Genomic DNA, 144,179 nt, shown 5'->3' with positions numbered 1-144,179 from the left:
GTTGTCAACCTTATTGGTTTACCACTGAATGTAATCTGCCTCCTTTCTATTGTAGCTTTTAATATTTTCTCTTTGTTCTGTATATTGGATAGCTTCATAACAATGTGTCTTGGCGTTGGTCTACTGTGATTTTGTGTGCTAGGTGTCCTGTATGCATCTACAATTTGTATATCTGTTTCCTTTTTTATTTCTGGAAAGTTTTCTGTAATTATTTCCTTCAGCAGGTTACTCATTCCCTTGGCATGAATCTCTGTGCCTTCCTCTATCCCGATGACTCGTAAGTTTGGTTTTTTTAAATTATCCCAAATCTCTTGGATGTTTTTCTCGTGATTTTTTACTAGTTTATCTGAGTTGGCTAGACTCTTTTCAAGATAATATATTTTGTTTTCAATATCTGATGTTCTGGCTTCTACTTGCTCCACTCTGTTAGTGATACTCTCGATTGAGTTTTTAATTTGGTTTATCGTTTCCTTCATTTCTAGAATTATTGTTTGATTTTTTTTTATAATCTCTATCTCCTGATAAAGATGCTTAACTTCTTCTTTTATCTGTTTATGTAATTCATTTCCAATGTGCTCTTTAAGGTTTCTTTCCATCTGTCTAAGGTGTTCCTTGAGTTCTTTATATGGCCATTTTTCTGATGACTCCAGGTCCTCCTGAATATTTAGGCTGTCTTTCATTGTTTGTACTCCTTTTCTTCCTTGCTTTTTTATGCTCATGATACTTCTTGTTCTGTTTGACTGCTGAGTTACTGTTTACTCTTATAAATTTATTTGATGCTTGGGAGGAGAGGTATTAGAAGGGAAGGGAAGAAGTGACTAAAGAGAGTGAGTGTAGGCAGGTGGAATTCAAGAGAGGGGGAATAAGAAAATTGAAAAGAAATGAAAAGACAAAAGAAAAAAAAGTGAAAAGAAAGAGAAAAAACGAAAAAATAAAAATTTAAAACAAACAAAAAAATTATAATGATAATAAAAAAATGGAAATTGAAGTTTAAAAATAATAATAATAATAATAATAGAATAAAAAGAATTAAAAAAAATTGAAACCATTAATAAGAAAGTTAAAGAACAACAACAACATCAACTACAAAAAGTGAGAATAAAAAAAAATACTAATATTAATCATTACAAAAAAAGAATAATAATAATAATAAATGCAGTCATAGAGCTCGATTAACTTCTCTTCCAGTAGGTGGAGCTATGCCCACTGGACCAGGCTTCTCCTCGTGATAGGTGGGAACCAATCACTGTGCTTCAGCTCTTCTTCCCAGTCTGTGCGAGTCTCCAGTCCTGAGTGCCTAGGGCCTTCTCTTGTGGTTCCTCAATCCAGGCCCCACTCACCTGTGACGCTTACCACATTACTGGCTACACGCCGGGTCTGCTGCTCCTGGGAGCCCTGTTTTCACGTATGCCTGGGCACACCCTTTCTGTTTGCCTCCCTCGGACCCTAAGTTTGTAGGGCTTGGGGCTGAGGACCCCCAGCAAATTTGTTTGCCCTCAGGTAGCAACTCCCCTGGTAGCTGGTGCAAGGGACCTCTGTTGTCAGCCCTGGTGGGAGCGATAGCCGAGGGTTCTGTGCCGCTAGTCCCACGTCACTCCTGATTCCCTGGGTCTGGCTATGGTGCTCAGTTGGCTTTTACCTCTGTGAGATCAGGTGGGCCGACTAGTTATTTCAGCAGGATCGTTAGTGCTGAGTCACGAGAAGCAGGCGATCTGGGGCTTAAATGCAGCAGATTCGTGCTCAGTGTGTGTTTTCTGAGGGGCCCAAAGTGTACGCCCTAGCTCCACGTCAGCTCAGCATTGCCTAGTGATCCTGAGCAAATAGGCTTTAGATAATTTACAGCTCCCTATGCCCGCGCAGTTGAAGAGGTCAGAGACTTGATCTTTCCATGCCTGCCACCATGTTAGACCTCCTCAATGATATTCATGTTACCCTTACAGTTTCCTGGCATAAGCAAGATCTTGGGGTTATACGAACTGCTGCTTCTGTTTCCAGTCCAGTTTTCTAGAACTGAAACCCTGCTGCTGTCGCCTCCACCTCTGGTCTGCGCTCTTGGGTGCCGCGCTTGTCCGCGACCTTAGCAGCGCCGCCGCGGAGGGCCCAAGCAGCTGCCGCCGCGCCTCTCCAACCCTGTCCTCCGGAGCACGGGTCCCCTCGCAGGGGGATGCCGAACGACCCCAGAGCAGTCTCTGCCCCAAGGTGCAGCAGGGAACAGGCGACCGAGGCACTTGAGGCCGTGGTCCAGCCTTCGGAGGACAGGGCTCGGCACGCAGCCCAGTTCCAGTCTCTAGATGCGGCAGCTGGACCGTGTAGACAGGGCCATCAAGACAGCATGCAGAAAGCACATGGCGGCTCCCGCGGAGTGGATTTTCGGCCCTGAAACTACAGCCCCGCCAACAATTCCAATCCACTAACTCTCCCTGTATAGACAATATTCAAAAAAAAAAAAAAAAAAAAGGGCGGGGTGTACTGAGCTTTCTTTGCCTCAGGTACTTACAATCCACTGCTGATTACCCATTCAGCTTCTCTGCCGGGAGCAAAGTGAAAGAGGAAGCAGATGGGCGCAAAGCGCCCGCAGCTCAGAGCAGGAAAGCGTCCGGGAGCCAAGCGTCTCTTTTTCAATCTCTTTGTTTTTTCTGCTGCTTCGCCGGGTGGTCCACTACAGATTAATGGTGAAAGGAGCTCTAACAAGCTGGGCGAAGTCTCGATTAAAGCCGCTGTTCTGAGCACCAGGCTCAGCACTTCAGCAACCCCCTTACACAGCGGCCATCTTCCCTATTTATGTCTTTTTTATGAAGTTTTTATAGCTTTCAGTATGTAGGACTTTTATATCCTTGGTTAAATTTATTCCTAAATATTATATTTTTATGATTGCTCTTTTGAATTCTTTTTTAATAGTCATGTATGAAAACATTACTGATTTTCTGTTGTTTTTGTATCCTGAAATTATTGCATTTGTTTATTAATTCTAACAGTTTTTTGGTGGCATCTTTAGGGTTTTCTACATATAAGATCACCTTATCAGCAGACAGTAACAATTTCACTTCCTTATTTTCCACTTCTATTGTTTTTTATTTCTTTCTTCCTTTCACCCAGTTGTCCTGGGAAGACTTTCAATGCTCTGAAAAATAGAAGTTGCAAGACTGGCAAACCAGTTTTGTGGCTTTCATTTTCCATTATTGAGTATAATGTCAGCTATTGGCATATAGTATGTGAACTTTATTGCCCTAACACTATTTTTAATAGAAGTGGTGATATCAAGCATTTTGATTTAATTACCAACTCTAGTGAGAGCGCTTTTAATGTTTCACCATCATTGTTCCTGTAGGCTTTATGTTGATAATCTATTAGTTTAAGAAACTTCTCCTTTTACTCTTAGTTTGCTAAGAGATTTAGAAATTTTTAGCCATGAATGAGTATTAAATTTTACAAATGTTCTCTTTCATATCTGCTAAATTGATAGTGATCTTCCAAACTCCTTTAAAAGGATAAAAGAGCATTGATTGATAATATTTTTCATGTTAATCCAATTTCAAATTTCTAGAATAAACACTGATTATTTTTGTATACTATTTTTCTTTCTTTGCTGATGAGTTTGTTTAAATTTTAATTTTCATATCTATCTTCTCAAGATGGATGATCTTTAATTTTCATTTCTTATAATGTCCTTGCCAGGTTTTTGTGCAAGATAATCCTCACCCCATATAATGAATAAGAAGTTAGTTTATTCTTTTCTATCCCTTGTGGAGTTTCTGCAAGATTATTTATTTTTGAATTTTTGGAAAGTTTCATCAGTGAAGAAATTAACCTCCATCAATGGATATTTCATTGTGGGCAGTTTTTGTCCTTTATTAATTCAGCTTCTTTTTTAGTATTTATTTTTTAGTTCTCGGCAGACACAACATCTTTGTTTGTATGTGGTGCTGAGGATCGAACCCGGGCTGCACGCATGCCAGGCGAGCGCGCTACCGCTTGAGCCACATCCCCAGCCCTTAATTCAGCTTCCTTATTTAGGATAACTTGGAACTTAAAAAATCTTATTGATTGGGGTTTGGTTATTTTAATACTTAAATAATTTTGTCATTTAGTGTAAATTTTCAAATTGGTGGCATATTAGAGGGCTGGGGCCTTCTGGAAAACTTAGGCAGTGTAGAGGTCCCCCCTTTAAACCCCAAGTCTTGCAATTGAGTCAGAAAGATTCAGACCTGTCACTCAGCATAACAGCATAACAGGTGTATTAGAAAGTGTAGGAAAGGGGAATGGGGATCTCTCTCAAAGGAGACAGTGGATCCTCAGAGAGGAGAGGGCCAGTACATCTCTCTTGCACTTCAATTTTATTGGGAGACCCAGGACAGTTCCAGAGATCCCCACCCAGATCCACCTCCTGACTTTTGAAAGTAGGATGATGTCATTCAAGTCCCCACTGCCATGACAAATCCAGGTCACTTTGGCACATGCTGACAGCCTCTAATTGGAGCCTGTTCTTACAGATTGTATGTTTAGGAAAAACCTGTCCTTATCTCTCTGAGTTCTGGTATCTGGTCTGTGTAAGAGTCACAAAAATCTTCTACTTCAGGGTAATTTGTGTTTCTCTTATCAGCATTTCAGCATTTTGTTGCCAATTTTTTTCTGCAGATAACAGGTAGATTACTAAGAATGTAACATATTTTGTCCACATAAGCCAGGCAGGGCTGAAAGTAATTGCTTTATAAAAGTAAAAGCATGTGGAGGTCAGCACAGCAGTCTCCTTTTACAGAATTACCCCCGTAACCTCCTGTTCCCACTACTCTCATCTCTCTGTTCCCTGTCAGAAAAAGTTGTTCAAAATATCTTTCTATGATCCTTTTAATATTTGAAAGAGTAGTGATTCCTTGTTTTTCACTCCTGATGTCCATAGATTCCTTGTTCTCTTTATTTTAAATCAGTTTTACTAGTGATTTATATATATTTATAAAAAGTAATTTATAATGTTTTATTTTTTTCTGTTGAACACGTGTTTTCTGTTTTATTCATTTCTGGTTTGTCATTAAGTTTATGTTTCCTTTTTAAACTTCTTTAGATGGTTACTTCAATTACTACCTTTCAGACTTTTTATCCTGGTATTGAAACCAGAGTTTGAGATGAGACTAGATTCTCTGCTTCATCAATTTATTTCTGAGTCTTGTCTTGCAAATTTAAAGAATATAATCCACTAATAATATGAAAGGCAATAGTGAGTGGAGTAGGATTATTTGAGTGAAAAAGAGAGAGAGAGCACTCCTGCAAGTCAAAAGGGGAACCGATGGCAACTTTTCCACCTAAATGTGATAGTCTAGGGGCTTATACAGTTTTTGGTTATGAGCATTAACCAAAAAAGTATCAAGGATATTGGTCAAAATCTACATTAAACAGACACTTTAAAAAGTATCAAGGGCCAGGTGCCATGGTGCATACCTATAATTCCAGTGGCCCTAGAGCCTGAGGCAGGAGAATTGCTAGTTCCAAGCCAGTCTCAGTAAAAAGCAAGGTACCAAGAAACTCAGTGAGACCCTGCCTCTAAATAAAATACAAAATGGGGCTGAATGTGTGGCTCAGTGGTGGAGTGTCCCTGAGTTCAATCCTCAGTATCATGGCTACGGGTACTTGAATCTTTCCTGTGATTCCCATCTGGATTTACCCCACCTTCCATTTTCCCACCACTCTAGGACTAAGGACTTGTTGGAATGTTTCCATTGGTTAGACTCACGTGTGATCTTTACATTTCAAAAAGGGTTGTAATCAGGGCCCTTTAATGTTTCTGCTGGTTAGCTTCACAGTGTAGTCTTTGCTTTTGAACAAGACCTTAATTGGGGCCCATTACTCTGACTGCTTGAACACTTTAGATCTATCTATTTTATCTTATTCATTTCCCTCTCTGAAGAAGTTTCTCTATTATTAGAGAAAAGGGGCAGTGACCACTCTTTCTACTTCAAATTGAAAAGTGGCATTCAAAGGGGATAGCAGTCGAATTCCTTACACAGAGAACTGTCTAATCCCCCCCACACACACACACACACACAAAAAGGAGAGTTTGTTTTTGGATTCCATGTGTAAGGCCATTTGGAGCTTGAGTATCTCACACATCAGGGCAAGCCAGAGGTCCATGGTGGTGGCTGGCAGGTGACTGGATGTAGTATACACAGGGAACAGATCATGTTAAGAAAATAAACAAGATAATGAAGCATTATATTCTTTAAATAATTAGAACAAATATTAGCCAGTTTCTGAAAAACTATGAAGACAGTATCTCATTAAACCTTAGGGTGAAGTCTAACATGTCACCGATTTGTCAGTGGGGACTATTTTAAAGGTCAGAAATGTTATCAGAGTTGTTAGAAACACAAACATAACATTTAGTTTCTATACGGACTGAAGTATCATCTTGAATTATAGTTAAGATATCTAATGCCATCTGATTTTTGTAGAAGCTCTGCCAGAGTTACATCTTTTGGAGGCATAAATATTGGGCCTAAATAATAATGTTAATGAAGAATATTAAGCTTACCTCTATAGGAGATCAGGAAGATTTGTAGATTTCCAATTGACTTAGAACAAATTTGTGACTCTGGCAGAGCATTTTATGATAGTTATCAGGCACTCTTATTTAAGAACCTTCCCTTTATAACTTTTCAGTTTTATTTACTTTTTGAGAAAACGGACACACATGTAAACCTTAAGTTACATTACAAAGAGCCATTGTCTTCCTTCTAAATGTTCCTGTAGGATTGTACTTTTGTTATACTCTTGTGCCTGATGTTGAAGATCACGTTGTTTCTTTTTTTTTTTTAAAGACCTTGTTCTATCTATTGTTACAAGCCAGCTGAGATTTGTCACGGTCACTCTTGGAACTTGAGAGAAGCATCTTGGCTACTTTAACTTTCCTTTCACACTCATGGCATTTGCTAGGATGGATCAAGGTGTCACTGAATACAAGTGGTTTCCTTTGGAGGAATGAAGGACACTTCCTTCTCTAATGGCCTTCCTTTTTGTAGAATATGATTGGTTGGCTTCCTGTTCTCTAGGGTTCAATTGATCCCCCAGATTGGAAGGTCAGGTGACTTATTGAAATTGCAAGGTCCTTAGTGAAGTTCCATTGTTCCATGAGTCTTTGCTGACCATAAGCCCTCATGAAGGACAAGAGCCAAAATCTTGGCTGTTTTTCCTTACCCTTTTACTTCCTTGACTTTGTTCTCCAAGGTTTGGTTTTAAACATCCAATAAGCCAGTTTCACCAGTCTTCAAATGGGAGTAATGGGTTTTAACTTTAATGTATATAATTTTACTGTTACCCCTGTTGTATATTTAGGGTCAGTATCAGTACTAGAAATTAGCATTATATCCCATACGTCCTGTGAGAAACTGATGTGACTCCATTTTTGAGAAACCAGCTCTACCTCAGAGCAAAGCCTGTCCAAGGAAGGGGGCATGACCCTTGTCCTTGGAAAAACCCACAGTACCACATAAAAATAAAGACATTTTAAAAAAAGACACTGTATTCATTTAAAAAACAAAACAAAACAATGGACATTGCACTTTAAACATTTTATGGAAACCAATGCTTTGATTTTCTGACCACCTAAAAAATATGTGGGTTAGTAATTTCAAAGAAAATTTTATTCTTACCAAATGAAGTTTACCATTTTTGTTAAAGTTTTACTTAAGTCACATGAACTGAAAGGCATTCAAATCCATTTTTTAAAATTTATGAGTACTCATTTCTCTATATTCCAATTTTGGTACCATACACATGATATATGGACACAAGCATAGAACATACAATACACAGGTATGCACACATATACATAAAAACAGGGCACAAAGATATTATTTACCAGGTATTAGATATCCACAGGTAGGAGACAAAACAGCTAAAGATGTTTTATTACATGCTCCTAGTAGTTTTAATCCTTTAGTAATTAAAATAGAGTCTATAAAATAGAGTCCTGAGACATAGGACAGACATGTAACAATTGAAAATGTTAAGCAGAGAGTCGGTCAGCAATGATGGAAACTGAAATCAAAGGTTCATGTGGCCACTTCTCTTCCCTGGGGGTCAGATGCACTCCCTGCATCAACAATATTTACTTCCTCCTTAGGACTCTATAAAAGGAAATCTTTCTTTTGCTAATTTGAGAGTTTAACCCTTGAAAAATTGGCCTCTGAATAAAGACAGTAGGAAAAAGAGGGGTAAAGACACCTCTAAAAACAAGACTGACTAGAAAAATAATATATTAATTTAGGCATGCAGAACCAAAGGTGAATTTATCAGAAAAATTGATATAAAAAGATAAATAACCCCCCAAAAGAAAAGAAACAGTTGTAATTACCCTAGTAAAGCAGCGCTTGGAACATATTTATTAGAGCAGAGTATACTTTTGGATCAGATCAGAGTCAGTTCAGTGTGAGAGCCCATGAATCTTTGGGGAAAAGATTTTTAAAGAAAAAGAAACTTGTACATATGGAATATTTCCATTTTTCTTCCCCATGGCCATGCAAAGAGAAGAGAAAACTCGATAGGAATTAGGGTGTCTCCTGATATTCCTGGGCCTGTCTCATCGGCTTCCTAAAGTTGAGTCCCTGCTTCATTGTCCCCAAATGTACAAGAAAGTGACCTCATAAGTGTCCTTAAAGGTTTGGGACCTGGAGCAGCTGGCCTTTCTAGATACATTTCCCCTTTGTCTCCCCATTTTTATGACTTACTGAGAGAGTAGAACCCCAGAGTATAAGAACATACACCGTGGTTTGAATTTAAAAGTGACACTTTTTACCCCCTTTGATCTCAAATGGTTTGGACAATTGCTCATGTAAGTCTAGCTGTAAGGTGGTATTATAGCTTATGCTTTCCTCTAGGGCCATCTCTCCCCATCCTCCAACCTGTATTTGGGCCCAGCTTGAGTACGGAAAAAAATATTAGGTATTTCTTTCCCAGGGTCAGAGAGTCAAAGGAATCCCAGTGTATAAGGGTTTGTGCCAGAAGGAGTATCATCCATCTGAAAGACAAAGGGGAAGAAGGGACCCTTGGTTTCACTCTATTGTCTGAACCAGATTAACAGACCCCTCAATCCCCTGTGGACCTCTGAGCCATTCGTGGCCACTTTGTAAGGCCTGCCTAGAACTCTTGAGCTCGTCAGATTAGTCATCCTTTACCAATGCATCACTCAAAGACCCCTCACTCAAAGTTTCCTTTATCTCCTATAATCCTCAAAATGTTAGCAACTGCATATTGAGGTCTGACTAGGATTTGGACAGGTTGGATTAGACACTCTTGCCAATGCATGCCCCTAAATCCCTTTTATTTGTGTCACTTCCCTTTTAAATGGAGAAACCCTAATTTTTTCTGTACAGTGTTTACCCCCAATTATGGAAGCACAGTAGGCAGGGTTGAACATCCCAGAGGAGACAGGCCAATAGCTTTCTTGACTATTATGCTAAGGGAGAGATATGTTCCTCAAGGCCATATGCTCTAGAGAAGTTTTAGCCTGTCCTGATGTCTGTACTTGCCATGATACTCATAATTAGGGCCATTAAAGACCTGTTCTATTGGTTGTAAAAGAAATGAATTTTATGGAGCCAGGGTTGATGTCCCCATTGTAACAGGGCCAAAATTTAATACGTGGAGGAGAGAAGGAGTAGAAAATAATTGACTGTTATCCTTATTTAACCTAGTAGTAGAAGGGAAATGAACAAAATGTCTCAGAGCAATTAAAATAAAGAGATCCCCAGGGCTTTTTCCTAGGGAAACTGGAAGGATAAGGAACCAAGGGACCCACTATTCTTCCCAAGAGGAAAAGATTACCTTTCCCTTTAACCTGATAAAGTATAAACAGGCAAAACTAAAGGTTAATGGGATAGACTGAGACTAGGCTCCATGGTTCCTGGGGGATGTTGCTGCAAGGTAACAGGGTAAGAGAAAGGGGCAACTCATTCAATCACTGGTAGATTGATGGATAGGGCTCTGTCTTGGAGTCAATGGATCACACTGAGAAGCTACCTCAGCCTGTGATCCAGGGAACTATCTGAGTGAGGCCCTCACTCCTCCATCAGGTGGGAAGTCATAAAAGGAGATTAAAGTGAAGACAGAGTTTTCATGTACAATCCATTGATTTTTTTCAGGCATCTTCAGTGTTCAGACTGGGGAGTAGCTCTAACCAGAGGCTTAGGATGTTTCTGAGAGAGATATGTTTATCAATTGAATGAATTGTTGTGAAAGGAGACAAGAGCTATATCAGACCACCTTTCTCTCTCTGCAAAAGGCAGAGAGGGATGGATTAGTCTTATTCTAGCAAAATCTTTCCCTCCTGAGTCTTGAGTCTGACAGCTGCACTATTGGCTTTTAACTGGCTGACAGGATTCTGGTGTTTTTGACAGATAAAGAATGTATAATATGGAGTATAGAACTCTTGGGAGGAAAGCAAAGTGATAGAGCATTAGTCAGTTTCACTCACCTTTCCAAAGTATCCCTGCTTTGGGCACCAAAAGATAAAGCTGAAGTTTGAGATTCAACTAGATTCTTTGTTTCACCAATTTCTTCCTTTCTTCTTCTCTTGCCAATTTCAGGAATAAAATTCATGGACAATAATGTAAGACAAGAATAAACAGAGTAGGATTTATTTAAGTGGAGAAAAGGGTACTTCCACAAGGTGAGAGCAGAACTGAGGGGCAAGTTTTCCACCTAGGGGCCTGTATATTTTGGGGATATGAAAATTGACCAACATCTATGATAAACAGGCACTGAAAAGTATCAAGGATATTGGCTGTGTCCTTTAGCCTTTGAGTTTAAATTCTTCCTGTGACTTCCATTCTCCCACCTCTGTGGGACAAAGGGGTTAGCTGGAATGTTTTCACTGGTTAGCATCTGGATGTGGTTTTAGCATTTGTACATAACCCTAATTGGAGCCCATTACCGTGATTGCTTGACCATTTTCCTACCTATTCTATCTTATTCAGTATGTTTAATGCTATAATTTTCTTTTCCAAAACAGAGCATTGACTTCAGTCTGGAAAAAGAGGTTTGACCTATTGTCCTTATAATTTTAGTTTAATTCTGTAGTTGTCATAAAACATTCCTTGAGTTATTTCAATTACTTAAAATTAATGTGACTTTTTCAAGAATCTAACATATCATCAGCCATGGTAAGTGTTCTAAAAGCAATGGAAAAAATGGGTATTCTGTCACTGTAAATGTAGTGTTTTATACATGTCAATTAGGTCACAATACCTTTATTTTGTTTTTATGTGGTACCAGGGATCAACCCAGTGCCACTCTACCACTGAGCCACAACCCCAGCTCCAGGTCATTTGTTTTTATTATTCAGATGGCCTTTATCTTTGCTGATGTGTATTTTATCCTGCCATTTTGTGAAATATATTTGTGGTGTGTATTTATTCATTTCTGCTTTTAGTTCTATCAAATTTTACTATGGTGCAATTTATTTCACATGTTTTGAAATTTATAATTGTTACATCTTCTTGGTATTTTGACCCTTTTACCATTATGTCATGTTGCTTTTTAACTATAAAAATGTTTTTAGCTTCTTTATTTTTTAAAGTCCAATACAACTTTGTTTTGTAAAGTTCGTGTTTATGTTGCATGTATTTTTACCTTCTTTTGCTTTCAGTCTCCTCCTCCTCCTCCTTCTTCTACAGGTGTTTTAGTCTGGTCTGTAAATTTTTGTCTTTTAATCAGAGCATTTAAACCTATTACAGTTTATATAATTACCAGTATATTTGTATGTATATTTATTGTCTAAGCACTTTATGTTTGTTCTACCTTTACATATTCCTTTTTAATCTTACTTTTTCATATTTATTTTTAGTAGTAGTTAGACACAATACCTTTATTTTATTTATTTATTTTTTTATGTGGTGCTGAGGATCAAACCCAGGGCCTCACATATGCTAGGTGAGTGCTCTAACCACTGACCACAACCCCAGCCCCTTATGTATTATTTCAATTTCACATATTGTGTACACTCTCTTGATATTTTTATTTTGTACTTTTATTCTTTTTCTATTTTTAACACTAGAGATTACAAAATGATTCCTTAAATTTATAGAATTTATCATAAATGAATACTATTGTAGAACAAGACCTGCCCATGGAGCTGAAGTGGTCAAGGTGGTTCCTCAGCTACCAGTTCTGCAGTCTCTCAGGACAAAATTTAAGGGAATCACACACAGAAGCAAGTAGGACTTTATCAGAAAGATGTAGAAAGAACACATACATTCGGGACAGACTGCATAGGTCACCTCAAGGACCTCAATGGGTCTTAGAAGGATAAGGTTTTTATAAAGACTGAACTTAGAAGTACTCCCCCTCTTAAATTAAAAGATGTGTCATGGGGAGCCACCTCGGAAAAAACTCTAAGTCCAAATTCAAACAAAAGAGAGCTTTATTTACCTGGCCAGGGAGTGTGTCTCCCTAACCCCCGTAGACACTGATACTCTATGGGAGAAGAGCAGTTTCCTAGCCTTAAATTCCTTGGGAATTTAAGTTCAAAAACCATAGGAAAGGGTCTTTTCTCAGTGCTATGCAAGCAAGCAAGTTACAGAAATTTTAAAAAGCAGTTAGCTTAACTGCATCTCAGGTCCAAACAAGTGTTAGACAACCGTATCCTGAGTTTCAGCTGAGTGGGGGTAATAATTTATTTCAAAGTCCTGTAGACCCATAAATGTATTAAAACCCAGGATGTCGCCCACCATGACCACCACCATATCCTGAGTTGGGTACATTCTGTTGGGTGCATTCTGTACATTACAAAGTACATAAAAGCAATTTTTATAAGAAGACAGCTTTCGTTTGTATTTCTCAGAGATGTGTCATGCAGTTCCCTCTTTCACAGGAGCAGTAACAGAAAAACTAAGATGGAGTCTAGAACAGTTAAGATGGAGTCCCTACGGCTTCAGTATTTTTGTTCATATAGCCACAGTGACTCCATTCCACTATCCCAGTACTAGTAACTTATTTGATGCTTACAGTTATCTCATTTACTCATCATTTTACTACTGATATGTATAAGCCTTATGTCTACATGATCACGCTAATACAATTGTTCACAACTATATTTATTTAATCTTGTCTATATCTATATTAACCTATCAGCCCATATTTATCTATAACTATACTGGTATACTTACTTATCACCTTTCACTCTTCTATATCATGATTTTATTACTATTACTTAGGCTTACTCCTGATGAACTTATCTACACACTTATGTCTTACTGTTGCTTATCTATGTTATCTTTCCTTATTCCTATAATCTACAACCTATGTCTATAACTTATTGATTATATTGATCAGTTCACACCACAACAGATGCAGATGCTTGCCCCAGAAGTTCCTGTTCGTTTTGACATAATAAAGAAGGCTGCCAGGGCTCAGAAGCAATTAAAACCTGAAAAATTCATAGAAGTGAAAATCTGTTTGGAACCTGTGAAACTTTACTTTTTGTCCTAATGCATTTTCCCCCCTTTCTCAAAGCTCTTTTCCTCTCAGAGGTTTTGGAGATACAACTTTGAAACAATGCTGTTTCTATCTTCCCCCAAAGCTGGCATTAAATAAATCCCATCTTCCTACTAATTTGACTTTGAATATCTCCAGAGCAGAGAGCATTATAGCTTAGCTTCCTTTATCCCGAGGCTTGTATTACAGCTATCTGGTAACAATTTCTTTTATTCTTGCCTGCTTTGATAAAGTTCTTTATTTTCAGTCATGTGATCAATAATCATTTAGATAGAACCTTTATATATACACACACATATATATTAGTACATATATACATATATATATATATATATACACATATGTATATTTGTGCTCTTATCTTGACAAATTCTTCTTTTATTTGGGGGGGGTGGTTCCGGAATTTAAAATTTTTTCTGCTAATGGGGATTGAACCCAAGAACCCTCTACTGCTGAGCTATATCCCCAATCCTTTTTATTTGGAGACCGTAAGTTTCTCAGTTTGGCCTTGAACATGTGATCCTCCTGCCTCAGGCTCTCAAGCCACTGGGATTATTCACATGCACTACATGCTTAGTCTGTTTTCATTTTTAAAAGATATTTTTGTTTCTTATAGAAATCAGTTTGCAAATTTTCACTTTCAGCATTTTAGATAGTTTGTACCACTCTCCTAAAGTTTCCATCATTTCTGTTGAAGTGTTACAGGGCTGGGGTCCTGCCAGGTGGAGCTGGGGCACATTGCAGTCTTTGGATGACAGCTCTTGTGAATCCACTAGAAAGAATTCAATAAAGCACAAAGTAGTGAGTAAAACGTTTACTAGAGGGAGTGAAAGAAGAGGATAACTTACAACTTAGGAATTTCACTGACCTTCTCAAAGAGAGAACAGTGTAGTGCTCAGAGTCAGAGATTTTAAGGAAGTTGAATCCCTTGTTCTTGCTTCAATTTTCATGTCCCCTTAATTGGTGTATATCCTTTTGGATAAACCTCAGCAAACTTTCTTTGTAAGGATCTCTGCATTCTGGTTCACCAGATGATTGGGCAGTTGTAACACAGTTTTGGTGACTTTGTTACAGAGATAATGATGACATGGTCTGAATTGTAGAGTCCCTTGAGGGTTCTAGTTAACTATAGCTGGCAGAACTCTTGACATACCAGACCCCACTTTTCTGAATCTTGTCTGTTGTGATTAGGAGGTACCCAGGATTTTAAACACTAGTTCCCTCAAGGGACTATGGTTATCTACACCTTGGAGAAAGTTGAACAATCCAGCTCTTATTTCCAAATGCTTGGATGCTTAGATATGACTCCCTGCAGTATCAGTTTTACAACTACTGGATTTTTCTTGGTGCATAGGCCTGTTGCCTGTCCCTCGTTGTCCTTTTCTCCTACCCACCTGTTCATAGCTAACTATCCTACATAATAGAAATGTGTCTTTTATTCCGTGGTTGGTTTTGATACAGCTGGCTACCAGTTATCTTGATGAATCCTGCTTCCTCAAATGTTTAAAATCAGAGAAGCATTCTGAGGCAAGCGTAGAGTAGAAGGTAAGAAGCTTTATTAAAGGTTAGTGAAACAGACTTCTCTTGGGTGGAAGAAGGGGACCCAAAGGCAGAATCCATGAAATAAGGAAGTCCTGTCCTTTTTATACATCTAAAGTTTCCTTTGTTCTCCTGCATTCTTCTCCATTATTTTGTTCAATTTCCCCCACCCTGCATAGTGACCAGGGATGTCTGTGGGATGGTCAGGGTGTTGAGCAGGTGGGCTGAAAGGATCAAGGTGGAGTGCTGGGCAGGAAGGAAGCAGTAGCCCAGGGTACATTGATTAGTAGCTCTTTGTCTGCTCAGGAGTTGCTTATTAGCAACATTTTGGGGAGGGGTAGTATCAAAGGGCTCTGGAGACATGAACATTCCAATCTCCCAGGTGTGGTTTCCAACTTTAGACCAAAATCAGCGTCCATTTTCTCTATCTGACCAGATCACCAATCCACACTAACTGCCTATCTTTAATTCTGGCTTCAATTTTAATATCAACTCTATTTTTGATATTCAAAGTTTTATTATGATGTGCCTAACTGGGTTTATTTTGTTGTTACATGGCCTCCTGTTGAAGTCACACAGCTTCCTGGATCTGTAATTGATGTCTCATCCAACATCTACCCTCATACTGCTTTCACTCTATCCTCTTTTGCTCCCTCATGACTTCAATTGCAAGTACATTAAAAGTTTGTATCATATTCCATATGGTTTCTATGCTCAACTTGTTTATTTTTAGCTTGTGCTTGAGTTTCCATCTTTTCTGACCTATCTCCCAGATCACAACATCTCTCTTGAATTGAATTATGTCTCCTGTTAAACCTGTTAATTTAGTCATCACATTTTTCTCTTTGGAACTTCCATTTGAAATTCTGTGTCTTGTCATTTAGTTTCTTGAACACATTAGTAACCACATTTATTTTTTTAAAAAATATTTTTAGTGTAGATGGACACATACCTTTATTTATTTATCTTTATGTGGTGCTGAGGATTGAACCCAGTGCCTCACCCATGCTAGGCGAGTGCTCTACCACTGAGCCACAACCCCCAGCCCTAATAACCATATTTATTTTAAAGTCAATGGCAGATCACTTCAATATTTGGATCAGTTGTGTATCTGGTTTTATTATGTTTTGGGGTGGGGCAGGGGAGACCCTGCTTCTTGCTATTTTTATCTCTCAGAAAGAATTCTCCCATCCCTGCTGGTTATATCAACCCCTTGAGAGCCTAAGCTGACTTGGAGCTCATTTGCAATGTTTTCTTTTCCTTCACTATTGGGATTAAGCCCTTTTAGATTCAAACTGAAAGGCTAAAGTGTTTCACAGAGCTCTTTTCCTAAATAAGCCCAGAAGTCCAATTTTTATATCTCTAATACCTTGAGATTGTCAAAACTTCCCTGTACTTATTAGTTACTTTTGGCTCTTCTTGTTAGCCTTCTGTCCTACAGAGCTTAATCAACAAATGGCTTGAGGGAATAACTGTGTTCAGTATTGGCTGCACTCCTCTGTATGTTCTTTCTGGAATATTGTTCTTAATATCCTGGCTGTCTTAGCAGCACCAAACCTCAAATCTTGTGCCTGGATTCTTACAAATTTGCTTAAAACTCTAATAATGTCTCTGCCAACCTATCTGTTACCTAAGCCTGATGCATTTTTATGAGAATTGGCAAATGCTTGAAAGGAAAAGTGGCATACAGAAAATCATGTTTATTTCAATTTGCTTCTCATCTTTCTGTATTCTAGTCCCTCATGTCCTGCCTGATTCATTATGGCTCCAATTCTTTCAAAAAAAGTTTGGTTTTGTATTTTTTCTAGTTTTTTTTTCTTTTCTTTCCTTAATTGTTCCCAGTGGGAGCCTTGGTCTTCTGGAAGACAAGGCAGATATCTACTTGCATTTTCTTTTCTATACATGCTTCATTTAACCATGGAAATCTAAATATTTATTTGCTGCTAAAAAACTCTGGAACATAAGACCCTAAATATTCTTTTAGAGTAAGAGAAAATAGTTTTTACAAGTTGATAATTGCGGATATTCCTGCCCCAAAGTGCCCTTCTGAATGTCACATCATTACATGGGCAAGGAGTGAAGATTTGCCTTTGCAAGCTCCTATTTTTACCTTATAGGCCTTACTTTCCCAAGCTAATTAGCAAGTGCTATTCTTTACAAATTGACCTCCCAGCATGTGGCCACAGGTTTTATCTCAAGACATATAACAATTTGATTCATACAGAATATTTTACAAGAAACAGAAGTTGACTAGATTATAATGTGAGAATTCTTGCAGTTATGTACCATGGTCCTATTCCAGGACAGAGTGCCATCTGATATCAGCTGATATCGTCCGTGGGCACAGCGTTCCATGCTCCAATGATACTCTCTGGAGTTTGGAACTCATTCCTCCCTATCCTTGGCTCCTGTCTATATCCTTTGCTCCTTGATTGCAAATGACTCAAAGTTTTATAGTTAATTGGTGCTTAATAGCCATGTATATTAACTTGTCTTGATTTAATTTTTGTTTCTAAAGATTTTCAATGATAATTGAAATGTTTCTAGTAGAAAGGAATGTTGTTCATATTTTCAGAATTTTTCCTAAGGACTGGTGGGGAAAATAGAGAAGTATTCACCATTTGGATAGTGAATATACAATCATATCAGTTATGTCTACAAATTAGTAAGAAAGTGGATAATTATGTGCTTCATAACTTAGTGTATTTTATTTATTGCTGTTCAGTTTCTTTGCAGTCTAAGTGCTATGTTCAATGGTGTTTAAACTTAAAAATTTTTAAATATATATGATACTATTTAGACTAAATCATAATTGTATTATACTCGATATAATCAAAAGAGGTTTTTAATACCTGCAGCATTTATTTCAATGTTTGTGATATTTTAAATCATTCCAGTCAACTTTTGATTTTGAATCATTTGTCCTTCCATATCCCAATACTTAATTATTCACAGTGTCAGAAATTCAATTTAATTACTGTACAAGGTAAAATTGAGTTGCATACCTCATGAGGAGCATATTATGAATGTCTTATTGCATTGAAAAAAAATGAATAACCTTGTAATGAATTTTGATGGCTTCTGTAAAGAACTGTTTAGAGGGATTTTAAAAAAAATTGCACATGACATACATGCTTTATGTGACTTAATATAAAGAACAGAGGACAGAAAGAAGTGTCATCAGAAGGGCAGAGGCACACATCTTCTTTCCTGAAGGACTTTTTTTTCCCCCAGACATAGAATGGAGACACATACTCTTCGGTGCATACTTTTTAATAAAACACTTTAATTTGTAAAATAAAATAAGTTTGCAAAATTATTTATAACAAAAGAAACATAATACATTAATTATACTATGTATGTAGCTTAAGTAATTATTATAGCACCATGAATCGTTTAAAGGTAAGATGTCAAAGAAGTAAAGATATAGGTCTTTAGTCACTCCTGGGCCTCTCTACATTTCATATCTCAATTACAACCCTGTCTTTCCTTTGCAAAAATAACTACTATCCACATTTTTATTTTAGTGATTTCTTTGCTTTTCTTTAAGCATTTGCACTGAAACAAGTATCTCAGGTGCATCTTTAACGACCATAATTTATTTTTTTCCATTTAATATAGGATTTTAAAGTCCTCTTAATAATGCTCTCTTGTATTTCATACAAGAATGCTAATGGTGCCTGATATATGTTAATGAGTGGTCCAAAAAAAAAATGCTTCGCAGTAACATAAGTTGGGAAAATGCCAAATCACATTGCTCATGAGCCTATTAAAATTGTCAAAGAGTCTTTCATTAAATAAATCTATTTTATTTTTAATTAACTTATTTTTCAAAATCTCTTTGACTATAGTCTTTTTTGTTTGACAATATTTTGTGACACACAAAGACTATGGATCCAACTGGAAGATTCTCATCAGTATATTGAATATGTAGATCAAGTGGGGGAGTATAGCCATCTTTTTAAATTTTATTTTTAAAAACAGATGTTTTATTTTTTATTGATTTTTTTTTGAAAAATAAGTGACAGCGGAATTACAATTCTTATTACATGTATACAGCACAATTTTTCATATCTCTGGTTGTATATTAAGTATATTGACACCAATTTGTGTCCTCATACATGTACTTTGAATAATGATGTATATCACATTCTACCATCCTTGCTAATCCCCTGTCCCCTCCCTTTCTCTCCTACCCTTCTGCCCTATCTAGAATTCATCTATTTCCTTCCATGCTCCCCCTCCCTACCCCACTATGAGTCAGCCTCCTTATATCACAGAAAATATTCAGCATTTGTTTTTGGGGATTGGCTAACTTAACTTAGCATTATCTTCTCCTATGCCAGCCATCTTAATATTAAGTCTATAATTATGAGTTTGGGATATCTTTCCATTTATGTATATCTTCTTTTAAAGAAGCACAACAACAGTTGTGCTTTCAGAGGATATGTTCTGTACTTCTTTTAATAAATTTATTTCTATGTATTATATTATTGTTGATAGTATTATAGTGGAATTATTTCCTTAGTTTTTCTTTTTAATTGTTAATTGCAACAGTATAAAATTATAACAGACTTTTATATATTGGTCTTCTATCCTTCAACTTTATTAAACTTGTATCAGTTTTAATGATTCCTAGAATATCCCTCAGGATTTTTAACCAAAAAGAACCATGTCATGTGTCATGTGCTAGCAGAGTTTCACTTTTTCCATTCAAGTTGAATACCATTAATTTAATTTTATTGCCTAATTTCACTTATTAGAGCTCCTGTGCCATGTTGAATAGAAGTAGTGAAAGTGGACATGCTTGTTTTATTCCAGTTAGTGGAAAGCATAATATTCATCATTAAACATGGTATTAGCAGGGGAAAATAAAAAAAAATGGTCATAGATTGTAATATTTTTATACATTGCCTAATTTGGTTTCCTAGAATTTTGATAAGAAGTTTTTCACTTATATTCTAATAAGTCAGTTTTGGTCGTTTTTTATTTATTTATTTATTTATTTATTTATTTTTTGTGTGTGTATTTCTAGAAATTTGTCCATTTCATCTAAATTATCTAATCTATTTGCATATGTTATTTATAGTTTTGCTTTAGTCTAGATCTTGAATAGTGCATTAGAGTTATACATGATGCTGGGTTTTATTTTGACACAATCATACATGCATGGAATATAATTTGCACCATTTCAGTTCCCAGTGCTTCCTCTTTCATTCCCTCTTCCCCTCCCCCTATTCCTCTTCCTATGCTTGACTGGTTGGTCTATCTATCTGTCTATCTATCTATTTAAATTGGTGCTTTATAGATCTATAAAGGTGAAATTCACTGTGGTATATTCTTATATGTACATAGCATCATTTGGTCGATTTTATTCCACATGTCCTTCCTTTTCCCTCCACTCTCTCCCCAGTATCTCCTGCCTCTACTCTACTGATCTCCCTTCTGTTTTTCATGGGATTGCCCCCCCACACACACACACAGATTTTTTTTCTCTTTATTATGTTTTAGTTTCTGCATATGAGAGAAAGTATTTGACCCTTGACTTTGTGAGTCTGGCTTATTTCACTAAGCATGATGTTCTCTAGTAATATTTATTTACCAGAGAATGACATAATTTATTGTTTATGACTGAGTAATTATGTGTACATATCACATTTTCTTTATGCATTCATCTGTTGATGGGCACCTGGGCTGGATGCATAACTTGGTTATTGTGAATTGTGCTGCTACAAATGTTGATGTTCCTGTATCATTATAGTATGCTGATTTTAGTTTCTTTAGACAAATACCAAGTCGTGGGCTAGCTGGGTCATATGGTGGTTCTACTTCTTGTCTTTTGAAGAATCTCTCTACTACTTTCCAAAGTGGTTGTACTAACTTGTAGTCCCATCAACAATGTATGAATCCACCTTTTCCCCCACATCTTTGTCAGCATTCATTATACTGTACATTCTTGGTGATTGCCTTTCTAACTGGAGCAAGAAGAAACATCAATGCAGTTTTGATACACATTTCCCTGATTGCTAGAGATGTTGAAAATTTTTTCATATATTTCTTACCCATTTATATTTCCTCTTTTGAGAAATGTCTGTTTAAATCTTTAGTCTATTTATTGACTGGGTAGTTTCTTTGGTGTTACACGAAAAGTTCTTCATATATTCTGGTTTTCATCCCCTGTTGGAGGTGTAACTGGCCAAGGTTTATCCCATCCTGTACACTCTTTCTTCATACTCTTATTTTCTTTGCTATACAATATATAAATTGCTGCTGTTATTTTTATTGACTGTTGTTTTTATTTCTTGAGCTTCAGGGATTTTGTTAAGGGCTAATATTTTGGAGTGTTGAGCCTATATTTTCTTCTTGCAATTTCAAAGTATCTGGCCTAATTCCTGGTCTTTGGCTCACTTTGAGTTGAATTTGATAAAAGGGGGAATATGGGGACCTAGTTTCATTCTTCTACATAGAGATGTTCAGTTTTCCCAGTAACATTGGTTGGTTAAAAAGGCTATATTTTCCCCAAACTAGGTGTCTGGTACCCTTTTCAAGTATCAAATGACTGTATCAATGTAGGTATGTCTCTTTTTCTTCTATTCTAGTCCATTGGAGTTTATATCTATTTTTATGCCAATACCATGCTGCTTTTGTTACTATAGCCTTGTAATATAATTTGAGATAGGTATTGTGATGCCTCCAGCATTTCTCTCTATGCTCAGTATTGCTTTGACTATTTTTTTTCCATGTGGATTTTAGGACTGGTTTTTCTAGTTCCATGAAGAATATCAGTAGTATTGTTATGGGGTTTGCACTGAAGCTGTATAAAGCTTTTAGTAATATGGCCATTTTGACAATATTAATTCTGCCTATCTAAGAATGTAGGAAATCTTTCCATTTTCTCAGTTCTTTTTCAGTTTCTTACTTAAATATTTTACTCTCACTAACTCCCGAGTTCCATTGATTCTGATTTTGAAGTTAGCTATTAATTATTGGGGTTCCTTTAAAAAGATAAGTCTTTCATTTTTTTTCCTAATTACCTTCAAGAATTTTCTCCTTTGTTTTTACTACTTGGATTTTACTGTGGTTCTCTGATATGTATCTACACGTTTTTCATCAAATTTGTAACAATAGTTTCAAATATTGTTTCTTTTCACTCTTATGTCCTTATTGATTATGTATATGTTGATGAGCTTAATGGTGTCTCACATTTCTGTTTATTTTCCTTCATTCTCTTTTCTCTCTCTCTCTTTTTTTTGATTGCTAATCTAGCCATCAATCTTAAAGTTTTTTAATTTAGTGAATTTTTAATTTAGTTATTATATTTTTCAACTTCAGAATTTCCATTTCATTCTTTTTATTTCTGTATTGATGACATTCTCTATTTAATGAGACATCATTTTTTTACCTTTCTTTATTTTTAAAATTGTTTTATTTAGTTCTTTGAACATATTTATAATAGCTACTTTGAAGTCTTTGTCAAATAATTCTTTCATAGAATTGCTCTTACAGGCAGTTTTATTGTTTTTATTTTTCCCTATATATGGATAATATTTTTACATGTATTTTTTAATTTTTATTGAAAACTGGACTTTATAGATAATATGTCACAGTAATTCTGGATACTGGTAACCCTCATCCTCCTAAGGCAGTTGTTTTCTGGTTTATTATTTTGAGGTTGGTTGGATTACTTTAGTCTATTTCCCTCCAGCAGGGACAAGCCTCTGATGTTCTCAAAAGGTACCTTCCTGGGCATTTTCACAGTGATTTTGGCATGGCTCTCTTTGATGCTCTTTCCACGACCATAGCCTGCTGTTAAGTACCAACAATTACTGGTTGATTGCTCTGTGGTTTTCAACAATGCTCTGTGGCATATATTGTTCTGAAGGATGATTTAGTTAGATTCATGCTACTTTTCAAGGACAAAGTTTGAAGTCAGTGTTTGAGCTTTCTTCTCACCTTGGGTGGGCTCTTTTTAGGTTTCCTTTCCACAGGTTCCCCCTGGTAAACTAGCTGACCTATGGGTTGGTTTATATCTATAATGACACTTCCAGTCTTATCTTAATTATTTTATGGCAAAACCTCCATTGTTTGGGAGCACATGCTTATATTCTGTTTTAAATAGTTCTTTTGAGAAGAGCTTCACAGTTATTTAGTTTATAGTCTGCCTCTCCTCCTAGGAGCCATGGCTCTGGATCTGTAGTTGGGAATAGTGGTGCTACATTTGCTTTAGTTTCTGGGAACTGAGTGGAGGTTGGTAGCACTGAGGCTTTTGCTTGCCTCTCTACTCTGAAAATTCTGAACTATGAATGAACTGAGAGGCATCCAGAGTCCAAGTATTCCTCTTATTCTAGATGTACAGATAGTGTATAGGCAGATGCTCATGAGTGTCTGCCTCATGAATAAGGTCTGAGAAGAAAAAAAGGAATCTTTAACACTTTGGGGTACTTTATGGAAACTTAGCTATAAAAGGATAAGAAATATGGTTATTCTGATCCTCTTGACTAGGAGTTGGAGCAAGAGTAAGTGATATGTTCTTACTTGCAGCTTCCTGGGCTAGAGTCTCTATCACACAGGGTAGAGAATGAAGAAAAGTGTGGGTTATGGTTCAGGTGATATAGATAATTGCTATTCCTAATAAGGTTTAAAAATTTTTGATTTTGCAAATTTTTCATTTGTGGTGTAACTTCAGGAACATTTTTAAAGACTTTAAATAGCTTTTAAAAATAAAATTATCACCATTATATTTGTCATGACAGTGTCTGTAGAATTGTCATATAATTCAATATGACAATTGAATGCCTATGTATTTATCCATCAGCCTAAAAAATAAAACATTTAAAAGGCAAGCATAGCCCTCTGTACTCTTATTCCTAATCCAATTATTCTTTATTCCCCAGAAGTAACTACTATCTTGAATTCAGTATTTCACATTCATTTCATGTGTTTATATTTGACATATATAAATATATTCAGAAACAGGAAACGTATGATTCCTTAAGGTATATAGTACAGTGCATATTAAGATAGGAAATAGAGACTCTAGCCCAGGCTGCTGCAAGTAAGAACGTATCCCATAGTAAAAGAAATTCAGCATTTGCTTAAAAACACAAATAAATACACAAAAATCACATTGCTGGAAGCATCATTTAAAAAAAGCCTTAAATTTTATCATTTGTTATTTAGAAATAATTGTCTCATTTTATATAAATATATCTGAAATGACCTGAAATTCTGCTGTCACTAATGGGTGAATACATTGAATGGGGAAGCAGTGCCAGGAATACTAATTCTGGTAGTCAGGAGTTATAAAGTCCTATTTAATGTCCTATGATTTTATAGGGGGTTAATATTCATCTGTCTCTGTTATTACCAATAATTTCCATTCTTCATGAACACATGAGAACAGAATATAACAATATTAACGTTAGAAATTGGTGGGTGACGGTTGTCAGGAGAGAGGGAAGTGTTTGAGGAGGTCAAAGCAGCAGAAGAGTATATGGAATTTTGAAGTCAGGAAATTTTGAAGGACTTGAGTTGAGAACTAGACTAGAAGGATGAGGAGAAGGACTTGGAGTCTTTCTGTGGCAGATTAACCTGTTGAAAATAATATGGGAGGATGGAGAAGGAAGCAGGTCTACAGTATGTGGAAATAACTGTATTTAAGGAAAAAGATGGAAGTTGATAGCAAATTTGTTGGAAGAAGCCTGTGTTAGGCTTACTATGACCTTTACCCCCCATGTCCTGAGATATCTCCTTTCTTTGAGTGTAGGTAGAAAGTGTGTATATGATGGGACATGCTATATGGTAAAGGTAAAGGGATTTTGCAGATAGACCTGGCTTTATTAGATAATACCTTTAAATTCGAGAAGCTCTCCTGATGACCTTGGAGAAGCAAACAGCTATGTCACATCATAAACTAGCTAGGACAAGAGAGTTCTCTAGGAGCTGAGAGCCTAAATCCTATAGCCACAGGGAACTGAAGTTGACCAGCAACTTGGATAAATTCAGAAAAGGACTCTGATTTCCAGAAGATAATATATTCCTGTCAGCATCTTGACTGTAACCGTGTGAGACTCTGAGCAGAAGATCTGCTAGGTTGTGCCCAGGCTCCTGGTCCTCAGAAACAGTATTATAATACATGTATGTTGTTTTAAGTCACAAAATGTGTGCCAAATTGTTATAGCCATAAAAGAGTAATACAAGCCCTCTTTAAAAATATTTGGGACATCAGAATATTTAGCCTGACTTACGGGGAAAAAAAAGTCACAATGACTTCCATCATTTTGGAAAATATTCAGCCTATAAGATTATCCCATTTGCTAATGTCCCATCCATTATTCCACAGACACGAGGAGAGCTTTTCTTGAGCTGGATTCCAAGACTGTGTTTCCTCATTGTTTAGTTTCGTACTGTTTTGCCTCCAGGAATTAAATAGACATTTCTGAAATCTCCTAGTAATATTTTCTTACTAACTACATAATGGAATTTGAAAGTAGTAACTTTTTATGCCAATTTTTTGATTTTTTTTTCTTTGTTAACCAAGGGCTTTCTCCTCTATTGATTCTTCTTTTACCATCCTCATTCCTATAATTATTGTTCCAGCAGTGTCTGTCACCTGGACTTTTTTCCACCCACCTAATGGGTTCTGACCTATAATCATTGTTATTAGAGGAAAGAAAATTACTTTGAGAATTTTATAATTAGTAATTCAGAAAGTTCTAAGATGTATACTAACTGGAGAGCTTGGATATGAATGTGAGTTCTAGTGTTGATAAAGAAAAGAATTATGTGCTTTGGGAAGAACCATTCAAAACATTTTGCATGACACATTTTTTGCTTTGACTTTTTAATCTGTGCTCTTCCACTCAAAATTCATTGGAGTATTTGCAATTTCTATATAACATTATATATTTAACATAAAAATGTTCATTTAGTTTTAAATTCACTTTTAGGTATTAAAGTAAAACAAATTTTCATTAGAGAATGAAAGAATTCAAAGAAATCAAATTTACTCTTTTCTCCCTTTTACAGCCAGTGAACTTCTGAAGGTATAAGGTCAAAAAAAATCATTATAATTGGCCAAAATTGTATATTTAGATGAGACAGAATGAACATGTTTTATTTTTGGACTTTTCTTTACAATAAAATTGTGCAGATGACAAGAATTTTCTCCATCTGTTATGAGCTTGCTCACAAGACAAGCTAGCAAATGGGGTGGTCAGGCACATATAGTTTGAGATGTCTGCTTTTCCTTCTTTCTTGTTCCATTTCTTGCCAAGAAGTAAAAGTGACAAAATCTTCCAAAATCTAGAGTGCAGTGCAGTATGATAGCAGATGCTCAGAAAAATCTTTGAGAGGTAGATAAAAATGTTTAAGAATGGCAAGAGATTGTCAGTATGAACATTTGAGGGAGTCACTAAAGGCCAAGCTATTAGCTGTTTGGAGTTTGTTTCTAAAGCTGTAAGGAACATTGGTACTGTAGTTACATGGGTGAAAATATGTGAAGACACTAAAACGGCATGTTCACATGTTGTCATTGTTAGATTCTTGAAAGAAGTTGCTGGCCTGAATACATGTCACCTTCTTGTTAAAACAAAAAAGGTAACCCATATGATCTGTGACACAACCTCTCTCCGAAGGAATAAAGATGCAGTAACTTCACACAGTGTAGCAGCTTACAATACATTATACCTTCAGTCAGAAGTTAAGCTGCAACAAAGAGAGCTAATAGGGCAGAAGAAAAATCTTTAAAAACAAACCCCCTCCCTTTGTTACTATAGAGCTTTTAACATGCACTCTGCTTGCTTCTTGGTTTGTGGTGCATTAGCAGAGACAAAGAAGTGTCCATCTGTATTAACCAACGACGTACGTAAATAAGTTAGTTACTCTGGAGTAAAGTCAATGCCATTTGTGCCAGTATAGTTCTTTGCACATTTACCTATGTGACCACAATTTCCCTTGCACTCTTTTAGCCAGTGAGAATTAGTAATAGTGCAATATTACACAGCATATCAAACCATTAGACAACTATACAATAAAATTAAAGGATGAAATTAAATAAGATGGAATTTTAAACTTATTGAGGTATGAGTGACAAATAATAGGAAATAGGAATTGTACATATTTAAGATATGATAGTCCCCCTTACCTATGAATAATAAATATATCAAAAGTAAGAGACTATTTCCATCCAACATTTTATGCCTAACAAGTTGCTAAAGCCAGATTAATGACTTAATTTCCAGAATAGTAAGATATAAAAACATTTTCCTGCTGGTGGATTAATTTGGAAAAGTAGTCCCACTTATCCATGGGAGATAGATTCCAAGACCTCTGGTGAATATTTAAAACCATGGATAGCACCAAACATGTACATGTATATGTATATGATATTATATATATATATATATATATATATATATATATATATATATATAATGTTTTTCCTATACATATGTATATATGATAAAGTTTAATTCACAAATTAGGCACAGTGAGATTATTAATAAGTAATAATACAATGGACCAATTATAACAATATGCCATAAGTTAAATGAATAAGTCTTTCTCTCTCAAAATATTATTTTTCTTTACTCACATTTCTTCTTGTAATACCTGAGTGGTGAGATGAAATGAGGTGAAAAACCCAGCCATTGGGATATAGTGTTTGGCTTGTAGCTAAGTTTTGATTGAACAACAGCATGGTGCTATCTTGACGGTTGATCAATAACCCATTTAAGCAACTAATGGGTGGGTAGCATATACAGCATGGATATGCTGGGAAAAGGGATTATTTACTCTGTGTGTATGGGACAGAATAGGACAGCAGAATTTCATTGCCCTACTCAAATTTTTGCATAATTTAATACTGATACTTTAAAATTTAATTTAATTATTTTTTTGGTTGTAGATGGACACAATACCTTTATTTTATTTATTTTTTATGTGGTGCTGAGAACTGAACCCAGTGCCTCACACATGTGAGGCAGGTGCTCTACCACTAAGCCACAATTTTTAGATGTTGACGAACCTTTGTTCTATATATCTATTTATTAATTTATTTATATGTGGTGCTGAGAATCGAACCCATGCCTCACACATGCTAGGCAAATGCTCTATCAGTGAGCTACAACCCCCACCCTAAAATTGATAAATTTTTTTATTTCTTTCATTTTCACTGTTGACTACACATCACTAAAACCATGGACAGTGAAACTGTAGATAAGGAGGGGACTTGATATTTTAATATATGTGTACATTGTGAAATGATCACAGCAAACAAGCTAACATTTCCACACTTCACATACTTACCTCTTTCTATTTTTTTTTTATATTGTAGGTGAGAAGTCTTAAGATCTACACTCCCAGTTAATTTCAAGTACGTAAGACCCGTGGCCACCATGCTGCTATATGTTAGATTTCCAGAATTTATACATCACGCATTTCTGAATATTTGTATAATTTGATCAATCTTTCATTAGATGAATCTAAGTATCTAAATGTTAACATTTGCTATACTCAAAAATTAAAGATAGCACAGTGTTTTTCAATTGAGAAAAATAAGGTTCATAATAATACTTCACTTTAAAGTTTAGATAGCAAATAAAGATCCCCTTCCTATGCTTTGATGACACCCTTTCTTCTTCTTCTTCTTCTTCTTCTTCTTCTTCTTCTTCTTCTTCTTCTTCTTCTTCTTCTTCTTCTTCTTCTTCTTCTTCTTCTTCTTCTCCTCCTCCTCCTCCTCCTCCTCCTCCTCCTCCTCCTCCTCCTCCTCCTCCTTTTTTTCTGTTTCTGTACTCCAAGAACAGTTAATACAGATGCAATTAACACCTAATTGTTAGATTGACTAGAAGTCTTAGATGTTCACTAAGGTAGTGCATCTTGAATTCCAAGACAAAAGTGCCTTTGCTCTTTTGTGGTATAATTTTAAGTATACCTTTCTTCTGTTGGCATCTTTGGTTACCTCTATTAGCTAGTGGTATCAGAAATGACTGAGTAGTTCTGTATTTGAAATTCCTATTGAAACTGTGTGACTCCGAATTAGAATTATGAAAAAACTCCAATAATTCCTCTGTTGTCTATATCTACAAAGATGGAATATTTACATTGTGTCTAAATTATTATCTTTACTTCATAATATTACTGAAATTCTTCTTTCGCAAGTATGAAATAAAGGGCATAAGCACAATGATGAGATCCTAAATCAACCTGGTATTTAAGGCTCCAGTTCTAAGATTATATGTTATATATCAGCATCTTTATCTGGGAATTATCCTCTCATTTTCCCCTCTTTTCAATTCAGATTTATCACCTTTAGAGAAATAATAGACTTTATTGAAGCAAAGTTACATTTACAGAAAATAATGGGAAGCAGAGGGTATTCATATATATTTCATACCACCCCTTATTGCCTATTATTGACATATTGCATTGGTGTGGTACATTTGTTACAATTGTGAGCCAAAATTGAGACATTATAATTTTTGTTATTAACTAAAGCTCATAATCCACCTTATGGTTCACTTTTTGCATCAAGCACTGTATGGGTTTTGACAAATGTATCTGCTATTACAGTGCCATAAAAATATTCCAGGTATTATTTTGAATGCCAACTTTTTGGCTCTGCAGATACTATAAAACTGAACAAGAAAAAAAATATTGCATTTACTAAAGTCAAGAAGCCTATCCATTGTCAATTTACCTCCAAATGACCCAGCACTATATATTGTTTCTGTTGTAACATCTGACCATTAAAAAGAAAGGAATGCTTTTCCAACTGTTCTTGATATGCTGAAGATAAAATTCATTTTGTGGCATTAAATGAGCAGATAGAAATGGAAATAAAGAGGAGCTTGTACATGAAGCCTTTCACCCATTCTTGTCACTACCTTGTCAATACCTCCATTACCTTCCAGTATGTCTACACTTTTGCATCTCATACGCAAGGATGATGACTATTGGGACTTTGACCATGCTAGAGATTTGGTAACATCTAGGAAAGCCCTAAATGACTTCCTCTGTATCTTCAGTAGTTATTGAGTGCTTGACTTTTCTTCCTCTTTTTTTTTTTTTGAGAGAGAGAGAGAGGGAGAGAGAGAGACAGAGAGAGAGAGAGAGAGAGAGAGAGAGAGAGAGAGAGAGAGAGGGAGGACTTTTAAAAAATATTTATTCTTTAGTTTTTCGGTGGACACAACATCTTTATTTTATTTTTATGTGGTGCTGAGGATCAAACCCAGCACCCCGTGCATGCCAGGCGAGTGTGTTACCACTTGAGCCACATCCCCAGCCCTCTTTTTAACTCTTAAGTTTTAAAATAATTATAAGATACATCATGTTAACAAATTTTTAATTATTTTCAAATGTTTATTTTCTTCTGCTTTTCTTAGATTCATCCATCTTTTTTCTATAATACAAGAATCATACATCTATATTATTTCTTTGTATATAAAATACCTTTATAAAAGTATTATACATTTTGAATAAAAATAACCAACATACATGCACAGATTAAGAAATAGAACCTTACTAGTACCCCAGAAATGCACTAAATAACCCTCCATGATTTTGGTCTCCCTGTCTTCCCCAGCGTTAGCTCCAACCTTGCAATTTGCTACTCTTGCACTATTTTTTTTCTTAATAGCCTTACCATCTATGTATTTATCCATAGTATTAAGTATTGTCTGCTTGTAAAGATGATGTGAATACATTGTGCCATGTTTTTCCAGGACTTGCTTCTTTTCTTAGCGTTATATTTTTGAGGTTCATTTGTTCTCATAGATACCTGTTGTTCCAAGGTATGGCTATACCAGAATGCATTCATTCAACTCTGGGTGAAGAGTCAGGTTCTTTTTCATTTTTAGCTATTGAGAACAACATCACTAATAGGCATTCTTTTTAATTTCTTTTCCTTCTTTTCTTTTACAAACATACTTAACAGCATTTGGGTTATTCCCCTTCTCCCCATTTGTTTTTGTTCTGTTGTTTTGCTCTTCAGAATGACTTTCCTGTGAGCATTCTTGGACATGTCTCCTTGCACAGTGCGAGAGTTTTCATTTTTGCTTATGTGTTCAAGTGCAGTATTTGCTTAATTTTTACTGATTAATACTAAATTGTCTGGTGAAGTATTTGGACATGTTTACATTTCCACAATATTGGGAGTTTTTATTGCTTTGTTTCTTTGAGCACACTACTATACAAAATTTTAATGTATGACTATGTTATGTGTGAAATGGAATCAAGTAGGTCAATTACCCTTTACATATTAGTATGACCTCTATAGCACCAGCAGTCATCTCCCCTTATCTCCAATTTTTATTAAATATTTTTTTTTAATTTGGACCTTCTCTATTTTTAATAAATTTACTTAGATTTTTATAAATGTTAATTCCCTTTTTTAAAAGCAGCATTTATCTTTTGTTTATTTTCTGTATGAAATGTTAATTTTCTATTTTATTATTTGCTTTTTTTCTTTACTACCTGCTTCCTCTGCTTTACTTGGTTTCTTTTTCTTTTTTTTTCTAATTTCTTAAGCTACATAATGTTGTTGTTGTCCTCGTTGTTTTTGAGATGGGGACTTGCTAAATTGCCCAGGCTGACCTGAAAGTTACTATCCAAGGCTTCAGACTCCCAAGTAGCTGGGATTACAGGTGTGCACCCACATACTGGCTAATGATTTCATGACTAAAGAAATCCTCTTTTCTTTACTATGTAAACATTCCAAGACACATTTTCTTCTAAATATTGTTGAGGTCTGTCTTACAAATTAAAATTCATTGTCATACAATTTCAAACACTGCTTACTTTCAGTCATGACTTTTAACTCCTGAATTGTTTAGATAAATTGCTTGTGAGCAGAGAATTTATTAATTCACCCTTCCTCTGATATATTTTCAGAGTTACATTTCAGCCTAGGGGGGAAATAAATTTGTGTTGAGAGTACTTGAAAGGTTTATTCTCTAATTGGTCTTTATAATCTTTATGTATGTGCATTGAATTAAACTTCCCAATTCTTTAATTTACATATTCTCTTTGATAACTGTTTTTGTTTGTTTTAGCTGTGGTTTTCTTAACTTTGAGCAAGATGGTCTTAAGTTTCCCCCTAGCAGCAGTGAACTTTAGACAGGCTTCTTCCCTGCCTGGGTCTCTAACTTCCCTTTTCCTGGAGCACTTACTTTAGCAACTTTGTAAATTTTTTTCTAAAGCCCTTTTGAAATGTAAATTTTTTTAAAAAGGCTTCTTGCCAGTTTCACAGCCCAAGAATATCTTTCTGAAGAACCTGGAAGCCATCCCTTTGATATGTAACTCACTAGCAAAGATTAGTTCTCTTGAGGAAGAGTGGGAGTGTGACCTCCCTGGGAGTCTTGCTCTAAGTTGTAAAACTACTTTATCATCCTACTTACTTTTTTCATCCTTTGTGATCTTAATATTTTAGACCTATGATTTTTAAGCAACAAACATTTATTTGGATATTTTATTAATAATCTAATCCAACATTCTACCTTTTAGATGGACAGATATTCCATTTACATTCATGGTGATTATGGACACATATTGAGTTATTTCTATTTCAAATTTATTTTATATTTTAATTATTTCTTCTGTTGTTTTATTTAATGCCAAGTTTAGTTTGACACAAGAAATCTTCCTTGTCTCCCTCTTAGGACCCAGCTCTTCTTTTTCATTCAACATTATTCACTGAATATAAGCTCGTCAGGGCTCCAGAGTCATCTGGTGGGCACTCCAAAGCCCAATCTGAACTGACCTTGGAATTCATATCCCTAAGGTTACAGGTTATAATCAAACATAATCTGAATACACAATTTTTCCTACAAACTTCAGGAAAATGCTTAATTTTAAGTTCTTTCATATTTTATTATTATAAGCTTTAAACACGTTGAATTTTCCTTTGAACATTTTAACTATATTTTAGAGGTGCTGCATGGTGACTACATGGTGCTTAGAAATAATATTTTAAATATTCTTAAATCTGTATTTGTATTTCTTCTTTTATGGAAGAATAATTAAAGGGAGAATTTTAAAAAATTTACATGGATGGGGTTTGTTTTATTTTTATTTCCCTGTGACTGACTTCTACCAGGTTTTCAGTATGCCCTTCAATAAAATTCCTATTCCAAACTTCTCAAAAGCTTCCAAGTATGACTGAATCACCAAGATATCTTGTGAAAACACAGATTATGTTTTAAAGGTTCTGAGACACATTCCTAGCAAGGTCTCGGATAATGCCAATGCTTTGGGTCCATGGACTGCACTTCAAGTACCAAGATCCTGTTCCATTATTTCAAGTTTTGGAAGTAAATGTAAACTATCTTTACCTGCTTCTTGTTCAATGATTCCAGATTACATTCAGTATAACTGTGTCTAATGGTTTTCTATTTAACACGACACTTGTAGTTTGGATAAGGAACGAGTCCCACCATCATTCCTACCCCTTTGCCCCCTCCTTTCCCTTTCCTTCGATTTGCCATATCTAAAGTTCCTTCATTCCTCCCACGCTCCTCTACCCAATTGCCATTATGAGTCAGCATGCTCATATCAAAGAAAACATTTGGCCTGGGCTGGGATTGTGGCTCAGTGGTAGAGCGCTCCGCTAGCATGGGTGCCACCCAGGTTCGATTCTCAGCACCACATAAAAATAAAAGGCATTGTGTTGTGTCCATCTATAAAAAAAAATGACCTTTGGTTTTGGGGGATTGGCTTACTTCACTTAGCATTGTATGAGTTAGATATCATTACCCTAAGTACCTGTATGAAGACATGAATGAAAACCTGTTGTGTACAATCAGTGGCTTGAAAAATTGGGCTCTATATGTGTAATATGAAATGAATTACATTCTGCCATCTTGTATAACAAATTAGAATAATTAAATAACTTTATAAAAAGTTCACAAGTAAAAAAAAGAAGAAAGAAAAAGAAAGGAACAAGTTCCAAAAGCTCATGTGTTGAAGGTTTGGTCCTCAGTACAGCAATGTTCAGGGGTGGGACTTGTAAGAAATGATTGGATTATGAGGACTCTAACCCAATCAGTGGATTTATCCATTTGATGAATTAATGATATGAATGGACTATTGGGAGGTGGTGGGGCATGGTTGGAGGAAGTAGGTCCCTGGGCTCTTGAAAACTGTATTTTGTTCCAGGCCCTTTCCTCATTCTCCCTCTTTATCTGCTTACTGGCTGCCATGAGCTGAGCAGCTTTCCCCTGTCATTCTCTTCTGTCATGATGGTTTGCCTCACTCAGGCTCAGAGCAATGGAACCAGCTGACCATAGGCTGAAACTTAGGAAACTGTGATACAAAATAAATCTTTGCTCTTCTAAGCTGTTTTCTCAGGTATTTGTCACAGCAATGCAAAGCTACTGCAACACTGTATCTCATTTAATCCTCAGAACATCACTGTCAGTAAAGGAAAGTCTGAGAGAGTACAGTGGCTTAACTTGGAAACCTCTTCGTCCTGTAGGAGCTGTTTTCCAAAGGTGTTGGGGGAATGCGCTGGCTAGTTGACAAATTTAATTGAGGTGGTTTGTCCTAGAAGACTTTATTTCTGAATCTATTTTATTCTTTTACATATGCCTCTTCTGCTTGCTTTGAATGTTTTTTGTTTGTTTGTTTGTTTTTCTTTCAGACTGATGTAGAAATTGGCCTGGCCCCTTTAAAACTCTCTGTGACAGTTTTTCTGAATATTGATTTAACATTCTGGTGTTTGTCTTCAGCTGATTGGTTGGAGTCTGTGAATTTTTTTTTTTAAGAAAATCTTTAGTAAAGAAATCTGTTTCACTTTGTTTAAACCCATATTCCCCAATTTATCTGTCCATAACATCCTCAATTTTGGCAAAGACATCTTTTTTTTTCACTTTGCCAATGATTCTGAATTTTTATACAGATACAAACATACATTTATTCTCAATTTGCATTAAATGCCAACTAAGTGCTTTAAAAAGACTTTCTCATTTTACACTGCCCTGAGGTATTATAATCTCCATTTGATAGGTGGGAATTCAGTGGAGAATTAGTAGCGTATCTGAAAAATATGTAGCTCATTTAGGGCAGAGCTCAAATTCAAATTAGAGTGCTTGGTTCAAAAGCAGGTTGTAAACCTTTTGGGGATGCCTACCTGCTTTTCAGTTACCCAACATTATTCGCTCCTTAGGATAAGAAGGAATTCAGCTAATTATGACACTGATTGTTTAACATAAAAAGATATTTGTGTGTGAATTGGCACTTAGGGCTGTGGGTTGACTTGAGCACTAGAGCATACTTTACCACTAAACTGAATGCCCAGAAGGGTGTGTTTGTCACCTTCTAAACATGGCTCTCTCCCAGAGAAACATCATTCTCGGAAGAGATTTTAATGAATTTTACAGGTGTTTTTCTGCCTGCTCTGACTTTTCCTCCAGGGCGGCTTTGCAAAGCTGTTGAATAAGAGGTGACATGGCTAGGGATTTCTGACTGGCACACCTGAGGCGAAAAGATGGAGAGCTCTGCTGGCAGCCAGTAAAGTCGAATCTAATTTCCAAAACCAAATGAGAATAATAATGACAATAAAAGACCCAGAACACCACTTTATTATATCTCATTGTGTTTAGAGTTCTTGGCAAACACAGAAAGAGAAATCCTGAAATCAGATTAAGGCAATCTGCATGACAAAAGTATTAACAAGAGACAGTGGGGGCGGGAAATTGTTGATGACTTTCATTATCTATGATGCTGCTGAGAGCTTTATTTGTCTTCACCTTGAAGCTTTGGAGAAAAAAAAATCTGACTCTTCTTGGCAGCATTAGCTTCTTTTACTGAAGCATCTTGCTATTTAAATCAGCGCTGAGCCCTTGAGGTTATTTCGAAATGTTTTCCTTTCCCAGGTGCCTGGGGTTTTCTGTTCTGAAAAGAGGCTCTTTGAGAAAAACTAGAGCCTCTGGGTGATATTTCTTACTTAGATGAGCATTTCTGCCACATTTAAAATTACAAGGCTATAAAGGGCCTGATGGAATGAAGAGTGTTGACTTCAAATGCCATTTTTTTTTTCATTCCAATGTAACCTTGGGCAGTAAACTGCATTTCAGCTTCCTGCTTGTGATGATGGATGGTAGGACTTACCTCATCAGGTCATGGCAAGGATCGGAAGCTCTGTTCTTCTGGAATTTTAATTACAGGACCAAACTAATCATTCAGATATTAGACACGCGTTGGAGATGGACATGAACGGTTCTTTCCATTTGTTATGTTTTTCCAGAAGTCAGAGATATTTAGATGAGGCAGTGTGGGAGGACAGCTGATAGAATGGCATATAGCAGTTGTCAAGATTGGCCAGAGAACTGGATTTTCCCAACTGAGCTAGAATGGAAAGACAGTTCTTGAGCTCACACCACCTCCCACTTACTGGTAATATTCTCTACACAAGTGCTTTTAGAATGTATATAGGGCAGACATTCAGACTGCTTTTCATATCATGTGCTGGATCATAAGTCTTTATGACTCCTTCATTGAAGTCTTCACCTCAAAGCCTCAGTTTAAATGTGACTCCAATGACATAGTTCCTAGCTTCCTTCTGACTATTCTCCTTGGGACTTGGTAAGTATGATTCTAGGTGAAAAATTTATTTAGGCTACTTTACTTCTGACTTTTCTCAACATCTTGCTTTTTCTAATTCTCTTCTGACCTTAATATAAACTCCTTTCTTTAAATGTAATTCCTTACCTAATTTATTCTATCTAATTTCAGAAAAAAAAACATCTGATAAGTCATTTTGCTGAGAGTGATTCTGCTTTGAAAGGAATTAATTTCCATCAAACTTTCATTTGTGGCCTCAGGCTGGACCACATCTAACCAACAAAGGCAAAAGAACCCACAGTCTTCATCATCGTTTGTAAGCACTGGAGGAGATGGACTATTAAAATCAGAAGTTTCCATTTAGCAACTGAAATTATCCACACAGACGACAAATCCCAGGATTTAGGGCAGGTGTTCTTAGACCAGAGGCTTAGAATTACAAAGGGAAAGGGGAAAAAAAAAAAAGGAAAAAAAAACTAAAGGATGCTTTTGTTTGTTGGCATGAAAAATATTTTTCCTTGGGGATTCAAATGTTAACTATATGCACACACAAACATGTGTGTGTATACATATATGTACCTGTGTATAAAAGTATATGAAGTTCTGTGTGTCTGAATGCATGCACGTACCCATATAACTAACCTATTGTCTAGTATATTTCTTTTTTTTTAATCTCAGAAGTATCATAAGCCATTCATCTGTTACTGTGAGTCATTCCTTTCCTTTGGGTAATTTGCAGTAATTACAAGTCTTTCTATGGCTGTTTACTTTCAAAGATGATATCTGGGTCATGTTGGAAGCCAAAGCCTTATGCCTACTGTAGATCAATTTAGTAGTCTCTTTTGCTTCAAGATTAAAATTTCCACTTGGTTTATCCTTTGGGGATGGGGTGCCTAGTGATTATGTGTATGGTCTGTGCCTTGGAGAGGGTTTTGTTGAAGTCTTTTCTACTTTATAGTCTGTATAATGTTGTACAGAATACTTGGCCTCTCTTATGATTTAGATATGAGGTGTCCTCCAAAAACTCATGTATGAGACAATGCAGGAAACTTTAGAGGTGAAATGATTGGATTATGGAAGTTGTAACCCTAATCAGTGCATTCATTCACTGATAGGGATGCTGTGGCTCTTAGCAGTAACTAGGCAGGTAGGGTCTGACCAGAGGAGGTGGGTCATTGGGAGTATGCCTTTGGAGTTTTGTATTTTGTCCCTGGTGAGCATGTATTAAATGTCTATGTATGTCAGGTACTCTCCTAGATAATTTCTAGTTTAAGAAATTTTAAAAATATTTATATTATTAATATTATCCTGATCATACACACAAATCTTCTAAAAACACAATATATATTACTTATTTACAGCAAACAAAGACAGCCACCTAGACTAGCTTGCTCTGCTTTCTGGTGGCCCTGTCCTGAGCTGTTTTCCTCCTTCACATCTTTCTGCCATGGAGTTCTGCTTCACCTCAGGCTCAAAGCAAGAGTAGATATTGTATGGACCCCAAATAAAGGGTGAACCCCCAATAAATTTTTCCTCCTTTGAAATTATTCTTTTCAGGTCTTTTGCTTACAGCAGTGAAGAAAAAAAAAACTGACTGAAACAGCCTCTGATTCAGTCAATTTTCTCCCCAAAGCTCACATCTTGGAAACTTAATTCCTCCATGTGACAGTGTTGGGAGTTGGAACCTGATGGGGGGTGTTTGGTTCATGGGGACAGAGCCCTCTTCAACAGATTAATGTCTTTCTTGTGGATTAATACTTGACGTAGTGAGTGAGTTCTTACTCTCATGGGGCTGGTTTGGTTACCATGAGAGCCGGTTGTAAGGAAGCAAGGCTGCCCTCGTGGTTTGCTTCTTCTGAACATGCTCACTTACTCTTCTGATGTCCATCATGTTATGAAGCAGCACCAGGCCTTCACCAGATACAGCAGCTGGATTCTGGACTTTCCAACCTTCATATCTGTGAGCCTAAATAATTTCTTTTCCTATATAGATTACCCAGTCTCAGGTATTTTATTATAGCAGAGAATGTTAAGGCAGCCTTATTAAAATTCATTGTTCCCATTTGCAAAATGAGGGCATATAATTGAGAAATCAGTTTGTTGTGACCATGAAATAAAATAAAACATGCAAATTAGCACAGTGTCTGGCTTTTGTTAGATGCTTAATAAATGTTAATTATTGTTTTACTCTAATTATTATTACTACCACTATTAGTAGTAGTATAATAATTAGTACATATAGTCTTTATAGTCTGTAATATTCCTTGGAGCTTTTTTGGCTAATAATCTCCAAATATGTTACAAATGTGGATGCTAAAAAATGGAATACTTTAATGTTGGATATTTTTAATAAAAGCTGAAATTTTATTATCTTCTAAGAATGACCTTCACTCTTGCCAAGTTTCTATCAGGAAATGAGAATACTGTTCATAGTGTAAACAATTGGTCCTAATTTATCCTGTTTCAGATATGGCTGTGTGACTGTTAGATTTTATAGAGACTTATAAATCAGATACTGAAATTTTGACTAGGAAGGAAAACTACATATCTTGAGATGATTCTTCAACTGAAAAAAAAATTAATAAGTCAACTTGAAAGAAACGACCATATGTTAAATGTCTATGTATGTCAGGTACACTTCTAGATAATTTGTAGTTTGAGAAGTTTTAAAAATATTTATCGTATTAACATTTTCCTGATCATACACACAAGTCTTCTAAAAAACAGAACATATATTACTTATTTACAGCAAACAAAGACAGCCACCTAGACTAAATCCCTACACACAGGAGTCTGTGTTTTAGGTGAAGAACCCTAAAAAAATTAAGGTGGGTTCTTGTATTTGTACCTTTTCTCCTCATGAGAGTCTTCTTGGAAAAACAGTGGGAATGATCTTGAGTTTTCCAAGATCAAGTTTTCCAAGGAATATAAGTGAGCCTCGCCAGGGGAACACTAGAAAGGGGAATATTTTGTATTAAAACTAAGCTTTTATGATGTGAAAGCTCTTTGGTAGTTAAAATGTTGGTCTGAAAGCAAACAAGGAATACTGTACATATTCCACAGATCCTAAGGGCATTACCATCTCGCCTCCTGTGTTAGGATTTTTCTTTATGATCCGGCACAGTGAACTACTTGACATGGTGGAAGAAGAAGGAAGCAGTTTAACACAAAGAGTAGGAAAGAAGGATTGAAATTGAAGAAGATATACATTTAATTTTTTTTTTCCTACATGAGGAAACGAAAGAAACCCCGCTGTTAACTGGTTGCTGAAGAGTTGCCTCAAAGACCAGGAGGGCTATTTTTCTTTTGCTAGGTCTTGCTCTCTCCCCATTCCAGTGAAGAAGAATTTATTCAGTTTGTATTATTTTGATGTATGCTTAGAATATGCTTGTGACCAAGATGATAGCAAAAGGTCCTCATAGATTTTATAAAGATTCAATCTTTAATTCTGATCTTTCTTTTGAGTCCTGACCCAAGGGAAGGAACTAGCGTGAAAATCTAACTTGTATAGGTGATGGATTTAATAAAGATAGGTTGGTGAGGCTGTGTTTTGTTATGATTTTCCATGAAAAGAGAGCAAGCATACCTTTTGTCAGTTTTTGGTCTATATCATCTTTAGGTGACAGTCTTTGATAAAGACATCATGGTTTATATGACCTGAATTTATCCCTCCTGTTGTCAAGAAGAATATATTACCAGTGTGTTAAAATATTCTTTATCTCTGGTTTTCTCATGTCTGTTGCAGTAAAAAAAGGGCAGAGCTGATGATATTATCAAAATACTCTATAACAATATATGTCAAACCAGGTCTTCTAGGACATTGGTAACCCCAGTAGGTATCAGGAGCCCCAGGAACCACAGTGGGATGCAGCTGTTCATTCCTAGCTGACTCTGTCTGCTTCCAATGCCACAGAGTCAGCTATGTTCCTGTGACATTAAGCTTTGTGATGAGACATGAGCCACCTGTGAATGTATCTTAGGGCTTGAAGGTCCTGTGAGGTCTCACCTTTGAGAAAGGGTGAAGGGAAGACCAGAGCTAGAAGCTCTGTTGCCCAATTTCCAGGCCCTACCAGCAAAGTCACAGCCTTTTCTCTGCTCACTGTGCGTTCCCCAAGAGTGCCTGATGGAGGCTGGAGCCTGCATCTGAACCACTTAGGGAAGAAAGGCAAAGAACCTTGATTTCCTCTTGCTATCTCTTCCTTCCCACCTCCCTCAGGTGTTTGCTCTCTGGGTTACAGAAAAGAGATTTGCCTTAAACAATTGACTTCATTTACTTCGATCCCTTAAGGAAAGGGGTGGGTGGTGGTTTGTTGTGGGAGGGTGGAATGGGAAGAAAATTGATCTTCATTGCGTCACCTCTAGTTGTCAGACATTCTATACACCTGGTCTTATTTTGGTCTTACCTATAACCTATCTAAGATACATTCATCTACTGAGTGCTTATTATGCCTCATGCAGCATTCTAGGGGCTCATCATTACTATCTCTAATTTAAAGATGGGAAAAAGAATGTGAGACAGTCTGAGTCACTTGCTGGAAGTTTACAATTGTTAAATGGACAAATAGGTAAAATTCTTCTTCTTTTCTTTTTTTAAATTAACTTGGGCTCCATTTAAAATAATCTAAAAAACTATTTTTTTTCTAGTAATGTTGGAAATATGAGTAGAGTTTTAAAGAAAAGTAATACCATGATTAAAAGACAGAGTTTAAGAGTATAATGTGAAAAGCCTAAAAGATTAACATAAAATCTTCAGTTAATATTACTGGAAAAGATATGATCCTACTTTTTTTCTTCCCCTCTATTTTGTAAACGTATATATACAGTTTTACCATTTAATCTAACAATTACAGAATGGATTCCTGTTTTTCTTAAAAGTCTTTTTTGTTAGTGAAAATAATTATAGAGAATATAAAATATGGATAAAAGTGGAAATGAAGAATAGCCTCTTCACTTCGTCTGAAAGTACATTTATTTTTAGGTAACATTGTTACAATTTTAAAATATTGTGTTCTTTATAAAAATTGTATGTTCACTTCTCTGGTAGGCTTTTATTTTAAACCAGAAATAAAAATTTACCCTCCCTCACATATTTGTATTAAACGATCATAAAATGCACTATGAATATAAATATGCAAAACTGTTTATCATTTGTATAACAAATATTTGTTACACATTTTAAAAAATAAGTGGAGAAATAGAATTAAAAGCTAGGATAGTTTGTTGTTGTAGTTGGTACCAGGAATTGAACTCAAGGGCACTCATCCACTGAGCCAGTCCTTTTTTTTTTTTAGAGACAGTCTCACTGAGTTGCTTAGGGCCTCACTGGCAATCCTCCTGCCCCAGCCTCTTAAGCTTCTGGGATTAGAGGTATGTGCCACCATGCCCCACCAGTGCCAGCGTAGTTTTTCTAACTGATCCCTGAAGATTTCTTCTTCATAGGTGAAAGACAATAATTGGTAGCAATTGGATTTCAAGGGAATTTAATTTTTGTAAGGACCTTTATTAGTCAGACTAATTTCCCCTGAATGATTCTAGCTCAAAAGCTATCTCTGCATGGTTTGTATGGAACAAAAATGAAAGTGTGTGGAAACCATGTTTGCTTTCCTTTCCTTCTTTGTTTCCAGTTCCCTTTAGCATCACCTCCATTCTTCCAACTCTAGGTTCCAGAGCCAGTGTCTCTACACCCTGCACTCCCCACTCTCCATCATTCATTCCCTTGCCTTTGATGTGGACAAGTCATGAGTTTCTAATCTTATGCAGAGTGCTTGGCAAGCTCAGCTTAATGACCCCTTCCAAACATTTTAGTGGCTACTAAATCCTTCTTCTATAGAAATTTGGAGCTTCAGAATTTTTTTTCAGAGGCTTCGCTGGGATTCTGCATAAATAAAATTCCTTATCTAAGGCTCCATTCAGAACCAATTGAGAATGATTTGTAATTGGTATTGCATTTGAATGATCCTTCTATTGACATTTTTTAATCTGTAATAAAACTTACAATAAATGACATGTATATGAAGCATTAGAAATTTCTTTTTTGTTTCTTCTATAAATTTTACATGAGCAAGTATAAAATATTAAGTTCTTTGTGCATCCAATTGTTTTTTGGTATTAATCAGTGGCTACTCTTTCTAGTTGAAAACCTTTCTGCTACTATTTTTTAATGGGTTATTTATTCAAGATTTAGAAGGAAGTACTTATTGCTCAAGGCATGTTGAATGACTCAATAAAAATGTCAGTCCTTTAAACTGGTAACTTTACAAAAATTCTTTTTATGATTTAATGTGAGTTTCTCAACCACTCTGTTCTATTTTAATGGACAGGCACATCAGGAATATTTCTGGTAATGCAATTCACAACAAGTTCTTCCATTAAGAACTGAATGATTTTTTTTATTGCTTTCAGAAATGAATCTCAACCCATAAGACACTTAGAATGGTAAGAGAACAAATGAAATTCCAGTATTCTTAAAGTAATGAAGCAATACAGGAGTAGGACAAAACAGTATCATAATGAAATCAAGAAGCTTCCTCAACTTCTACATGCAAATGTTCAATAGGAGAAAATGCTTATAAAAATCACTGATTCATAACATAAGAGGCAGGTGAGGACATCTTACCTCATTTGGAAACTTGTTGACAATTTAGATTTTTAAAATAATCTTTCAGATATAAAGTTTAAAGTGACACTTTTGGTTTTAAAAATAACCTTTTGGACAAAAATTACTTTTCCACTATTTTTCTCACTGAGATGGAAGCAGGAAGGTGAAGAACATTAATTTTACTTAATTTTGCACACTTCCTGAATCTGTTTCCTCCTGTCTCCACCATCTGTTCCTATCCTATCAGTGATGCTCTTATTATTACTAACCTATGTCTTCACAATGTGTTAACATATTGTTGACTTCTCCAAACCACCTTCACTTTTATGAGAAATATCTACCTCCAATTTCTTGCCTACTGATCACAAATAACCCATATTGGCTTCTAAAGTATTATCATTTAGCTGGGTATAGTGGCATATTCCTGAAATCCCAGTCACTGGGAAGGCTGATATAGCAGGATCATGGGTTAGAGGCCAACCTTGACAACTTAATGAGAACTTCACTCAAAATTATAAATAATAATAATAATAATAATAATAATAATAATAATAAAGAAAAGGACTGGGGATATAGTTCAGTGGGTAGAGCAGTCCTGGGTTCAGTCCCCAGTACCACAAAAAAAGTAAATAAATAAATAAATAAATATAAGGATAAATAAATAAAAAATAAAGAATTACTATTGAGATAGGTTGCCACTGTATTTTGTTATGTTGGTCTAAGAATATAAAACCTAATTTGAATATTGCATTATAAATTGTTAACAGATAAAAGTAAGACATTGGAAAATTCTGGAATTAATATCTTCCTAAAAACAACAGGAATATATTAAAGTTGCAGTCTACATTCTAGTATCAGAAAATTCAAATACAAATTCTAGTAGAATCACCAAAAACCTGGACTTTTTCTGTTATCATGGAAGAAGTTTTGTGTTTCAACACAGAATTGAATAAATGGAAACCTGAAGAAACAAAAAGTTTTGCAGAAGGTATTTTTCATTCTAGTGGACTTAAACTAATCTTTGTTACCTACATTTCTAGATTCCCTATGTGGTTTGAATTTAATCAGTAAAAATTTTAAACTTCCATCAAGGTAATTTTGGGGGATGTTATCAAGACAAATGAAGATGAATAAATCTGCATTTACATATTGGTTCAGTCATCTTAGGATGAATGAAGAGAGTTTGTGAGAGGAAATAGGATAGAGAGCAGCGAGCTCTTATCGCACCTCTCAGTGACTCTTATCATGAGTTCCCTCTGCAGTTTAATTGCTTTTAAGTTCTTATTGTAAACAGAAAGAATATTCAAAATGCTTTCTGAGCAGACAGATAAGTTACATCACTGATGTATTGCTTTATTACATGTGCCATTGAGATGTTTACATAACTCCAAATGACTTAGGCATTTTTGAGGAGAACAGTCCTTTAGGAAAGCCTCACATCACTGAACTTAAGAAATTAATTAGTTAATTAATATAAATCAACTCTAAATTACCTTTACTATATCCCACGCAGAACACTGTGAACGAGAGTGGAATGTTGGTTTGACTGTATATAGTCAAAAATAATTAGCCCCATACACAACACAGTGGAGAAGATACATGAGTGAACATACAGCATGTGTGCGCATCATGGGAATGTATAAAGTATGTATTTTCTTTTTATACACATAATATGAAAGATTCTTTGTATCAACATGAACTATGCTCAGTTGTTTGGTTGATTTAGATAACTAGTGTCACAAAAATGAAGATTCATTGTATAATTTCTATAATTCCTAAGATAATACCACAAACAAGCATTTATTGCATATTTGATGGCAGCTTCTCTGAGAAGGAGGGTGTTCTGAGTCTTTGTGAATGCTATCCTTTCTAAAGAAACTTCTGTCCCTTCTGTGTCATCTTCTGGGTTATAAAACATCAGTGGAGTTCCTTTATGAACTCCAAAACCACTTATAATTTAGACTGGTGCTATATGCAAACTGATGCCTGTTCACCGTCATGGAGTACTACAGGAACTTAGTGTAAAAAATTATACATTTTTATAATTATTTGATATTACTGGAACATCCAAACATTATTTTATTTTGTATTATTTTTTATTATTTTATAAAAGCATTGGTCTAAAACCAAAGAAAAACATGAATGAAAACCTGGATTTTCACCATAGATGCTTTGAAGAGCACTGATCTATGCTACTGTTTCTTCCACCTGAGAGTGTATCAAGGTTCTCCAGCAGACTTTTAAAATAGCACAAGATGCTTAATAATTGGGGCCTATGCTCTGCTAAAAATAACCCCCAAACCTCCAGGTTATCTTGTTGCACATTATGTTTGGAATCTCACACCTTATCTCTTCAATTGTTGCAATCCAATTATACCAAGGGTATTTCAAGTCATTGGTGATTCTAGTAGAATGAAAGTTCCATGCACATACTGACCTTGTCCTCTTCATTGCTATGTCTTCAACACCTAGACTGTAGTACATACACAGTAAGTGATCACAACAAAATATTGGCTGAATGAATGAGTATCTTAGTCCTCAGCTAGACTGTAGACAAAGTGAAAACATGGGCATGTCTTCCCTTTTGTGGCCTCTCACAGATTCTTAGGATGCAAAAGAGCTTGTTTTTTATACATGTATAAATAAGTAGCATCATCCATGATAAGAGTGATACCATCTGTGTCCTCTCTATTTATGTTTCTGTTAACAGTGAGTGAATTTCTCAGCACCCTGCCATCGAAACCTCCATTGCTACTCCACAGCTTTCAAAATTAACAGATAATGTATTTTTTCTGGGGAAATAGGTTTAGAAATCCTCAGGCATTTTTTGCAGGTACAGGAATCTACTTTGATTATTCTCACCTTTTGCTGTGGAGGGAAACTCGACCAGAAGACCTTGATCTGTGGCCCACCTGCTTCTTGTTTAGGAAACTAGTTGCTGACACCTATTCAGTGTTGGCTTGTTATTTAACCTGCAACACATTTTGTCTTTATATGAACAACAACATCTTTCTAAATCTGTGTCTTTTCTCATGCCAGAAATTGAATTCTCTTATACTTACCAAACTAACCTTCTACTCCTTTTTAAAGTCTCCTTCTGATTCAGTTGAGGAACTACCACTATCTCCCTCCATCAAAGCTAATTGCTCTGCCTGCTGTTTTCCCATTATACTTTGCCATTTCAAACTTCTGTTGCTCATGGCTTTTCCTGTTATGTACTAATGCATTAGTGTTCTTCCTGCTCCCAGACTAATTTCCTCCTGGGCTCAGAGTGAATCTCATTAATCTCTGTGTTGCCTTGGCTTATCTTGTTGCCAGTTTCGAAGCAGATACTCCAGAGGTGCTCTTTAAATCACATTTAGGGACATCAGAAATAGGGAAGATGGGGGGTGCTCCATGGTGTTCTTAAAGGTGCACAGGGTGTCACGCATCCCATAGAACAATCATGAAAGGATTTTCCCCTCATTTAATGAGTACTGCACTATTGGACTTTGAATAAAAAACTGCACCTGTGCCCTTGTGAGGCTCTTCCCTGAACTCCTTTAGTGCTTCTGAAAACATATATGTCCCAAATATGTCCTTTTGTTTTATCTACATCCAACTGCAAACAGTAACTGCCTTATTGCTGAATTTAGTTCCTTCCAATTTCAGTAAAAGAAACACGTTCTCCTTCAATATTCCTGCCTTTTCTACTATTTTGACGTAGGTCTCTTTATAGGTCTGTATGTTTCAAAACCCAGATAATTATAATAATGGTTCATTACTGAGTTTACCTTTAGCACTTGGATTGTAAACCTTTCTGAGAGTCAGTTATTTTGTTCATATTATAAAGGGGGGGGTGTTGTTGTTCCCTCTGTCCTTCAAGACAGGCAGAGTTCCTCTATGAAGCACTTTGATGTCCAGTTCGCCTTGTCAATGAGGGTACAATCCTCTGGAGTCCCAACTTCAGGTAGGTCTCCCCTTCAATTCCCAACTTTGTAGGATCTAGGGTTAGTCTTTGGTCTACTGTTCCCAAGAGAGCATCAGAATGGAAGCTCAGGGTCAGTAGGATCAGCAGTGACTCCAGGTGAAAGGCAGTTGGTGAGCAGTTATCTCTGAGTTGCCTCCTTCACTTCTTTGTTTAACTCTGGTTTATTGCTTAGCTTCTGGGCAACTAGGAAATAATTTATTTGGATTAATTTTTATTTCTTTGAGTTTTATTTGTCTTGAGTAAGTATGAATCCTGGAGGTATAGGATTTCACAGACCCATAAACCTAATCATATTTTCTTAGATACTTTTTATAGATCCTTTCAGTGGTGGTTGAACTATCTTCTTGGGATTCAAGAGGAAAAATTGTCCCAGAATAGGAATAAATTTGTGTCTCAATGGATTATTTAGAATTATGGATAATTGTAAAAGTAATGAAAAATAGTAAGATAGTAAGGCTTAAAAACTATAAATGGTGACATCTGTGATTGCAGTGATCTCTATTGTTAGCCTTTTTTAAAGCAAAAGTCTTAAGACATCTTATTCAAACTCATATGGATCTTAGAGAAAATATCGTCATAAAGCTTAGGTTAAAGAATCTCCAGTTTTGAGGAGTGGGGTGCGACATGGGAACCTTCCATCAGATACTTACTTGGTGTTTTTCTATTCAAATGTGGGTTTAATTTTTCATATAAAAATATTGCTACCATTTTTTCTTTTCTCTTTTTAACAGACTTTCTCTTTTTGATGCCTACTGTCTTATTTTTTTAAATCCTCTACTTCTTTTTGGTTAGTTCTGCTTTAAATTGGTCTCTCAATCTGTCCTCTTTCTCCATGTAGTTTTATTTCTTTTCCTTTTTTTTAAACAACAGACATTTATTTCTCACAGTTTTGAAGGCTGGAAAGTCCAAAATCAAGGTGCTGGCAGATCTAGTATCTGGTTGAGGTCCAGCTGCTGGTTTGTGCAGTACTTCCTCATTGTTTCTTTTCCAGTTTTCTCTCTCTCACTTTAGACACACTAGGCAGGCATCTTGCTCACAGACTTTTCATTCTTTCCCTCCCCATATCTCCAACCTACTTCTTCTATTCTTTTTCTTGTTGAAAAAAACACCTATTTTTTTGTAGAAATGTTTCTTGTCTTCCTTCTCAACTTTTAAAAACCAGCATATGCATAATTTTTGAAACCTGAAAAATAAAAGATTAAAAAACTTGGTGAATAATGGTTATTTTAAAAATAGAACATCCTGGATAAAGTGAAGATCTCTCTAGATTTGACAAAATGGGTGAAACCAATAGTATTTTCCATGTTATCTAAATGTAAAGGTGAAGAAAACAAAGCTCTACAGCAATAAATAAAAGGGGAGAATACTCATGGAATACAGAATACAGTATTCCTCCTAAATGGAATTGGGAGTTTTACAGGCTTCTGAAAGGATCAAAAAGGATGGATGGATGCTGAGAGATGAAGAGGAAAATGACTGGGCCAATGTCATTATTCTCCATAGGTGCAAATTCATATCATAATGATAAAACAGCAAGGATTTTGTGTTATGTTCTGTATGAACTTTCATATATTCATGGTACTCAAACACAGCTATGCCCAAGTCTGAAGTATAACGTTGTAATCAAAATGCTGCCTCAACTGAATCAAAGGCAGAAGACGAAATGGTGACATCTGTGATTGCAGTGATCTCTATCGTTAGCCTTTTTTAAAGGAAAAGTCTTAAGACATCTTATTCAAACTTATATGGATATTAGAGAAAATTTTGTCAATGTTCATTTCATAGACAAGGAACACAATCCTCAGAGATTGGGAGGAACTAACTCAGAAGGGTCATTTTTGTTTTGGTGAGATGATAGCCCCAATGATTCTGATGGCAAAACCTCAATTCTAGTCAGACCTACTCTCTGTTCCCTCCCACAAATTATCTTCCCATCTGATTTCTCACAACACTAGAAAGCTCAACCATATAATCCTTTAGAGTAAAAGTTCTGTGTGTATTCAGAAATCCTCCACTAACTCAAGTACATTGCCCAGAGGGAATAACATGGTAGCTACTGTTTTTCCTCTGGGTTTGTATTTTTATCCAAAGTCTTCTTTCTTCTCTGGCATTCAGAAGGAAGGAGCAAAGGAGCATGCTGCACTAACTCTACCCCACCTTGCAAGTTATGTGCCTTGAGGGAAAATATATCTACAGTTGCTTTCTCAGTGAGAAGGTTATTTGTGTTAGAAAACTGTTTGTGAACATCCAGGACATTATACTTTAGAGGATGGTAGCACCTTATGTGCAGGCATTGCACACTGTGGTGTCCTTTTTGTTGAAGAGTCTTTTGTTGTTGTCTTCAGCAAGTATGAAGGTGAGGGTTCAGCCTGTTCAGTTTCTCTTTGTGATACCACAGGGACCTGGAGCATTCATGTTCAGAGGAAACGCTGAAATCAGTCCACAAAGAATAACTTCGTCCAAGGATAAAGAGCCCTATAATTTGAAAGTGGACACAGACAGCTGTGAAGATACTGAGATACACCAATGATTTTCTCTGATACCTTCCTGTTTTCCAAACTTTGCTGCATCTCCAAAGTTATCTTTTTTCTATTGTGGCTGAGGATTGCAGTCATATGCCTAATAAAAACCAATACTGTCAGAAGGAGAACTGCTCACTGTGGATTTCAGATCCTTCATTAGGCTTTTTTTTTTTTTTTTTTTTTTTTTTTAATGCATGGGCATTTCCAGATCAATGAAATGTATTGACAAACAATTCTGACACGTACAACGGAAACTTTCATCACAGTCAAGACCACAGGGGGCAGATTCAACTTTTACTGAATTTGCATCAAGGAATTTGCAACCATAGCATCCCATGGTCATTCTTCTTGAGCCATTGAAATGAAATCATTTACATGGTGAGTAAAGCACTGTCTTAAACAATGTGCTCCTTAGGAACTAAGATCACTAACATTCCTGCAAAAACAATGCACTCATTTATAGTTTTGTAGATTCCAATAGAGTAAGATTCCTTCATAATCAAAGGGTAATTACATCATTAATCCCACTCTATTCTACAGATGCATCTGAATTATTTTCTGCTATAGGGAAATTATTAAATTGTTTAAATGACTGTAACTTGGCACTCATTTTTCATAACATTTTTCAGGGAAAACGGGGCAGTGCACAAGGAACCTTCAGCTTCCTTTGGAGGCAGCCTGCTCAGGCACTGACTGAGTGTTTGTGGCCATCTTGACAGCTGTCTCCCAAGAGCTAGGGAAAATTATCCTCAGCTTTTCCTAATTTAAAGAGAAAAGACCTCATTTTTTATTTTAGATCTTTTATATTGTGTTTTCCAGAGTGTTTTCTGTTTCAGTATGTTGAAGTGGTGGAATAGGCTAGGGGAAGGTCCCAGGAGAATAATTAGGTAAGAAATCAGACATGTACTGAATGAGTGTATTTTTTCTAGTATTTTAAAATAACTTCTTGCATTAGTTTCTGTTGTGCTGAGCACAAATCTACAATTTCTTCTTCATTCTATGGCAAACAGGTTTAGGGCAATCAGTGGACTCTGCCTGAAAGCAAATAATACAAATATAGCCACTTACAGAGAAGAAATGTATGATGATATTTTTCTGGTGAGTCAGGTAGAAAGGAATAAGCTGTATTGGTGAGATCCCAATCTTTCTGTAGTTTACTTAATATATAATTTGATTCCTTTTCTTATTCCTTTTTGCTTTCCTTCATTAAAAAAATGTTTGTTTTTCCTCTTTAAGATGAATCATTGGCCATAGCTATTATTTTATTTTATAATGATTTATTATATGTATTATTTGTATAAATGAAAATTTATGAAAAGCCAAATATATATAATTAAAATACTGCATAATTGAAATTCTGATGACTTTTGTTCCTAACACAAGGAAAACATTGAACAGTTTCAAAATTGTTAGTGTAGAATTTGTATAACTATACTTGGGGGCTCACAATCCCTGGTTTTATAAACTCTTTATAGTGCTTGTTTTGTAAATAAAAAATGATCCTTTATTTTGATGTGTTTTCCAGAGGGAAATCACTGTAAAAGTCGCAGTCTACTGTTGGACATGATTTCAGATGACTACTTCACAGTATTGGTGAACTTCATGTTGCTACATAATTGAACAAGAATTGTTTAACAAGGTATTTTCTATATTATTTCATTTTAACTTGGCAAAATCATGGTGACACATTACCAAGATTTTTAGGAAAAAATAAGCTAAGGAGACAGAAGAAAATCTAAAGAGGTAAAGATGATGGTTTTGCCAAAATGGTGAAATAACACAGATTTCAGACTCCATTCCCCAAAATTAATGATGGAGAAATTTTAGAAGCCAAAGGGAACTATGAATTTAAGGAGCTGACAAAGCAACAACCTCCCAGGAGTTAAAGACCATGAAGACTGAGAGCTGGTTTGCAGAGGATAGTTGGTTAATAGGAGCTTGGGGCACAGGAAAGCTAGAGGCAGAAAATAGGAGAATGCTATTCACAGTGGTTCTCAATTGCGTCTTCAGGCCAGTAGCATCTGCATTACCCAGGTACCTAAGAGAAATGAAAACTATCAGTTCATCCCAATCTTACTTAATAAGAAACTGCGTAAGGCCCAGGAACCCATTTACACAAGCACTCTCTAATTCTGATACATGCTAACATTTGAAAAGAGAAAGTATTCTCAAGCTCCTACTTGCTTTTTCTTGCATGGCCTAGGGATAATTGTGGCTTGAAAGCTTTACTACAGACATTTGTGTGTACCTCAGTAGACCAGAGGGTCAGTGCCAGAGTCAGTATTATGACAACAGGGCAAAAAGTCCTCCCCGTGAGTGTTTCTAACAGGTGTACATTGGCCAGCTTGTCTACAGCATTTATTTCTCCATCAAAGCCTGAGGGGGTGGTTACAGCTTAGTGAGGAGAGTATACCACTGTCTGTTATTCACCAAGATGTGAAAGGAACCCTAATTTTAGCGCCGTAGTGGCTGGTCAATGAAAATGTCACCAGGGCATCTGTGGAGCCTGAGATACTGGGGACTGTGCCATTCATCATTGACCATACAGAACTGTGACACCCCCAGGAAGATGTGGGCTCACAGGTCATGAGGATGAGACCTCTGAGCAGGAGTGCATCCAGGACCATAGCCCCATTGCCAGCTTCTTAAAAAACAACAACAACAAAGGAAACTATAAACATAAAATCAAGTATAAAGAAGAACTTTTGTCTAGGATGACAAAAGAAGTCACAACCAAATAACAAAACACATATATTTTTTTTTAAATTATAGATTATCATTAAATCTAGAAAACAATTTAATTCCTATCAAAATTCTTAAGCACTTATAAAATTATTTTCCTGTTATTTTGGCTTTATTCTTTTTGTTCAACTCTTCCTCTGTCAACAATCATATTATTATTAAAGATAATCTAAAATAAGTAAGATATCTTATTTCTATTCTATGATCATTCAATATTTGTATTTATTATTAAGAGCTGGATGCATTAAACAACTTTACACATTGACTTATTTTTAATATCGCTGTAGTTTTGAGCTTTATAACTACAGGACATTTGATATATACTATTTTGCATGATTCATGTTAAAAAAAGAAAGAAAAGTATGGTGCATTTAAAATAATGTATTTCAAATTTTTGAATGTATTTGTAAGGGTAAAGAATTTCATTGACCCTAAAATTTCTGATGATAGAAACGATTTCTTTATATGTTACTTTCTGATTATGTATTTCAACCACTTCCTCCATATTTTCAGTGCAGAACACTATTAGAACAGTTTTATCTTGCAGTATGAGCTCCCTGTCAGGAGGCAGGACATTAGTAGAATGTAGTAGAGGAGTATTCTCAGAAACCATTCCTACACACATACAGCCAGTACTAACTATACCCTTTAAATCACAGATATTGGAATAGAAAAGGAGTGGAAATTAAGTTTCTTTTGCATATTTACAAAAATACGTGGTCTACGATTCTCAAACATTGTTAGTGTATTAGTGAGGGGATGAACTTAGAAGAAGCAGAGCATGTGACAGGGAGAGAGGGAGGGGAGGGGAGAAAAAGTAGGGGTGGAATCTGTAGGCTAGCTTAGAGGACCAGGAAAAAGGAGGTAAGATTGCAGTTTGTGCTCAGAGTCTGTTTGCTAGCAGAATTCCCTTTTCCTTGAGAGACATATTTTTTTAAAGCCTCCATCTTATTGGAAGAGGTCCATTCACATTACAGAGGACAATCTGTTTTACTTAAACTACAGATTTAAATGTTAATCTCATCTAAAAAAGAATACCTTCACAGAAACATGTAGAATAATGTTTGACCAAGTATCTGTATTGTGACCTAGCCAAGCTGACCCACAAAAATAACCACAATTACCTTTATGGTGACTTCTTTCATACACTTAAAGAGTTCAGCAGCTTAAAAGAAAATCAGTCAATAGAACATTATATGTAAACTAAGGCAGAAGTGCTGGGACACAGGTACCCTAGTGACTTATAATATTCAGCCATATGAGATTTCTCTCCTTCCAGGCAAGCAAGAGGGTTGCACTTTTCTTACCTTTGCAGTTAGGCAGGATCATGCCAGTGGTGTTTGGCAAATGATTTAAGAATGGAAGCAATGTTACTTTTTTTGTTTTTGTTTTGTTTTCACTCCTGAGTGAAGCCTATAATTGCCAATACAAGATTTTCTAGACTCTTCCCTTGCTGTTTGGTCCAAGTGGGTTACATGTTTCACATTAGTCAGCTACAGGATGGTAGAGCCTCCAACCAGCCAGATCCCTGAGACACCCTGTGGCGTTGCTCTAGAACCTTGCCTGGACCTTATTGGCCTTTGCACATGTTGATCTACTAAAGTTTGAGGATTTTTTTCTTATTATTTCATAAACTATTCTAACATATAAACCAATAAATTAAAACAGGCATGCTAAATTTAAAGAGACAAAGGATGATATTAATAACATGAAACTATATAATAAAGAATAATTAAGTAAAAATATTAGGCATGACACATTTATTATTTAATGTATGGAACCTAATATATGAAATGAATAACCTAATTGTACAGCTGATAACTCATTTAGTAGATTGCAAAATAAGACTTGGATACCTTCCAGAAGTCAGTGGAAAATAATGAAGAATTAAAAATCACAAAAGAAGCAGCTAAAGAGATGAAGATTAAGAATAAAATAACATAGGGTTCAGAGGGAAAACAGAGTGAAAATAGAAGGAAATATTTGAAGAAATAAATGGATTTCTGGAAATTCATTTTTCCAGAAATGGATATGCATTTTTCAGAATTAAAAAAGTAAGATTTAAATATAATGGGTTCATAGAGTGCCAAGAGAAGATGAAACAAATCTATGCATAGAAACATTGCAGAGAAACTTAAAAGCCTCAAAAGAAAAGAAAAAAAATGCTATTAAATTTCAGAGAGAATTGCTTATAAAAAATGAAAAAAAGATTTAGGTTAACTTTGAAGTTCTCATCAATAAGATCAGAAAGAAGATAATGGAATACATTTTTAAAGACTAAGAGGAAATGAACTCTAAACCTATAATTTTGTGTCCAGCCAAATTTCCATTCAAATGAGGTCGTGTTATAAAAGTATTCTCAGGCATGAAAAACACCTCAGGTTTGTCACACAAAGACATTAGGAATACTTTTGAGAAACAAACTTAAGAACCCAAGGAAGATCGATGTAAAGTGTAATCAAATTCTTGGTAAATGTTATTTTCATCTATTAAAAAAAAAGGTCCAGGATTAATGAAAGGGCTAAGTAGAAGCACATGATGTTTTCCATTGACCAAAATAAGTTACATAGTCAATTCTAACATCTTATATATATAATATTTTACCTAGCACAGTGATAAGAACAGAGAAGGCTTGGGTATTATTTTTTAATTAAAAAAGTTTTGCTCAGATTTTGAAAACATACTTGATGGTTTCTTCTGATATTAATATGTTCCAAATAAGTGACTATAAATTAAAATCTAGTTGACTCCAGAGGGAACACTCTGATTTTTTTTTTCAGCAAGGTGGAATAATAGATTTTTAACAGTTTGAGAGTAAATCAATTTACACTCAGCAATGATTGTAGAAACAGATATGCCAATTGCCAATTTTAATCAGTTATTTGTTTAGAAGGTCTCTACATTTTGAAATTTTAGATGGTTCACAATGTAGCATGATTTAGTTTGATATAAAGAGTCTCAACATTGAAGTGTCTCTGTGAGATTACCCATATGATATTGACAAAGACCAAAAACAAATTAACATGTCAACTCTTTTTCTTTCTTTTTCTTTTCTGTCTTTCTTTCTTTATTTTCCCCTATAGTGCTGGAGATGAACCTAAAGACTTGTGTGGCTAGAAAGTGCCCTACACTCCATCCCTGCTTTTTCCCTGTTGAATTGACTAAATGTATCATGAAGGAATGCCTTTTGTGTCTATTATCTTCTAATACTTATTGGTATAGTGCACAAACACACAAATATACATAAGGCTTAGCAGTGAGCACATTTATTAATTGTAGTTTTTTTTAACTGACATTTTAAAACTCTTTGATATTCATCCAACTTCACCCATATAATCTATTTTTTTTTAAATTTTTAAAGTAAGAAATATTTATCTGCTTCTTTAAATGAAAGAGAACTTTGATGAGTCCCTCAATCTTTCTGGGTTTCAGTTACTTCATTTATAAAAATGAGAAAAACATTTTTGATAACTTTAAAGGTGGGGCTTATACTTTAGGTCTAGGTCTAGATTTTATGACTAAATTAGGTGTTATGAACTAAGATAGTGTTACTTATTTAAGGATGCCCAACTTCCTTGCTTTGTGTAGTTGCATAGCAAGTGAGATTATTTTAAAACTACAGGAGTCCTGATGGAGGATTGAGAGATTGGGGACAGAGTATAGGATGGGGCCAAGGACAGATGCTGAACTGGGATCTGGGCAACAAAGGTGAACAGAAACACTTGGGTATTTGCAACAAGCCCTGAGATCAGAATTGGCAGGAGGAGAGACAATTTTCTGACCCTTGCATCTAATCCTTCTCAACTGACATGCTTTCTGGTTCCTTCTGTCTGGTCTCTGAGGATCACTGTTGTCTTTTTGCCTTAATAAAGTCACATACTGGTTCCAGATTTGTTCACTTTTTCATCTTTTTGTTTGGGATTAATGAAAAGAAATGGAAGCAATTGAGGCAGGAGGATCACAAGTTTGAGGCCAGCCTCACCAATTGAGTGAGGTTGTAAGCAACTTAGTGAGACACTGTCTCAAAATAAAAAATAAAAAAATAATAAAAATGGGGATGTGACTCAGCAATAAAGCAACCTGGGTTCAAAACAGAAAGAAACAAAGAAAAGAATGGGAACAGACATATGTGTTCAGGTTAAACAAACTTTTAACTGTGTCCCCCAGTCCTCTCTCTTCTTCCTCCAAAGGTCATGTTTGGAGACTGTTACCTAAAAGACGAGATTTACCACTCTCCTAGGCTGGTATAACAAAGAAGTAAGTTTACAAATGATCTTTTTCATATGTATTTATTCACCCTCCACTACATTTTATAGAGAACTTGGAGAAAGAAATTGCCACACAGCAAAGGAGATTGGGGAATATAGGCTTTTAGCTGAGTGGCAAACTGCCGGGATAAAAATGGGCAGAAAGGGAGAGTGGGAATTGGGAAGCAATTAGCCATCTCTCCTACAATGATAAATCTTTGTGTTTTGCTCCTGAATTTATGGTGCTATAAAATGCTTGCATTTTACTGACCTAAATTTCTATTACTTCAACACGTTCCTTCTTTCAGACTGTAACAATTCATATGGTCACACACCCTAAGGTGCTATATACTTGCCTAGCATAGGTATTTCATGCCACGTTAGACATCTGTAAGAGATGCTAATCAAAATACAGTTATCATATTTAAGATTTTAAAAGTCTATCTGTAGCACCCCACAGACATTTAGTTACGTAGATTTACTTGAGATCATCTGCATACTGCTAGGAGCAAAAAGTGATGGCCTATGGTCATTTAACCATAGATATTATGAATATTGAATGCCACCATATGCATTGGTATAATGCAGGTAGAGGATGAATCAATAAACTGTTGATTTTCTAAGCAGTGAAATAATTTTATGGTTGCACCTATCACAGACAATTTTGAATAACTAAACTTTACCTCCAATTACACAGATATTTCTGCAAGAGAATCCTAGAATATCTCACCTATCACACATCTCTGGATTAGTCTTATGGAGTTAATGGCTTGGAACAGAAAATTCAAATTACAAGCCAAGAGTATACGAATAAATTCCAGTGGACATCTAATACAAAACAGAGGTTAGAAATGATTTCAAGACACCATGAAGCACAGCCTTAGAAAAAAAGACACTATGGTGAAATGCTAAAATCAGCTGTAGGCGGGTTTCACCATTGCTCTGTGCACATGGAGACAGCAGGAGTCATGGTAAGAGAAGCCTGGTTTCAGTTCTAGTCCAGTGCAGTTGCCCTGAACAATGAAAGGTAAAATTGTATTGTCTTACGTCTGTCAGAATCCCTTCACACATGTCATTTCCAGGTATGCATTGTTATTCACAGATCTTAGATAAGACAAGCTAGGCTCCCAGAGATTAAGTGCCTTTGCCAAGACTGTATAAACATCAAACAGTACCTTGGAGGCATCATGCTGAAAAAGAGTCTATGCTTGCCCCGAGGTTCTGTCTCTTGCAGAACTCAGGTTTATCATTACGTATCTTTTCTGACTCTGAGACCCTATTTTTAAATTTCTCTGCTATTTCTGGTTTTGCACTCTGTATTTCCATGATGCTAGGGCCCATTGCCTCCATACTGTGACACTTCACCTTCTCTCATCCTGTTCCCATCCCAACCTCACCAAGCATCACATTGTGGATCTCTTTTCTCTATTGGAGCAGACAATAAGTGAAAGCGCTAGGCACTGATTCAAGTTCCAGATGCCAAATCTAGTATTCTTTCTGACTTACCATAATACTTTTCTGAGTTAACAACATGAGTGCCACTACTATTTTGAACAAAAGTGTGATTTTGAGCAGATTTTTGTTCACAGATAAAGGCAAACAATTTGCATTCATATGTCATTTAAGTTTAATGTTATGCCCTTGCATATTTAGTCCTGCAGTATTTTTCTTCCTGATATTAATATTTTAATCATTTTTGAGATTAACTTGTAATCAGAGCCAAAACCTGTATTTATTTAACCATTAATATAATTACTAATCACATTCTTTTGGTTTTAGTCAATTTTTTAAACATTTTATTGTTTTTTGAGGCTGCATTACATTCCAAAGTATATGTACACACAATTAATTCTGCCTTCTATCATTGGACATTTAGACTGCTACCTTATTTTGTAATTATAAAAACATTATACTGGTATAATTATACTGATAGGATAAAATTCTAGGACTAAAATAATTTGGTCAGTAAGTATACACAGTTTTGTTTTATTTTTTCTATTTTTTTAAAGCTTTCTTCTCATTTATTTATTTATAAATTTTTAGTTGTAGTTGGACACAATATCTTTATTTTATTTATTTGTTTATTTTTTATGTGGTGCTGAGGATCGAACCCAGTGCCTCATGCATGCTAGGCAAATGCTCTGCCACTGAGCCACAACCCCAGCCCTATTTTTTCTCTTTTCTTAATGGAATTTAAACATATAATATGTAAAATCCAAAAGAAAATGAAAAGTGTGAATATTGAAAATATAACCAATTCCCCTTTATCAAAAGTAACCACTGTTGCCTAATTTTTATATCTTGACAGAGATATTCTCTATATTCTTCTCATGTAAGAATTGTACTTCTGAGAGTCCAAAGCTCTTGCCACACAAGAGGGAGAGATATCCAGGTTAGGAGGTTGTCATTCATGTTTGTCAAACACCTTTGTACTGTTAAATCTTTCAGTATCTGCCATCTGCCATCTGTCCCATTATGAACGTTTATATTTCTATTGGCTTCTATTATGCCTGTCTATCGAAGGAAGGACGTCTGTGGATACAGGAATCTATACAAACATGATCTAATTTGCACCAATTGCTCATTATAACAGAAACTATACTATATCACTAAGTCTACCCTTCCATAATAAGAGAATTGAAGCTTGACAGGAACTGTACTTCATCATTTCTCTTCTTGTGAGTGGGACCATGTGACTCAGTTATCACTAATGTACAGAAGTGGAAGTAATCTATGAAAAATTCTACTTTAATTGCTTACTGTGAGTTTCTGCTCATTCTTTCCCAAGAACTGGAACATAGATATAGGCTTCACATATACAGAAAAATATAACAATCTGGACAAGTAACAAGGCAGAAGGAACTTGAGTTCTTTAGTGATTTTATGAAGCACCAGTGTTCCACCAATCTGGACTGTTCAACTTGAGGCTACAGACAAGAGAAATAAATTTCTGCTTTCTTGGAGACAACAGTTTGTTACAATGTTTATTCTGTACTTTAAGTAATGAACTTCCTGCCTGGGTCTGAAGAGACCACTTGGGATTCCTTTGTATTCTGCTGTGGCCCATGTAAATTCTACCTCATTTTGCAAGGTAGATAATTTTGGGGTTTTTTTGTGCATGTTTGAAAATATCTTATTTTGCCATCCTACTGGATGGATAGTTTGATTAGGTACAGAATTCTAGTTGGAAAATAATTTTCCTGCAGAGTTTTGAAGTGATTACTACAATTTCTTTGTTATTCCAGAAAAAAATGTTCATTTTATCCCAGCAGCTTGGGAGGCTGAGGCAGGAGGATCACCAGTTCAAAGCCAGCCTTGGCAACTTAGCAAGGCCCTAAGTAACTCAGAGAGACCCTGTCTCTATATAAAATACAAAAGGGAGGGGGGCTGGGAATGTGGCTCAGTGGTTAAGCATTCCTGGGTTAAATCTCTAGTACTAAAAAGAAAGAAAGGAAGGAAGGAAGGAAGGAAGGAAGGAAGGAAGGAAGGAAGGAAGGGAGGGAGGGAGGGAGGGAGGGAGGGAGGGAGGGAGAAAGAAAGAAAGAAAAGAAAGAAAGAGTGAGTTCATTTTCATTTGTAAGCTTTACCCCAATCCCACAAAATTTCCAAGATCTCTTCCTTCCTAGTGAGGCTCAGTAAGTTCTCATGTCATAATTTAGTATGTGTCTAGTTTAATCCAATGTTTGGCACTCTGTGTGCCCCCTGATATGGGTCCATTAATCCAGGAAATTTTCCTTGAATAATTTTGTTGGATGATTTTCTCCTGTTCTTTTCTTCTGAATGAAATACACACACACACACACACACACACACACACACACACACACACACACATTTTTTTAATGTTAGAACTCCTAGATTGGTTCTGCAAATTTCTTAGCTTTTTCTTTCTTCCTTTTTCAAAAAATCTTTTTGTCTTTCTTCTCTATCTTCTATGAAATTTTCTCAGATTAACCTTCAACCCATCGGTTGAGGTTTTTTCTTTTTGCCATAGTGTTTTTAATTTCTGTGAATGAATTTTCTGTTCTTTGAATATTCCTTCCCTATTATTTCCATCCATTGGTCATGAATGTGAAGTCTTCTTTCATTTCTGAGGTAATATTAATAGTGGTTGTTCTCCCACAGTTTTTTTTTTTCTCCCTGTAGAGAAAAAGTTCAAATGGATTTTTCTTCATTATTTGTTTCAATTGCCGTCTTTCTTCACATGAAAAGCTTTCCTCAGATGTGTGGACATCTTGTCTGCTGAGAGAGTGAAGGCTTAAAAAGCTGATCGCATGCTCTGGGTATGGGAATGCCGCCTGCAGGTTGAATTTCACAGTGGAATGGTCTAGAAAGAACCGTTAGCAGTCAAATGCCAGGTCTTGGTGTCTTTATGGCTTCTCTCTTAGGCTGATTAGGTATGCCAGAAAAAACTCTTCTAGTCCCCAGCCTAAAGCATAGAGATTTGGCTGCTAGAGTCTGGGAGGAGAATCAGGGAGGGGGCTGGTGGTCCCAGCATTCAGCATTCACTACTTACACTCCAAAGCCAATATTTTTAGTAAGTTGCTCTGGTTCACAGCTATGCTTAGCACCCATGTCCACTGATCCTCCATTTTAAACTCTGCTGAAGAATAAACTTCTGTGTTTCTGTGTTGTGTGGCAGTGTCATTCATTCTATGGAGAGGCTTGGGAGGATATTGAGGTTTGAAATGATTCTCAAGCAACTTTTACCACATTCTTTTTATTTAATTCCCTTACCCAATTGGTATCGCCTTCACTCCTATTTCCAGAAATATTAGAAGAAAGACTTTTGAGGTTTCTTCAGAATAAGTCAGGTGTTGGCAAGCATTTGCCACGGTTGCTCTGGGAGTTTGACTACATTAAATCTGCTTAATGAGTGAATGGCCATTCACTTATATGGTTTTTAGTTTTGAGAAATTAGTAGTCATTTTTCTCCCATCTTTGAGATTGTGTGTGTGTGTGTGTGTGTGTGTGTGTGTGTGTGTGTGTGTTTAAAGATATCATCTTGTTGTTCTTTGGTAATCAGTGAATTTAGATGTTTGTTTTAAATCTGCTATTTTAATCTGGAACAATAATAATTACTTTTGTAAGGCTTTTTTTCTTACACTAGCAGAGAAGTTTAAAATGATTTACATTTCCTCATATACATTCTTTTTTGAAGAATAAAACAATGTTATTAGCTGAAAGAGAGTATTAAGAAATAGTTACATTCCCTGATTCAGGGAATTAATTTGTGACAGAAAAATTATATGAATGAGGATATTACAATCTTAATAAATCTCCAGTAACTCTCAGAATCCATTGTTTAGTATGCCATCTGTTTAAAAGAACGGAGCTTGTGCCAAACATGTAGTTTGGATAAAACTACAATACTAAAAGGCTGCCAGTTAACTGGTAAAATATAAAAGCACATTTACAAAGAAAAATTACTAAAAGAAGTTAATTGAAAGGATCAAAAAGAAGAAAATAGGCTTATTTGCAGGCACTAGTAGCTCTACATGTGACAAATAATAAGTTCTAAAGCAATGGAAAATTTTCCCTCTGTTCATTACTAATTGGTCTTCTGGAAGGATCTTCCAGTATGTGCCTAAGTGAAGGAGCACCTGAGCTATTTCCTCTGCTGTTTTTGCCTACATTTTGCATCTTAATAGTATGAGCCCCAAAGTGCTTCTCTTATTTAATTCTGTGTAGAATCCACTGACTCCCTGGCCAATGGAAATAAACCTTTTGGCTTTCAGATGAAAAACATCCAAAGGCATTCGGAATTATCTGACTTTTTGAAACTCATTAAAAATCCTGCAAGGTGGAGAGCCTATAATTGTTATCACTCAGGTCCAATATAATCAGCTGTCCAGCGACTCGTCACTTCCAACAGCAGCTTTACCCTGCTGACTCCGTTTCTGAGATCCTCTCTGGGGATCAATCACAACTGCCAGGACAGAGGGAAATTGAATGAACTAGATTCTAGTTTGCAAGCCAGCTATCCCACACAGAATGAGATAATTTCCAACAGAAGAGCTCCTGGGGCTTCTGACATCTGCAGGATGTTAGTTGTTGGTGTATTTGAAGAAGGATCTGGGAACACTTCTGCACAGAAAAACCTAATGTAGTATTCATTTATAGTTTCAGTCCAGGTTGTGAAGCATCATTGAAACATAGTTCATCATGATGAACCTCCTTTTAAGGCTACATCACTAATTCACATGGTCATTCAAGAGGGCCTAGCAGAATCCATACTGTGTCCCATTGGTACCTCCTTCCCTCTGTTGCTACCAAAGACCTGGCTGTTTGGCCACTGAAGGGAAATAAGGGACACTTCAAGAAGACCATTTTTCTTTAAGATTCTGGTACATATTGATTGGATATTTAAAGCACAAATAGATCATGTAACTTAAAGATATTTATTTTTTATTTATTAACATGTAATAATTGTGCATGTTAATACAGCATGGTATTTCAATACATGTATACAGTGTGGAACACTTATTTATGTTTAGGGACTTCCAGCTTTGGAATACTAAGGCCTATTTCTTATAAATGTATTTTGGCACTAGTTATAGAACCTCTCTTCACTTCCCCTCTCCTTCCCTCCAAGACTCTAGTAATCACTACATTCAGATCCACCAAGTTTTTAAATTTTTATACATGGGAGCATGAAATATTTGTCTTTTTATGTCTAGCTTATTTTATTTAACATCCTCTGATTCTTTGATTTCATCCATTTTCTTGCAAGTGACAGAATTCACTTGAAGGCATTTTTTTTTGAGAATTTTTAATATTTATTTTTTAGTTCTCGGCGGACACAACATCTTTGTTGGTATGTGGTGCTGAGGATCGAACCCGGGCTGCACGCATGCCAGGCGAGCGCACAACCGCTTGAGCCACATCTCCAGCCCCATACTTGAAGGCATTTTTAATCCTGATCTACCATAGTACTTCAGAGTACTTTGTGGTTTTAAGTGATTCAAAGTTGTGAAGGGGATTTTTTTTTTTTTTTTTTTTTTGGTGGTGGTGCTGGGATTAAACCCAGCGTCTTGCCCATGCTAGGCAAGTGCTCTACCACTGAGTCACATTCAGAGCCCAGGTGGAGTTTATAAAACAGTTTTTTATAACAGTTTTTATAAAACTGTTTTTAAAACAGTTTTAACTAATAATAGATGGGTACCATTTGCAATAAAAAATAAGAACAATTTGCTTTTCTAGTTTGGCCAGGTTAAATAGCCTCACGTTGCTTCTTGCTCAGCTTGGAGTTTTCTCAGGCTTCGCTTTAGGGTTTTGTGCACTTGGGAAAGGGATTGGGACAGCAAAGCATTTTTGAGTGGCTTGTCTACATTGCTTCTGCCATCTATTGTCTGTGCCCTTTATCTCTTATTTCTCCCAGAATTCTAAACTGTCTTCAGAATCCTTCTTATTCTCTTACCCCCAATTTCCTAAGAAATGATCTATTGAATTGTAACTACTGATTGAACTGATGAAGTGTTTTAGCCCCTTTTAATAATGTGATGAATATTAAAATAGCAAAAGTTTCTTTGATTCAATGAATCATAATCTACTAGCATCATTATGTAATTTTTTTTTGTATGTTAAAATTGTCTTTGGGAGCTCTTGAAAGCAAGTTCTTGTGTTCTTTTGAAATCTCCACATCCTTTTTTAAACACTTCCTTAGTTTCTGGCACAATAAGATAGCCAGGCTTATGTTGAACTTGTCCTGCCTCAGACCTGGTATTGGCTATTTCTCAAGTCCTATGGAAGCTTTTAGAAAGCAAGAGCAGAGAACTGGTTCTAAATTCTTGCAGTTGACAAGTGTTAGTAAATACACTTGAAAAAATAAATTCATACTGATAAGTGTAATTCCAATCTAATACCAAAGGGTTCTACTTCTTTCCCCCCATTTTATTTTGGATCTTTCTTTCCCACAATGAGACCTCTGATTCCATAAAAATTAAATACTTACAATCATTTTTAATACTATAAAATAAAAAAGTTGTCCTATAGTACACACAAAATATTTCCCAAGTAGTACATTAGTCTGCATTTCTTTTCTTTTCCTTTCCTCCTTCCCTTCCTCTTTCTTTCTTTTTTCTTTTTCTTTTTGATACTGATGATTTAACCAAGGGGTGCTTAATTACTAAGCCACACTCCAGGCTTCTTTTTGAGACAGGGTCTCACTAAGTTGCTTAGAGCCTCACTAAATTGCTTAGGCTGACTTTGAACTTGTGGTCCTCTTGCCTCAGTCTCCCAACTTGTTGCTATTGCAAGTGTGTACTACCACACCTGGCTTAGCCTATATTTCTTTTTCAAAAATATCATTCAAACACATATATATGATATATAAAATATATAATATCTTAGAAATATAAGGTATTATATATATGATGCAGCTTATTTACTATATATAAACAAATATATCACACACACACACACACACACACACACACACACATATCCCTGACTATCTTAGGAGATAGAATACAAAATCTGATGCTTTTGAAAATTTGCATCATTTTTGCTCAAAAGTATGTCTTAGAGCCAGGTGTGGTTATGCATGCCTATAATCCTAGCGACTTAGGAGGTTGAGGCAGGAGGATTCCATGTCCAAAGCAAGCCTCAGCAACTTGGCAAGACCTTGTTTCAAAAAAGAAAAAAAACAATTTACAAATGGCTAGGGAGGTAGCTTAGTGGCAGAACACCCCTATAGGTTAAATCCCCTGTAACGTACACAAAGTTATACACAGAGATATAGATACGTGTGCGTGTATCCTGTAAATTGTTTCATGTCTATTTTAGAGGTCTTCCTTGTTTTATTTCAAATATGTAAGAATACATATATACTTTAATAGATTGACAAGTAAACATTTTACATATTTATGTTGTATGATATGGTGCTTATACACACACACACATGCACACACACATACACACACCATGGAATAGATAAATCAATCTAACATGCATTATTCAATATATATTCTATTTTTGTGGCAAGAACACTTAAAATCTATTCTCAACAATATTTGAGTGTAAAATTTATTGTAATTAACTATAGTTACCATTATATATCTCTTGTTTTATACAGCCAAATGGTATTCCATATACTATAGTTTTAAAATCAGTTTCTTACATTTGGTAATTTTGATTGCTTCAATATCTTCTAACAAATATAAATATAATGTATAATAATTTATAAGTAATAAGTGTGTGCCTGTGTTTACATATTATTGGAGGTGTACATCAGGATAAATTCATTATTGTGAGTCAGTAACAAATACATGTGTAGATTCGTTAGACTTTGCTAGGTTTACCTCCATTGGGATTACATAATATTGAACTCTTTCAGCAAGGTAAGAAATTGTAGTTTAACTCATAGTTCTACCAACAAAATGTGTAGCCAAGCTTTTGAATTGCTAATTGGTGAAATATTTTTTTAAATTACTTTAATTAATCTAAAACTGAAACTAGGTTGTAAGTGACCTTACATATATTTTCTTCTCTTAAGGCTTACATGATCTCAGGTTTTTCTGTTAGATCTCTGATGCCATTTAAATTTTATTACATGTTTGTTGTGAAGCATGCATCCAGTCTTATATTTTTATAAATAGTTTCCCAGTGTTCCCTACATCATTTGTTATTCTGAATTTTTTGTTGGTCTGTCAGGCTTCACACAGATGAGTATTACACAGTTTAAGTTACATATGATTTATAGTATGTTTTAACATCTCATAAGATTAGTCCTGGGTTTTCTCTCAGATTCTTATATGCCTACTTTTACATGTAAAATTGTAATAAATCTGTGGAGTTCCAGGAAAGAAAAACAGTATTTTTACTTGGATCCCATCAAATTCAGATAAAACTTGGAGAGAATTGCCATTTTATGGTGCCGAATTTTCCTGCCCAAGAACAAGTGACATTTTTTTTGTATCTTTCAGAAGATTCTTTTAGTATTCCTTGTATAAGTACTATATATTTCTTGTTGTATTATTCATGATCTTTTTGTTGGTATTGTAAATGGATTGTTTTTTCAAGGACAACATCAATGATTATATAAGTGGAGACATTTCATATTTATCTGTAAATGTACCACACTACTAATTTAGTAAATTTATTATTTGAGTGATACTCATGGATTCTCTGTACCATATTGTCTTCAAAGAGATCAGCTTACTTTCTCATTTACAATTTTTTTCCCTCTCTTGTTTCTTATATAACTGTATTGGTCAGTGACTCGAATAAAGTGACAAATAGAGGTGGAAATAGTATTCTGGTGTATTAACAAGAAAATAACTTATGATTTATCATTGGTTTTATTAGCCTGGAATATCTTTGCCCATTCTTTTCAGTTTTCTGAATTATTTTGTTTGACATGGCATCTCTTACACACAACATAGTCTTAAGTTTTCTTTCAGGAAATCTCCATGTTTTATTAAATAGACATCTAAGCAATCATTATTTTGACTTAAAGCAGTAGGGTGTTAAGAATTTGGGCTACGATTGTGGCTCAGTGGTAGAGCACTGGCCTAGCACATGCAAGGACCTGTATTTGATCCTCAGAACCAAAATAAAAATAAATAAATAAGATAAAGGTATTGCATCCAACTACAACTGAAAAATAAATATTTTTTAAAAAAGAATTTACTGAAGTTAGGGGACTTTCAGATTTGTGTAGTAGAACACTTGCGCTTATCACATTGTACTGTTTCTTTTCCTAGATGTTATGTAGTTGCTTTCCATGAAAAAACATAAAAAAGAATCTGGAACATCTCCTGCTATATTTTATATGACTACATCAAAGACTTTAAAGAAGAACAAATCTCAAAGGATATAAAGTCTGTGAAATTTGGGAGATTAAAGTTCTACTTTCTTTAATTGTTTAGTTGTTATTGTATTGTTTTAGTGTTTGTAAAATCAAGAATCTACAATGAACTATTAAAACCGACTTTTTTATGTTTCCTGTGTTTGTACCACTATTTCATTTCAAAGTTTTATTTTTCCTCTCATTTTCATGAAGTAAATATTTCTCCAGTCTTTTCTTCATAAAAAATACATGAATAACAAAATCTGTGAGTCTTGCATTTCTGAAAACAAACTTATTGAATACTCAAACTCAATTGATAGTTGAGCTGGATATAGAATTATAGATTTTGTATTACACTCTGGAGGTTTTACTCCATCATTTTCTTAGTATCTATTGTTGTTGCTCCTTTCAATATATGTTTTTATATGTTTATATGTATATACATATCCCATTTCTTTCTTTTTTTAAAAAATATATATGTATATATATATATGTATATATTTTTTTCCATTGTTGATGTACTCTTATTGTTTATTTATTTATTTATTTATTTATTTATTTATTTATGGTGTTGAGGATCAGACTCAGTGCCTCACACATGCCAGACAAGTTCTCTCTGCTACTGTGCCACAACGCAGGTCCCTTTATCCCATTTCTTACCTTGAAAAACCACCGCCAGAGTTAAGCCATTTCTTTTCTTTCACTGAATGTATGTAAGCCTCGTCCTGTTGATTCACCTGATTTTCCTTAGTGGGCATGTAGCTGTTTTTTATTGCCCCTCCACAGGGAACAACTTTTCTTCCTATTTGGAATAAACAAAGCTTACTCCTGTCTCTTCCTTTTTGAGGGTTTTAAAGTAGGAAGAAAGAGAAACAAACACATTACCTAGCATTTCAGTAATTTACATTGACTATATAGATTCAAGGCTCTGGGAAGAAAGGTAAACAAATAGAGCCCCAGAGAGTGTGAGAAAATGTCACAGGCAACAGAGGCCAAAGCAGTCATGATGGGGAAGGCAAGGTTATAAATGCAACAAAAAAGGATGTAAATGCATATTTATTTTACAACATAAGTATAAAATATGCTCCTTTAAAAATATTTAAAATGGAATTCCTTAGTTGGGGCAGCATGGGAAGACAGATTAAAAAAAAATCCAAACCTAGAGAAAAGCTACAAGACTAGTTCCAAGAGTCTCCATATACTCTTTACCTAAAACTGCCAGTTGTTAATATTTTTACCACACTGGTTTTTCATTCTTTTCTTTCTCTCCATATATGTATATGTATGTGGAGTACATGTGTGTGTGTACCCACACATACCACACACACACACACACACACACACCACACTATATATTACTTATATACAGTGACATTTATATTTTCTGTAACAGATGAGAATAATTTAAGATATCATCAGTATTTCATATTGTGTTTCCAAAGAACAAATATAATTTTTTTACATAACCACAGTATAGTTATCAGTTGCCGGACATATTGCTATATAATCTTCTCTAATCCAATTGTTCCTAATATTACTTTTTATAGGAAATACCTAAAAGTACATTGTTTTTCTGCAGTATGAGATCTAGTGAAAAATTATGAATTTCATTGATTTGAAGGTTTCTGGCCAGTTGTTTTATAGGATGCTCCTGGATCTGGGATTGCCTGATATTTCCTGGTGATAGGACACAGGTAGTTTTCCAGCTAGAACACTGGTTAGGAGATGTCATGTCACTTCCTTCTTGTGGCATCACTTTCAGGGCACACAGTGTCTATCCTACCTGATTAGAGTTCTCAGGCTTCATAATTATATAGTTACTATTCATCTTCTAGCAACTTAAACATCCCATGATAAACACTTTGAGACCATGTTAATATCTTCCTCTTCATCAGACTTTCCCCAGGTTTTTTTTTTAAGAGAGAGAAAGAGAGAGAGAGGGGGGGGGGAGAATTTTTTAATATTTATTTTTTAGTTTTTTGGCGGACACAACATCTTTGTTTGTATGTGGTTCTGAGGATCGAACCCAGGCCACACTCATGCCAGGTGAGCGTGCTACCGCTTACATCCCCAGCCCCTTTCCCCAGGTTTTTAGCATAAACTGGTTAATTCATGCCTGAAATAGTCTTTACCATGTGTCAGCTGAAAAAATCTTACTGTGTTATTGATTTCTTAATCCTACCACTTTCTTCACATTTAGTAGTTGACATTGTATGATTAGGAATAAACTGGAGCACAGATTTTAGGAAGCAATATTTTATCATTATAGGTTTAGAATAACATTCATATTAGAAAGTAAATGTAATTAAATTTGAATACTAAATTTACAATGGTATTAAACATGTTATTAAACATAACATATTGAATATGTAATTTATTAATATTACATATTTTATGTATTATTTAATTATACAGAAAACAAGACCTTAATTACAGAGGGATATAACAAATGTAATCAGTAATGCTTCATTCCAGTATTTCCTTAATTATGGTCCATAGACTACTGGAGTAAAATGATCATAAAATTATTTTGAAAAATTCAATCTTCAAAATCAAACAATAATATGTTGAAGTGAAAATCAATATTTTCCTCTCTTTCCAAAATGCCTATTAATATTACTGGAAAAAGATAGAAAAGATAGGGATGCATAGGATAGATAAAATGTGAGACGTTTCATTTCAACAAAATTTTAAAGAAGAAAATCAAACGGGAGAATAAACTGATGTATTGGGATAGAGAAAACCACAGTTGTATGCAGATGGGGCATAATAAGATGGTCTGTGATAGAATTTTGGTAGGCTCATGATTATTGAACTCTGAGAAGAAATAATTCTAAGATATTTTAGGACATGTAAACTTCAGGAAAATTATTTCCCTGATATCCCCCCCCTTTTTTACATAACTTTTAGAGAATGTGCATTAACGAAATGAAGGTATGAACTAGAAAGAGAAAGAGTCCAGGAAATAGTGCATCTAATCCCAAAGAAAATAAAATTGTAAGCTCCAAGATAACCTTTGAACAACTAGCAGAGAAAAAACCAGTTCTACTTAAAACTGGAGCATTAAGAAAGCAATCACCAAAATGCAAATGACAGGTACACTGGTAGCTAGGGACCCATGAAATAGTCATGTACATGGCACATCAAAAGTTCAGATTTCTTTTTGGGAAATGACCTTACCATGAAAAACCTGTGTTATTTAGGAGGCTCAAAAGTGCTAACCTATGAATTAAAATACAATTATCTGCTCTTTGGTTCTGACCTCTGACAGGACATCCACAAAAACAAATCTTAGCAGAAAGAAACATTTTGAATGTGATAAGCTTTTATAAACTAACTTTTGATTATTAAGTAGCTAAGGATACCATATTATAATACCAAACAAATCCCAACCAATAAATATTGTATATACAGTTTATGGGAAATGAAACTAGACACATAGTTTAAAGGTGGCTATACAATCTATGAACATACTAAAGGACACTGGGTTATAAACGTTCAGTGTGGGAATTGTATGATATACAAACTATTCATATAACAAATATGTATAATAAATTTTTAAAAGATGCAATGGTGATCATTCGAAGAAATCAAAACACTGAAATCACAACACTGGGATGACAGTGAAGGCTAAAGAGGGGAGTATATTTGAAGTAAATCTTTATCTTTCAGAGAAGAAAGATAGCAGGTCTTATATAGCATTGATGAATATAAAACTATTATAAGAATATTATTCTTATGCTCCAAACTTGAAGTAAGCCACACTAAAAAACTGAGATTAGAGGTTATTAAAATGGTTGTCTGTCCTGAGCAGGCTTGGGTTAAGCATTGGCATCGTGGATGAAGCTCATCATTACAAACCTTTCTATACTGTTCAATTTAAAAATTTATGCTCATTTGTTATTTGGTGAAAATAAAGTAAAAGTTGTCCTAAAGAGAATTTTTATATGTGTGTGACTTCAGTTCTTTTTTTCAGAAAGTTCCTATTAAGATTAAAGCAACTGGTGGTCTTCCATGGAACTCCAAAATATGCTTACCAAGTTGTACCAACTACAACTTGCCAACTTTAGTTGATATAGTTAAAAAAAATCACACGAGGCATGACTCAAAAACATGATTTCACTAACTGAAAATAAAAATTAAATTTAGAACTCTATAGTCTTACTTCACAAGTACTTCCCTGAATATAAAAGCAGCAGAATTATGCCATGCATGTACTATTATTGATTTCCATGCCATTGGTACTGAATATGTACAATGCTGGTGTCAGTAAAAAGAGCTGTGATATAGATTGCTGGTTGAATCTTACATTGCCAAATAATTTGATCATTTATTTAAGTCTATATTGAAGTGAATTTTTTTTCCAGTTTAAATTTAGTCTTTTCAAAATTTGTCAAAATGTACTCCATCCTTTCTATTTCTGCAGTTTCATACCGAGCCTAGACTCTGAAACACTTCTGTTCCTTGCAAATAGGAAGCGATTTTTTTCACCTTTTCTAAAAGGATTTTGACTTATGCATCATCTGTCAGCACTGCAGCTATTTATGGTCATGGTTCCTAATCTCCAGTTTTTTCTTCATTCTCTCTGCAAAATATGCAGATAAGCCAAGTCCATGTACGTGGTATCTAAATTAGAAAACAGGCAAATCAGGGAGACTGCAAGGATCCCAATAAGAATGTTTCATTACCGCTTTTCTCATATGAATTGCCTACTATTTTCATCCATCCCCTTTGTTTATTTTTCTATTGTTTTTATTAGTAGTAAATTTATATTATTGGTGAATACATTTGTTTTACTCAAAATTCCTGGGAGTATGTCAATCTGTCTTTTAAAAACTTTACTTAGTTATTTAAATTACCATGTATAAATATATCTAAGATGATATGTTGAAATATTTATACATTATGGAATGGTTAAGTTTCCATCATCATCAGATGAATGTATAAACTCAGTGGAATATTGGAATATTATTTAGCCTTATTAAAGAATGGAATCTTGTAATTTGCAACAGCATGGATGAACCTATATCATGTTGAATGATATAAACTAGTCACAGAAAGACAAATATTGCCTGATCTCATTCATTTGTGAAATCTTAAGAAGTTGTATTATAAGAGTTGAGAGTAGAATGGTGGTTACCAGAGACTGGAGGTGGAGTGGAGTTGAAGAAATGTTGGTCAAATGATACAAAATTTTGGTTAGATAGGAGAAAGAAGTTCAAGAAATCTATTGCACAACAGGGAGACTATGGTTAATAGCAATGTACTGTATTCTTGAAAATTGCTGAAAGACAAGTAAGGTAATACTTATGCTAACTAGTTTTATTTAGTCATTTCTACTCCTTTTTGATTTTCACTTTTTCTACATCTAAGACCTTCAGTTTATTTTCCATCATGTAATTGATTCCCTTACCCATTTCTGTTTCTTTCATATTTCCACAAGAAACAAAATAGCATTAAAGTTTTTTTTTAATAATGGCTATTTAATGTGATCATATAGTTTTGGGGTTTTTATCTTTTTTGTATGGGGATTGAACTTATGGGCACTCCACCTCTGAGCCACATCCCCAGCCCTATTTTGTATTTTATTTAGAGACAGGTTCTCACTGAGTTGCTTAGCACCCCACTTTTTCTGAGGCTGGCTTTGAACTTTCAATCCTCCTGCCTCAGGCTCCGAGCTGCTAGTATTACAGGCCTGCACCACTGCATCTGGCTTGTCATCATATCTTTTGCATTTTATTTACTAAAATATTTTTAAATAATCTTTTCCTTTTCTCTTTCTCCCCCTTGAATATGAGTGAATCTTTGTGTGGAATTTTAGGCTGTCTTAAAGGTTAGCAGTTGTGCTATTTTGCAAAATACTTAGCAAAACTATTGTAAAAGACCACTGGAGTAAGGATGGTTACATTTGTAATTTACATAATTTAGGTAGCCTTATGGGAACTTGGAAGCATTAAAAATGAATGTCTGATTTTAGATTAATTATGAACCAAGAAGGGTATTTCCCATTGAAATGCTAACACATTTAATTTCAGAAGTTTGAGACACTTTTTAACTCTAATGTGAGAGTTCTGAAAAATTTGAAGGAAAATGTAAGAAGCAACTCTTAAAATAATTATATTTTATGATTTCACACATGAATTTTTAGTTATTATGAAAAGCTGTTATCTATTAAAATTATGATATTTAATTAAGAGTAGTTTATCCTTATATAAGATTTATTTCTAGTTCTCTTTACATTAGTGTGTATCAATACTTTGTAATAAAGTATTATCAGAGAACTACTTGGAAAGAATAAAAACATTCCCTAATATACATTAGTTAAAATCACTTTGAAAAGTCAAAATTATATGCTTAACTACAAATTAATAGGTATCAGACAGACCTAGCTGAAGGTCAAATGGAGTCCACATATTATTATTTTTATTATTAAATATTTGGCATTCCAACATTCTTCCCTATATTTTTCCCCCAAAGTCATTTGATGCCCTGCTGCAATAGGTGAAATACGTGCACAACAAAATCTATTAGATAAGATACTGACCTCTGGACTCCTCTGATTCACAGAGAATGTTAACAGGAAAATTCACAAGGAAGCAATACCTAATTGTGGGCTTGAATGCCTCAGGTCCCAGCATAGCCTGCCACACACAGGTCATGGTAAAGAACACACATCACAGTGCCATCTGATATCTCTTCATAGCCTGTTAAATAGAAGTGGTTACTATTTCAGTCGTGCCACAAACTCAATTCCCTGCAGTAATTTGAGATAAAATTCTTTAGTTCTCCTTTGTATTTTCCCCAATTTGTCATTTAGGACCAAGTAAAGAGGGATAGTTTGTGTGGCTTAATGTCTGAACAACTTGAACCCCAGGCAATGCCTGGGGTTATTCCTCCACCAACCACGAATTGTGATACTATCTGGCCACAAAAGATGATGCTGTGCTACTTGGGGCCACCATCTCAGCTGACAGATGATACCTGCATGGAGCAATATCAGCAGCGTCCAATGGGATCATCATTCAAACTCCTGAAAGGACAGGAACACTTTTCACCCCCAAGCTCTTTGAATTTCAAATCACTGAAGGCATAAGTTCCATCCCATTGTTTCAAGGACAAGGACATGGTCAGTTTGTGTGTGGCACAGTGATGTGTCAAACAGCCGCTGAAAAACTTAGAGTCTAGAGGGGGCAAGTAAGAGAAACCCAGGCAAGAAACAATGGTCTTTGCATTTTAACTTTCAAAACAAAATGGGATTGTCTCTTAATAGAGGTTAGAGGTTGCCCCCTTTTTTTCTTTCTTCATTTGGGTTCAAAATAATAGCTCAGATCCATAGTTACATTGAACTTTGAATACTCTTATCCACAGAGTCAGGTATCCAGGGCTGTGCTCTGATTAGAAAGGATTGTTGTGTTGTGTACCCACCTTCAAAGTTATCTTTATACATTCCAAGCTTAGAAATTTTTTTCCCTTCAAGATTTTTTCTGGCCACGATTTGCAGAAAATAGTTACCCAGACATCCAATAATCACATAAAAACCTGTACGCAGAGGTCATTCAAATGATGATCTGTGTACATTGTCAGCACAGAAATTCTGGCTGCCTGGAATCCATTTCCACCTCATCCAAACAGGCCAGTCTAGACATCCTCTAATTATACCTAGTGTTCAGGCTGAACAAACCCTTCTTCCCACTATCCATCTCAAATGGGTCCTACTATACTGAGTTTGGGAAGATGAGGACACAACTGCTCAAAATTCCCATCACACTATCTTCTTTCTTCTTGTAGCTATTACAAATTGTGGTTCTCATTTAATTACTTCCAGGCTCTGAATGCAAAAGCATCCAGGAATCTACATGGAAACAATGCCTGCTTTTTTTGTTTGTTTGTTTCTTTTTTTATAAAGACAGCTGCTTACAGGACTCTGGTAGGTAGGGATCAACTTGAAACATGAATACCAAAGTATTTACTTGATATTTTACAAATCAATCTTGAAAGTTCTACAATGGTAAGAATCACAATATGAAACTTTTTTTTTTTAAATATTTATTTTTGTTTGTTTGTTTTTTTGGCGGACACAACATCTTTGTATGTGGTGCTGAGGATCGAACCCGGGCCGCACGCATGCCAGGCGAGCGCACTACCGCTTGAGCCACATCCCCAGCCCCACACAATATGAAACTTAATGGTGTAAGAACTGTACTTTTTGACAGAGTCTCCTATAATTTATTTTCAGTAATGGAAACTATGTTAAGATTTTAATCACTGGACTCAAATATGACTACCTTAGAGGAATTATTTTGTCAGTTATGCTTATAATAAAATATAATAATACACACACTTGATTAGTAACTATAACAATCTCTGGTATAACATCACTTAGTACAGGTGGCTCAGGTAAACCATTTTCAGTGACAATTTCTTCACATTTATAAAGCATGTCCTAATTGCTTTATTATGGAATGAATTATGAACACCTGAGAGTATTTTGCCAGTCTCGGGTGAGGAGCAATGATTGCATTTAATCCTATGCTTAACGTATTTGATAAACTCTAGCTATGACAGTTACGGATTTGTGGCTCTATAAAATGGAAGCCTATTTTAAAAAGAAAGAAAGTGTGTCCTATTTGAGACAGGATAGGCAGAATCTTTTGTAAGGCCTTTTTTCTTTTTATCTACTTTGAGGGAAATGAAAAAGAAGTCCCCTGAAGTGTCATTGGCATTGGCCCCCACACTATTAACTTGCTCTCAAGCTCCGGCATGGGCATGCATACGTTCTTTCAATAAAGCAGCCAGGACCACCAGGCTTCACAAAATGCAGAGGTAAAGTGACTTGTCTTACTCCATGACTGATTTCCTAGGAAAAAGGCATAAATATTTGCACTCAGAATTGACCTTCACAAAACACCTCTAGGAATTAATGCCTTACATGGCTGTTCTGAATTTAAAGATTGGTGATTTATGGAACCTCCCTCCCACCAAATACCAGATCTTCATCAAACAGAAAGCCTTTTATAAGCTCTTTTGTGCTTGTTTTTCTCTCCCATACTGAGAACAAATAAATTAGGATCATATTCTTAGTCCAGCTTCTCTACCATAGGATTTCTAGAGTGTCTATTTTATTTCTACACATAGAAATATGTCTCCCACAAGGAATAAGACTTGAGGATGTCAAAAATATTTTCTATGAAGTTTTGTGACAAACACTCTGATAGAGATTCTGTTCCTATAATAAGGGTAACAGACATCTTCCAGTTGACATCTCTGATATATTAATGGGAAAGTGTATCATGACTTGGAACATTTTGAGTTAAATCAGTGGTAGATTTGACTTATATTTACTATTTTCAAATAGGGCAAGTTACTAAGAAAAACCAAAAGTTTATAAGGATTTAATATCATGCAGTGTTAGAAGGGGGGGGAACTTGATTAATGGTACATTAATTAATGCTAAATTCAAACAAGGCTATAATAATCTATGAATGTATCAGGGGAGTTTGTTTTAATCTTTGCAACCACAGTGAATAAAATAAATTAATGATAGGGTAGAGAGAATGCTGTTAAATATGTTATTTCTTCATGTAGGAAAGCAGCTACTTATACAAAAAATTCCTCTGCAGGCAAAGCAAAACATAACTGACAGCAAAAAGAAAGAATGGCAGTGTGAGAAGTCTTATGGAAGTCTTTTACCCAGAACTTTACCTTAGAAAAAGTTTCCCTTCTGAGGAGACGACTGAATGCCTATTTTGTGTCTGCAGTTCACTAATGGAATGGTACCCCCTCAAAATAGAAATTTAGACAGCATGTCCTTTATATAAAGGAGAATTCACATCATGTGCATGTGTATTCAAACAGAAGCCCTCGTGGGGCATAATTTTAATTACACCAATAGCTTCAATTGAGGGTCATCATGAGAGATCTTGGCTATTAGGAACCTGTTCAGGAAGAAAATTCACCTCTTTGATTCCAACAGTTCTGACTTGCATCTAATCCCATTGTTTCTTTTTGTTTGTTTGTTTTTAATTTTTTTTTAAATTATCTTCCATAAATTCTTTAACTTTGTAAGAACTAGAAATCCATCTCTCCTTTTCTGAGTTCAGATTCCTGGATTTTAATCTAGTTCTCCTTTCTCCCCTTTGATCATGTTTTCTCTTGAAAGGCTTTCATTTTCTTAATGTGATGCAAATTCATCCCTTCAGTGTATTCTTTATCATGTTACCTGTCACTCTGGCCAGTTTCCCTACCCTACTTCTGTGATTATATGGGGTGGAGACTCCCCAGTGATTTCCTGTCCTAATCTGGAATCTGTACTATTTTGGACTAATTCTTCAGGCTTAGTTTAGCATTAACCCCAGTTATATAAAAGTGTATTGTGAATGAAAAGCAAGTAATATGAAAATAAATGCTGGTTCAAATTCACTTGGAAATGTCAGTTTATTATTCTAAACTAAAATTCAAATATGTTCCATCTTGATGTTACCTTAACTCCTTACTAAAGTTTAGTGAGTTACAGTGGATTTTCTGGCAAGTGATTTCCCCTTACCATGAATAATCTTTGTTATTAAATCTAGGTTATTAAATCTTTCAAAAAGTGATTGTGAATCACAAAGTTTTAAATATGAAAAATTATAGGTTTTCCTTATTCCATGAGTTACATGGAAATTCAGGTATAAGTGATAGCTTAGATTTTTCCTGAATAGGTCCCTTACATATTAGACTAGTACAGGCATTTGAACTTTGAAATGGAAAGAAAGGCACAAACCTCATATTTAACCATTGTTTTCACTAATTTGAACATATGGGTTCATAATGTTTAGCATTTTGTAAAAATAAATAAAAACAAAAAAATTGTAAAAAAAATATGAGAAAAGGGCTCATCAGAGTAGAAAATCTATATTAATCCTAAATATTTGCCCTTAGCAAGTTAAATGTTGCTTTTTGTTGTTGTTGTTGTTGTTGTTTTGGTAACAAACACATATACTTTAGGTGGCATTCCTTATATTTAAATTCACCCCATAAAGCTTGAGGAATATAATGGAAATTGATTATCCCTGGCATAGATTCCAGGATACTCCATACTAAAAGTATTCCAGAAAAATTCATTCTGATTTAGGCCAGGATCAGATAACTTTTAGAGGCTATGAATAGACACATTATTTACCAGGATAAGACATTTCAGAAGCTGTTCATACATAAAACATCCCAACCTTAATACATAAACCAGAAATAAAGCTAAACCTATAAGATGTTCATGACAATTCATGCAAAGTCATAATAATGCAAAAAAAAACCCACCCCAAACCAAAAAAAGCCTGCACCCTGGCATACTAAAAATGGAAAACAATGTCCTAATCAAGTTGCTGCTTACTTATTAAGACAGTCAGCTTTCAGTAAAAAAAAAGCTTTCCTTCAAGAAACTCAGTATGTGTGGTAAGCATTTATGCCTCATCCCTGAGGGAAGGTTTACCTTCTTAATCTACTGTCTCTTTCCTCTAAATTCTTCAGCCCATTTAATTACTTTGCTTCATTTTCTTGGGATGAGCTGGTTTCTTTTGCCTCTGCATTCTTCTCTCACCATATAAAGTGCTTCATCATCACACAACCTGCTTAAATTTTTCCTACACCATAAAGCCTTAGCAGATCACCCCAAAGCTCCCTTTCTATATCACTTATTTGGCCTTTACTTTTAATGTCAAGTAGTTTTAGTTTTATTTGCATGTTTCTTCTACCTTCTAGTATATTGCATATAATAAATTAAGTTTTGATTGCCTGAAAAAAATATTATGGTTTAGATAGGAGTTGTCATCCAAAAGTTCATGTGTGAGGCAATGCAAGAAGAGATGAAATGATTGAGTTATGGGAACCTTAACCTCGTCAGTGCATCAATTCCCTGATAGGGATTAACTGGGTGATAACTGTAAGCAGGAGATGGGTCCCTGGGTCTGTTCCTTTGAGGTTTTTATTTTGTCTATGTTGAGCAGAGTGTTTCTCTCTCTCTCTCTCTCTCTCTCTCTCTCTCTCTCTCTCTCTCTCTCTTTCTTGGTGGCCTTGTCCTAAGCCACTTTCCTCTGCCACACTCTTCCGCCTTGATGTTCTGTTTTACTTCGAGCCCCAAGGAATGAAACTTGCTGTCTATGGTTGAGACCCCCAAGCCCCCAAATAACTTTTCCTCCTCTAATTGTTCTTGTCAGGTCCTTTGGTCACAGCAAGAAAAAAAACTTACTAAAACAGAAGACATTTAAGAGATAAAGATATATAAAATTTCATGTAAATATTCATAGTCTTTGAATCCAGTTTGGGATATATTTAGATTAAGGTATTGTATATTTATTCTAACCTCACAGGTCTGGTACTGGGCTACACAAAGGGTGGCCTGCAGATCCCGGCTGCAACAGAAACTGCCAAATGTCTATGCCGATATAAGGAGTTTATATCTGAATATAAATGAATGGTCACCTAACAAACTAGAGTTTGGCTGACATTTTATTTGTTTATTTTCATTTTGATCATTTTTAGCTTCTTTGAGAAATAATTGACATACTAAAATTGCACATGTGTTCTTACCTCCAAAATAAAAAACTCCCCCAAAACACATGCACACACGCAGCATGTGGGCACAAAGAAATTTTTGGAGATGATGGATATGTTTAGTACTTTGAATATAGTGGTGGTGTCGTGAACACAAGCATATGTCCTATTCATCAAACTGTTTTTTAAAATAAAACTTTCTTTATAAAGAAAACATCAATGCAGTGACAAATGCTGTAATAGAAATTCTATTATTATAGTGAGGATAGTGGACATGTTCTAGTTGACAACCCTGATACAATAGTGGGAAAATGAACTGTGATTTATTTGACTTGCATTCTGGCCCAAGCTTCTGATCTCATGTTGACTCATAACAAATGGTTCAGACTTGCTACAATGAGCAACACTGGTCCCTGCCTGATGGGTGATTAGAATGGGAACATGGCAAGTGCATGTTACATACTGCTATGTATAAACTTAACTCTCTTGAATAAGTGATTTCCTTAAACCTCAATCTCTTTACCTATAAAATGGGAATAATATTTTCTTCAAATATTCATCTTCAGGATTAAATTTTTAAAATGCATGAAATGATTTAAGCCAGGACCCAGTACATATTATCACTAAGTAGATGATGCCTGCTATTATTATTTAAGCTTCCTGCACACCATATGTCGTTCAAGCATAATGTATTCTTTAATCATAAGAATTTGACATTTATTTTATCATTATATTTAATTTTAAACATAATTAAAACAAAACATTTAAGTCTACTGAATAAACTTCTGACAACTCAATGAACATTTTCTCATGGCAAGATATAGGGAGATATGAGCAGGTTTTATAAAAATTTAAGATTGCCTTAAAGAAGAAGGAATCCTGCCTATTTATATGCTAAATAAAATAAGCTACTCATCAAAGGGCAAAGAGTGTATGATTCCACTTATATAAGATACTACAATAGTTAAACTCACAGGAGCAGAGAGTATAACAGTGGTTGTCAGGGCTCGGGTGTTCAGACATATGGGAATTGGCTATTCTATGCTATTCAATGATTATTCAAAATGATTAAATTCTAGAGATATGCAGTACCACATTGTGCATTGTGCCTATGTTGTTAACAGAGTTACCAACACTGTATTATATACTCAAAAATTTGTTGAGATGGTAAGCCTTAATTTAAGTGTTCTTCCTATAATTACAAAAAAAGTGCATATAACATTTTTGGGTGCATATATCTTTATAGGCAATTTTATGGGGTACCTGAGGTTCAAAAAAGGTGAAGATATAAATTGTAGGAATTCTGAGGTCGACGTAGAATGATTAATGAAATGAACATATGACTAATTTGTTTAAATGTCTGAAATTGCTGGTGATTATTGTGTCTCAGATATTTGGTGTGTACAGCCAAGCCCACTATTTACAGAGCAGACATTATGTGAATTCCTCAAAGTGACCAGCCTAGTTATTAGGCAAGAAGTAGAGATTCATTCATCCAATATGTATTTAGCATTTATTCTGTGCCAGACATTATTTTAAGACCTAGGAATTCAGCACTGGATAAAAGAGCCCCCAACCTCTGCCCTCATGAGTTACAGCTTCTCATTTTTGTGGCAGCTCATTGTGAGTGCAGAAGCCCTCATGTTGGAACTCATTAGCACAACTGAGTGTTCCTGTGTCTGGAGGGTTTAGTCTGGGTTAGTTGAGGTTTGGACCCTGCCTTTTTATTGCTGCCTGATCTGCTCCTGGACCTGCATTATGGTTTTCTTCTTAGTTAGACGGACCACTGTTGGCCAGGATGGGGAAAGATGAAGAGGTGTTTTGTTAAGCTCCCATTGGGACTCATGTCCATGACCTCCTCCTAGTTCCGCTGCTCAGCTGAACCCAAAGCAGCCCTTCAACCTCTGCCATTGCTGAGAGGCTCCTGGACATTCTAGATTCCACGGTCATCTTTTCTCCTTCATTTTCCACTTTCAATTAATTCATAGAAAAATGGTACACTACATGATTTAGACACTACATAGTTTTTTGCTTACACATTAGGATGATACCAGCAATCCAAAAATTCACAAATAAGATATTGTTTGTTTTCCACTTACAGAATTAAAGAAATATCCTTCCTGTGCATATTTATAGACCATATTGTCCCTCTTGAATGTCTACAATATATTGAGGTCTAGACTACAATGCTTTAGGTACCATTCAATTTCTTGGGGGCCACAATTAGCTATTATGACTACTATTGTGTGCACTGGCTCCTATTATAAAAAGCCCACCTGCACCACACAGAAGCTATTTGCATGTGCTAAGCCATCAGTGACACCACACAGGCTTTTATGTAAAAAGAATGATTGCTTCTTTTCTAAAAATAAAATTTCTTTTCTAACGCAAAGGAATCTCTTGGATTTTTTAAATGTATTCGCATGAAATTTCTATGAAACAAAATTTGGGAATATATATTTTTATCTCTATTTTACAATTTGGAAAATTGCTTTATATGTGAATATAAATATGATATCTCTCCCTCAATGAGTACTCCCTAGTACTCATTTATTGAAAGTTTATTTTATAAGTTAAATGTAAATCAAATGTTAGGATGAAAGAACTTTCTTCTTCTTCTTCTTCTTTTTTTTTAGTTGTAGGTGAACATAATACCTTTATTTTATTTATGTGGTTCTGAGGGTAGAACCCAGTGCCTCACTCATACTAGGTGAGCGCTCTTCCTCTGAACCACAACCACAGCCCCAAGGATGAAAAAACTTTCTAATTTGCCTATATGACTTCTGTTTCTTTTTAACATTTAAAAATTCACTTGTTTTTGAAGGCAAATAAATAAATTATTAAAATGATTTTCAGTCCTTTGTCTTTTTAAACAATGCCATCTTTGAGGGTTTCCTTTTCTCTTCTTATTGAAACATAGGCCAGATCTTCTGAGTTAGTCTCCTGAAAGATGACAAGATTATCTGCAGTTTGAGGTATCAAAACACGGGCAGGCCAGGCTTGGGAGGCCCACTCTAATTCTAGCTACTTGGGATGCTGAGACAAGAGGATCAGGCTTCAAAGCCAGCCTCAGCAACAGTGAAGCACTAAGCAACTCAGTGAGACCCTGTCTCTAAATAAAATACAGAGTAGGGCTGGGGATGTGGCTCAGTGGTCGACTGCCCCTGGGTTCAATCTCCGGTATCCTTCCAAAACAAAACAAACCAAAAAAAGCAGGGACAAATTAAGACTAATGGTGACATCTTTGGTGACAGTTCAGGAAAACAAAATAGTAGAATGCTGTTAGGGCATTGAGGTAATAATGAATGTTCTACTAATTATTTGCTTTTAGAATGATTTGATATCAGATTAAATGTCATATGTAAGACAATAGGGAGATAACAAAGAATGAAGTATTTGCTTTCTTCATTAGTAATTAAATAAAATCAAATTCAATGAGATCTCAAGTAATGGAACTATAGGCCAGAGGCCCTGAGGCTGAGGATAAGGGAACACATTAGTTGGAATTTTAAAGTATCTACATATTAGGCCTTCTCATACACCACACACTGCTAATGCTCACAACCTCTAAATTTAAACTTTCTTTACAAGTAAAAAAAATTATGGAATAAATATGAGTTCATTTATATTCCCTATTAGAGACTCTTTGGGATAGACTAAGTCCAAAAGCAAGGCCCCTGGGTGACCTAGGTAGCCTCACATATTTGCACAGGTTTGTGTTCCAGCATCAATACCAAAACACTTCACTCAGGGAGGTCATGACATATGTGAAGATAGCTGCTATATGATTCAGTGTTTAAGAATAAGCAGGGGCAGAGTGAGTCACCACTGGGTGATCAGTGACTGCAGGGCCATTTAAAAGATGGAGTCAGAGTGTGAATCATCTGCGAGTGCCTTGGAAAAGGCAAAACGCATTATATGAGGTTCTAATTTTGAGACCTGGAATTTGACCACTGCAGATGTTGATATCTTTCAGCATTCACAGTGGAATATTACAGCCTCCCTAAATCAAGATTGATTTTAGTCATCAGTTTTCAGTTCTGTGACACACTCCAGAACACAGGATTTAAACTCAATCTTCTGCTGGGTCCTAGGATACTTCTTTCTGCTTCTGGAAAGTACAAAGAAAAACCTGGCTACTCCTGAAGTTCTGCCAGGAGGGTAGGGGCAAATTGAGGAGCTCAAGAATTCTTAAACAGGATGTTAAAATTTACAGATATAGCCAGATCAGTTGTAGAGTGTATCACAAAATAAAATATGACTTAAATGTCTCAGTGATCCCAATCATAGGTACAAGCATTAATATTCATATCTTACTGCTGTGTGCCCTCTCTCTTCATCCTAACCTCAGAGTCTAACTGTAGAGGTTTACATCTCAGCTACTCAATAGCCTCAGGAGTCCCTGGGACCTCTGGGGTAGCTCACAAATGATTGAAACCAGCAGCTTTATGTGTTCCTCTTAGTAGCACCCCTCCACCTTCCTGAGGAACATTCCCCCAGTGCTCCAGTTCTCTCCATGCTGGGTGTATCACTATATTGCCTTCACTTGGTCCCTGCAGCTGTCCTGCATTTGCTTCCTTGATAGGAGAGAGCCTGCTCTCAAGTTCATATTCAGTTTGATCACAGAATTGCAGAGCGCCAGGGCTCAGGTACCTAGTCTCTCATGAAAAAGCTTCTTCAACTTCTGCTTCATGCTTCTCTGCAGCCATCAGATGTAGGCCTGAGTCAGGACACTTCACTGTCCTCTCCCAAGGCTCGATATCCCCATCTCTTACCTGGCATCACATACCATAAGAGTTTATCCAGGGGTCCTCTTTATCTCATGCTTATCTACCAGAACCAGTTAGGCCTGAGTGGCACTTCAAAATCAATCTAGCATAGGGAAGAACTGCTGCTAAGCCTATACAAAATGTAAAAATCTGTAGAGCCATTTGTACTAATGAGCTTTCTTGGGATTAGGTAAGCATGAAATGCATGAGGAAAGAGGAATGGCAAAATATGGGTCAGGAGAATTAATTATTTGAGATCTAAACCATGAAGACCCTGGATTATTATGTTGTATATAACTATCTTTTGACAAATAAATAAAATTATTAAAATAATTTTAATACAGGTGAGCAATGTTGTTCTTCCTTTCTTTTCTTTCATTATATATATATATATATATATATATATATATATATATATATATATATATATTCTGGGTAGCAATGTAAGATAAGTTAACCTGGGAACATGAAATAAGACTAATGCAAGAGTCTAAGCAAGGAAAGAAGAAATCTTCATAAAAACCACAAAGCTATGCTGAGAAGTAGGCTAATGCTTATTGTTTACTACATGACAGATACAAAATTGAACCTAGAGAAGCAAAAGACAAAAAAAATGTGATTAAAAATATGAACTCTTCAGTTGGAATGTCTGAGCTTGAATCCTGGCTGGATATTTATCTGTGTGACCTTGGATGAGTCATTTAATCTCTCCATTTCTCAGTTTTCTCATCTATGAGATGGGAGTATGATAATACTTATAGCCCACTGGGATAATTAAATGAGTCAATAAATTAAAATTACTTAGAATAGTACCTGGCCACAAACTTGTTATTTTTACAATTTTTAGTATCATTATGTCCCCAGATCATATGACAATAAACAACAGCACTGGACTTTACACTTTCATTGTCTCGCCCCCAAAGTCCACTATCCTAAATGCTTTGCTACAGAGAAGGACATATTGGAGTGAGAATTAGAGAGAGAACACAAATGAAATATAAAGGATAACTAACGGAGAGAAAGGCCCAGAAACTCTGAGATTTCCCACCCAGGAGACAGGGAGTTAGAGTGGGGTGGGTGGGGGGAGCGGAGGAAACCCAGAGAAGAAAAACTTCCTGATAAAGTGAGTGATTGACAGTGCCACAGACAGTGGCATGTAGTAAGCTGAATTAGTGTGAAGAGGTGATTGGATTTCTAGAAGAGAGAGAGAAAGAGAGAGAGAGAGAGAGAGAGAGAGAGAGAGAGAGTTAGTCCCTTGACCGAAGAATCATATTTGTCTAACTCAGAAGTTACAGTTTTGTGGCAGAATATAGTTTTGGTTAGAAAGGGAGGGAATTTTACCTAGGGAATAAAAATAAACAACATTATAATCCTGATGATAAATGGAAGAAGTCATTCACTGCCATAGTCTTTGCTTTGGAGAGAAATACCTGTCTTTACTGTGCAACTTCCAGTTTTGTGATTCCAAATTTCTTTATAGAAGTTTAATACTTTAGCATGCTTGTGATGTTCCCCAATAATCAAGTGTACTTGAGTAAGATTTGATAGATTTATTTATAAAGTTTTTAGAAATGAGCTTTAATACTAATACTACACTGATGTAAAACTAGAGTTTTGATTTTCTCTGGGTTAAAATGACATACTTTTCTTTGATTATTGATCTGCTCTTAATAAGAACTTGTAAAAGTTTTTCTTTACTACTTGAATATTCCACCTATAAGGCACAGATTATGAATTCATCAGAATAATCTTCAATCATATCATTGATTATCTGAGAGTACCAGAGACATCTTTGAAAAGTTTTTACAGTCATTTTGCCTCCTCTATTTGATTTTGAAGGTTTCTTTTGGTCTCTTTGATCAAATAGTCAAGTACTATGTACTAGAGACTCATAATCCTTTTTAACCAAGTTTTTAAACCTCCTGACAATGTTTGATATTTTTTATCTTCTGCAAATCAAATCTTAGATGAAATCTTAATCTCAAAATGACTTTGAGGATGTCTGGAAAATCACAAAATATCTCTCACTTTGTGAAAAGAGAAGCGCAAAAAAATTAGCTTTACTTGATATGTTGAATTGCATGGGAAATACTGTCAAATAAAAAGAGATGCTTGACTTTCCTAAGTTTTATTTGTATAGATAAATGTTATTATAGTATTTTAGAACTTGTATAAAGTTCCTATAAATTTGTTAATGTCCTCACTAACCATATATTCTGGTGCTGCTTTGCCTGGTATTAAAAAAACAGCATAGGATTATTAGTTAGAAATCCAATAATTAGGAACAACAAAACATTTGTAAAACAAAAAAATATTTTTAAAATTTTCCAATTATCAATTGAAATATATTTAGGATGTCATCATATCTTTAACAGGGGCCACTTTAAGTTTTTCTCCTTCAGAGATTGTTTTTAGTTTAGGACTCTTGAAGCACTTGCAATAAGCTGCAGTCCAGAATGCTTGATCTTCAGCCAAAATAGAGCAATGGAAGATGCCAGATGCTCTGAGGCACAAGTTTCTGATGCCATTATTTAAATAATTTTGAGACTAAACCCCTGCAACTGGGGGAATAAGCTGATGGGTTCATAAGACAGCTAACTCATGATCAACAACTAACCTATGATCAACATGATGAAGAACAGTTGTAGGTTTTGTTTGGAATGTTGCAGATATTTTAATGTTCTATTTTCTGGATATAAGGAATTCCTTTCTTGTTTTTCTTAAGCAATCGATAAATCATAACAACTAGATAAATCATACTTTTGTAAACAGAAATGAAACATTTATCTTTTCCTCCTTGCCTGATCCTTCCAGAATTCAAAAACTTTTATTGACTGTTCTTATTTTCCTGACAATATAGTCATTTACACAGGTTCAGTAAGAATCTGTCCTTTTGGTAATATGACATAATTGAAAACATTAGTTATATAACCAAGGCTTCAACTGGGAACATTATATTTGACAATGATGCATAAAATCAGATATCACTGGACAGTTTCAAGAAGCCGTTTTGTTTTTCATGGTGATAATGCTTTCAAAGCCTACTTGAGAAAACTGGTTTGGCACCTGACTTATACAGGTCCCAAACTTACAGATGGAAAGGAGGGTTGCTTCCTGATAGATCCAGGAATTGTAGTATTATTTGGAGGGTCTGGAGAAGAGGAGTATTGACCCAAATCTATTTGTACTGTGGGTGAATCTTGTGAGTGATTGATCTGGCCTTTTAAAAGTCCACTTTGAGATTCCTTAAGAAAACTTCCAGCAAAGCAAACTCACAAAGGTCTCTGCCATTTACCAATCTTGCTGGACCAATATTAATCATCAAGCTAAATCTAATAAGAAAACATTTATTTTATGATGGAGGATAATTTTACCTTGAGTATGTTTGGTTAAAAGAGAGGAGATTGTAGATAGATAGTTAATATTTCAGTAGAAAACTACAGCACTTTGTGAGTTATTGGATCTTGGTCCTATTTATTATTGTCTTTGAGCTTTGTTTTCATCTCTCTATAAATTGCACAGTTTTGTTACCTGCCTTCAATTTGCACTTAATCTTGCTATATTGCACAAAATATCAACCTTTACCAAATTCAAAAATTTTAACGTTTTCTTTAGGATCTGATCACAAATCCAGACTAACCCTGTTAATTTTTATTCACCCTTCAACTTGGTACCATTGGGAAATAAAAACCTGACTTCTCAGATCTTTCCTGGGATTCTAGGTTTTTTCACTGATAGTCTTTTCTGCCTGGATTCTGAAGAAGCCCTGTGAGCTGGAGCTAGAAGACTTGAGGTTTCCATCAGAGCAGATCATATGTTGGTATACTTTGTACCTGGATGATATGTGGCCAATCGGGAAGTTCTCTCTAACTCCTGCCTCTTCCAAACTCTGCTGCTGGAAATAACCATGATTGTGGAACCTCTAACTGAAACCTCTTTGATTCTATGTTGCCACCCAAATCATTCAGACAGCAAATTGGAAGGCTCATCAGATTGCCACTGCCATCCTTACTCCCCATCAAAATATGCTTCAGCTCAATATTTAGGCATGTCCTTACTTGGCTGCTCTCTGGTCTTAGAAATAGGACTAAAAGTCTACTCCAACCACTAATCTTTGTTCTTTCCTTCTATAGGAATTCATCTCATTGAATGCTTGATTGCTTGCATCACAATTGCATCAAGCAATTCTTTTTTTTTTTTTTTAAATCGGTACAAGGGATTGAACTCAGGAGCACTCAACCATTGAACTATATCCATAGCCCTATTTTGTATCTTATTTAGAGAAAGGGTCTCATTGAGTTGCTTAGCATTCACTTTTGCTGAGGGTAGCTTTAAAATCGGGATCCTCCTGCCTCAGCCTCCCAAGCCCCTGGGATTACAGTCATGTGCCACTACACCCGGCTCCAGGAAAATATTTTCTACTACCAAGATTCAGTACATGGTTCAACTAATCTTTCACAATAGAAATCTGCTAGAAGGAGCTCTGCAGAATAACTTTCCTAAGTTGTTCAATGGAAAACTTGGTTTTCCTTTAACAAAATGGGGGCCTGACCAAGATGACCTTGATATTCCTCCCAGTTTTACTAAACTTTAGATGATTTTCTTTTGGCCTTTAGATCCCTGATATCCCTTTCCTTAGAGCATTTACCTTAGAAAACTGGTAATTGTAAAACATTCCTCTGCCTCTTCGAAAAATAAGGCATTTGTTAGCTATAGCACCCAAGATAATCTTTCCAAAAAAACCAAGGGCTCTTCTTCTGCAATCATCTTTGTAATTACCAATGAAGATAGAGTTGCTACCTTCCAGGATATGTGGGAAGGGGGTCTTCATCTAAGTTGTAAAACTATCTTCTTTCCCAAAGCTAGGAGAAAATTTTCCTAAAGGCAATCAGCAAACAGAGATGACCTGTGTTCTTCTGCTTGCTGCAGCATTTACAAATTCTCCTGTTCTTAGTATAGTTGAGTTCAGGCTGTATTCTGATCTCCCTTCCCTATTGGAAATAGCCTTAAATAAAATGTTGCCATGTTAACATTGTGAATTTCTGCTTTGACCATACGGAACTTTCTGTGATGGTTTAGATATGAGGTGTGTCCAAAAGCTCATGTGTGAGAAAATAAAGGAATGTTCATGTGGGAAATCCTTGGATTGTGGGAGTTGTCACACATTTGTGGTGTGGATTAACTGAGTTGTAAGTGGGCGGTTGGGGTGAAGCTGGAGGAGGTAGATCAGTGGGGGTGTGACTTTGGGGTTTATATTTTGTTTCTGGTGAGCAGAGTTCAACTGTTATGTCCTGAGCCGCTTTCCTTTGCCACACCCTTTACTGTGCCCATATTGGGCCCAGAGTTATGGAGTCAATTGACTGTGGACTGAACCTCTGAAATTATGAGTCAAAATAATCTTTTCCTCTCCTACATTATTCTTGTCTGGTATTCTGATCACAGTGACGAGAAAGCTAACTGAAACACCCACAAAACCTTTTAATCGTCCTCAGGTGTTCTTGGATGTTAAATCAAATGAGTAAATCATCTTAGACCTGAAAACCTAAAGTTTAAAATTAAACACACTATAGGCTGTAAATATTTTTAACCCAAATTAAAATTATGTCTCAGGAGGCAGGTAATTTTTTTGTCATTTACCTGAGGCTGCATATTACCAGATGGATTACTATTTTTTCATCCAAACAGGATTCTTTGTGATGTGGCCAAAATTAGTAATGGTGTTTATACTGCCTTTTTCCTAAGGTGATAAAGATAGTATTTCTGAAAACCTTGAGTTCTGATGCCTTCTATAAGCATCAGCACCGACCTGAATTCCTTAAAGTCTTCTTTTAGCTAAAGCTTTCATCACACACCTGGACTCTACCTTGGTGAGCTATAAACACATACATAGATATCCTAAGGTTTCCTTTCACTCTTTATTTTAGTACTTTAACCTGGAGGCAAATTCATGACAACAAACTCATGGTGTATCACTAAGAAAATATCAGGGATAAGAGACAGGGCAGGTAGAAAGATGCAAAAATGAGAAGCAGGAGGCTGAAGAGTAGTTCACTTCAAGTGGGTTCAGTTTGCAGTTCTTTCTTTTTTCCAATGAAAATTTTATGTTCATTTCTGCTACCACCTAGGCACAGTTTCTTTTCTCTTGGAAGTGAAGCCTTAACTGAATAGTCCTAAATGAAATGGGAACAATTTCCATGAAAATTTTTTTTGAGAGACTCTCATAATAATAACATTTGTTTCTTGTTTTCATTGTTTTATGCTGTTCTTCAGTGTTTAATTTCCTACTCAGATTTATGACCGCTTAGAATTTCATTTGCTCTAGGCCATCTGCAGATTTTCCGATTTTCTTTAGTTACTTTAATTGAATCCTGAAATCAAAAATGCCTTTTGTCCTGAATGTTATCTGGTATGAATGTAAATTTAGTATTCCCACAGGTTTTCAAAAGAAAGATCACATGATCAATGCTTTATGCATGAATTTAGCATACTCAGACCATAAATGCCATTCGAGAGGACAGAAAGTTAGCTCCAGTGATTCATTCCCCAGAGGCTGGAAGTCATCACAGAATTTAACAATTGGAAGAGAATCCTGAGAGCTCTGGTTTTGTATTCTTTGTGTTTTTATTTTTTAAACTGCACAAACCATTTTATCAATTATTCATTGCCTCTTTGCAATCATTTCCTGATTTATAGCCAAATGACCTGTCTGTTAATTTCATTACACATTCCATTTAAATGGCTTTTTAAAGACTTACATTCTGGGGCTGGGGATGTGGCTCAAGCGGTAGCGAGCTCGCCTGGCATGCGTGCGGCCCGGGTTCGATCCTCAGCACCACATACAAACAAAGATGTTGTGTCCGCCGAGAACTAAAAAATAAATATTAAAAATTCTCTCTCTCTCTCTCTCTCTCTCTCTCTCTCTCTCTCTCTCTCTCCCCTCTCTCACTCTCTCTTAAAAAAAAAAAAAAGACTTACATTCTGGAATGTAAAGCTACATATTTCACATTGAAATAATGGGATCTACTTTGAGAAACTGATAAAGGAAAAAACAAAATCAAATAATTATTCATTGTTAACACACTACTTTTTGATAAACCTGTTTGATCTCAATCTCTCTTTACCCCTTTCATTTTCTTGTAATACCTATTTATTCCTTGAAGTGATAATATTCCAAAGAACAAACTTTTGGAAACACCAAATTAGATTCAGTTGAAAAACATAATGGTTTCAAGCACCTTTTTTTCATTAAGTTTCTTTTGTTAAAGTACATGATTTAAATTCAAACTTAAGTCACATGACAGCATCAAGGCAGAGATAGTAAAGAGATGGAAATACACACTGCATTTGTCATGCTACAGTGACTGAATTTTCAGAGTGGCAATAGTTTATTGGGCATTCCAAGATCCAAAAATGGATCTGTAGCTTTCCATGTTCTGTGGTTCAACTTTATCAGTTGTATTCATGTGCTGTAAAAATGAGTCACATGATTAAACATGTCATGAGACCTCAATTTATGGAATGACTTGTTAATTCATAATAGATGATATATTTTTGCAGTGAATAGAAATATTTCAGATAATATAACATTTCCCCAAATGTTTCTTTTATCTGTGACAATTTTTTTTGTTGTTGTTCAAGGACCTGCCAGAGACTTTATTTCATTACTTAAATTGTAATTTTCCAGAAGGAAAGTAGAATATACAACTTGAAAGCCTGGATATCCAAAGGGACAATGGCCAGACCATATATAAAGTAGACACTGACCCCAACCTCTGCAGTCACCAACCGGGAAAGACAAACCATGATCCTACTGCAGTCTAGGATCCTGTGGGTAAAACAGAAAAAAAGATGGAACTATTGAAGCTTTTTGGAATGGGATAAAAAATTTCTTTTGACCACATTGGGGACTTAAAGCCATCAGTGTAACAGTAGACTTTTAATCTTTCTTTGTCAATGGAAATAAACTTGAAATTAAAGACAATTAGAAAACAGAAATTAGAATGGAAGTAAACCTTTACCTGTATTACAAAAACTGCCAGAACATTTTGAAAGGTCTCTAGAACAAAAGAGAAAACCCTCCAAATAAGCTTACATCAAAACGGTAGGTGGCCTACTTCCTAACAGCCCATCTATTAACAAGGACACATATTATAAATAAAACTACTTGAAGGAAAAAAATGGATCTATTTTACAAAAGAAAACAGAGACTAAGACAAATCTTTTGACTTAGATCAGTGAGGGTGTTCTTGAGAAAGGAAAAAGCTCTTAAACTTTCAAGTTGAATTAACTACAAAGATAGGTGATAAACCTTATTAATTCCTGGCAGATACTGGAGTTACATTTTCTGCATCAGATCTGACATTTTGTTCAACCTCTTCCCTGGAGTAATAAACCCTAGTCTATAATCAGACCCATTCAGTCCCTGGTGGCAAACATTTCTTCCTGCTATGTGACACCATTCCTGGAAATTTAAAAAGGAAAGACTTTGCAAGTGGAATTGTTATACTGAAAGCACAACAGAGGGACTGGTCATGAGGTTTCAGAGGATCTCAGAATAAAGTGCCTGCTCTGGATAGACTTTGGCCTGGCTAATATTTCAATTTTAATTCTCCTTCTTAGGATTATCTTTGCTACATTTTTCCCTTTTCATTTACATATAAATTTTAGAATGAGCTTGCCTCTTGTTTAAAAAAAAAAAAAAACCTCCTTGAATTTTGATTGAGATTACTGACTGCTCATCTGGGTCTTTAGAAGTTTATTAATTAATTTATGTTTTTATTACACAGTTCTATCTCCAAAAATTACCTTCATCTTCTTTTCTGGATCTATTTTACAAAAGAAAACAAAGACTAAGACAAATCTTTTGACTTAGATCAGTGAGGGTATGCTTGAGAGAGGAAAAAGCTCTTAAACTTTCAAGTTGAATTAACTACAAAGATAGGTGATAAACCTTATTAATTCCTGATTTTTATATCTGTCTTTCATGGCATTTAAAAAGTTGATCAAAAGTTCTGAACAAATGGGTTGACTTGTTGACTTTAACCTTCTCTGATAGTGAGAAGGTAGGTTGTTGAGGAACTCCAATATACAGTGCCTTTGGATTTTCTCCTGGTTTCTCAGTGCTTTTTTTTTTCTTAAATATAAGGGTTTTATATTCTCTTTAGAGGTAAAGATCTGTCTACAAGAGTTCTGGGAAGTCCCCCTTAAGCCCATCTATCAGATAGGGGTCAGAGAAGAATCCAGAACATACAGCCATTCAGGCCAAGATATGGAGTCTCAGTTTTACTTTAGATATGAAAGCAAGTATTTAAAGGGTTTTAACAAAAAGAGTGTAAGGATTTAGAGATTAAATGTCCCTTTTTGGTGTGGAGATTAGATTATGTCAAGGATAGGGAAAAGAATGGAAAGAAAATCACACAGCTATTACAGAGACCAGGAAGAAATACAGTATTGGATGGATTATGATGATAGTTTTGAGCATGAGGAGAAGAGGAGAAAGTTAAGAAGTGTTTTGGAAGTAGACCCCATAGGATTTGTTTACGGATTAAATGCAGAAGTTTCTTAGAATCCCAGATGATTAAAAAATGATTCCTAGAGTTTAGTCCTTGAAATTGGATGGATAAAGCTGCCAACTATTAAACAGAATAGATGCGAATAGGGACAATTGGGAAGGGGATAAATTAGGAATCTGTTTTAGGCATAGTATACTTTTAGACACTTGGATGTATAAATATGAAATTTAGGATAAAGGTAAAGACTTGGGTTTTAGTGGATATATATAAACCAATTTCTCTCTCTCTCTCTCGATTAAATTTATTGGCTGGGATAAGATACCCTGAGGATATCAATACAACTAAACAAAGGACTTATCCTTTACATATGCTATATCTATAATTTGGTCTGAGACAGAAAGACCAACAAAGAAGGCTAAGAAGGAGAAAATTATACATGGGGAAAATAAACCTAAGAGAAAGTAGTTTCTTAGAATCCCAGATGAGTGCAAAAGGATTTAAGAAAAGAAAGTGATCTTCTTCTGCGTTGATTGTTGCTTATTATTCAAGTAAGAGGGAAGCAGAAAATGATGAACAGATTTTATCAACAAGGAATTCTTTGATTATCAAGGAATCAATGGGATAAAAATCTAATTGCAATGCATTGAGGGAAAAAACGTGAAGAAACTTTGGAGAAAGTGACTATAGACTTTTTAGAAAATTTTCTTTGAAAAAGAAGCAAAAGTGGTCTACAGTTGAAGGAAAGAACACTAGAGTTATACATGGAGAAAACTACAGTGGAACATAGAAATCCATGAGGCAATGCTAGAGGAGAAATTCTTGAGAAAGGACGAGCAGAAAGAGATTAGAAGTATTGACATAATAGTATTAGCTCTGTTGATTAAAATAGGCTTTTCAAGTTTGAGCAAATAGAATATGGTAGGATTACTTAATAGTATCAGTAATCACTTGTGGTCCTAAATCAACAGTGAAACAAGTAAGCAAGTTTGTGTGATTTATCCACATTAATCATTAATAAGGTGTGAGAATGGAGAAAAATGGACTGTTGGTCAATGAGTGAGATGATAACAAATTAAAGAGAGTGGAGAGAAAGAGTCATGGAGATAAGGTTAAAATATTTACAAAGATCCATTTGAAATCTAGGCTGGCTAAGGAGAAAGGTCAGGATCAATTAATGTCTTGAATAAGAAAAAAAGTTGATGCCTTTGAGTTAAATAAAGGACCTAGAAGGATAAAAGATAGAAAATGATACTGTTTGAAGTCAATATGTAGTTGTCAATAAAATAAAGAGATGAGCCTGGGAGTTAGTGGCATTAACTGAGAGAAAATTAAAGGACAGAAAGATTAGATGTTGAAGGTGCCATCCTTGTAAATACTGAACTCACCAAAAAGAAAGACAGGATGGGGAAAGAGAAGATGCAGGTACCAAAGTCATTGCTGAATGAAGAGAATGAGCAGAGTGTTGGCAGATTAACTGGCAGCAAATAGTAGTGCAGTAAGCTTCAAATGAATGATGTCTTGGAAGAAAAATGGTTGATACATGGCAAATGGAGAAGAGCATACCATCCTAATTTCACACATTTAAAACTGTAAGGTATGAGGGAAAGAAGCCTCCACTTGAGAGAAAGATCATGTCTGGGGAGCCCTCTATTTAGAGTAAGCTTAAGATAATTAGGAGAGGTTGACATAAAGTGGAATTACTTGAGGCTACATTCTGGGTTGTAGGATGACCGAGGAAAATTTGGGATGATGGAAAGCCAGTGACTGGGTTTGATGAGAGATGTGTACAGGTATATAGAGACAAAAGTTTTTCTGGATATTAATATTTATCCAGATGCTAATGTTGCTCCCTATGATGGTTTAACCGCAGGAAATGGTGTTTCATGGTGGATTAAAGCATAGATTATGGGAAACGATCTGGACAAAAGAATCATTAGAATTAGTCACTGGGAAAAAACATTCCAGTGTTAAGTATATTGAGCACAGTATGAATTACATTTTCACTTGGGATTGAGAAAACAACTATATTTATAAAATGCTCTCTTTTAAATAATTTTTCCTTTCTTTTATTCTCTTTCTGTCTTTACATGCTTATACTCACATGGTCACAAATTAACTTCCTGGAGAATACATAGGGATCAATGCATTCATTTTTAAGAGCAAACTACAGGGCTTGAAACAGATATCCTAGGAATTCTAAGGGTTATATGGCTATTTGCTTTTCTTTTTTTAAGCACAGTTTATGAAAAGGTTTAATGATCAAGTGTGAAAACTAATTATAGATTACAGATCAGCAAGTTTTCTACATGTAAATACAGGTACATCAGGGTAGAACCTCAGACCTTTTTATATTTTATTTTTATTTTGATACAGGGTTTTGCTAAATTGCTTAGGGCTTCGCTGAGTTTCTGAGGCTGGCCTTAAACTTGAGATCCTCCTGCTTCAGCCTTCGGAGTTGCTGGGATTATAGGAGTACACCAAGTCCAGCCAGGGACTGCTTTTTCATGTTATGTGTTTTCTCATGTAATCATTTGTTATGGAATTTAGGGTCAATAATGGCAAATTCAGATAGGTATGCCATTGTACCCAGGAGCATTTTTGCCCCACAGAAACAGATCCAGAATTTGTAAAGACATAATCGGAATACGTATATTTATGTGCAATTGAGAAACTTGCACTATATTAGGTTAATGTGATAAATTATTACTATTTATAAATTTATAATTGTAGAGTAGTAGAGGTAATAGATTAAGACCATTAAAGAACTGAAGACAGTTCTTTAATGATTTTTTTGTTAACAAAGAATGTTTGTCAAGTCCTAACAATAGTTAATTGTGAAAATATACTGCCTCATGTTGATTTCCTTTTTTCCCTTCAACTGTTTTCCTATATTCTTAAGAGAGGAAAAGCCTTAATTAAATATCTGGTAACACAAGGGACTGTGCTAGGTACTGAGTTACTGCAGTGTCTCTTTCAGATACTCAAGTCCTTGTTAGAGATGAAAATATACAGTTACCAGTAATTGAGTCTTCATGCCAGGCACTTATTGTGTCAATTAATCTCCATTGTATTAAGTAAATATTATTATATGATTCTCATTTCACAGATAAAGCTGGAATATTTTGAAGGGGCCTTTCAAAGTTTTAGAATGTATGCTTGTGCTTGATTTTATGAAAGTCAGGCGAATACCATGAATTATCTCAGGAATTCCATGCTTTCCCAGCATGGTATTTTTTTTTTTAAATGAATAAATGTAGCTGCAGGGTTGGGGAATTCATCAGCTGTTTTCTCATTTTCCTCTAAAAAATCGTGTTTCCACTTCATCCTGAAACCGTGAGGATCCAGGTTGTGCTTTAAATGACTTTCTGTCCTAACCTTGTAGTGAGCTACTTCCCATCCTCAAGAACATCTTCTATTCCAGAGGAACTGAGGTGGCCACTCCAGGAGGGAGGAACTTCACTGTATCTGGTTTTATACTGTATTGTGAAATTCAAGTTACACCAGCAGGTTTGACATTTGGAGTCACCACTATGGTCAATGCCAAGACATTCAGGAAGACTTTTTAAAATCCATTTTTCCTATGGACATTTTATTTATGTTTTGCTAGTGCTTTACAATCAATGATTGGACATGAGTTTGCTATTTCAATAACTCTAACAAGTCTCCAGCCAGGTGCAATGGTGCATTCCTATAATCCCAGTGATTTGGAAGGCTGAAACAGGAGGATCACAAGTCAAAGCCAGCCTCAGTAACTCAGCAAGGCCCTAAGCAACTCAGCAAGACCCTATCTCTAAATAAAATACAAAAGAGGGCTGGGAATATGGCTCAGTGTTTAAGCACCCCTGGGTTCAATTGCTAGTATCAATCAATCAATCAATCTCCATAAAATTTATACATGAAAATAAAGAAATAAACTAGGGTTTGAGAGATAGTTGTAAGAAAAAAGTTTACTGCCTATTTGTTTAAATAGAGAAAAAGTAATGAAGTTTTCTAGTTATTTTTTACTATGTTATAATTACATTTAGCTTAAGGCAAGATCCTTAAAAATTACAAAATAATACTTAAATTTCTAATGTTAAAATTTGGAACTTTATGTTTTGAATAAAAGAGTGAATTTTTAATTTCTCCCATCACAAATAGAGACTTTAAAGTATTTTAAAAAGTGCTATCAGTGTTCTGGAAATTCTTATAAAGAATTTTTTCTATGGATATGTAATGATGTAATTTTAATGTAATATTTCTTTTGTAAAATTATTAACTACTATATATTTATTATTTCATAATATAAACACTATTTTCTAAAATATTGCTTTAGTTATACTTAGAAGGCAAAATATGGTTGAATTTTGCTTTGAAGTTTAAAATATAATATTTAAGCAAACATTTTTGGATTATTTAACCTGTGCAGTAGCAGTAGTCTTAACATTAAAAAATATATTTATATCTCTTTAAAAATTCAAATGTGTCACAATAAGGCAAATTAAATTAATTTTAAAAATTTTTACTTTATGTCAATAGATTGACATTTTAGATAGGGGTGTAAATAAAATTTTTTCACATGATTTTTCTTTAAAACTATATTAGCTGGCAGAGTACTCACAAAATACTGATAGCAAAGTAAGTTTCAGAAAAATAATATTTTTATTTAATAAGCAAAATTTAGATGCTTCTTTAAGTTATTTTTCTAGTTTCTGAAGAACAGCATTCTAATTTTTGTTAACCAATATGGAATATAGAGAGTTTCTGGGATTTTTAAAAAATTAGCATGTGCAAAAGTACTTAGAAATGAATCTTTGTGATCTCACTCTCGATGTATGACCTGCTGACTGCTGTTGAACATATGATACAGTTCTGGTCATCTCACTCTACTCACATTAGAGCAATTCATTGACATGCGGTTTACATAGAAACTAAGTCAACCTATTAATAATTCCTAGGTAACATTGTCAATGCCTGGAAATAGCACCTTGGGAAAAAATAAAATATTCATATACATTTTAAAAGAGCAAATTCAAATATATGCAGTCAGTCATGATTTCCTAGCCTATTGTCAGCTCATTTGTGTATCATTTTGAATTGGTTAAGTGGAAAATAAAGGCTAGTTATCTGAAAGTTTGAAAACCACCTTATGAACATGAATGTTGAGTCTCTTCTTTGAACTTTTGGAGTCCATTAAGAAATTTCCCCAATATAGGTAACAAAGGGTCATGGAGAGAACTACATAGATATTATAAAGTTATTCCTTAAGAATTAATTTACTTGATACCTCTGTTTTAAGGTTCTCAGACACATATAATCTTGTTTTTCCTGTAAGTTTGCATATGTGTTCTTTTAATGATTATACCAGAAATACATGCTAAAAGTAGAAAATTGGGAATTAGAAGACACTTCAAATAATAAAATGAATTCTATGTTAACATGCTATTTAAATATGCTAATTAAAGGAAACTACTAAAATGCAATTAATATAGTATAGCCCATGCTCATCCTTTAACACAGAGACAGTGTGAAAGTTTTGTTTATAAAGATCCCTATTTAAGGCCTTGCATGGTGGAGCATGCCTCTGGCTGGGGAGACTGAGACAGGAGGATCATGAGTTTAAAGACAGCCTCAGGAACAGTGAGGTGCTAAGGAACTCATTGAAACCCTGTCTCTAAATAAAATAAAAAATAAGGATGGGAATGTGGCTCAGTGGTCAAATGCCCCAGTACTTGAGTTCAAGTTCAATTCCCAGTACTCCCCCCAAACAAATACCATTTAAGCTTGAGATAGTGCCTTACACCTGTAATCTCAGCTACTTGGGAGGCTGAAGCAAGAGGCTTTCCAGCTTGAAGCCAGCCTTGGCCATTTAGACCCTCAGAAATTTAGCAAGACCCTGACCCAAAATAAGAAATAAAAAGAACTAGGGCCCTTGGGTTCAAACACCAGTACAAAAAAATTAAAATTAAAATAAAAATTGAGAAAGTCAAAGCTTTGTGGCAGAAACATTTTGATGACAATCTTATTCCTTTTTCTTTTCTAGATATAATCCCAGGTAAGCAGAAGCTGGCAGGGCAACAGAGAAGCCCAGTCCTATAGAAAATATGTTACCCAACATGAAACTTGTTACAGATGGGAGGTCACAACATCAAAAGGAAAATTCTATGTTCCTTTCTGGTCTGTAAATGCTTTCCAGCTAAACTGGAAAGATATTTTTTTTGAAAATTATTTTGGATTATTTTAGTCTTTATTGTAGGAAGAATTTAATTGAATCCCATGAGCATTTCTTTCATGATCCCTTAGTTCAGATATATCCTTTCATGTTTCTGGAGAAACACTGGGCATTCTGTTTCAGTGACATGCTTTGGATTGAGATGATATCTTATGTGATTTTTTAAAAATTGAAAATAAACTTTATGCTAAGAAAAATTATATAAAAATGAATAGGATGTTAAAGAATTACTACTGGGAACAATGATGGTGTAAAGAATGCATTTTCTGGGATTAAAGATTCATTTAGTTGATAAGATTCGTTGTTAAAAAAAAAAAAACAGTAAGTCAAGTGCAGCAAGATTGTTTGAATGTGATTGCAACAGTTTCTTTGGCTTTGACCCAACTAAAAGTAAATTAGAAATCACTTTGGGGGGAAAAAAATAAGGTAGAGATATTTGTTTTCTTATCAGCTTCCTTTTTCTCTGAAGGATTTGCAGTTGCCTCTTATTACCCTGTATTTCTATCACAATGAATAAAGATTGTGTTAGCTTTTTGTCATTGTGACTAAAGTATCTGACAAGAATGACTTAGAGAGAAAAAGATTTATTTTTGCTCAGTTTTCAGAGGACTCAGTCCATGGTCGGCCAACTACATTGCAGAAATATCATGGTTGAAGGGCATGAGGTGGAGGAAAGCTGCTCAGCTCATGATAGGCTTCATTTCTTTTAGAAAGAAAGATCTGGGGAGAATATAAATGCTTCCAGAGCATGCATCACTGACTGACTTCTTCCAGCTAGGTCCCATCTCCCAGTAGTCCATTCAACCATCAATGGATTAATCCATGAAGTAGGGTAATTGACTGGTAACTCAATCATTGCCTAAAAGCTCAACCCCTGAATCTTATTGCATTGGGAACCATATTTCTAATACATGAACTTTTGGGAACATGCCAGATCCAAACCATAATAGAGATAGAATTTGATTATATTTCAACTTAATATTTACTTAAATGTTAAATCAACCTGGAATTTGCATAGTAGGTCTTTTATCCCTGCTTATAGAATAAAGTTGTTTATGCATCTAATAATAATTTTAATTAGCAGATTGAGAGTTATTTGGAAGAGTGAGGAGGGTAGGAATTCTAAAATCACATGTGGCTTGCTCATTTATATTCTTCAAAAGGTAAAATATATATACATACATACACATAGTCTTGTAGTTCAGGGTGGCTCCATTTTTACCTGATTGACAGACCCCAGTCTTAGGCAATGATACGTGAAGACCATTTCTGGGAATTGTCAAGGAAGAAGCATAACCTTCTACCATGTGCTTCTGTGAGGACTGAGATCTGCTAACACTGTGGTACCTCCCCAGAGGGGCCCATCACTCTAGACATCCAGGCTTCTTTGTCATAGCACCCCCAGAACCTGTCCCATGGGGGATATCCAACAGATTTTATGAAACTTCCCCTGCCTCAGCAACTTTAGAACATGTATTTGATTCTTTTTCACATTTTTGTGTCTAAAGACATATCTTTTTAATCTCCTGTGCTCCCAGCTCCATGTCTGAACCTCTTTATCTACCTGATTTAAAGTATCCGCATGGGTGTCATACATATCCCTTCTGGTTGTTGGTGTTCGATAGGCACTGTGTTGTGGTGTTTAAAGTTACAGAATTTGGAGTAAGTCAGGCCAGGTATACAGTAAACATCTAATAATGTTGGGCAACTGTGTCATGCTTTCACACTGTTCAACCATCTTGGATGTGCAGAGAAGAGTGGATTTTATTTACTGTTGGTAAACTTTTTGATCATTTTATTTACTGTTGGTAAACTTTTTGATCATTTTTTTCTGGGTCACTACATTCTAGGTATTGATGGGAAAATTCCCAATTTATAATGTAAATGTGTAAGCTGAGTCTGCCTTAATAATTTAAAAAGGCATGTTAGGTAAATGTGTTCAGAGACTTTTACATACAAATTCTTGGATTCTCCTAGAGTCTCCTTCAATATTCTTAGAGGATGATATCAAAGAGGTAGACAAGAAACTGAATCCTATTTTTGATACCCTCCACATTTGCTAGTTTTCTCTGGAGGGTCCTTTTAAGTTTTGTTTCCCCTGGGAATTAATGATTGCCTGAGTTTTGATTCTGGTTCTCCAGTTTCCATTGAGGCCCAGTAGCCATTCATCTTCAGCCACAATTTCATTTGCCATCAGGCACACAAGTACTTCTAAAGATCTGGCTCTGGCCCCATCTTGCCAAGGCAGCCTATTCTGTAACCTTCACCCTAGACACGAAGACAGCAATGCTCCGATAAGTGCCTTAGCCAGAATCCCAGCTGCTTAATTGACACATAAGTACAAATGAAGTCATGGCCTGCTTCTGCCTAACCTGTTTGTTATTAGTGTATGCGATTGTGTCTCAGGTGGGGACAGCAGTACCCTATGGATAGGGGCTTTGTTGCTGGGTATTAAAGAATTAGTGATGTGTGTGTGTGTGTGTGTGTGTGTGTGTGTGTGTGTTTATTCACTGAGGGCTAAGAGATCCCCTATCCCCTTACTTATCTTACATGTCCCCATCTTTACCAAAATCTGCATGATGGGAAATCATGGCATTAGTCCATTTTCTTCTTTTCATTCTCAGTTTTTTTCCCTTTCTTTTATCTTACCACAACCAAAAGAATAGTCTTTCTCTCCCTGCCTTTACTTAACCTACCATATATTCTTTTTTTGAAATACCAAAGCAAGAAATCAAGGATTTCAACAATTCTTTCACAATAGACAGGTTTATTTATAAAATCCTATTTTTGAATATTGGAAAGCAAATGGAACCTTAGTCTTTCACTGTGGTTTGTTTCTCTAACATCCTAAGGATCATTCAGATGGCCTGCATACTAGTTGTGGTCATGTGCTCATAAAGGCAAAGGAAAACGACACGGGTAAATTTTCAAAATATATTCCCACTGCAGCTGTGATCCTGACCTTCAGGGTGTACTACTTTATACTATTTTGGGTTTCCTTTCCCGTTGATAAAATAGAGCACCGTCATCATTAGCAGCACAGCGGTGTGGGAACAAGTAGAGCTGCTTTCGGGAAAAGCATTTGGCTAGAAGAATTGAAAACTAGATAAACATTTTGTGATCCAAGAATCAGGATTCTGTATCAAATTTCTATTCTAAGTGATTAAGCTGCATAAAATTGTGCCCCATTTTCAATCATTTCCACATAATCTATATCCCACACAGCATCCTAAGTCACCCTTCTAAAATGTCAATCATATTGGGTCCACTCTGCTTTCATACTCTCAAGGGCTTCCCATGAAACTCGTAATAAAGTCAAAGGTTTTTCCATAGTTTTCAAATCTTTGAGGTGCGATGGTGTCAAAGCCCTGGTTTGTAAACCCACCTCTCTAATTTCATTTTCACCTGCTTCCTCCCAGTCCCTGAGCAGCTTTGTGGACATCCTGCTGGTTCCTGAGGGTGCCAGTGCTGTCATCTCCCACCCAGGGATTTTTCACTTGCTGTTCCTGCTTCACCACAGTGTTTTAAGGTTTGCTCCAGCCCTTGAATGATTTATCTTTGTATAACTGCCTTTCTCACTTTTCTTGTTATGGCACTTAAAAATACTGTTGACTTAACGATGAGCTACACGCACAAACATGTATACACAAAAACAAGAAGGAAACATATTTTGAAAAACTATTTTTATGTAATGAACTCTGATATCTTCTTTTCGAGTTGATTTCACTGTGTTACCATACTGTTTTTTTTTTAAATCTTGCTTTTGATGAACTAAATTTATCATATTATCCACAGTTTGGGTGGCAACTCACATTTCAAAAATAGTAGCTTAGAGACTTCCCTGACAACTCTAAAATACAGTTCTCCCAGTCTGTTTTTCTACTCTATTTTTTTCCACAGTACTTATCAACCTAATGTTATATTATACATATATTTATTTTCTTAATTTTTGTTCCTTATCTGTCCTCACACTAGCATTAACCAGGAAATAAGCTACATAAAGGTAAAGATTTTGCATACTTCATTCAATGATATATTCATAGTGTTTTAAGCAGTACTTGACATTTAGAAGTGTTTGTGAACTAATGAATTATGTGTAACTCACAGAATAATCTTATCTCTGCAAATTCCCAGGTGCTTTATCTTGGGAAAATTACATAAACTTTTGTACTTCAGCTAACCCATTTAGGGATTAAAAAAAGCATAACTCAAAAGTTATTGTGAGATTGTGAACATTTACTTAATTTATCTAAAACAGAACAGGGCCTGGCACATAGTAATTGGTATATAAATGTCTGCTGTTATTATCACCATTGTTTACAAAATGGGATTAAGCACAAAAGTCTGAAAGCTGCTTTAGAGATACCATTATCAATCAACTTCATAAAACAGATATTTATGTGACAAACCTGTGCATACATATTGTGAAGTGTTTTTATCATAGAAGCTGCACCTGGCACAGATACACCTCATACTAGCATTCTAAATGTAAGCTAATAGGTAAGAAAAATCCTTCTAGGAAGAACTAGCTTCATTGATAAAGTATAGGGGGAAAAAACAAAGATGTTCAGAAGAAGGAAATGAGATGGACCTTAGTGGATCAGCACTTTTGTAAGAAGTTCCAACCCTCAGACTCTTCTCACACTGGGAGAATGGGAACTGTAGCTGTTGAAGCATATTGCTTACATTCAAGAGGATAAAACGACTCATCTTGGTGAGGGGGCCAATAGCTATAGTCCAGACTAGGTTCCCACATTAATCCCCCAAAGTGCCAGGCTAACTGCAGCTGCCATCTTTCTAGGTATTTTTGTTTCAAGAATGAAGTCCAGGAACTTTGAGGCAGTCTCCATTTGAGATCTAGAGGTCTTATTTACATATCAATGAGCTGTAAATAAGGAGAGTGCTTCAGGAGGTGTAAGGAGGTGAAGGGACAGTTCTTCTGTCCCTTTATGAACATAGAAACATCATATTTTCTCTTCCTTCATTACCTATGGAAGGGTATGGCTACTTGGGTAAGACAGTTGATTTGTATCTCATTGTGTCACCCTGGGACTGGGAACTAGGGTAAAGGGGGACTGATCTATTTATTATTTACTGTGAAGTATTTAATAAGAAATCTAGTTCTGATCCAGAACACTTTATGTATGTATTCAAGATAAAATGAGTAAATATGAATACTAAAAATCTAACAGTACCTAAATAATTCTTCCAGATGAATGAAAGAGCTAAGTCCCATGCAAAGAAAAGCTAGATTTTTTTTTTTTATGCATGTTGTTCTGGGGATGATCCTAGGACCTTGTGCATGCTAAGCATGTGCTCTACTACTGTGCTACCTCCCCAGTCCAAGGGAATTTAGGTTTGGTTTCTTTTACAAAAGATGTAATTATTTTAAGTGCTCCCAAACTCATCTTTTCTAATCAGGAAGAATGTTATTCACAGTGTTAAAACTACAGATTATTGTGTTAGACTTGTGTTAAATTCCTCATTGTAACTTGGTTTCCTTATCTGTATACAGGCATTAAGAGTACTCTTATGATTATTGTAATATTAAATCAGATCCTGAAAGCAATCTAAATGGCATTGATGTGTCTTCAAATGATGGTCACTCTGAGCACTTTATTCTTCTAACTTTAAGAGTAGTACCAAGGTCAAATCACCTAGCTAAATGGCTCCCAGATTCCTGGCCCTCAGAAATTGTGATAGATGCTCATTGCTTCAAGTTGCTAAATTGGCGGTAACTTGCTACATAGCATAAATAAGTAATACAGATACTGCAAGTCAAATAATCTTCATAGCACTTGGCACATATCCTGGTAAGTGCTGGCCAATATGCACAGCAGTGGTGCCTAAAGGCAAGGGAGTAATTCCATAACAGGATGCTTGTGAATACAAAGAAAGGAGCTGTTTGCCTTTCAAAAATTAAACTCGTTTTAACAGCAACACAAAACCCAAACTCAATCTTTATTTCATTATAACAATTCAACCTCTATAAGCACAGAGAGATGGTGGATTTCAGCTCCCAAGACAATGAGAATGCGCCACCTCTTCCACCTGGCTGTTATTCAAAGAATGTAAGTAGTAGATACTTCTGACACACCCTTAAAACATTAAAAGGAGAGAGAGAGAGAGAGAGAGAGAGAGAGAGAGAGAGAGAGAGAGAGAGAGAGAGAGACTCTTAGAGTAAAAGAATAAGGATTTCTCAGATCAGAGTATAAAATGTGAGATTCTTCTAACAGTGATAAAAACAGTAATGTATAATATGCACACAGACACATATGGCATATCCCAAACTGGTACAAAGGAGAATATGGGTTCTAGTGTCATGACTTAATATAAGTTCAAATAGGTTTTAATGGGCTAATAAGTTCATATATCCACCTATACATACAATAATAAGGAGAGGGGAACAGAAGACAGATAAAACTGTGTTTTGAAAATAAAAATGCACAGACCCATGATATTTCTTCACATAAAGACAGCATAGTCAAAAGGGGTATTTGTTATCTGGCTAAAAACTCACATTAGTAAAAGATGCAGGATAGACAAGCAATGCTCGTACCTGTGCCACTGTTTCACAGTGGACCCTTATGATAGACCAGTGTGAATAAATTTGCTGTTTAATAACAAATAGAATGTTTCCATGCATGTTGGTAGCACCATAAATAATAATAGCTATCCACTCCTCTGCCCACTTACTCATTTTGGAAATAATTGAACTCATGGTGGTCATCTCTAATAGCTGAAAAAAAATGTCAACAAATCAGAGCTGGACTTCTTAAAGTATTATAATGCCTGACATTTATTCATTTTTAAAAGAATGATGCATGATATATTATTTTTAGGCTGACATTCGAGGCCTTCTGAAAACTGGTTCCAATCTATATTACCTGATATTTTTCCTACCATATTTCCTTATGCATCCAGTGTTCTGGGTTAATGACAATACTTGCCCTTAATCACACTGCTCCACTGGACTTGAGGTTTTTCATTCCAGCTCTACATAAAGGCAAGCATTTTCTTTAAATTAACTTTAGCTGATACATAAAAACATAAAAATTGTGCATGTTATTTGACATGATGTTTCCATATACATACACTTTTTATAATGTTTAAACCCAGTTAAGTTCATCAGTCTCCTCAAATATTTCTTTATGGTGAAAACTTTTAAACTCTTAATCCTTTCTTGTTGCTTTCTGAAATATACAGTGCATTATCATTATCTGTAGAGTGACTACTCTACCAGGCAATAACACACCAGGACTTCTTGCACCTACCTCACCCTAACTTAGTACTTATTGATCAACCTTTCTCCATCCCTCCCTAACCCCATTTTCCACAGCCTCTGGTAACCACCATTCCCCTCAACTCCTGTGAAATCAACAGTTTTAGTTCCACACGTGAGTGAAATCATGGGTTACTTTGTCTATCTCTGGTTTATTTCACTTACATCATGATCATGACCTCCAATTCCATCCATGCCACCACAATGATAGGAGACCATTCTTTATGTAGCTGAATAGTATTCCATTGTTTATATGTACCATGTTTTCTTTATTATCAGTTTATGGATTCTTGGTTTTTTTCTATCTTTTGGTTATTGAGAATAATGCTTCAAAATACCTGGCAGTGAAGATGTCTCTTTGACATACTCTTTGCATTTCTTTTGGACATATAACCAGGTGTGAAATTGCTGGATCATATGGTAGTTTTATTCATAAACTTGAGGAATTTCCATACAATTTTCCATCATAGTCCAAGTAATTTACATTCCGACCCACAGTGTCCAAGGGTTCCCACGTTTTCTATATCCTCACCAGCATTTTTATCTTACTCTTTGATAATAGTCTTGAACCTAGCAGACAACAGTATTGCCATGTAAAAAATCTGCTAGAATTAACCCAATAAAGCTCCTAAAACTAATAGATGATGTGGTAAAGATTACAGGATGCAAGATCAATATACAAAACCAACTACATTGTATATTTTAACTATTATCAGACATTAGCATGCAAAATAATATCATTCACAATAGCATCAAAATATGAATCACTGTGGGATAAATGTGACAATATAAGTTTAACACCTATATATTAAACCCACGAAATAGTGATATATCATATTCTGGGTTTGGAAAGCTCAACATTGCTAAATACAAATTCTTTTCATATATTCAGAAGTTTAGTGCAGTTACAAAGAAAGGCTCAGCAAGGCATTTTGTAGAATTTGACAAGCTGATTCCAAAATTCATCTAGAAATTCAAAGACCTACAATTAGTCAAAACATTTTTCAAAAGAACAAAAATTTGAGGACTACCTCTGCCTGATTTCAAGTCATTACAAAAATTGTAGTAATTTCCACAATGTGTCAAGATACAAGGAGGTTTCATGGATCCGAATATAGTCTTCAGAAATAGACCCACAGATTAATAGATGAATAATTTATTTTCTAAAAAAATTAGTAGAAAAAAAGATAGTCTTTTCACATATGTCAGATCTATTGGCTACCTATATACAATGAACATCAGTCCATATTTCGCCAAATAAAATTTCTCGCACCAAAAAAATTTCTCTCAAAATAGATCATTGGTAATAGCAGAAAATCTAGAGAAAAACAGTAGAAAATTCTTGTGATCCTGTTCTGGCAAAGGCTCCTTTTCTCTTATTAATACATATGAATTGTACCAACTAATGGGTTGCATTTGCCCAAAATTTCTTAAATATAATACCAAAATTCTGATTCATAAAAGAAAAAGTGATAAAGTGGATGTATCAAAATTTTAAAACTATGGTTTTTGAGGAATGCTAAGACAATAGAAATATAAGTCAGAGCATAAGAAGGAAATTTTTTCAAGTCTGTGTCTAATAAAAGACTATCTAGAATAAAAACATTTCAAAATTCAATAATAAAGAAGCCATTTTAAATTTTTAGACTAATTTTTTAAATGGGCAAAATATTTAAGTCCTTAACCAAGAGACTATAGGAATTACAACTAAGTTCATGAAAATGGATTCAATGTTTTCAAGACAAGTAATTAAGAAAAATAAATTAATACCACAATGAGATATTATTACAAACTTATTTGCATATATAAAATTAAAAGTATAACCATTGAAGGTTTTGACAACAATGTGCAAGAACAGACACTCTTCCACCTTGCAGTTGAAACTAGGCTTGGCTAAATATAGGACTTAACCATTCTAGTCCTATTTTCCCAAGAGAAATAAAATATATGCCCAACATAATTTCTTGCTCATGAATATTCATAGGAACTCAGTGATAGCCCAGTTAGGAATAACTCATATGTCTCAACAGGAGAATAGATAAACACATTGTTGTTCCTCATTGTTGTTCCAGACAGATGTCCCTCAAAACATAATTGCATGTAAAAAATTTTATGAGTATCAAAATAATTATGCTGAATTAAAGAAGTCAGACAAAAGAAAGTACATAGCATATTATTTCTTTTATATTAAATTCTAGGCAATTTAAGCTAATTTATTGTGATAGAAAACAGTCAATGGTTGCCTGAAGATCAATCCAAAGGAAGAATGGATCATAAAAGGGCACAGGGAACATTTTTATTGGTTCATTTTTGTTATACATAGAATAGGATTTATCTTGACATATTTATAAAAGCATGGAATATAATTTGCTCTAATTTTGTCCTAAGTACTTCACCTTTCCCTTCCCTCCCCCATCTCTTATTCCCTCCCCACTACTCTACTAATCATTCTATTTACTTTTCGCTTTCTTTTTAATAGGTAGTGTCTTGTGGATATACACTGCAGTACATTCATATATGTACATGATAAAGTTAGGTCAGATTCTTCCCTTATACTGTTTCTTCTCGTTCTCCATCAGTTCCCTTCACATCTAGTCCACCAATCTTCTTTCTATTTTGATTGACCACCTCCATTTTACCTTTCTCTCTCTTTGTGTGTGTGTGTGTGTGTGTGTGTGTGTGTGTGTGTGTGTGTGTATTTCCCACTCAATTTGGACTAACTTCTGCAAATCAGAGAAAACATTTGACCTTTGGTATTCACTTAACATGAGAGTCTCCAATTCCATCCACTTACCAGCAAATTCCATAATTCCATTTGATGTGTATATAGGACACATTTTCTTTATCCATTTATCTGTTGAAGGGCACTTAGGTTGGTTCAGTAATTTGGCTATTGTGAAGTGTGCTGCTGTAAACATTGATGTGGCTCTGACACTGTAGTATGCTAATTTTAGACCTTTTGGATATATACTAAGGAAAGGATAGTTGGATCATCTGGTAGTTTCATTCCTAGTTTTTTGAGGAAACTCCACAACGCTTTTCAGAGTAGTTGCACTAATTTTTAGTCTCACCAACATTATATGAGTATACCTCTTCACCCACATCCTTGCTAACTCTTATTCTTATTCTTAAATATGGTCATTCTGACTGAAGTGAGGTAAAATGTCAATGTAATTTTGATTCATGTACCTGATTGGTAGAGATGTTAGACATTTTTTAAAAAAATATTTGTTGGCCAATTTTATTTCTTCTTTTGATAAATGTCCATTTTTGTATTTTTTGCCCATTTATTAATTGTTTGTTGTTGTTGTTTGGTGTTAAGTTTTTTTGAGTTCTTTATATATTCTGGATTTTAATGCCTTATCTGAGGAGATGGCAAAGATCATCCATTTTGTAGATCTTTTTAATGCTCTTAATTGTTTCCTTTGTTGTGCAGAAGCTTTTTAGTCTGACATCATCCCATTTATTGATTTTTGGTTTTATTTCTTTCATTTTAGGAGTCTTGTTAAAGAAGTTGGTTCCTGTGCCAACATGTTGGAGTGTTGGGCTTATATTTTCTTTTAGCAGGTGCAGAGTTTCTGGTCTAATTCCTATGTGTTTAATTCACTGAGTTGTTTTTTGTTCAGTGTAAGAAATAGAGGTCAAGTTACATTCTTCTACATATAGATTTCTAGTGGTCCCAGCACCATTTTTTTTTTGAAAGGCTATCTTTTCTTCAATGAATGTTTTGGTATTTTCATCTAGTATCAGATAATTGTATTTATATGGTTGTCTTTGTATCTTCTATTCTATATTTCAGTGGTCTTCATTTCTGTTTTTGCTGTTTTAGTTACAATAGCTCTGTAGTATATTTTGATATCTGGTATTGTGATGCCTCCAACATCACTTTTTTTGCTCAGGATTGCTTTGGCTATTATAGGTCTCTTATTTTTCCAAATAAATTTTAGGATTGTTTTCTCTAATTCTGTGAAGAATGTTGTTGATATTGTGCTGAGAGTTGCATTGAACCAGTTAATGCTTTTGGTCGTATGACAATTTTAATAATATTAATTCCTTGTCTATCTAAGAACATGAGATGATGTCTTTCCATCTTCTGGGGTCTTCTTCAGTTTTTTTTTCTTCAGTGTTCTATAGTTTTCATTACGGAGGTCCTTGACATTCCTTGTAAGACTATTCTCAAGTGTCTTATTGTATTTTTTTGAGATTATTGTGAATGGAATAGTTTTCCTAATTTCTTTATCAACTAATTCATTATTGGAATATAAGAAAGCAATTGATTTATGTATGTTGATCTTGTCTTCCACTACTTTACTAAATTTGTTTATCTGCTCTAGAAATCTTCCAGTAGAGTTCTTTGGGTCTTCTATATATAGGATCATATCATCAGCAAACAGATAATTTGAGCTCTTCATCTTTCCTCTTTGTATCCCTTTACTTGCTTGATTGCTCTGGCTAGAATTTTGAGGTCTAAGTTGAATAGTAATGGTGAGAAAAGGCCTCTCTCTCAAGTGAGGCCCTATTAGTAGTGGAAATGCTTTCAGTTTTTCTCCATTTGATATGATGCTGGCCTTGGGTTTATCATACATAGCCTTTACAATGTTAAGGTAAGTTCCCTCCATCCCAAGTTTCTCCAGTGTTTTAAACATGAATGGATGTTTCAATTTGTCCATTTATTAAATTTTGGCCATTTATTAAAATGATCGTTTGATTCTTGTCCTCAAGTCTATTTATGTGGTGAATTACATTTATTGATTCACAGATGTTGAACCAACTTTGAATCCCTGGACTGAAACCCACTTGATCATAGTGTATTATCCTTTTGTATGTGGATTTCCAATATTTTATCAAGAATTTTTGCATCTGCATTCATCAAGAATATTGGCCTGAGGTTTTCTTTTCTTGATATGTCTTTGTCTGGTTTTGGTATCAGGTCAGGGTGATACAGGTATCACTGAATGAATTTGGCAGTGATTCCGCCTTCTCCATTTCATAATATAATTTAAGGAGGATTAGTATTAATTCTTCTTTAAAGGCCTGTTAGAACTCAGCTGATAATCCATTTCATAGTGGACTTTGTTATAAGACTTTTGACAGCTGCTTCAATTTTATTACTTGATATTGAACTGTATTGTTTTTCTATATCCCCATGGTTCACTTTGGGCATCATATTTCTCTAGAAATTTGTCAATATCTATAGATTTTCTAGCTTATTGGAGTACAAATTTTCAAAATAGTTTCTTATGATCCTATGGATTTCAGTGGTGTCTGAGGTGATATTTCCTTTTACATCTCTGATTTTACTTATTTGAATCTTTTGTCTCTTTATTTTTGTTAATTTGGCTACAGGTTTATCAATCATGTTTATCCTTTCAAAAAAACAACCCTTTGTTTCATTGATTCTTTTTAATTTTTTTTTAATTCTGTATTTCATTTTTTTTGCTCTGATTTAATTATTTCCTGCTTTCTACTAACTTTGGTGTTAATTTGTTCTCTTTCTTGGGTCTTGAGGTGTAATATCAGATTATTTATTTGGTATCTTTTGAATGTTTTAATGTATAAACTCAGTACTATAAACTTTCCTCTTAGAATTGCCTTCCTACTATGCCAGAGATTTTGACATGTTGCATGGCTATTCACATTTGTTTGTAAGAAATTTTTTATTTCTTCCATGATTTCCATTCATTTTTGCTATCCATACATCATTTGAAAGTGTACTATTTAGTTTCCAGGTTACAGAGTATTTTCTATTTTTTATCTTGTCATTCATTTATAATTTCACTCCTTTATGATCTGATAGAATGTAAGGAATTATTTGTATTTTTTGTATTTGCTAAGATTTGCTTTGTGGTCTACAATATGATCTATTTTAGAAAATGTTCTAAGCACTGCTGAGAAGAAGGTACATTCTGTCATTGATAGATGAAATATTCTATAGATGTCTGTTAGGTCCATTTAGTTAAAAGTATTTTTTATATCTGAGGAATATTTACATAGTTTATGTCTGGGTCATCTATATAGTGGTAAAAGGGGTGTGTTGAATTCACCCAGTATTAGTAAATTGTAGTCTATTTTATTCCTAATATTGAGAAGAGTTTATTTTTTGTATGTAGATTCACCATTGCTTGGGGCATAAATATTTACAAGCATTATATCTTGTTGGATTATTCCCTTAATCAGTATAAAGTGATCTTCTTTGTCACTTCTGATTAATTTTGACTCAAAGTCCACTTTGTCTGATACAAGAATGTCTACCCCTGCTTATTTACAGGTACAATTTGCATGTTATATCTTTTCCCATCCTTTAATCTTCAATGTGTGATGTCTTTGCCTGTAAAGTGGGTCAAACAACATATTGCTGGGTCTTCTTTTATTAATCATTATTCAATCTATGTCTTTTCATTGAAGAGTTTGGGACATTTACATTAAATGTTATTACAAAGAGATGACTTTTATTTCCTGCCATTTTGTTTTATTTCTGATGTTTAATTCAGACTTTGTTCTTCTTTAATTAGCTATTCTTCTAATGCAATGTATCCCTATACTTATATTTATTTTATTTCTTCTGCATAAAATATTTTATTGAGTATGTTTTTTTAGTGCAGGTTTTTGGTTATGAATTTTTTAGTTTCTGTTTATCATTTACACCACTCCACTGTGGAGTCAGTGGAGTCCATTGTGTTATGCACTGTTTGTTTGTGTGGTTTGTTCCCTTGCTTTTTCATATTGCTTTTATGTCTAACCATATATTGGGATAGTTATTGCTTCTTCTTTTAAGCAATAGACTACTCCATGAGCTTCTTTCTCTTATGAGCCCTAGATTCTGAGAATATCCAGGTATTGATCAATTTGTGGCCTTCATCAGTGTATGACCTTATGGCTTCCAGTATTACGTCCACTTTGAGAGATGCTGCTGAACCCTATTATTACAATCACTTCAGAGCCAGGTCACATACTTACTAATTCAACCTTAAACAAAGTAAAAAACTTTTTGTATATTGTTCTCCAGGAACAATCTCCTGAATTGTTCCTCTAATCCAGGTATAAACTCTCTAAACTTTTGTCTTTTTTTCTGCATTGTGAGGTGATCAGGAGTCACTACCTGGCTCCTCTCCACCATCTTCTGAGATCCCACAGTAAAACTTAGAATGTGTTAGAAGTGTTCACTATTACACGTGCTCTGGTTTCACTGGTATGTGTATATGAATGAATTCATGGGCTATACATTTAAAATATGTATAACATGATGCTCATTGGGTATATCTTAATAAAGTTGCAAGTGTAAAAAAGACAAATCTTGTCAATATATATTGAAAAGTAATCCAACCATAGGTTGTTTACAAAGATATTCACAAAATATTGTCGCGACCCCCTTGCCCGCAAGGAAGACGCAACACCGGGAATCTTCTTACAGCTGTTTATTCAGGCTCTGCAGAGTTCTTCCTCTCCCGGAAGCCCCTCCCAGCCTTAATAAAGTATCCGAACACCCAATGTGAAGCTGCCACGTGGAGCTTTCTCATAGGGTGTCAAAGAACCAAGTGCCAACTCTCCCAAAGAAGGAGTTGTTTGTCACAGACCACAACGAGGCCGGCGCCATCTTGTAATGGCGACCGGTCTGAAGAAACGGCTCACCACAGTTCCCCCTTTTGTTTTCTAAAAACAACACAGGCGAGAGTAGAGGTCCTATCCCACTGTGCAGAAGTGGCTGCATAGTATGGCTCAGCACATACTTATATATTTCTTGCAGATAGAATGGAAAGTTACCAGTAGGCGGGAGCAAGGGCGGGGGGAGACAGAAAGTTCTTGTTAACTCATACCAAGCCTTCAACCAGGAACCTTATCGGACCCAAGCAGGTCAAGACGTTCCCACATGACCGTTATAGGCTGAATAATATGAAAACAGACACCACAAGTCCTTCAAGGCCTGGTGAGCTGCCTCAAGGCCTTGTGAGCTGGCCTCTTTGACGTGCACAACAAGAAACCAGGGCTGGATCCAAGCCCTGGGGGCCGGGGGGAGTCCGTGCCAGCAGTTCCCCCTCTTTTGTTTGTGGCACGTCAAAGGGAATCAAGTAGCCCCTGTCTTAGGTCGTTCACTGCCCTTACAGTGCTTACCCGTCTCTGGGGAGGCCCCATTCCCCTGTCTTAGGTTGCAGTGCAAGCGTGAAAGTTGCCCGTCTCTGGGTACTACAAGATCAGCTCGTTGTTGCCAAGGCGTTTAGTGGTATCTATTCAGCCAGTCATTATTAGGTCTTTAATTGGTTCCAGTTCGACAAGGCATAGAGTCAGAGGAGAAGAATAATAAAAATAAAGAAGAAAAAGGGGCAAAAGGAGAAAGGCATGAAGCAGGGATCATTGTAGAAAAATCATCTTCGAATTGGTCGGAGACAAACTTCAGCAAGATCATCCTTGGTTTGTAGGCGTTGATAATGGACCTGTATTGGCTTAGAAGTCAGAATGTTAATTTGATCTTTAATAAATTGTGTCACTCTCTTAACTAGGCAGGGGCCTACAGCAGCTATAAGAAGGAGACCGAAAAGCGGTCCCATTACAGTGGACATCAAAGGAGTCAGCCATGGGGTATTTTTAAACCATTGTTCAAACCATCCTTGTTGTGCTTCAAACTCCTTTTGTCTTTTAGCCAATCTTTCCGTGACCTTTTCCATAGTTTCACGGATTACCCCAGTGTGATCTGCATAAAAACAACACTGGTCCTTTAAGGCTAGACATAGTCCTCCTTCCCTTGGGAATAATAAATCTAGTCCCCTCCTATATTGTAACACAACTTCTGAGAGGGAGGTGAGGGACTTTTCCAAGGCGGTAATTGACTTGGCCATGGCTGTTAAATCCTCATTCATAGCCATTTGTAAATTTAGTAATTGACCTCCCTGCACATAGGCGGCTGTCCCGGTTCCTATTCCAGTTGTTATTCCACCTATGCCCAATAGGAGGGCAATAGTCATAGTTATGGGTTCTCTGGGGAGCCGAGTATGTCCCTCAAGGCGTCCCAGGACGTAGTCTGACCCATGATAAGATATCCTCGGCCATAGTTGTACCAACACACAGAAATCAGTAGTTGTATTTAAGACTGCCATGGAAACACAGGGAGTTAACCCAGTATTGCAAGCAAAATAGGACCCTTTGGGACCCCACAAATAATCAGATTGAGATTGATTTATTGGTCGGGTGATGTTGTAGAGATGTTGGTGTGAAAGCGGTACCTTTCCCAAGCAAACCCCTTGTCCCATGACCTCCGTGATAGTTAACTTACAGCTGGGCAGAGAATAACATTTAGGATCTGTAGTGGTATTAGAGGATAAATTAGACAGTATTGCTACCCCCTCATAATAGGGCGGCCTGGAGGTCAAGTATAGCCAGCAATCTTGGGTCCTGTTAGGATTAGTGGCCTTGAGAGCGAAAAAAGCTCCTCGGACCAAATTAAGAAGACGATCTCCAGTTCCAGGGTGTATGGGCTCAGGGGTATAATCAAAGGTTTGATAGCCCATAGTTATTGTTTGACCACTGGGGGAAGGTTTTACTGTTGGGGCTATGGGCTGCTTGGGTCCAGATGGGGCCTTTTGGTCTCCGAGCACCTGATTAGGTCCTATTAGACTTCCAGTAGGCTGTTCTATGGTCAATTTGAGTCGAAAAAGCAGGCCAGGATTGTACTGTCCGGGGGTGTAAATACGCAGCCCCCAGAGATATCCTTGAGTCCAATCTGTTTGTTGTTTTCCATTGGAAGTATAAACTGAATAGTAATATTTGATTCTCCCTCTATTGTTTGCCAGAAGTGGGCATAGTCATTCCTGGGTGAATTCTTAAGACAATACCCATTACTAAAGGTTTCACATCCCCACGAGGCACAATAATAGGCCTTAGGTCCCTGGCAGCATCTATATATTTCCCCCTCCTTTATTTTTTGTAGATAAATTTTTAAATGTTGATGGGCTCGTTCCACAATTGCTTGTCCCTGGGGGTTATAAGGAATACCTGTTTTGTGTTCAATCTCCCATTGGGTGCAGAACCGTTGAACTGTTTGGCTTATATATGCGGGTCCATTGTCTGTTTTGAGACAACGTGGACTGCCCATGCAAGAGAAAGCTTTTAAGAGATGTCCAATAACATCTTTGGCCTTTTCCCCAGTGTGTAATGTAACAAAGATATAGCCAAAGTATGTATCAATAGAAACATGTACAAAAGACAGCTTACCAAAACTAGGGAAGTGGGTAACATCAGTTTGCCAGATATCATTGGGGTGTAAGCCTCTAGGGTTAACACCCAAACTGGGAAAATGAAGAAATGGAGCACATACTGGGCATAGGGAAACAATTTGTAAAGCTTGATCACGCGAGCATCCTGTGCGGAAGCGTAAAGATTGTGCATTTAGATGGAATTTAGCATGGAGTTGTGAGGCCTCATCATACTTGGTTATAGTGTATACTAGGCCCATATTATGAGTGGCAGCATCTGCTTTAGCATTATCCTCCGCCAGAGGCCCAGGGAGCTCTGAGTGTCCTTGGATATGTCCAATGAATAAAGGATCTCGTCTAGCCCAAACAAGGAGCTGAACTGTTTGTAATTGTTCCATAATAGTAGATTGCCTGCCAATATAAGGGGCTGTTTCAATAACTAAGGCTAAATTGGCAACATAGAGATTATCAGTATACACATTAAGTGGGATGGAATTGTATAGTTTAAGGGCCATAATTAGAGCCTCAACTTCTGATCTTTGGGCAGACAGTTTAGGAACAGGGTGTCGAATTACTTGAGATCCATCAAAAACAACAGCAAACCCCCCTTTTGCTCCGTCTGTATAAACAGTCTGAGCTCCCGGGATAGGTTCCCCTTTAATAATTTTAGGAAAAATAATAGGACATTTTTTAAGGTCTTCTAGAAGTTTATGTCGGGGAAAGTGATTATCAATTTGACCTTTGAAATTACAAAGGAAGAGACACCAAAGATCATGTTCTTGTTGTAATTTTAAAATCATATCCTGGGTATAAGGTTGAATGAGAATGTCAAAAGTTTTTCCAAACAATGCATCACCCAAATATTTGGCTTTCCAGATCAGATTTATCACTAGTTTATAAAAGGGAGTTATCACCCGAGAGTTAGAAGCGGGTAAATGGACCCAATAGATGGGACCTGTTTGCCAAAACACTCCAGTAGGAGTTAATTTTGAAGGCAGGATTATAAATGATAGGGGTATAGAATAATCTATCTGGGTAACCTGCATCTCTTGTAAGGCTGTTTCCATTAACCTGAGTGCCTTCAAGGCTTCTGGAGTAGGTTTTCACAGGGAGGTGGGTGAGGGGTCTCCTCTCAAAAGGTCATACAGGGGTTTAAGTTAGTAGTTCAATATACTTAATGTTTAATCAACAATGCGAATTTATTTACTAAAATTAATCTTTATCTGAAACAGTAAGAATTATTAGGCAATAAGGATCTTTCTTTAAAGAAATAAACTCACATTTTAATAGGTGTTTGTCATGTCAAAATATGGACAAAATTTTAGCTCACATTAGTATAGTTAAATTAGGAAAATAACCTGAAATACCCTTAAATTAATTATAGTCAGTTTAGTATATATAAATCTCTTTTTTAATTGTTCTAACTTTTTACATCATCTGTTTAGATACCAATATAAAAATCCCCCATTTTTTTTTTAAACTTAGGAGAATGAATATAAAGACCTTGTTTTACCCAAAGATGATTTCTTTCTTCTTTTTAGGATCCATGTGTGCTTTTTCTTTGTTGAAGCATCTTTTTCTTTTAAAAAGAAAATATACTTTGGAACAATTTCTGAAAACCTTAGAATCTATAAACAAATTATTATACTTTGATAAGAAATATCAATGAAAATATAGTTAAAACCCTTAGATATTCTGTAGAAATAATTATAATAATTTATCATCTTATGAGTTTAAACAGTAACTTTGAGAAGGAGAAACTACGTGATTGCATTTTCACTTAAAAGCAAATTTACAGTAAACACATTTATCTCAAATATCTGTAACTGAAAAGGCAGAGTATCTGATAAATGTAAATATAAAACATAAATTATGGGTTTCCTGTTGAAGAAAAACAATTAGGCAAATATATATTAATTAATCAATTAGGCATGTGCTAATTAATTTATAGATTAACAAATATAGGTGATGTAAATATCTAAAAAAATATATATTAAGAATAAGAACTTAACTTATAATTGTATTAACTTTATGTAACCACGTGGTCTTAAAATATTTGGATCCATGTTAATTTATTTTTAACTAGGAGTGCACTCTTCTATGTGACGTCACTTGATGTAACTGAAATAAGATCCTTGAGTATACATTTTTATTTTTATGGTTAGCAATGAGAAGAAGGATTTTTTGGTCATCACAGGAATTTTGCCGGCTTGTTCCTGTGGCGAGCAAATGTATCCTCATAACTTCCAAAATTAAAAGTAAAATATAAAGAAGCATATTTAATATCTCTCATCAATAGAACATTATTTAGTAACACAACTATAAAGAAAAGGTCAGATTATTTAACTTAGAACTAATTTAAATTTAGGACTGTAACATAGAAACACGTGGAAATAAATTTTGTCTGAAAAAGATATCTTTTGTTAGCATTGATAGGCAGGCATGTTTCAAAAATATAGGCTCTGAGTAGCTCCGGTAGAAATCTGAAACACAGCAAAACAGGTCAGTGGCTGGAAGGCGGGACTAGAAGTCCTGTCTGAGTGACTGTGGAAGAACCAATCGGTAGCCCCCAAAAGTGTGGGAGGTGGGACCAGGAAGCCGCTCTTCTGGCTAGGCACCCCATGGTTACCATGGTGATGCAAGCAACATGGAGTCCGCTGCTCATTTTGGAGGCAAAAGTTCCCCAAGGTTTCCTAGCCGATTGCATTTTGTTTGATTTTGTCTGCATTTTTCCCCGCCTGGCCAAGATCTTACTGCGGTAGCAGCTTGTTCTGTCTCTGGACCGCCCCGTACACTCTGGCTTCCGGGGCCCGGGGTGGGCCCCTGTTCCCGTTTCCCGGCTGCAGTGGGCGTCCCTGAGCATCAAACTTGGAATTACGCTCGCTGCTGTAGCTATCTGAGCATAGACCCCAGGACCATAATTAATTTGCTGATTTATGATAGCATATTGTCCTGAGCCTGTTAAAATTTCAAGGTTACACTGTGGGAAGCCGGCGTCCTGATTGACTCAGGCTAGCTCACGACACCTCTCTTGATTTTCACTTTTCCACAACAACAACAACAACAACAACAACAAAAAAAATCCCTCCGGACAATACAGCCCTGCAAAGTTGTTGCCAGTCACTAGGTGTCAGCTGATTGGCAGAGAAAAACTCGAAGAGAGTCAATGTAAAGGGGGCATGGGGTCTGTAATTAGTAATTGCCTCCTTTAGTTGTTTAATGTCCTTAAAGGCTAAAGAAACATACACTCTGGCCGGCTGTCCATCGGCATCCAGGTTTTCAATTACTGGAAAAGTTTGGGATATCTTAGGCTGCCACTGAACACCCCCCCTGCCTTCTGGGGTTGTCCTCGTTCCAATCGGGGTTATAAGGAGGGAGCGCAACAGGGATCGGGGCCGTAGATGCTTTAAATCTTGACTTCTTCATTCGACCCTCCAGTTCCTCTATCTCCCTTTCCAGTTCCTCCTCCTGCCAGCTGTTACCATGGAGCCCAGTTAGTAACTCCCTTATCTTAGAAATGTACTCAGCACTGTGAAGCCCAGCTCAAGGCCAGAGGCCTTGTTACATATTTGTGTGAAAAACTAGTAAGGGAGTGTCTAGCGCCTGGAGTGCTGATCTTTTCAGACAGTAGCCAAATAAAACAGGACACAGCAACAAAAGAAACACAGAAAACAAAAGTGAAAGTACACAGTGCAGCTGCAATAAAATATGAGGCTCTCTCTTTCTTAGTAGAGGAGCTGATTCCGCTTTGGTCGCGGGTCCCGCTCACCGGGACTATCGGGTCCCTCTCACCGGGACTATGGGGTCCCTCTTACCGGGACTGTCGGGTCCCACTCACCGGGACTGTCGGGTCCCACTCACCGGGACTGTCGGGTCCCACTCACCGGGACTGTTCGGTGCACCACCTCTGACGACTTGCAAGTTCTGATTTTCCCGGGTCTCGGCACCACTTGTCGCGACCCCCTTGCCCGCAAGGAAGACGCAACACCGGGAATCTTCTTACAGCTGTTTATTCAGGCTCTGCAGAGTTCTTCCTCTCCCGGAAGCCCCTCCCAGCCTTAATAAAGTATCCGAACACCCAATGTGAAGCTGCCACGTGGAGCTTTCTCATAGGGTGTCAAAGAACCAAGTGCCAACTCTCCCAAAGAAGGAGTTGTTTGTCACAGACCACAACGAGGCCGGCGCCATCTTGTAATGGCGACCGGTCTGAAGAAACGGCTCACCACAAAATATGAAGATACAGAAAGTTTGAAAGTAAGAAAGTTGTAAACTTTATATTTTTCTAAAAAAATGCCTTATAAATAATGACCTAAAGAAAGTTTTTTATCTATATTACTATTTGGTGAGTTAACTTTAAGGCAAAAATGCCAGAGAAACACAGGTAAGCTCTATAATAATTAAAAATTTGATTTTTTAAGAAGATAAAACTATAAGTGTGCATATACCTAATTAATTGATCTAGATTTTCAAAAAGAACCAAATTATTTAAGAAATGTACTAGGAGATATTAACCTTCTCATTTAATTAATAGGACAAGCAAAAATTATTAAAGATGCAGAAAGGTTGAAATAGAGGTTTAAGTACCTTGAAACCCAACTCTCCAATTCTTCGAAATCATATCTTTCCCAATTTCATCCAATCAGTTTTGTCTGTTAACCCTTTCTGGAGCAATTAAATAAAAACAATAGCACTCACTAGATTGAAAAATATATATTTATATCTCTTATTTATTTTCTTTGTTATTTCTTTTCTTGAGTTTCCATTTCACACTTCTATTGATCTCTGTGGGTATAGTGTACATTTTGTTACCAAGATTTACATTTCCAAATTTTTCCTACTTTCCTGCAGTGTTTCTTTTTGAAAAGAATTCTGATATATTTTGAAGATGAAACATTTTCTGAAAACCTCCTGAGTGTAATTATTAATATTTAAAATAATTTTGTATGGAATTTCCTCAAATATCTGGTAATTACAAATTTTCCAGTCATATTTAGGAGTGAAACAGGCATTGACTGGTTAGGTAGTTAGGAAGAGGAGAGTTTTGTTCTGGGTTAGTAACAGGGTCTTCAGTGTCTTCAGTATCTATAGGGATGAACCCATCTCCTGGTATTGCTAGGTGGCCATTGTTTGGGCAGTAAAGATGGAGATCATCGTGCATGTATTTGGAGAAGCTGTCATATCTCTGGGGAAGGGTTTGGATGATTTTTATGTATCTATATTTAAGTCAATAATACCCTGATGTTTAGGTACACTTATATAACAAGGATACTACTTTCTTCTTTTCTTTTGTTAATTGTATTATCTTCAAGATTCTGTCAGATAGGTTGCCTCACACGAGTCTGAAAACTCCTCCAGAACATTCTAGATGGTGACCTGTTCCAGATGATTTATACGTATTATCATCTACAGATGTGTTGCTATCATTAATTTAGTGATATCTCTTCCTTTGTGGTTGTATGGTTATCCTTTAAATAAAGATTATATATTCAGAAGAGAGTGGTTATGTATGTCCCTTTTAAGTCTAATAAAATTGATAGTTCTAAAATTTAGTTAGGATTTTTAGAATTTTAAAAATTAGCACCAGAGAGATTATACAGTGTTGATCATTATAATTTGGTCCATTGCTAATTTCTTAGATTTTCGCCCTCCCCCATTTCAATATGAAAACTGAAAGCAGGTTTACATATTTTCTTCATATTGTAGGCAGAAAAATGTTTGCCTATTTTATTACAATTTTGATGTATTGCATTAATTCTGAGTCTTGTATAGGTCTCTCATACTTTATAATAAAAATGATATCAGAGAATATATGGGCCATCATAACAAACAGACAGCAGCATAAAATGGAAAACTTTTATAGAGAATAGAATGGAGCAGGCAAGTGCATTGAAATGAGTTTAAGAGTGCAAGTACTAATTAGGAGGAAATGATAAGTAATTAGTTTAAAGTGAAGTAAAGAAAACATAGTTGAAATATTAAAAATCCATTAAACTACAAGAATGCTTCTGCAAGATGAGACTTGTCAGGAGAGACGATATGCAATCTGTAATCGTCAGAATTATTCCAGGCTAAGAGGTGACACCTGTCTACTGGAGGAAGTAATTAAAAAGTAATGACATCAGTGCTGCCCATCCACCATGTAAGATGAGGCTTCTGAGAAAGCCTGCCTACCTGAAATGATTCTATATTTATTCACAACTGTCACCTTCCTTCTGCTTTAGAGAACCTCAGCACTCATTGGCTGAGTGAAATCCAATCAATCAACTTTTGACTGACATGTGCCTGTGGTACTGCTTGTATTTCCATGGCTACTTTGAAGTGACCCAGCAGGAAATCTAGTCCCCAGTGCCAACTGCTGAGTGAGATGTTCCACTTTGCCAAAGTGAAATCTATCAGGCAAGAGCTTTGTATTTCCTCTTTTTTTTTAATTAAATTTTATTTTTTTTGTTTCACCCTCTTTCCCTCTCACTTGCTAACAGTATAACTGTGACTGAAAAAAAAAAAAAAAACTCAGAACATTTTTTCTGGTATACATTTTAAATGAGGTCACCACCTGACTTTAATGGCTTCTCATACAGAACAAAAATGGACCAGTAATTTTTAAGTTTTCTTATCCCTGGTAATAAATCATTTGTATAACAATAATGATCCCATTGTTATGTTACCAAAAACTCCATCTTTGTGCCTGATGCCAATTCATGCCAATTTAATAATGAGGACAGGGTTCTTGAGTAAAAGGAGAAAGATTTATTGCTTTGCTAGCAAAGGAGAAACACAGGACTCCAGCCCCAGAGCCTGTCATTCTGCCAATCAGTGAAAACAGAGGGTCTTTAAAGAAGTTCTTCAAGGGTTGCATTCCAGGTGTGCTCTGGTAAGGGGTCCCAGGGCACCCTGGTGGTATGCTAGATCCATTTGCAGATATCTTCTTCCTGTGATGGGTGGGTTCAAGGACAATTAACAAGTGGAAGAAAAAAAGGGGGAGGGGAGAAGAAAAAAAAAAGTCCTTTTAAAAATAAGCCTCAGAGCAATGAGGGCTATATTCAAAAGGTGAAACACTGTTACAGTAGTGAAAACAAACCTTGGCACCCCATATTCAAAACAAGTATGTGAATTAAGGGTGCCCCAAACTTATATGTAAAATAAATGATATTTACCTATTTAAATTTACTTTAAAACAAACACTTATACAATCTCAGCTCCAGATGGTGGTGATCAAGGGTCCAAACCCCAATTTCCTAGTATTCCAAGTGCCCAGGACTTTTGATAGCACTCCAATGACACATCAACCCTTTGGGCTGGATGTACAGGGTAAGGAAAATGGGTTATGACCAAGAAAAAGGGTTTACAAAATGAGAAAAACAAGAAATGCTTGCATGGGAATGTTGAAAGACTGACAAACTGTGACAGTAGATAATTAGAAATAATTCAATTAAATATATCCAATTCTGCATCACTTACTCAGAACCCCAAAATTAATAAATTAAGTGTATTTTTGTTTTGGTAGAACTAAATTGCATATATAAAGTAAAGAACTTCTCTTCTTGGAGGGATAAGTGAGAGCTTGCCAACAAAGGTTAGTAAAGTGACCCAACACTTCTTATTTTTATGTAATTAGTGGTGACAAGTGAAAGGTGGTTCAGAGAAAACAGCAGAAAGCATCTTGTATCGAGGCTCCACTAGTGACATCACCATGATGCAGTGAAGAAAGTCCTGGAGCACAGGAAATTGGCAATGACAACATGGCTGGAAAAAGTGTGATGACTTGATGGAAAGAATGACAAAGCTCTGGCAGATACAGTGACAAATGGTCACAAGACTTAGAGTCAGAAAAAACTCCTTTCCTGTCTTTCCATTAGCTTCTTCTCTTGAAGCAAGTCATATAGTTTTTTGAAATTCATAATTTTGAACAACCGTAGATGTGGGAAATGGTATCTCTACTGCTTACTTCATAAAATATGAGTAAAATTGACCTCAAACATTGTTCTAGGAGAGATAGGTTTCGTTTGTTTCCTGCAGATCATGGCAAATGTTTCTAAATATAGATCTATAAGACTAACATTTTAAAAGAATGGGATACAAGCAGGAACCACCATTAGTTTTGTGTGAGTGTGTACGTATGTGTGATGACTACCTCTTTGAAAATTTTGCTTCCACTCTTAATTATTTTTTCTATAGAGTACAACCCAACTTAACCCTGTGCTTGGATTTCTGTGTATATCTGACGCACAACAGAGATGTGTGATACAATTTCTTAATACTGAATTGCAAGTTCACAGGCTCAGTAGAGCAACCATTCAGAAAATCTGCATATGCCTCTTTAAATAATATGACCCATGAAGATGACTAAAGAGAAAATTCATTTTTGGAAGTAAGTAATAATTAGGATCTTCATTCTTATAGATTTTCTTCTCTTCCTGGTTCCACAGACATCTAGCTTTATTTGGAAAAGATAAGACACTCTGACTGCCTCATAAACACTAAACAATTTTGTCTTAATGGCTATTAATGTGACATGTGTCATATGCCCCCAATTCCTTCAGAATCAGGTCCAGTGCTGAGCATGAGCAATTGGTTATCCCTCTTGAGCCACAGAAGGCTGCAGATGCTGGCCCAGTGGAGGTTTGATCTACTGCAGGGGAAGGTCACTCTGTAAAGACACATACACACACAAACATACACACACAGGTACACGCACACACACACACACCACCTGTCTGACCTGTCTGTAATATAAACTGACCTTGGGTAAAATGAATAAGGAAAAAAATTCTAAACCTGTTAACTTCATATATAATGCCAGGATCCAGAAGAATGTTTTTTTTTTTTTCCTCTGAGAAGCTGAATCAAATCAAAACTAAAATGTGAATAAAATGTAAGCAAGTGTTAGCAGACTGTTCACTCGAGAAGAAAATTATTGAGAGCTATAGGACAAATCAGATATACAGATTTTGAACACATTCTGAACACATTCTGAACCAATGAGTATGCTCTCAAACTATTAACATAATTATGATGTTTTCTTTTATATTCCAGGGTGCCTGGTGCACAAAATAATTTGATGTAATTTTTGAGAATTTTTAATTTTAACATGCAAGGTGTTTTTCAAATTAATATTAAAAAATTAACCACTAATTTGAATAATGTTATTACTCATTGAACAAAATGTTTTCTATCCTAATAATTTTTACATTTTTTATGAAAAGCATTAGAATCAGACAGTGTTTCATGTTACCATTTTATCATGAGTTTATCAAACCCATTATCAATAAGGAAGGAGCCTGAAATATGAAAAGGGAGAATTGCTGTTCTGAATTCTCTCTCATCAAATCTTTAGTCCCCTGAAGCTACTTTTAATATCAAGGAGTATTAGTAGGCTGTATGCCAAAGCTTCCAAGGAGCAAAACTTGAAATAAAGGGCTAATGGTTTGGTTTGCATTCCCATCATTGGTTATGCTACCATTTATCCCCAGTGTGGAGACCCACAATTCATCTTCTCTTGATGGTATCTATAAATATTATGATGTTAATATATTCTTAGTAAAGCATGTTTATGAGGGAGTATAAATTGTTCACAAAAGCACTCCATATGTTTTATTTCAGTTGCACATTTTTTCCCCTCAAGAGTGATTTTAATCCCACTTGGAAGATACCCATGCCCCTAGGTTCATTTATAAAAATAGACTTAAGTAAGGGGTGAAGGAGGAAGTCATAATACAAAAATTGGCACTAGATTCAGGCCACCTACACTGTCATATTCAATGGAAGGGCAGAAAGGACTCTCACCTTGCAAGTCAGATGCTCATCATTAAGGAGAGAAAACTTCTTGTATTTGAGCTCATTATTGCTCATAATGGTATCCAGGAGAAAAATACACATTTTTGAATTTTGGTCAGAACCAAAGTAAAAGTTACTTGACCTATTTTTCAGACAGGTGAACTCTCATATCATAAATAATGTATTGCCTGCTATCTTAAAATTTAATTGAGTGTTTAAGTGTATTTTTTTTTGCAAATATATACAACTTTTTTTGATCAAGAACCTATAGAGAAATAACACAAAAATTCTTGATATGGAATTTTCTCTTTAATATTCATTTTCACAAGCCTATTAGATACTAATGAAGTTTCTATGGAGTCATATTAGAAAGTGACTCATCAGAATCTAGGAAAAAGAATATTCAATGACTTTTGGAAGCAAATTCATAAAGAGAAATAGCCACATAGAAATGAGTGAAGAAAACATGGGACTCTTTTTCTTTTTATCTAGATGGTGAAACTCTGGACATGATAGCCTGAGGGGGAAACATCAGGTTCATAACTTCCAATCTAACATCACTTTCACAGTTCACTGACTCTGGAAAAAAGCAGGGGATAAGGGAAACCAAACACCAAAGGGCATTGCTTGTTAAATTTTGGCCCACAGATCAATAGCATCCGCATCACCTGAGAATCTGTTAGAATGCAAATCTCAGACCCCCTCCCAGACCTACTGTATCTGAAACTCGGGAGTTGGGGCCCTGTTATTTGTTGTTTAGCTGCCCAGGTGATTCTGATATACACTAAAGTTTGGAAACCATTGTGATACAGTATTGTTAGTTCAATAAAGGATATTTTAATTTTTCTTATTCACATTTGCAATGCATTAAAATAAAGATATTAATTGAAATGGAAAATATTCTGATTATAGTACCTAAAGATTTATAATTACATTGCCTACATGATTTTTTTTTTTCCCTCTTAAAAGGCAGCCTGGAGTGTAACTGATGTGATTCTGCAATCTGTATACGGGGTAAAAATGGGAGTTCATAACCCACTTGAATCAAAGTGTGAAATATGATATATCAAGAACTATGTAATGTTTTGAACAACCAACAATAAAAAAAAGAAATCTCAAAAAAAAAAAAAAAGGCAGCCTGGCATACAACTCAGAAGATATGTTAATTAAATTCACTATTCTTAGCTAAAATAGCACCTTTAAGAAAATGTAAAATTTTATAGTCATGGTTGTAATAAAACATCAGAATTTTAAAAAAATATTTATTTTTTTAGGGCTGGGGTTGTAGCTCAACAGTAAAGCGCTCGCTCACCTAGCAGATGTGAGGCGAGTGCTCTACCGCTGAGCCACAACTTCAGCCCCAAAACATCAGAATTTTTAATATGTGTATTTTCTAATGAAAATACACTCAGTTTAATGCTGAGGTTGTATTCACTTGGTGATAACAATAAGTTATAGATATCATAACTTCTTACTCAATAACTTTGGCAGGTAATTCCTAAGAAAAGGTGATTATCTTAAATAACCAAGGTAAAATGATCAAATTGAGGAAATTCAATATGTAATACTATTGTCTAATATTCAAAGTTTCCTTATTATTATATGATCTTTTAAAATTGGTTTTTTGTTGATCTAAGATTTTGACTGGGGTTCCACATAATATATGGCTTTCATCTCTAGGTCCTAAAATCCAGAATATTACTTCTACTATTCTTTGTGTTTTATAATATTGACTATAAATTTACAGACTTTTTCTGTTTTTAGAATATTTGTAAATTTCCTCATTCTTGTTGATATAATTGTACTTTTAAACACAGAAGTCATTAATCCAACTCTGAAGATTTTGTAGAAAGGTGTAACTCATTCCACTTTTTCTTATTCCTTGTTCCCACACTCTAATTAAGCAATTTCTTTAATTTGTGTTATATTCTTTTTGGTTATGTATTAAAAGATAAATTGTGTACTACTAACATCATATATATGAATATCTAGATAAAGCAGCCTTATACATTTAACCTGAACCACACAAATATTATGGTAATATTTTTAAGACTCTTTTTTCAGAGTAAAGAATTTTCTTTGTTCAATTTGTTAATAATTTTTGTCATGATTTGGGTGTTAAGTTTTATAAATTAAAACTGTATATTTGGGGAGGTTTTCTTGACCACTTTCTCTTATACAGTGGATTTTTTGGTTATTATATCACTTTTATTTTTGCACCCATGATCATTAATAAATATTTCCGAAAATATTTATCCTTTCTACTTTGGAATGGAGGCATTATTATTTCTACTCCTTTGGAATAATTCTTCTTTTAAATTTGTTTTAATTAGTTACACATGACAGTACAATGATCTTGACATATCATAAATTTGAATCAGATGGGGTATAATTTCTCATTTTTTCTGAGTGTACGGGTTGCAGAATCACATTGGCCATACAGTCATGTATATGTATACAGCAATAATAATGTCTATTTTATTCTGTTGTCCTTCCCTTCCCCCCTTCCCCTCCCCTCCCCTCCCATCACTTCTCTCTACCCAATCTAATGTGACACACTTCTTTTTTTTTCTTTACTAGTAGTTTCCTCACATGCATAACCGATTAATACTCAACTGAATATTTAAAAAGGCAAAAACATTTAACATTTTCATGCAGTGGTTTTTTGTTTTACCAATTATGAAGCCAGAATTAAAGACAGGCAGTCAATGTAGATAGGATCAGTTGGAAGAGAGAATGAAAACCAGTTTGGGTTTGGAAAGTTGGAGACTCCCCCTGAGGAATTGAAATATTAATGCCTCCCTGCACTCTTACCAAGATAACCTGCCCCTGCTCCAACTTGTTGCTAAGATAATCTGTCCCAGGAATTGTCCTTCCCTACAGGGAGTTGTAAAAGTTGTTAATTAATGTGTCCTGGGCTGTTTCCAGCCTGGATCACTACATTTGGCCCTGTATATCTGCTTCTCACCTTTTGGCCATCCTACCAGAGCATCTCCTGGGCGTATGCAGGAAGAAGAAAGATAAAGGAGGAAGAAAGCAGGAGAACAAAGAAAGTCTAGAATATGTAAAAGAGGCAGAACACTATCACTTCTGGGGATGCTAGGATACCAGCTATGGCCCCCTTCTCCCTCCTGGGAGAAGTCTGTAATATCCCTTTTTAAATAAACCCTCCTTTATATGCTTGCTTTAGCTTGCTTCTATGCCTTAGCTTGCTTCTCTAATGTTATACTTCAACATTTGAGGAAGCAGGACTCATCACTGATAACCATCGGTATCAATTACATTTCTGTACAGTTGGAAACAATATTCTAGAGGAAATCTTTTCAATGGCCCAGAGCTCTCCATTTCCACCCAGTGAATTTCTATTATTCATTCTTTTTTTCTGTTTTCTTGCCTTATTTTGGATTAGCTGAGTAACATTTGTTGTCATTTCTTCTTTTTTATTGGTGAATATTAATTACACAGAATAGTGGGTTTCCTTGTGGCATTTTGGTACATGATTTGATCAATTTCAGTTCTTAATACCCCCACTTAACAGCTTCTCCTCCCTTCCTTTTCTCTTCTTATTATACCCTATCGGTTTCCCTTCTACTTTCATAATGCCCTTTTAAATTTTTTTCCTTCTAGTTTCCACATATGAAAAAAAAAATCTGTGAGTTGGATCACTTAATTTCAATATGATGGTGTACAGTTCCATCCTTCTTTCGGAAAGTGCCTTAATTTATTTCATTCTTATTTTTGACTGAATAAAACTCTATTGTGTATATATACCAAATCTTTATTCATTCATCTGTTGATGGGCACTTTAGTATTGTGAATTGCTGCAATAAACATAGTATGCATATATCTCTAAAGCATGTTGAGTTAAATTTGGGGGAGTATCAAAGGAATGCTGTAGTTGGATCATCTGGTAATTCTATTTTTAGTTTTTTGAGGAAAACCCACTCTGATTTCAATAGAGGTTGCACTAATTCTCATTCTCACCAGCAGTTTACGAGTTTCTTTCCTCCATATTCTCACAGTATTTATTGTTTTTTGTATTCTTGATGATTACCATTCTGACTGCAGTAAGATGGAATCTCAGTGTACGTTTGATTTGTATTTCCAAGATGGCTAAAGATATTGAATATGTTTTTTATATAATTGTTGGCCATTTGTACTTCCTTCGAGAAACATCTATTTAGTTCATTTGTCCATTTATTGAATTTTTTATTTGAAGTTTTTTTTTAATTCTTTATATATTCTGAATACTAATCCTCCAGCAGAGGAATAGTTGGCAAATATTTTTTTTCCATTCTGTAGACTGTCTATTCACTGTGTAAATTGTTTCCTTTGGTTTGTTTTGAGGAAATTCTTATTATTTCCTTAAATTAAGGAATTAAGTGTGTAATTTTATCCTAATATTTCCAAATGTCAATTCTTGTAATTATTCCCTTACCTATTAGAGAACTATTCAGGAAGTTGTTGCCTATAAGTTCAAGAGTGTTACCTATGTCTTTTTCTTGTAAAATTTCTGGTCTTATGCCAAGATCTTTTATCCATTTAGGGTTGACTTTTGTACAGAGATAGGGATCTGTGCTTACTCTTCTACATGTGGATAATGAGTTTGCCAGCACTATTTGTTAAAGAGGCTGTCTTTTCTCTACCGTATTTTTGACATCTTTGTAAAGAATCAGATGAATGTAACTCTGTGTGTTTGTCTCGTGTCTATTCTATTCTATTCTATTCTTCTACAAGTCTGTGTTTTTGTTTGTTTGTTTATTTGTTTTTGCCAGTACCAAGTTATTTTTGTTACTGTGGCTCTGCAATATAACTTGAAGTCAGATATTGTGATGACTTCAGTTTTAGTCTATTTCACCCCCTATGGATCACTTTAAGTATTCTGAATCTTTTGTTCTTCCTTATGAATTTTAGGATTGTTCTTTCTAGTTCTTTAAAGAATATCATTGATATTTTGATGGGGATTACATTGAATCTGTAGATCACTTTTGGAAGTGTGGCCACTTTAACAATATTAATTTTACTGATCCATCCATGAACATGGGAAATATTTCCATCTTCAGGTGTCTTCAATTTCTTTAAAAATATTTTGTAATTTTAATAATATAGGTCTTTTACCTCCTTGGTTAGATTTATTCCTGTGTGTGTGTGTGTATATGTGTGTGAGTGTGTGGTCTGAAGCTAGTTAATAAAATTGATCTCCTATTTTTTCTTAGCAGATTTATTATTGCTATATAGGAAAGCTGTAGGGTTTTGTGTATTGAATTAGGATACTACTACTTTGCTATATTTTTTAAACAGTTCTATAAATATTTGGTATAACTTTAAGATCTTCTAAGTATAGGATCAGCTCCTCTGCAAACAGGGATAATTTGACTTCTTTTTCTATTTGTGATCCCTTTACTTCTTTCTCTTGCCTAATTTTTATGGTTAAAATTTCAAGCACTATATTGAATAGCAATGGTGACTATGGAAATCCTTATCTTGTTCCTGATTTTAAAGGAAATGTTTAAAATTTTTCACATTCAGTGTGAGGCTAACTTTGGGTTTCTCATATATTGCTTTTATAATTGTGAGGTAAGCTCCTTTTTTTCACTAATTACTTTGAAATTTTTTATCATGATGGTTTGTTGAATTTTGCCAAAGGTTTTTCTGCATCTATTGAGATGAGCCTATGATTTTTGTCTGTGGTTCTGTTTATGTGGTGTATTGCATTTATTGATTTGTATATGTTGAAACATTCTTTTATTCCTGGAATGAAACCAACTTGATCATGGGTTAAAATCTTTTTAATGTGTTGGTAAGTCAATGTTCTAATATTTCATCAAGGATTTTTATATGTTCATCAGTGATGTTGACTTGTAGCTTTCTTTCCTTGAAGTATCCTTACCAGGTTTTCATATCAGGGTGATTCTGGCTTTGTAGAATTTGATTGGGAGGCATTCCTTCCCTTTTTATTTCATGGGATAATTTGAGAAGTAGGGTGTTAGTTGTTTACACATCTGGTAGACTCCAACTGTGAATCCGTTTGCTATTTGGCTTTTCTTTGTTGGGAGGCTTTTTACTACTGCTTCAATTTTATTGATTGTTATTGGTGTGTTTAGGTTTTCAGTATCCTCTTTGTTCAGCATTTGTAGGTCATATGTGTTTAGCAATTCATCCATTTCTTCTATATTTTCCAACTTATTGAAATATAAATTTTAAAAATAGACACTAGTGATCCTCTGAACTTCAATTGTGTCTATTTTAATATTTCCATTTTTATCTCTATTAATTTGGGTCTTCTCTTTCTTTCTTGGTAATACTAAGGGTTTATCAGTCTTTTTTATCTTTTCAAAGACCCAACTCTTTGTCTCATTAATCCTTTGTATTAATCTTTTAGTTTCTATTTCATTATTTTAGATCTGAAATTTATTATGTTTTTCCATCTTCTAGTTTTGGTATTAGTTTTTTCTTGATTCTCTAAGACTTTGAGATGCAACATTAGGTTATTTATTTGTGATCTCTCTTTTTTAATGTGGGAACTTATAGCTATAATCTTTCCTCTTAGAACAATCTTTTCTATATCCCACAGATACTAGAGTGTTGTGTTTCTCTTTTGGTTTAATTCTACAAATTTTTAAATTTCTTCTTTAATTTCTTCAGTGAACAAGCCCATCATTCAAGAGTGTATTGTTCAATTTCCACATATTTATATAATTTCTGTAGTTTTCTTGATGTTGATTTCTAATTTTATTCATATATATATATATATATATATATATATATATATATGAAGATGGAAAAGATTATTTCAATTTTCTTTTACTTGCTAATTTTGCTTTATGGCCTAATATATGGTAAATTTTGGAGGAAGTTTCATATACAGCTGAGTAGAATGTGTACTCAATTTTCATCAGATATATGAAATACTTTATAGGTGTCTTTGAAGTCTATATTATCAATACTATAGTTTAAATCTGATGTGTCTTTGTTTATTTTCTGTCTGGATGATTTTTATATTTGTGAGAGTGATTTAGTGAACTCCCCAATATTTTTGTATGAGGGCTTATCAGTGCCCAATACTTGTTTTTTGAAATTGAATGCACCAGCATTTGGGGCAAATGTATTAATAATCATATATCTTCTTGTTATGCTACTATCTTTATCAACATGTAATGACCTTCTCTGTCTCTTCTAATTTTAGCTTGACATCATCTTTGAGAGTAACTACTCCTGCTTGTTTTTAGACTCCATTTTCATGCAATATAATTTTCATTCATTTGCTTTCAGCCTGTGAATGTTTTTGTGAGATGTGTTTCTAGGAGATAACATAAGTTGGATCTTGTTTTATAATCCAATCTGCCAACATGTTCTTTTAATTGGAAAATTAAGGCAATTTACATTCAGTATTATTATGGAGAGGTACATGAAGTATATTATTATACAGGAATTTATGAAGCTTAAATGCCTCCGGTACATGCATGTTTTACCAATCCCAACATTGTGGATTTTTTCTTTTATGATTTTAATGAATAATTTCTGTGTGATTAATTTGTGCTTCCTCTCCTTCAAGACCTGTGTGTCCTATGTTTGTCCTTTAAGTTTTATCTCAGAACATCTGTGTATTCTGTTTATACATTTTTGCTTTTAATTCTTTATTAATGCCTGAGGGTTCTAATTGCTCCATCTTGTCTTTGAGTCCTCAGATTCTTTTTTTGGCTTGATCTAGTTTGTTGATGAGGTTCTTCACTGTTTTTTTTAATGGAATTAATTGTTTATTTTTTATTTCTAATATTTCAGTTTGATTTCCTTTCAGAGTCTCTCTATTAAAATGCTCTTCCATATCTTATGTATTCCCCTTTAATTCATTCCTTAGGTCTTCTTTTAATTCATTGATTATTCAACTCTTTCAATACTTTGTCCAGGTTTCTTCCACTTCATTATCTATGAGTTCAGTCACTGGAGTGGGAGATGTCTTATTACCTTATTTTCTCATGTTTTCTATATTAATGTGTTGAGATTTGTTCTTCCGCTGGTGTGAACATCCCTTACAACATTATCAACAGGCCATTTTATTGAGCTTCTTTTTCTTTACTGTGTGTCCCAAGCTGGTGTATATCCCAGTTTCAACATATCCATTCAACATGAGCAAAATGTTATCATCAATCCTTCATACTGCTTTAAGAGGAGGTACTAATCACTGATAACTTTGACAACTTGAAAGCAAATTATATATTAATAAAACACAAAAACCAATCTAAAGTATTCTCATCTACTGTGTTAGTCAAAAATGGGAGATGGGAGTACTCTAGGATAGGCTGAAAATTTTGGTATTCGTGCAAGTGAAATGATGATTAAACTGTACAGGTCATCAAAAAAAAAAAAAAAAAAGAAGATAAATAAATAAATAAATAAAACCTAAACCAAAAACAAAAAAAACCAGGGTGTTGGGGAAAGACAGAAGCAGAATGTGTGAGAATAGAAAAAGAGAGCAGAAATAAGAATGAAGGACAAAGAAAGAATAAATTCAATTTAAAACTTAAAACATTAAAAATAAATAAAACTGGGTTAAAGTATATAATATCAGTTATTGGGTAGACCTATATATCAAGACCAAAGATAATATCAGTGAAATGTAAAACTAACATTAAAGAGTCTAAAATTACTTCCTGCTAAGATATTTGATATGAAGAAACTTCTTCCTTGGCCTCCAGGATTTGGATTCTGTCAAGTTTTCTAGGTGTAGTAGAAGCCAGTGTCCTCAGTTTTTCCTCTGTGTTTCTCTAGGCATCGGGGGGAGTGACTGTGCCATGGTTTCTGTGCTGGGTTGAGGAGGTATATATTTAGTTTTTTCCCTCAGTAGTTCATCTGTCTGCTTCAAAACTGCCCTAGACTCAAGTCCTGGCACTTATCCATTTAAGCCTCATCATGACCACCTCTTTCATGATCCTAAGTGACTCCTGGGTTTCCTTGACATATCTGAGACCCTAATATCTCTCTGGAGGGTCAGAGGAAACATCCCCAGCACTGGATTATCTGTTGCCCAGAAGCCAGATTTCTCCTTGGCTGGGATGGCAGCCTGGGAGTGCTCTTCTGTAGAATTGCTGCATGTGTCTAGGACTTCAAAACCGATTAGCTCTGTCATTTTCTGCTGAATCCAGGGTGTCTCTGAACATCACCAAATGAATCTGTGCACTTGATATCTCCTGCTGAAGGACATAAAACCATGATGAGTTGTGGTGGGCCTCTTCTCTATCTTGTATTCTTTGATGTGCAGACCATGGCAGAGGGACAGCACAGAGCAGAGGCACTGCTCCGTAGGTGCCACATTCCCAGACAGTGTCAGGTGCTCTGTTCCACTTAACTCCCATTGCCAGATGAAGGGAAGGATCAGAGCTTTCAGCTCTTAACCACCAAACTCCACAAGTTACTCAGATGGTCTTGTTCAAAGGCATTCCCTCAGGTAATATTTGCTTGGTATCTCTAGATGGGGTGAAATTGTAGGAATTCAATCCTTTTTAGAGCCGCAAGGATAGGCATGATCTTTACAAATGGTTGCTCACAACAGTTCACCAACAACTAATTGAGAAAGGAGAGCATTTCCTTGCAACTCCTGCCACAGCTTAACTCAATCTGATTTTATCTTCTGCTTTATGAAGTAATATTGTCAGCTTTGCCCCTCTTTTTGTTTGCTTTGATACCTTTCCCACAGACTGAGGAACAGGTGCTAATTTGTAGGTACCAAATTCTTTCCTTCTTTCTGTTCCAATAACCTGAATTTCCAAGTCTAAGTGTCTGATAGTCTGTATCTCAGTGCATTCTCTTTTTCACCCACCTTGCTGATCAGCTGTTTTCTTGTTTCTTTGATTCCAAACCATAGAGGAACTGACATCTGCAGCCTACCTCTATCCTGCTATTTTGATTTTTCCCATTATTTCTTCTTTTTCTCTCTGTTGGTTTGGAAATGTACATAGTTCATATAGATTCCTAGGAATTATATTTAAGCATATTTAATTAAAATGAAGCATATTTATATGCATATATGTATATTTACTATCAATTTTTGAATCAAAGTTCAAAATATGCAAGGTAACACTTGGTGATATCAAAATCTAAAGGAGTGTGTACTACAGACATATATTCTAAACAAGTAACCTGGCTGCTTTTCATAAACAACAAACTGGAGACCTAGATTAGGAAGCAATTACACCAGAAAAAAATATCCTAAATTAGGCAAAGGCAATTATGCTTCAATTTTATCTATTTGTTTTTTATAGTCTAGGCAAAATGGGAGTAGACACTGCTGAATTTTCATTATCTAACAGAAGGAAATATACCAGATAAAGGAGAGACATATTTTGTATTAACAAGAATTTGAAGAGTAATTTTCACTGTCAGATCTTAAATACGCTTTCAAATAACTTTTTAAGTAAGGACATTGATCAGCGTAATGGACTGTGTCATCAGCAGCTTTTCTCCAAAAGATAAAGAAATATGTTTCATACCATCTATTGCTTAAAGCCAAAATCATTATATTTGAATCATATTTCTGCACAGGATTTTTCAGAGATAAAGTAATTGTTCACACATTTTCTTTTTTGAGCAGGTGCAAGCATAGAAGACAGAAGAACTCATGTTTTTTTATGTTACAAATATAAGAACCAATTTTAGGACTTATCTGTGCTTAACACATTTGCATTTAGCATACGTAAGTAAGGGGCTAAGATATGGGTTCTGATCAAGGAATTATAGTTTAGTAGGGAAGACAGATGCCACAAAAGATGACACACTGTGATAAATGTTTATGTAATCATGTTTCTTAGGTAGCTTAAGGGAATAGGCCATGATGGATTCTTACAGAGGATGATATTCATTGGCCCTTAAAATATGTATGCATAGAGTAAAAAAAGTGTTTTTGCTTTTTCAGTCCCAATTTCTCTTTTTCTCCTCTTCCACCTGTCTGGACAGTCACTGAGTCTTGCTTCCTGTGCCACAGAGTCATAGTGAGACCAAAGTCTGTTGAGAGCCATCTGTGGGCTGTGTGTGGACTACATCAGCATAGCAGCTTAGTGAATAGGAGAATCTGGTGTCTGAAAACTTCCAGTGGAAATTTCCTCTGACCCAGACCACCCAGATACATGTCCAAGCTCTCCTCCAGGTACCACACAGCACTGGAGATGGGATGACCTGCCACAACCACACAACCTCTCAGAGATGGGTGTGACATGCCAAAATGCCAATCAATCTGCTGACTGCAAGACATGTAACAAGACTCCACCCCTGAAACTTTATCCCTGATGTATACCTTAAAATAAAACACAGATGCCATTGTTTTAATTATACAGCTTCAACTCCTATGTGGGCTGGTCCTATTAGGTGCTCTCCTTTTAAAGTATTTTTCTGACTCTGTGTCTTTTCTTCTTCACTAATTATTTCTGATGTATTTTCTCTGATAGATTATATACTCCTGGGCATGAAAAAGGACCCACTGGCAAGGTGCTGGCAGCCTCCCTATAAATGTCAACTGAGAGCTCCATCACCATACATTCAGTCCAGAAATGAGCATGACCCAGGTAAAGTCAATCACAGGGTTTTGTTCAGGAATAATAATTAATGATAATAATAATTGTTATTGTTTATTATTATTATTATTACCAGGGATTGAACTCAGGGGCACTCAACCACTGAGCCACAACCCCAGCGCCCCCAGCCCTATTTTGTATTTTATTTAGAGACAGGGTTTCACTGATTTGCTTAGCGCCTTGTTATTGCTAAGGCTGAATTTCAACTTGCGATCCTCCTGCCTCAGACTGCTGAGCCACTGGGATTACAGGCATGTGCCACCAAGCCTGGTCAGGAATTATTTTGACTGCAGAAGAGTTGTAGTTAACTTTCTTTCTCAGACTTCAAGAGTACTAAATAATAATTATTATTATTTCCTGGAACTTTCTAGTTTACTCTTTGCTGCTATTTGGAGAAAGTCTGCTTGAGTAGAACAGTGCAATTTATATGGACCCATAATCGTAGGTTCAAGCCTCACAAAGAAGAGAAAGACCATACCATAAAAAAAAGGTTTGTTTTTTTTTTTTATGAAAGACCTTGAGCATTTTGTTTTAGCTGATGATATTTTTCAGAGATTAAACTGGAAAATTTCAAAGGAAGACCTTGCTATGTCATACAAGGGGGTGAATATTTCTTGTATGTACGGGGAATCAATCTGGATGAAAAGATGGTAATCATATTTTCCAGATTATCTTGAAATAATTTGTCTTGAGGAGATTTTTATAAAAACCTTATAAAGATTATTGAATATTGAGATTTTTACCAAGTAGTCAAGGGTAGATATTTTACATTATTTATTCCTCTGTATACTTTAGGTAGAGGGATTTCAGTGAACAAAGACAAATTCCTTGAAAATGTTATATGAAAAACCATCTTTGTATATGTCAAATACACTCTACTGTCATGTGTATATAAAAAGACCAAATTTAAAAAACTATATGAAAAAAAAAACACAGTTTTTCTTACTGAGGTGAAAGTTTACTTCACATGGATAGACTTCAGGAGAACCTACAAATGTCAAGACTTTTCTTAATATTTCTGTATCCCCAACATAGATTTTATTATAGGTTCATAATTCCAAAGTCCGAATTATTTAAGAAGTCCTCATTATCAGCTTTTTGTCACTGGAACAAATATATGACAAAAACAACTTAGAGGAAGAAAGATTTATTTTGACTCATGGTCTCAGAGGTTTCTGTCCACCGTCATCAGGCTCCATTGCTTTGGGCTTGAAGTGATGCAGGACATCGTAGTGAAAAGACATGGTCAAACAACGCTACTCACTCATGGCAGCCAGAAAGCAGAGAGACTGAGATAAAGAGAAGGATTCAAGGACAAGAAATACCCTTCCAGGTATGCTTCCTGTGATCTATTTCCTATAACTAGACACTCCTTCTTACGATATCCCTCACTTCCAATAATACCACTCAGCTCCTCAACAGGTCAATCAGTTGATGAGGTCATAATCTTCACAGTCCAATCACTTCCCCAAGTCCCACCTCACAACATTGCTGTTTTAGGGAATAAACCTTCAACACATGAGCCTTTGGGAGACATTCCAGATGCAAGCCACTACCAAGTCCATGTCTAAAAAAAATACAAGAACAAATGTTTCATTTACCACAATGAAAGCAGTTTTATGGGCCATGGATAAATTGTTTAGTTTTGAGAACTGTATCCTGATAGAGTGAGGAAAATTATAGTTCCAGAAAAGGCAACCAGAGATAACCACAAGGTGTGCAAGGGAGTTTCTTAGTGTTACATCTGCAAGTCAAAGAATGAAAACCACAAACAAAGGCTTGAGTTGGTATTACTAACAAAGGAGTGTATTTAAGGATAACTAACTACTTGTAGCATGAACCATATTAACATATGATACAAAGGTTATTTTCCAATTATTATACCCTGACAGCATATATAGAAAGTCATATAAAACTGGATCAACCATTTAGGTGTGGATGGGGCTGAAAAACTATTTTGTGATATATTTATGCCAGGTTATCTGATATTTAATATAAACATAACTTTTATATAATGGAAAATATTCTTGATGGTTAAGGGGTAAAATACTCCATGGTTTTGAAACTCAGGTATGATTCTTATTACTTAAATTGCGTTTCTTTGATTTATGATGTATATATTTACACTTACCTAATAGGTTTCTTGTAAAACTTAAATGTAATATTATTAAATATCATTACAAAATTTTAGTTCCATAAAATATCAATATTTTGTTAATTTTCACTATATAATCTCATATATTTTAATAGTACATTGATAATACTTGATAACATCTGATTTTTTTTCTTAAGATTTGAAATGAACAATTTCACAACATAGGAATATTTTACTTTTTTCTTTTTAAAGGCTAGCACTGCAAGTTCTCTTTTTTTGTTGCTTTGTCTTTTTTTTTACTTTAGCAAACTGTCAGACCTTAACTGAGCTATGATAATAAATATATAAAACCAAGCAGAATAAAAATTCAAAATTTACTCAGTGATTTATATGTCACAGAAATAATTCAAAATCTGAAATTATATTTGCTGTGGTGCCATTGGTCATTGTGAATCTTAGTTTGGTAGAGACTGCAGAAGGCCAGTTATTGGCTGGAAACATTAACAAGACTCACAATGCCATTAAATGTTGATATTGTTCATAAAGAAAATTTAAAGGATCATTTTAAATCTCAGTAGTGCTCTGGTCAAAGCATTTACATCAATAACTGATGCTGATTCTGGGATTAAATTTTCTTTTTATGATTTCAGTGAAAACTGCTGAAGTACAAATTCTTATTAATTATTAGTGACCTAATTCTAAATTATGTTTTTCTAAATTCCATTTCTTACATGTGTGATTAGATGTCAGATCCATCCCTAGATAGAATTTTGGAAAACTTCTTCTTGCTCACATCTTATCCAATTAACCATATATAAATGAAGAACTTCTTTTATCTGAACTGCCCAATAATTAAGTTGCAGGTACTCATTATTCTAAAAGTACTTAATATATAGTACTGATGTATGTTATGATGGATGACTGGATCCCAAGGTCAATATAAAGACCTGGGTTTGGGATATTGGCAAAACCAAGAGAAATGGTGCACAAATATCCCAAAGCTGGCAGAACTGCCACTCATTTATTTCCTTCAACAAGCTAAGTGGCAAATGAGAACATGAATGGTAAGATACTCCCTGGCCCTGCTCACTCAGGGCCCATGAGTCCTATTTGTAGTGAACTCTGTTGGTGGACGATGTAACAAGGAATTATATTTGCCTTATGATCAGTTTATGACAGCCAAGTCAACATGTTCTAGAGAATATGAATAATGCATCTTAAAAAAATAAAAATGAACTAAGAAACTCAATGAGACCATCCCTAAATAAAATATAAGAAAGGGCTGGGGATGTGGCTCACTGATTAAGTGCCCCTGGGTTGAATCCCTGGTTATCAAAAAAGTGAAAACCTGCCTTTTCACCTCTGTATTTTACTTTTTATGATTCATGTTTCATTTATGTGATTTATTTTCTTAATATTTTCTATTTTCATATTCTTTCATTAGAGATCTGGATATTCTGTGCTTTCATGATGAGCTATAATCATATTTTTACATTATTTATTGCTTCAATCTATAGTACTTTGCACATAATATATGTATATAAAAATTTAAGATTTGATTTAAAATGCATATGGGAAAACTTCATTTTTGAGATATCAGTGGCCACAAAAATACTCCTCTTCACTTTTCTGTGAGATCCTCAAAGAGACTATGTAAATACAAAAAAAAGTAAACCTATAATAGCTAGAAGAGTGAAAGGAATTAATTATTAAAATGATTTTTAATATTTTTGTGGAAGAAAAAAAGTGATTTAAGTAGGCCTTTACTTAAAGTAGGTAGGTAAAGCCAAGCAGTGAAAGGTAGAGCCATGGCATCAGTGACAGCAGCTCTTTTAAGCAGAATCCCAATTATGAATATGGGTCCAGGAGTTAGAAAAGGCACAGAAAGTGGACATTAGCAGACGGCCTCTGAATGACAGTTAAATCAGTCAGTCCACAAGTCTCCTTCCTCCTGCCCCATCACTCCATTCCCATACCCTATCACTAGACTCTCCAATGAGTGACTTTTACCCTTACATGAGGCACCTGAAGATTCTTCTTTAATGGCTTCTAGTGTGGATAATGATGCACCTAGAGAAAGCCTTGCTCACTCTGTAATTCAGAAAGTGCTCTGTCTGACACAGTGCTCCTGGCATGGACACCCTAAGGTGACCTTCCAGTGGAGAAGCCCACCTGGGACCCAACTCTACCTACATTACAGCAGGTGAGGAAACACATATCTGTTTTCTAGAGTAGTATACTTTGATCCATTAGTAATATGAACAAGAATCACCAGAGAAGAGAAGAAGAAGAAATGAGAAATAAAAGCCCCTAACAAGAAATATTTCTGAAGGGTAAATAGATTATTTGGAAAATAAACAAGCCTGGGATGAACTTTATTTATTTAAAAAAATAGAATGTAATGAAAAAGAAACAGAAATAAAAGAAGGTAACATAAACAGAATAGCAATTGTCAAAATAAAATAAATTTAAGTTGATTCATAGAAGGTAGAATGCATAATGTATGAAGGTTAGAATATGATTTACAACTTTCAAATAGTGAAGAAAAACACAAACCTTCAGATTAGAGAGAGATGAATGAAAAATTACTTACATGTAGAGACATTCTTGAGATATTTACCAATACCAGAAATTAACAGAATTTACATCCTCCAGAAAGATAAATCTGATTAAGTACAAAGGATAGAAGTTATGCTACAGGACTACATCTCCTGCTGCAATTTGTACACATTCCTTTCTCTGCAAAATGAGTGTGTGTGTGGGTGGGTGGGGGGGCATTTCCGAGCTTTGACCACATGAAAGAAGATCTG

Source organism: Spermophilus citellus, assembly GCF_964194105.1.
Source record: "Spermophilus citellus genome assembly, chromosome: 1".
Classification (NCBI taxonomy): domain Eukaryota; kingdom Metazoa; phylum Chordata; class Mammalia; order Rodentia; family Sciuridae; genus Spermophilus; species Spermophilus citellus.
This window is presented reverse-complemented; position numbering follows the sequence as displayed.